This window comes from Natator depressus, chromosome 25 (assembly GCF_965152275.1).
Source record: "Natator depressus isolate rNatDep1 chromosome 25, rNatDep2.hap1, whole genome shotgun sequence".
Taxonomy (NCBI): Eukaryota; Metazoa; Chordata; order Testudines; family Cheloniidae; genus Natator; species Natator depressus.
The window spans coordinates 5219668-5362403 of NC_134258.1; the positions used below are offsets into that span (position 1 = coordinate 5219668).

The 142736-nt window shown below is 50.2% G+C and overlaps 3 protein-coding genes across 4 annotated transcripts in view; all 3 read right to left on the reverse strand.

Annotated features, from left to right (window-relative positions):
* Window positions 1–10374: 10374 nt before the first annotated feature.
* Window positions 10375–17466, reverse strand: LOC141977966 (uncharacterized). Its single transcript, XM_074939802.1, has 5 exons — window positions 17177–17466; window positions 14750–14877; window positions 12287–12469; window positions 11278–11453; window positions 10375–10923 (listed from the first exon to the last, which is right to left on the reverse strand). Exons 1-5 carry the CDS (start codon window positions 17464–17466, stop codon window positions 10375–10377), a joined length of 1326 nt encoding a protein of 441 aa, XP_074795903.1.
* A 13055-nt stretch (window positions 17467–30521) lies between these two features.
* On the reverse strand, window positions 30522–106932 carry REXO1 (RNA exonuclease 1 homolog). Of its 2 annotated transcripts, none has more exons than XM_074939265.1 (16): window positions 106767–106932; window positions 77862–79651; window positions 73104–73205; window positions 69312–69513; window positions 64785–64948; window positions 62194–62331; window positions 60999–61122; window positions 59213–59326; window positions 56364–56501; window positions 52152–52265; window positions 49881–49954; window positions 39963–40073; window positions 38970–39085; window positions 37789–37927; window positions 34985–35105; window positions 30522–33543 (listed from the first exon to the last, which is right to left on the reverse strand). In XM_074939265.1, exons 1-16 carry the CDS (start codon window positions 106930–106932, stop codon window positions 33455–33457), a joined length of 3702 nt encoding a protein of 1233 aa, XP_074795366.1. In that variant the 3' UTR covers window positions 30522–33454. The 2 variants fall into 2 exon arrangements, with proteins under 2 accessions (XP_074795366.1, XP_074795369.1); XM_074939268.1 differs by lacking the exon at window positions 106767–106932 and adding an exon at window positions 96061–96088 and having other exon boundaries at window positions 30523–33543.
* A 19399-nt stretch (window positions 106933–126331) lies between these two features.
* Window positions 126332–142736, reverse strand: part of KLF16 (KLF transcription factor 16) — a 16426-nt gene continuing 21 nt past the window's right edge. The window contains exons 1-2 of the mRNA XM_074939250.1: window positions 142109–142736; window positions 126332–129688 (exon numbers count right to left, since the gene is read on the reverse strand). The exon at window positions 142109–142736 is cut by the window's right edge and continues 21 nt beyond it. Coding sequence (XP_074795351.1) covers window positions 129402–129688; window positions 142109–142520 — 699 coding nt within the window. The 5' untranslated portion in view covers window positions 142521–142736 and the 3' untranslated portion in view covers window positions 126332–129401. The remainder of the gene's footprint in view (window positions 129689–142108) is intronic.

The following is a 142736-nucleotide window of genomic DNA, read 5'->3' on the forward strand; positions in this document are numbered from 1 at the left end:
ATTAATCAATGTGCGCTGTGCTTCTCAAGCACATCTCCCCTTCGTTCTCTCCCCTTCCCTCTCCTGCCCCATCTGCCTCCCCTGCCCACGATAGCATGGGGCCTTTTACCAGGTGGAAATAAAAGTCCAAACCCAAACAGCCAGGACTGGCAATCTGAACTCCTCAGATGGGAGGGAATTCACCTGGGAATTCTCAGGCACCACCCAACTGTCTGGTTCCAGCCGTGACACCATCAAAAGGGGACCCGCTTTCTAGCTCCAGTTCGGACGAGACCCAAGCCTGGAGAAATTTTGCTCGATTGGTTATTCCAGGAAAAGTTACACCATCGCAAGAGGGAGAAGACATTTGAACATGGGTCTCCTATAAAGGCAGGCGTGAGCCCCAATGGCTGGGCTACGGAGCACTTCCTGGTGAAGCTGTGCCCCTGTTTATAGCTAATTAAGCCGGCACTGGAGCAGGGACGTCAGCCTGGGGCTTCCCCCCTCCGAGGCAAGTGCCCGAGCCACCCATCCATAGAGTCATTCTCACTCAGGCAGCCAGGCCCAGTGACCAGGCAGGGTCATTCTGCAGTCCTATGAATTGCCGCTAAGAATGACCCACGTTCAGATCCCTCCACCGCGTCAGGTGAGTGCCCCAACACCGGCTCCAGGCTATGCGGGAGGCCGATGCTGCCGGTAGTTCGTTCCGATCAGCCCAAAGCAGATGTTCTTCATTTGCCAAAACCTGTTCTGCAATTTTTGGATGTGGTTTGAGCCGAACCGATTCTTCTTCCTTCTTCAGAACTTCCAGGGAACCAGAAAAAAAACAGTTCTGTGCCCAGGTCCAGGAGCGGGGGTCTGACCCCCTGGCGCCAGCCTGGTCACGCGTCTGAAGCTGGAAACCACCACCATGCCCAGCTCTGCTTCCTCCCGCCTCTCCCTCCTGGGCTGGGGCTGCACTAGGACAGCTGGGAGCCGTAATTGTCCCCCCCAAGGGTCTCGCTCTACTTACCACTCTCACCAACATCTACCATGCCTGGGAGCAGATCCCTTTTGCCCTGTTTGCACTCCAGCTCCGTCAGTAGCTGCCTTCGGTGGAGAATTATGGAGTCCTGGCTTTCCTAATGCAGAGAAGTCCCTACGTCTGCCCTGATTCACCCCACTCTCCACCCCAGGGGTTGGGTTATCCCAGGCAGCACCTTCTATGCTTCTTCTGACACCCATAAGCTCACCACTGAGAACCTGTTTAGCAAGTTCCCCACCAGCTGGGCTAAATCCCCTTCCGGCACATCCACACCCTTTCCTCCACCCCCACACCCAACCAGCCCTATCTGCCACTACATCTTCTGACTGCATCCCTGTCCCATTGTTCTTGACATGTTCCAGGTGCCTCCTGGATCTCCAACTCCTCTATGACCTTCAGTGTCAAGGTGGGTTCCTCAGGCAGATGTGATCCATCTGGGACAGTTAACCCCCAAAATCCCAGCACCCTCCAGGCTGGAACCTGCTGGCCTTTGAAAATGGGCATGCAAAACTGGCCTTCAGAGTTTCCACCTGGGGCTGATTTACAACAGCAGGTGAAGATCACTTTGCATCTGAATCCAGGCAGGGCGGGTGTAGTCCAGAGGAGCCGGGTCTGCTTCTGGCACTGGGCAACGTCTGACCGTAAGTCGCACCAACACTGAGCACTTGCAGTACGCAGGACCTTTCGTCAGAGCTTTGGAGCTCCACGTTTCACGGCCCATTGTTATCCCCATGCGCGGCACGGTGGGGAAGATCCCAGGGTGAATGCAAGGGCAGAGTCAAGCATAGAACTCAGGTGTCCTGCCTCCCAGGCCCCTACTCTTGCTGCTAAGCAACACTTCTCCACGAGCGCATTGCAAACGGAGTCTAAGGGTATGTCTACACTACGAAATTAGGTCGAATTTATAGAAGTCGGTTTTTTAGAAATCGGTTTTATATATTCGAGTGTGTGTGTCCCCACAGAAAATGCTCTAAGTGCATTAAGTGCATTAACTCGGCGGAGTGCTTCCACAGTACCGAGGCTAGAGTCGACTTCCGGAGCGTTGCACTGTGGGTAGCTATCCCACAGTTCCCGCAGTCTCCGCTGCCCATTGGAATTCTGGGTCGAGATCCCAATGCCTGATGGGGCTAAAACATTGTCGCGGGTGGTTCTGGGGACATATCGTCAGGCCCCCGTTCCCTCCCTCCCTCCGTGAAAGCAGCAGCAGACAATCGTTTTGTGCCTTTTTTCTTGAGTTACCTGTGCAGATGCCATACCACGGCAGGCATGGAGCCCGCTCAGGTAACCGTCACCGTATGTCTCCTGGGTGCTGGCAGACATGGTACTGCATTGCTACACACCAGCATTAAACCCATTGCCTTGTGGCAGCAGACGGTGCAGTAGGACTGGTAGCCGTCATCGTCATGTCCGAGGTGCTCCTGGCCACGTCGGCCAGGAGCGCCTGGGCAGACATGGGTGCAGGGACTACATTAGAAGTGACTTGACCAGGTCATTCTCTTTAGTCCTGCAGTCAGTCCTATTGAACCATCTTATGGTGAGCAGGCAGGTATACGGATTGCTAGCAGTCCTATTGCACCATCTTCTGCCGCGCAGGCAAGAGATGAGGATGGCTAGCAGTCCTATTGTACCATCTTCTGCCGAGCAGCCATGAGATGTGGATGGCTTGCAGTCTTTCTGCACCGTCTGCTGCCAGCCAAAGATGTAAAAGACAGATGGAGTGGATCAAAACAAGAAATAGACCAGATTTGTTTTGTACTCAGTTGCTTCCCTCCCTCCCCCGTCTAGGGGACTCATTCATCTAGGTCACACTGCAGTCACTCACAGAGAAGGTGCAGCGAGGTAAATCTAGCCATGTATCAATCAGAGGCCAGACCAACCTGCTTGTTCCAATAAGAACAATTACTTAGGTGCACCATTTCTTATTGGAACCCTCTGTGAAGTCCTGCCTGAAATACTCCTTGATGTAAAGCCACCCCCTTTGTTGATTTTAATTCCCTGTAAGCCAACCCTGTAAGCCGTGTCGTCAGTCGCCCCTCCCTCCGTCAGAGCAACGGCCGACAATTGTTCCGCGCCTTTTTTCTGTGCGGACGCCATACCAAGGCAAGCATGGAGGCTGCTCAGCTCACTTTGGCAATTAGGAGCACATTAAACACCACACGCATTATCCAGCAGTATATGCAGCACCAGAACCTGGCAGAGCGATGCCGGGCGAGGAGGCGACGTCAGCGCGGTCACGTGAGTGATCAGGACATGGACACAGATTTCTCTGAAAGCATGGGCCCTGCCAATGCATGCATCATGGTGCTAATGGGGCAGGTTCATGCTGTGGAACGCCGATTCTGGGCTCGGGAAACAAGCACAGACTGGTGGGACCGCATAGTGTTGCAGGTCTGGGACGATTCCCAGTGGCTGCGAAACTTTCGCATGCGTAAGGGCACTTTCATGGAACTTTGTGACTTGCTTTCCCCTGCCCTGAAGCGCATGAATACCAAGATGAGAGCAGCCCTCACAGTTGAGAAGCCAGTGGCGATAGCCCTGTGGAAGCTTGCAACGCCAGAAAGCTACCGGTCAGTTGGGAATCAATTTGGAGTGGGCAAATCTACTGTGGGGGCTGCTGTGATGCAAGTAGCCCACGCAATCAAAGATCTGCTGATATCAAGGGTAGTGACCCTGGGAAATGTGCAGGTCATAGTGGATGGCTTTGCTGCAATGGGATTCCCTAACTGTGGTGGGGCCATAGACGGAACCCATATCCCTATCTTGGCACCAGAGCACCAAGCCGGCGAGTACATAAACCGCGAGGGGTACTTTTCAATAGTGCTGCAAGCTCTGGTGGATCACAAGGGATGTTTCACCAACATCAACGTGGGATGGCCAGGAAAGGTACATGACGCTCGCATCTTCAGGAACTCTGGTCTGTTTCAAAAGCTGCAGGAAGGGACTGTATTCCCAGACCAGAAAATAACTGTTGGGGATGTTGAAATGCCTATATGTATCCTTGGGGACCCAGCCTACCCCTTAATGCCCTGGCTCATGAAGCCGTACACAGGCAGCCTGGACAGTAGTCAGGAGCTGTTCAACTACAGGCTGAGCAAGTGCAGAATGGTGGTAGAATGTGCATTTGGATGTTTAAAGGCGCGCTGGTGCAGTTTACTGACTCGCTTAGACCTCAGCGAAACCAATATTCCCACTGTTATTACTGCTTGCTGTGTACTCCACAATATCTGTGAGAGTAAGGGGGAGACGTTTATGGCAGGATGGGTGGTTGAGGCAAATCGCCTGGCTGCTGGTTACGCGCAGCCAGACACCAGGGCAGTTAGAAGAGCACAGGAGGGCGCGGTACGCATCAGAGAAGCTTTGAAAACCAGTTTCATGACTGGCCAGGCTACGGTGTGAAAGTTCTGTTTGTTTCTCCTTGATGAAACCCCCCGCCCCTTGGTTCACTCTATTTCCCTGTAAGCTAATCACCCTCCCCTCCTCCCTTCGATCACCGCTTGCAGAGGCAATAAAGTCATTGTTGCTTCACATTCATGCATTCTTTATTCATTCATCACACAAATAGGGGGATGACCACCAAGGTAGCCCAGGAGAGGTGGTGGAGGAGGGAAGGAAAATGCCACACAACACTTTAAAAGTTTACAACTTTAAAATTTATTGAATGCCAGCCTTCTGTTTTTTGGGCAATCCTCTGTGGTGGAATGGCTGGTTGGCTGGAGGCCCCCCCACCGCGTTCTTGGGCGTCTGGGTGAGGAGGCTATGGAACTTGGGGAGGAGGGTTGTTGGTTACACAGGGGCTGTAGCAGCAGTCTGTGCTCCAGCTGCCTTTGCTGCAGCTCAACCATACACTGGAGCATACTGGTTTGATCCTCCAGCAGCCTCAGCACTGAATCCTGCCTCCTCTCATCATGCTGCCGCCACATTTGAGCTTCAGCCCTGTCTTCAGCCTGCCACTTACTCTCTTCAGCCCACCACTTACTCTCTTCAGGCCGCCACCTCTCCTCCCAGTCATTTTGTGCTTTCCTGCACTCTGATATTATTTGCCTCCACGCATTCGTCTGTGCTCTGTCAGTGTGGGAGGACAGCATGAGCTCAGAGAACACTTCATCACGAGTGCGTTTTTTTTCTTTCTAATCTTCACTAGCCTCTGGGAAGAAGAAGATCCTGTGATCATTGAAACACATGCAGCTGGTGGAGAAAAAAAAAAGGACAGTGGTATTTAAAAAGACACATTTTATAAAACAGTGGCTACACTCTTTCAGGGTAAACCTTGCTGTTAACATTACATACATAGCACATGTGCTTTCATTACAAGGTTGCATTTTGCCTCCCCCCACCGCGTGGCTACCCCGTCAACCCTCCCGCCTCCCCGGGGCTAACAGCGGGGAACATTTCTGTTCAGCCACAGGCAAACAGCCCAGCAGGAACGGGCACCTCTGAGTGTCCCCTGAAGAAAAGCACCCTATTTCAACCAGGTGACCATGAATGATCTCTCACTCTCCTGAGGATAACACAGAGAGATAAAGAACGGATGTTGTTTGAATGCCAGCAAACATACACTGCAATGCTTTGATGTACAATGATTCCCGAGTACGTGTTACTGGCCTGGAGTGGTAAAGTGTCCTACCATGAAGGACGCAATAAGTCTGCCCTCCCCAGAAACCTTTTGCAAAGGCTTTGGGAGTACATCCAGGACAGCCGCGAATGCCAGGGCAAATTAATCCTTTCACATGCTTGCTTTTAAACCATGTATAGTATTTTAAAAGGTACACTCACCGGAGGTCCCTTCTCTGCCTGCTGGGTCCAGGAGGCAGCCTTGGGTGGGTTCGGGGGGTACTGGCTCCAGGTCCAGGGTGAGAAACAGTTCCTGGCTGTCGGGAAAACCGGTTTCTCCGCTTGCTTGCTGTGAGCTATCTACAACCTCGTCATCATCATCATCTTCCTCGTCCCCAAAACCTGCTTCTGTATTGCCTCCATCTCCATTGAAGGAGTCAAACAACACGGCTGGGGTAGTGGTGGCTGAACCCCCTAAAATGGCATGCAGCTCATCATAGAAGCGGCATGTTTGGGGCTCTGACCTGGAGCGGCCGTTCGCCTCTCTGGTTTTCTGGTAGGCTTGCCTCAGCTCCTTAAGTTTCACGCGGCACTGCTTCGGGTCCCTGTTATGGCCTCTGTCCTTCATGCCCTGGGAGATTTTGACAAAGGTTTTGGCATTTCGAAAACTGGAACGGAGTTCTGGTAGCACGGATTCCTCTCCCCATACAGCGATCAGATCCCGTACCTCCCGTTCGGTCCATGCTGGAGCTCTTTTGCGATTCTGGGACTCCACCGTGGTCACCTCTGCTGATGAGCTCTGCATGGTCACCTGCAGCTTGCCACGCTGGCCAAACAGGAAATGAGATTCTAAAGTCCGCGGTTCTTTTCCTGTCTACCTGGCCAGTGCATCTGAGTTGAGAGTGCTGTCCAGAGCAGTCACAATGGAGCACTCTGGGATAGCTCCCGGAGGCCAATACCATCGAATTGTGTCCACAGTACCCCAAATTCGACCCAGCAAGGCCGATTTAAGTGCTAATCCACTTGTCAGGGGTGGAGTAAGGAAATCGATTTTAAGAGCCCTTTAAGTCGAAATAAAGGGCTTCATCGTGTGGACGGATGCAGGTTTACATCGATTTAACGCTGCTAAATTCGACCTAAAGTCCTAGTGTAGACCAGGGCTAACTCAGTCTCTCCACATTTCGCCCACTGCCACTCGCTGCATCACTCGGAAACAGCCCGAGATGGGACAGAAACAGGGAGAGGCCCCTGAGACAGAGCTAACGGTGCTGGAGATCTGGCTTCCAGGAAGCAATGAAGTTGGCTGGGTCTGCGGCCTGTACCGATCACCAGCCCTTCAGCCAACTGGGTGTGGCGGCCCGCAGAGCATCGCTTCTCAGGAAACTCCCACGAGCCGGAGGAGCGTGTGTGGTTGTGCCATGGGGCTGAGACACCTCCGCAGAGCCTGCCAGAGATGGGAAGCTCCTGCCCAGACTGTGCCACATTCTTGCGGGCACCACCATCACTCCCCAGCTCACACGTTGCTCATCTGGGGAGCTGGTTAGCCAGTGAATTCCCACGCAGTCAGCACCGCCCAGGGGCCAGCCCATCGCTCTCACTGCAGGGTCCCAGCACAGCGCAAAGGCGGACCAGCCCCTGCCTGAAGAAATCCTGCCTGGGCTCTTACAAAACACGGCTGGAGCAGGCAATTGTCGGGACTCCTGGGTTCTATTACCAGCAGGAGAGGGGAGCGTGGTCTAGTGGTGAGAGCAGGAGACACCTCGGCCTCGCCAGGCTGGTTCAGACCTAGGGTCCATCCAGCCTTCTCTTGGACAGTGGCCAACATGCCCATCCCACACCTCACCCTGCCAGCTGGAGGAAGTCCGCCCAGCACTATCCCACAATGCTCCTGCTCACCCTCAGAGAGCTCCAAGCACTGACTGTCACCGGTCAGGGCGGAGAGCTGCTGGGAAGGTCTTTAGCTGGTCTGGGTTCTGGCTGGCCCCCAGCCCAATCCAGGTAGCCCAAGAGCAGTGTGGGCAGGACAACATGCCCTCTTCTGGCTGCGTTTCTGCCAGTGCCGGTGGCGCAATGATACCAAGCGACAGGGTGATGGGCCAGGGGGAGGTGTAATCACAGCCGCAGTGGCCTTGCCTGTGTGTGCAGGGGACGTGCATCGCACGGGCACCAGGGCGGGTCCAGGAGCTGCTGAGAAATTTCCCATTCCAAGCCACTCGGACACAGTCAGTCCACATCCAATCACCACCTTGAGACCCAAATCGGGGACGGGGGTGGGGTAGTTGGAACATCTGCTTTGAAATCAGATATAGCACCCCAGGAAATGCCCAGGGTCACATTTTCCACCCTTGGGGTGAACTCCTGGCCCTACTGAGGTCAGCAGCAGTTTGCCATTGACTTCTATGGGGCCAGGATCTCCTCCCCACTACCTACTTCATGCCCACAACATGTACACCCGGATGTGCAAACAGGCATTTGCATGTGCAAAACACCCCCAACACGGTTTCAGGGGGTTGCACTCGGGATGAAGCGGGCCTGCTCCAGCATGCTGAAGGCAGCATTGTCTAGTGGACGCAGCCTGGGGGCTATGACTCAGGAGACCTGGGTCCCTTTCCTGGTCCTGCCCCTGCTTTGCTGGGTGACCTGGGGCAAGTTCCTTCCCCTCTCCATGCCTCAGTTTCCCCTCCCACCCTTTGACTCTTGTCCAATGGCTCCTGGTATGTTAGCCAGGGTGAATACACTGCATCCCCAATGCCCTATCCTCCCGCAGCGAGCCAGGAGTGGACCAGGTTCTGCAACATCGCCAGCTCTCCAGGATACCCTCTTGGGCCCACAGCCTAACACTCCCACCTTCCGGAGCCTCTGAGAGTAGCTACCCAACCAGCCACGGCTAGCCCACGCTGCGGGTCTCTGCCAGCAAGAAGGGCTGCACCCCACCCTGGATCCATGAGTGGGGGTCATGGCCCTGCTGCAGACCCCTTAGCAAGGCCCCTGAGCGATGAGGGGGGGGATGGATCAGCCCGAGGAGAGAGGGGCAGGGGCTTCCCTCCCTGCGCCCACAGAGGGCAGAGCAATTCAGCCAGCAGCAGCCAGTTCTCTTCTCAGGCCACGCGCTGGGGGCCAGAGGGTAAACCCCCTCCTGGACGTGTCAGAGGCTCTGGAGCAACCGTGTCAGGCGCCCACGCCCTGAGGCTGATGGGCGACCGTGCTCCGGGCCCCTCTGCAGCGCCTGGTGTCTAGCCTCAGACAGAAGAGACACCAGGACCCAGCTCCGTGAAGGACCCGGCTCTCCCCAGACCAGGGCTGGCTGGGCACCCCGGAGTCCTCTGGCCAAGCTGGCCAACGCACCCTGTCTGGAGCTGGGGGGACCAGGCGGGGCAGCCAGCCGCCATCCAGTCCTCAGCCTCTGCTCAGACAGCCATGGGGCCGGGGGACCAGCTGAGAGCAGCTTGGGCTCTCCACCGCCCTCAGCTGGGAGCAACTTTCACCCGCTTTCCCCTGGGACAGAACCGAGCCCCCAGCCCCTCCCTGTCCTGTTGCTGGCTGTTAGATGCCACGGTGGGAGCTGAACAGATAATGAGAAAATGGGGGGGGATCCCCAGGCTGGGGGCGCCTCTATCCTCCCCCTTTATATGGTAAGATGCTGGTTCCACTTGCACCATCCAGCCCTGCTCTGAGGCATGTCCATGGCCCCTGCACCCCCTCATCCTGTCACCAGCCTGCCCGACCTCTAGGCTCCTGGGGTGCAGGGTACCGGCGCCCCTCCTCCAGGGCTGACCCAAGCTCCCCCTCTGCTCCAGCCGGCCCAGCCCTTCAATGCTCATGGCGGAGCCCCCAAGAACAGCTGGGGGACGATTCCTCCTGGGGCGTATCGCTGGGCGACCGGTTGATGTAAGGACGTGGTAACTGTTGTCCAAGCTCTGCTCCCAGGACTGCAGGCTGGGAACTGGCTGCTGCCTTGTTTCACTGAATGGGGGGGCCTTCCATTGGCCAACCAACCTTCCACCCCATAGCCCATTGGGGCACCTGGTTAACCCTCTCAGGACCGCTTCACTCCAGTAATGAGCTGTGGGGCGTGAGCCTCTGCACCACTGCCCCCTGGTGGAGAGAACGGGACCTGCTGCTCTGTGTGTCAGAGGCTCCAGACTGCTGGGAACCTGAACCTCAAAACTCAGGGGAAGCTGCTTCGGAAGCAAAGGAGAACCAGGGTCCCCAGCCCCACTATCCCCAAAGGGGCAGGGGGAAGGCAGGGAAGGGTGAACTTGCCCCTCCCCCACTCACACCCCCCCAAGTGGGCCCTGGGTTCCCCGCCCCACCTTTGGTATCTTCAGAGGGGTCTCAGCTGGTGTCTCTGGGCTCTTTGGGGGAGGACTGAGGCAAGACACCCCCCACCCCCCCCGGCAGCAAACATCAGCGCGGTCTGGCTGGCTCCCACAAATGCTCCAGCAGCAGGGCTGGAACTGTTCATCCCAGTTCCCCTGGGGCCAGAGTGCACCCCAGACCCTGGGCCCCGCCCTGCCAGCACCCCGGGGAGCAGGGGCGAGCCGGCGCGGCCTGGAACCCAGACGCTGGCTAAAGACGAGCAAGGGAGGAATTCAGGCAAGGGGAAGGGCCATGGAAGCCATGCGGGAAGGGATTTTATTGAGACACACCCATTTTATTGAGACACACAGACAGTCTATTCGGCCAAACCCACGAACCCCCCATCCCCATCCTGCGTCAGCACGGAGCTCGCGGGGCAGGAAACCCCCCCACGCCCAGCCATCACCGCTGGGCTCCTGCCCCGGTGGGAGTTCACACAAGCGACACGACACAACTGGGTCTCAGCCCAGCCCGACGTGGGGGCTTGCGGGTTCAAGGCAGGTCAGGGTGGGCCCGGTCTGGTGGATCAGGGCGCGGGGTGGTAGTGGGGCGAGCTGGTGTGGAACGGGGCAGCCCCACCCTGTCTGGCTCCTGGCAGGTGTTTGGGTCTTTCCATCCGGCCAGGGACCGTACCCAGCTGGCCAGTAGGGCGGAAAGGGGAATGCCGGCAGATAGCTCAGTCTCAGGTTGCTCCTCGGCCCAGCGAGGCCTCCGCTTTTCAGATCTGTCCCTGGCCACGTCCCCTCCAGAGGCCAAATCCCGCTGGGCACTGGCTGAGGGTCCCCTGGGGGATACCGGGACGGCAGCACCGCACCACCCGGGGCCTTCTTCGCAGAGGCCGGGAGATGCTCTGCTCCTGGCGGGCTGCCCTCGGCCACGGGCCGGAGCCTCGGCCCCAGCAGGGAGCGCCCCGCTGCGCTGTCTGCCCCCCTGGGGCTCGCCGTCTCCCCCAGGTCCGGCTGCTGGCGCTGGCCCTTGCGGAACTTGGCCCGGCGGTTTTTGAACCACACCTGGCAGGGGAGGGGCCAAAGGGATGATTAATGACTCAGCCGGTGTCGGCCAGCGGCCTGCACCGTGCACGAGGGACCCACCCGCGCTTGCTGGGGCGTTCTTCCCCCTCAAGGGGGGCACAGACCTGCCCGGAGGCATGACAGCACCATGGTTCCCTGCCCCACACAGTCTAGGTGGAGGGAGAGATACAGGCCAGTCCCATGGGGCGGGGGAAGCAGAGGGACCTGAAAGGGTAAATTCCTGAAAGAGCCAGACCCCCCCCAGCCCAGCTCCCAAGGGAGCCACTGGCAGCCCAGATCCAGCCCGGTCTGCAGCTCCCTAGGGCGTGGGTGCGGGGTGCCCGTTGGGGTTACCTGGACCCTGGCCTCGGGCAGGTTGACGAGCACAGCCAGCCGCTCCCTGGTCACCGCGTCGGGGTAGTGGGTTTTCTCAAAGGCTGTCTCCAGTGCCTCCAGCTGGTGGCCGGTGAATGCCGTGCGGCTCCGGCGCTGCTTCTGGGGGATCCCGTAGCGTGCTTCCAGCAGGAGCTCTGGGGATCAAGGAGAGGGACTGGAATGAAAGAACTCAAATCCTTGGTGCGGAGTCAACTCCTGGGGCTGCCCAGCCACAGAAAAACAATCCTCAACATGCTTCACTTGAGGTCATCCACCCACCACTGAAATGCAGCCACCTCTGGGGTAGGGCATGGCAGCTGTTTCACAGCCCACAGCAATGCTGCACAACCAGTTAGAAGACAAGCTGAAGAAGACTTCTCGGGGCAGATCTGGGCAGGGCCAATGGCATCGCCCATGCTGGAATTTGGCCAGGACACCTGAGTTCATATTCCTGATCTTGTGAAAATTAAAGTGCCACAGGACCTTTAAGGACCTGATGCCCCTTCCCGCCGCAGCGCAGTGCCCCACACACCACGTTGCAGCTGGCTCAGACCCCTGTGGCCAGCAGCATGTCTTACCCCAGCGGCTTTCCTTGGAGGCTTCCCAGCGACTGAACCCGCCTGAGGCCCGACCATTTATTCCTACTGGGGAGCAGAGCGGGACCCCGTCGTCCCGGCTCAGGGAGAGATCTCCGGTACTGGACACTACCCACACGGAGAGGTGGGGGCAAGGCCCAGCTGAGGGGTCCCCATCTGGTACATTTCCTATAAGGAACGTGACTGCAATAGGCCAGGTGTGTCCGTGGGTCCTGGCCCTGCATCCTTAGATCACAGCATCACGGGGCTAAGGCTGCTGCTCCGGCCCCCAGCACTGTCCGGGCAGCTCCCAATCTTTGCTGCAGTTCTCCTCACAACCCCAGTAAATTGGCAACACCTCGCGCCACGCCCTGCTCCCCCCAAGCCAGACCCCCGCTCCTCGCCCACCCTACCTGCTAGCCAATCCACCACGCTCACTGCACGCAGGGAGGAGGGCTGTGGGGCCGGGGCAGGCGGCAGCTGGTTCAGGCTGTAGTTCAGGGAGAGGGGGTTCATGCTGCCGAGGGTCTGAGCGCCCTCGCCGAGGTAGTACATGGAGGGGCCCAGCTGGCAGCCGGGGGTCTCACACCAGGGCCCTGGAAACAAAAGGCAGCTTTAAAATATAGTCACTGTAAAGAGAGCAACTCAGCTGCACCCCAGCGGCTGTGTAGGGAGAGGGGGGAGCATCTGGGGTTCTGCCTGGGGGGCTGGGGCAGCAGGGCAGTGCCTGGCAGAGAGAGGGAGGACAGAGCACGCCAGTGATCTCCTAATGCAGAGATTTGGGCCTCAAATATGTGGCCTGAATTATTGTTTATTCTTTGTATTCCAGGAACATCTAGAGGCCTTGGCCAAAGCTTGGGGTCTGGCGCGCAGGGTGCTGTACACCCAGGGAGCAGGATACCCTGCCCTCAGGGATCTGACAGTCTAAATGGATCAGACAGGCAATGGGTGGGAAGGGAAACTGAGGCACGGAGCATGGCTGTGACTTACCCCAGGTCACCCAGCAGGTCACAGCTCACACATCGAGCCCTCAGCTACACACACGTCTATCCACCCTGGCGGTGGGTGTCTGTACATACCACTTCCACAGACCCCCTTCATATGGCCCTGTACACACAAACGGACCCTCGCCGTGCCCCTCAGGGTGGGACAGAGCCCCAGATCCCCCAGGCCAGCAGCTGTGACGCCTGCCCTTGGCATAAACGGCTTCTTCCGTCACCGAGCTCCCCTTTATTTCTGATGCCAACCGTTCTGAACCAATCAGAGCGAGGGGGGCGGTCGGTGTGGAACAAAGCCAGCTAAGAGCAATGCCCCTCACCCACATCCCGTGTTTCTTCCCCTCCCCAAGCGCCCCACATGCTCAGTGCATACATGGGGGTGAGGGTATGTGCACATGCCTATGTCTGGGGAGCGCTTTGTACCCAGGATTCCTAGTAATATGCCTGTGGGCTCCCCAAAACCATCCCCCCACCTCCATGGCATTTATACACGCTTTCCCCCCTTGTCTCAGAACTGCCCTTGGGCATCATTGATCCAGATGATGCTTTAGCCCTGCCTGATAAACCAACGATCCATCCACCAGCTCTGCTGCACTTCTCTGATCTCCAGCCAGTTCACCAATAACTTCCTGTAGGCAGGGCACCTCTGGGCAGGGGAAGTCTAGCCCAGTGGTTAGGGAATGGCACTGGGTAGGTCCAGGTTCAGTCCCCTGCTCCATCACAGGCTCCCCATGTGACCCTAGGATATGTGAACTCTGCACACCCAGTCCAGGTGCTGACTTCAGGTTTGAGCCCAAGCCCTGCTTCTGTCCACACACAAATCAGCCTGAGTCAAGTCAGCCAGGACCAGGTCCTAGGGCTCTGTTATTGGAGTGGGTCAGAGCCCAAGGCTCCCAGAGATTTGGTCCGAGCCCTGTCATTTCGCCGTGTGGATGCAGCTCAAGCTGCAGAGCCGAGTCCAATCTGGGTAGCGCAATATGGACGTCAGTGAGACCCGGGTCCAGCAACTGAGAGCCCAGGTTCACAAAGCAGTGAACAAGCACAGGCTTTGAAACCCCGACACCACAGACCTGGGTTTACAGTGCAGTGCAGGGTACATCCACCCTGCAGAAAACCAGGGCAGCGAGTCTCAGAGGCTGGGTCAACTGATTCAGGCTTGCAGCACGGGGCTAGGAACAGCCATGTGGACGCTCGCACTCGGGCTGGAGCCTGAGCTCTGGGCCCTATTTTTAGCCCCATCGCACAAGCCCAGGTCAGTTGACCCGGGCTCTGAGATGTGGCGCCGCGGGGGTTTATGGCAGTGTAGACGGACCCTCAGTGTCTGAGCTCCTCTTTTGTGAAGTGGGGAGAGCAGCACGTCTGGAAACGAACCGTTTCATCCCCGTCTTGTTCGATAAGGTACCGACGTTTCCTCTCGGCTTCCTTTGGGCTAAGCGCATTTCAGCGTTTCTGTTTGTAACATGACACTGTCTTTACAGAGCCCCTGGTCAATGTTATTTTAATATTTCCCATTACGGGACAGCGTTTCCACCTTATCAAGAGGTCCAAATCAACTGGTTTTTGGAATTTCTGTTTTGCTGAAAATTTCGACGTTTCATCCCAATTCAGGACGTCAATTCCATTTTCCAGCCCGCTCTAGAGCTAACCTTTCCTACAACGTTCACCCCACCCCTCCACTTAAAGGGCCAGCTTTCCACTTCTCAGAGTCGCGGCAGCTGTCACCTGCAGGCCTGAGCAGAGGCAGGTGGAAGAGCAAAGGGGGCTGGCTGGCCATGGGGCAGCCCTACGCCAGTGTAGAACCAAAGAGAGAGGAAAGGCAGGCGTGGTCTCCCGGGGTCCCATGGGGATAATGCTGTGATACCTTTTGCCTCTCGGTACCCGGGGCCTGAGCCTCCATTGCCCTGTATCTAGTGCAGTCGTGCACGCTAGTGCAGGGCGCGTGCAAAGCATCACTGTTCTGTCTGGAAGCATTCACGCCCACCTTGCACGGCTGTGACTGCACACGGCTGCGAGGAGCACCGGGGAGTCAGGTCCCCGGCCTCTCTGCGCCCAAGGGGCTCAGGCCAAAGGGGAGCCAGCAGAGCTGTGGGCGGGAATAGCAGGGGGCTGCAGATCAGGAGTGAGGGGCATCAGCAGAGCTGTGTGTACGGGGAGAGCCCAGGGCTGGCATAGCAGGGGGGCGGTGGGCAGGATCGGAGGGCAAAGCTGGGGAAAGGGAGGCTGGCACTGCATCTCCCCACTCTGTACCTGTCTCTCACCCACCCGATCCATCCCCCACTTTCGGGACCGCCCAGCTGACCCATGCTGATGACAAAGGGTCGTTTTTCTTGAGGCACATGGGCTGCTCCCTGTCCCACCCTCCCTCCGGCAGAGGGGAGTCCAGGCCCGTGTGATCAGCACCCACCCTAGGCACTGGGCTGGCAGCTCTCCGATCTCCCTGGCGCATCCTGCTTCCTGGGGGCTCTGCTGACAGTATCACCCCGAAACACCCCAAGGATCCCCCACATCCAAACCCCGCCCCCTCCCCCCCCCCGCAGGCTCTCTCACCTCTTCTGACCTGCCCAGGAAGGACACCGGCCTCCTCTTCTCCCCACGACAGAGGGCCCCAGGGCTATGGGGAACCAAGGCCAAAATTTCTCCCAGCTTCTCTGCCCTGGGCTATTTAAAAGGGATCAGCCCGTGCCCCCCTCTGCCTGTTGCAGCCGCCAACCAATGGGGCTGGGGGAAGCCTCCAGCCAGATTAGGGATTTGGTTTTCGTCCTCTCCAAAGGGAATCGCAATGGTTTCTAAGCTGGGCTCAGCTCATGGGGGTCCCATTATTCCCCATTCAGTCTGTGGATTAGATGCGGGCAGGGGTGGAAGAATGCAGAGGGTTGGGCTGCGGCCTCCCACCCCTCTCCACCATCCCCTCCCCCCGCACCCTCTTGCTGGTTCGGTTGTTCGACAGACGGCAGGTGGCGTTGCCTAGTGAACAGGGCAGCTGAGGACTCCTGGGTTCTACTCCACTGGCCTCCTGTGTGACCTCGAGCAAATCACTTCCCCTCCTGACCCCACACACCTCCGTGCCTCAGTTTACCCAGCTATGGAATGGGCATGGCGAGCACGGGGCTGGGAGTTCCTGTCTGCCGAGTGCAGCCTGTAACTGCAGAGCATTGAGATCCTTCCCTGGCGGGCTGTGGGGAGAGGGAATTTAAAAGCTGCCCCCAGACTGCAGGGCCCACGGCAGTGGTGGGGCTGGAATGGTGTGAGTCCTACCAGGTTCGCACACACAAACATGGGGGGACACAGACACAAACACAGGCCATCACAGCTACTGAGGATTTTCGAGTCGGCGAATCAAACAACAGCCCTTCCCCTTCGCCGCCAGCTTTCCATGCAGCCCTCGAAGCGCTGAATCAGGCTGATGTTTTGCAGCCGCACATAACAGCCCAGCCAAGACCAGGCGCTGCTCAGGCCCAAACTGAGACTCAGCCCCCCACTCTGCCCCCCCCGGATCTTCCAGTCCACACGGACAAGACAGAGGACTCACTAACTCACTCCTCTCCTTCCAGGCTGGCAGGGGCACCCCAGGTCCCACGGTGAGTTAGCAGACAGTCTGGGAACCCAACGCCCCTGCTTCTTAGTCCAGTGCGGTCCCCCCCACACATCGAGCTCACCCAGGTCCCATAAGCCAACTTTTGACTCATGGAATTTCATACAGAACATTTTGCTGCTTCTTTTTGCATGGTTTTGCACCCCCTGAACAACCAACCCTACAATAATAAACCAGTGTTTGGAGGCCACGTTCTTATGAGCAACCCTACAATAACAAACCAGTGTACCCAACCTAGATCCCACAAGGCACCCTACAATAACAAACCAGTGTCTGGAGGCCACGTTCTTATGAGCAACCCTACAATAACAAACCAGTGTACCCAACCTACATCCCACAAGCCACCCTATAATAAAAAACGGTTACGCACCTTTTGCCACTGTTGTTCTTCGAGATGTGTTGCTCACGTCCATTCCAATCATGTGTGCGCGCGCCGTGTGCACGGCCGTCGGAAAGTTTTTCCCCTAGCAGCACCCGCTGGGTCGGCTGCGGAACCCCCTGGAGTGGCACCTCCATGACGCCCAATATATGACCCTGCCGACCCGGCGTCCCTCCGTTCCTTCTTGCCGGCTACTCTGACAGAGGGGAAGGGGGTTTGGAATGAACGTGAGCAACGCATCTCGAAGAACAACAGTTACGAGAGGTGAGTAACCGGTTTTTCCTCTTTGAGTGCTTGCTCGTATCCATTCTGGTTAGGTGACTCCCAAGCCTACCTGGGAGGTGGGGTCGGAGTGACGGAAACGCGGATTGTAACCGCTCTACCGAAGGCCACATCGTCCCTGGCGTGCCGGATGACGGCGTAGTGCGAGGTGAAGGGGTGCTCCGAGGACCACGTCGCCGCCCTGCAAATTTCCTGGGTCGGCACCTGGGCCAGAACCACCACTGATGAGGCCTGGGCCCTAGTGGAGTGCACGGTGAGAGCTGGGGTCGGCACCCCGGCCAGCTCATAGCAAGACGTGATCCAGGAGGATATTCTCTGCGAGCAGACCGGGAGGCCTTTCATCCGGTCCGCCATGCTACGAAGAGCTGGGTTGATCTTCTGAATGGTTTAGTGCGCTCGATGTAGAAAGCCAGGGCCCTGCGGACATCAAGGGAATGCAGCCACTGTTCTCGGGGACCAGTATGAGGTTTCGGGCAAAAGACGGGCAAGAAAATGTGCTGGCTGGTGTGGAAGTTTGACACCACCTTGGGGACGAAGGCCGGGTGTGGTCTGAGTTTCACCTTATCCCTGTGGAAGGCCATGTAAGGCAGTTCCAAGGTGAGGGCCTTCAGCTCAGAGACGTGCCTCGTGGATGTGATGGCAACCAGGAAAGCTGTCTTCCAGGAAAGATACAGGAAGGAGCACGTGGCCAGTGGTTCAAGCGGGGGCCCCATGAGCCTCGAAAGGACCAGGTTACGATCCCACGGAGGGATGAGCTGACGGACCTGAGGGTATAAACGGTTTAAGCCCTTGAGAAAGCGACTGACCATCGGGTTGGCGAAGACAGAGCAGCCAGATGCGCCCGGGGGGAAGGCCGAGATTGCAGCGAGGTGAACCCTTCCGGAAGACGCCGCCAGGCCTGGCTGTTTCAGGTGCAGGAGGTACTCCAAAATGAGGGGCACCGGCACCTGGAGGGGGGGTGTGGCGCTGGTCACACCAACACAAGAATCTCTTCCACTTCGCCAGATACGTGGCCCTAGTGGATGGCTTCCTGCTGCCTAGTAGGACCTGTCTTACTTGGTCTGAACACAGAAGCTCTGTGGGGTTCAGCCCTGCAGCTTCCAGGCCGTGAGGTGGAGGGACCATAGGTCGGGATGGCAGAGGGGACCGTGGTCCTGAGTGAGCAGGTCGGGGAGGAGAGGCAGCCTGACCGGTATGTCCACCGACAGCTCCAGCAGCGTGGGGTACCGCAGGGAGCTGGCGAGGCCACTCTGGAGCTACCAGAATCACTCTCGCCCCCTCCCTGCGGATTTTGAGCAGGACCTTATGCCCGAGAGGGAACGGAGGAAGGGCGTAGAGCAGGTGACCTGTGCAGGGCAGCAGGAACGTGTCCATGAGGGAGCCCGGGCTGCGACCCTGGAAGGAGCAGAACGCTGGGCACTTCCTGTTGCGGTGGGTGGCAAACAGGTCGATCTGGGGAAACCCCCACCGTTGGAAAATGGGGTGGATGTCATCTGGCTGGAGAGCCCACTCGTGCGTGTGGAAGGACCTGCGGAGGCAGTCCGCCAGTGTGTTCTGGATCCCGGGAAGAAAGGATGCTACCAGGTGAATGGAGAGGGCTATGCAGAACTCCCACAGTCGAATGGCTTCCTGGCAGAGGGGGGAGGAACATGCCCCTCCTTGCTTGGTGATGTAAAACATGGCTGTGGTGTTGTCCGTGAGAACTGCCACGCAGCCACCTTGCAGGTGGGCCTGGAAGGCTCGGCAAGCAAGGCGCACCGCCATCAACTCCCTGACGTTGATGTGGAGGGAGAGCTCGGTCTGTGACCGCAGGCCCTGAGTCTGAAGGTTCCCCAGATGTGCCCCCCACCCCATAGCCGACACATCCATAACCGGGGACAAGGAAGGCTGGGGAGCTGTGGAAGGGGAGTCTCCTGCACACTGCTTGGGGGTCGAGCCACCAGCGAAGGTAGGCGAGGACCTGTCCTGGCACTGTGAGCACCGAATGCAAGCCAGATCTTCAGCCTTGCAGAGACTCAGAGGTTTAGTGATCGCTTTGCAGCAGGGGGGATGGCTGAGTGCAAGGGGCGACCCTCTGCAGGGACAGAGCACCTGTGGGTTTGTTGCTCTGCCATATGCCCCCCGGGTGACCTTGGTGCAGTGACGTGGGGCCAGTTCAACTCCCGGCACACTGAGTTCTTGTGACATTCTAGCCCTGACTGTCTTGCCTCAGTTTCCCCTCCGTGGAATGGGGATAAATGCCCTGTCTCCTGCCATTCGTCTGTCTGGGCTATTTATGCTGGAAGCTCATTGTAGCAGGAGCTGCCTCTCACTCTGTGTCTGTCCAGCACCACGGGAGCCCGATCGGCGCAGGCCACTAGGAGCTGCTGGTCTCATATGAAGTCCAATGCACCTGGCGGTGCCACTGATGAAAATGAAATGATCTGACGGCAGCTTTGGTTTCCATTCTCCCGACTGGCAGCTCAACCGTACATCGTCAAACACTGGCACTTTCCCGTGGGAAAGGATATCAGCCAAACCGCATGTGCCAATGGGTACCTTGTTTGGGGGCAAATATCCCTGCCCCCTCCAGGCTGCTCCCTCGGAGGGTCTAACGCCAGAGCCTGGGGCTGGGGGGTGAATACAAAGGGCTGCCCTTGTCACCCAACCAGAACCTCTTGTGGCTGCCCACAAGAACCTTTGTGGCTTGAGTCCTTCCCCTCCCACAGCCCAGCCGTGGGGTAGCAAAGCAGGGAGAAGTTGGGATGAAATCCTGCCCCCCCAACCCCTATTTTAAACAGCAAATCTGTGCTAATCCCCCAGGGTGGCTGGCAGACAAAGGTCCCTTGGCCCCTAATCCCACCTCTCACTGAGGGCCAGGGGATTGTCAAGAAGGGGATCAGCTAATTGATTATTTAGCTCGAAGCTAATTTGCTCTGACAGCCAAAGAGCGGCCGCCAGAATGGACCGGTGCGATTGCTGGCAAAAGCGACTCACTGGACAGCCACCGTGAGCCAGGTGTAGGGCAGCGCGTGTGGGTAGGCATTGAGAACTGCCCAAGGGGCTGTGGCCATGCCAGACGTGTGGGCAGCTCCAAAGGGCAGTTGCGGGGGGGGCTGTCAAGGTATTTGGGGTTTGTGTCTCCCCCCGGCTCTGTTGTTATTGAAAAAAGAAATAACCGTGGAGCTCAGAAACTCAAATCTATTTCCCTGAGTTCAGTCCCTGCCCCGTCCCCCTGCCCCAGATGATCAGGTGTGCATTGGTGTGTTATTGTAGGGTCACTCGTGTGTGCTGGGCTGTGCAAGTTGGTTTGCTACCATAACGTTTTCAGGAGAATTAGGCTGTGTATACTGGGTTGTTATTGTAGGGTTGCCAACAAGAAGTAGGCACACATGCTCTGGCTTGTTATTGCAAGGTGGCTTGTGGGAACAATATTGTGCACGCTGGTTTGTTATTGTAGGATTGCTCATAAGAACTAAGCCTGTGTACACTGCTTTGTTCTTCTTCGAGTGCTCGCTCATATCGATTCCAATTAGGTGTGTGCGCGCCATGTGCTCGGCCGTCGGAAAGTTTTTCCCCCAGAGCTCCCGTCGGGTCGGCTGTGGAGTCCCCTGGAGTGGCGCCTCCATGGCACTCAATATATGACCCTGCCAACCCAGCCCTCCCTCCGTTCCTTCTGACCACCCGCGGCGGTCGCTGGAACCGTGGCATCTTGCTTAGCAAGTTCTCCACGTTTCCCTAGCTTGAGTCTAATAGTAGCTGTTCTTTCTTGTAGTTTCTTTTTTGTTTTGTTGTAGTCAGGAGCAGTTGGGTTGGGGGCTTTCCCCTCCGCCCCGACTGCTTTCCCTTGGGAGGGCCCAAGCCCCCGGGATTCAAGCCCTGCAAGTCCTGCTCTAAGCCCAGTGCAGGTGCAGTCTCAACCCCACCTGGTCAGGCTGGGTCTCCTCCTCAACGTGGAGAAGTCAACCCTAGAACCAACCCAGAGGATGGAATTCCCTGGGGCGGTGCCGGCGTCCCATTTCTGAGCTATCGCGGGCGTCATTCCAGTTCGGCCTTGTCTACACTAGAAGGGATCGCCCGTATAACTAGGCTGGGCTGAATTCAGGTCCTAGTTTTTACCATTTTGACCGATATCAACGTTCTGTTTGAAGCTTTTTTTTTTTTCTGATTTAAATGTTCACACTTGTGCAAAATTATGGGTTTTAAGCATCCCCCCTACCCCCCGATTTGTATTGATTTAAATTTTCACAGTTGTGGGAAATTATAAGGGGGGGGTCAGATAATAAGGGGGGGGGACAGACAATAATGATTTAATAACAGCAGATGTTGAGATCCAAAAAGTTAACACTTTGTAACCGCTAAAACGCAAACTGTTATCACATGGGAAAATATACAAAGCAAATACCCTTCAATCAAACTCCGCTAAGTTCTGAAGCAGTATGTTTCTCACTTTGTCTAGCCGTAAATTTTGACTGTTATTGATGGAAATATTTTTGTGTGTGTTTGGTGAAATCAACATTTTATCTAATCCTGCCAAGCCTACGGAGAGCTAAACCGACAAGCTGTCCTGGTGGAGATGCAGCGTTTGCCAATGTAGTTTAAACCAGTTCCCCGAACAGACTCATCTGTACCCACAGAAGGACTCGTTTTGCTGGTATCGCTGCATCTCCACTGGGGCTTCTGCTGGCGTAGCTGTGTCGGACAGGGACGTGGAGTTTTTTCCTGTTCTTAACAGACATAGTTATGCCGGGAAAACTTTTAAGTGTAGACCAGGCCTTTCTGAAAATGTGGGCGTTTCTGAGGTCATGGAGTGTCAGAATCAGGATTAGAACTCAGGACTTCCTGGCTCATGTCCCAGTGTACCCCGACACAAAGCAATTACAGCTGGTACCCGCCTGACTGAGCCCTCTGTCAGCCAGGTCCTTTCCCACTGTGCTAGCACTTGATGTTCAGACCTTAAAGCTCACTGCCCTACTTCTCTCTGGGTCATACAATATCAAGGTTGGAAGGGTCCTCAGGAGGTCACCTAGTCCAACCCCCTGCTCAAAGCAGGACCAATCCCCAATTTTTGCCCCAGATCCCTAAATGGCCCCCTCAAGGATTGAACTCACAACCCTGGGTTTAGCAGGCCAATGCTCCAACCACTGAGCTATCCCGCCCCCATAGGGCACAGGGACATAGGGCTCCCAGACACTCCTAACACAGGCAGTGCATGAAGTCCTAGAGGACTTTTACTATAGGAATGCGACAACCACAAGGGATTCCCATTGGTACAGTGTCTGGCAATGGCCAGACTGGGTCAGAGCAGGGTCCATCCAGCCCAGGGGCCTGTCTCCAACAGCCACCAGAATCAGCTGCTGGAGAGGAAGGTGTCGCGATGGGGTAACCTGCCACCCACGGACTTTCCCCCATTCCCTGGTACTTAGAGGTCAGCTTAAAAGGGACCATAGGAGTATAAGAGCCGGCCCTTGTGCTGTTCTATCTGGCACCCTCAGCATCACAGCATGCAAATACCGCCAGGCCCTAATTTAGGCTGAGCTGCATAACCCCACCCTGGGAGGCACGGAAGTATTACCCCCACTTTACTGAGGGAAACTGAGGCATAGGACAGCTTGAGTGACTTGCTCCTGGTCACACTAGGAGTCGGTGACAGAGCCAGGAGTAGAAAAATGACGACGGTAAATCGATCTCAGGCTTCAAGGCTTCAGCCAGGTGTCTGCAGGGGTCAGGAAGGAATGTTTTCCCCCAGATGCACATTTGGCAAGCCGTATCCTGAGTCTTTTTTCACCTTCCTCTGAAGCATCAGAGATTGGCCTCAGCTGGAGACGGGATACCTGCGGGGTGGACCCATGCTCTGAGGTGGGACACAGAATCCTCTTTCTAGAGACCTGGCTGCTGGGTCTTGCTCACATGCTCTGGGTCATACTGATGGCCAGCTCTGGGGTGGGGAAGGAATTTCCCCCAGGGTCAGACTGGCAGGGAGCTTGGAAATGCTCTGGTCTGAGTAAAGGCTTCAGAGTTAATACAGAGGCTCCGGGTGAAATGCAATGGCCTGCGTTATACAGGCTGCCAGACCAGATGGGCAGATGGTCCTTTCCGGCTTAAAACTCTATGAAACGATGAACCCCGGCTCTCCCAGGGCCCAGTCCACTAAACTCATCCTTCCTCCTCTGAACTAGAAAAAATGAAGCCAGACTTTGGGGGGAACCACTGAAAACGAAGGGCCGGAGCAAGAAGCCTGCCTGGGGGCGGGGGGTGTCGATGCAGCAGCTCGTCTGGCTGTGAGGAGGGACAGCAGATGTGTTTGGGGCTCCTGCTCAATGGGAGAATGGGCCATGACACACTGGTGTCACTCGGTAAAGAGCTTACCCTCTCCACCATGCAGGGCAGAGCAGATTTCTCGCCAGCCCCCCCAATTTCTGATCAATACTTTCCCGTCTCCCCCTCCCCTTCTGTCACTTTCACGCCATGGCGTTAGTGGGGCCCCTTCCAGCCGCTCACACTTCTTAAGGGACTGGACAAAACGAGTTGAAGGCTTTTTAAAGACGGGATCGATCATCCCCGCTCACCTCTGACCCTGGGAGCCGGTTGGCTCTATGGAAAGAGGTCAGCTGCACAGACGCCCTGTGAAAGCAGCGCGGCGGGGACCCGGCTTCATGCTGAGCCGGCATTTGCCAGGAGAGCCCCAGCCAAAGCCAGCTCTTTCTTTACCAAAGGAGAAACGACCCCCACCCCCAATTAACCAACCCAGAGAGGTGACTCCCAGGGCACTGCAGCATCCGGGTGTTACAAGGGCCCCGGGAAGTGCTCCATGCTCCCTGCCAGACGAAGGCACTTTGCAAACGTTCTCGGATTTATAATCCACTCATTAATCCAATGCTGCCCCCATTTCACGGAGGGGACCAAGGCACCCCGAAAGGATGTGACTCACCTAGGCTCACCCGGCTAGTCGCTGGTAGAACCAAGCAGGGATCTCTGAGCTCGCTGGAGTCCCCTGCTTTAAAGGTAGAATCAGTGAATCCACAGTTGTGCACATGGCCTTCGCGAGGGAGCGCACGCCCAAGGTCCAGCCCCAAAGGGGCGAGCGGCTACTGCTTGAGCTAAAGCAGCATCTAGTGGGTGGCATCCCTCTGTTAGCTGCTGGCGGTAAAGGGCCTGTGACACACGTGATCAGTTCCAATTCCAGGTAGTAGCGGGCCGTGTGTTTCTCTCTCTCACACCCACACCCAATATAGACATAAGCATACACCCTGGGCTGCATTTGACCCCCAGCCGATGGTTGCTCTGGTGTGAACGACCACGCGAGGTGCAGGACGAGAGGAAACCAGACTCCATGTCCCGCTGGCTGGTTGCTAGACAGCATGTGCCCAGCTGCTGGGACTCGGGGGCAGCGTTCGCACTACAAAAGGGGAGCGGCACCAACCACACTGGGCACTTTAAACGAGGGGCAGAGTGGAAATCAAAAACCCTCTTCCCCTTTCCTGCATCATTTGTATTGCACCAGTCACCACAGCGTCCAGAGGTTGCAGCTGAGGAGAGCTCTGGCTGTCTGGCCACGTGTCCTCGGCTTGCCGGGGTCAGATTGTCTGTTTGTGGTATTGATCTCCCCTTGTCACTGTAATATCCAGCACCTTGAAGCCTTTGATGTGTTTATCCTCTACCAGGTTGTAGAGCAGGGATGTAACTGAGGCACCAAGATGCAAAGTGACTTGGCCAAGGTTACCCAGAAATCTGTGGCAGAGCAGGGCCTCGAATCCAGCTCTCCCAAGTTCCTTGCTTTCCAGGGACACAAACAGCAGCTCGGCCACCACTGAAGTCAGTGGCCTGTGGGCTCCTGGCTTCATCCATGCTTTGGAAACTCTCCTCCCAGATGCACTTTAAAAAGATATTAATTCTCTACGCCCGGTGATTAACCAGGCAGTACATTGCAGTGAAAGCCCGGCAGACAGCACTCTGGCACCAGCGTTCCAAGGGAAAGGAGGGTTAATGACAAACCCAGATCAGATTTCCTTTGAGCAAGGGACATTGTCCCCTTGGATCATGTGCCAGCCCCCCTCGCCCACCCGCACACACTTCACGCTGCAGAGACGAGCCCTGACAGCCCGATCAATCCCCCAGCAGGTTGCTGCATCCGTGACAACCCAGCAGACAGAGGGATCCCAGTGGCACGAATTGGCCAGTAAAGAGCTTACACTGAGAAATTAACTAAAGACAGGCTTTAAGACAGGCTCAGCCTCCCTGATCGATACTCTGCACACGGCGAGGCTCTGGGCCACAGTGCCCCACAGAGCACCAGCACGACAGGACAAAGGGGTGGGAGGTTAATGCCGGGGCTTCCTGATCGGCCGGATCGATCAGCTCCATCACCTCTGACCTCGAAGGGAGCCCGGATGCCACTATCAACGGGCACAGACACAGGGGACAAGTGGCATCACCGCATCTAGGTTTGTTTCAGAGCCTCTCGTCTGAAGAGGAGGACTTGTGGCACCTTAGAGACTAACAAATTTATTAGAGCATAAGCTTTCATGAGCTACAGCTCACTTCATCGGATGCAGCTTATGCTCTAATAAATTTGTTAGTCTCTAAGGTGCCACAAGTCCTCCTTTTCTTTTTGAGGATACAGACTAACACGACTGCTACTCTGAATCTTGTCTGAAGATGACACAAATTCTTTCTCCGAGACCCTGTGCTGTGTCTTCATCCTGGCAGGTGCTGTTTGGCCTTGAGTTTAAAGCAAGGCAGGTTGCTCCTGTGGTTAAGCCGCAGAGCCAGGACTCAGGACATGTGGGTCCAATTCCCAGCTCTGACACAAACTCACTGCGTGACCTTGTATACGTCTTTTAATCTCTGCAGCTCAGCTGCCCACTACCAAATTGGGAAGAAGAAGCCTTCCTTTCTCTATTCAGACAGCCAGTTCTTTGGGGCAGGGCCTGGCTGCTGCTGCAAGACATGTAATAAATTATTATAAAGGAGACTTGGGAAAGGGTGGGTAAAGAACTGCAGGGTTTAGGTGTTTTTGTCGGTGCCTTATGAAGAATACAGAACCCTGAATATTTCTGCTCCTGCTTTTTGAACTTAAGAACAGCAGGGAGGTCAGGCCTTCCCATCCCTGGCTCTGCTGGAGGACTCAGAGATATGCATCTTGGGAGCTGTCTCTGTCCTTCGCTGAGCGAGGGGGTTCTGGATGTGTAACAGAGACCCTTGCTCCCAACCCTTACGCAGGTGTTTGAGTTAAAGAGGCTCGGGTAAAAACAAACGAAAAACGACACAGGATTTTCGACAGCGTGAGAGAGCTTCCCTCCCCCGCCCACTTAACTGGGTCTCGCTTTGCTAACAACCCAATGAGGTCTGCAGCTGATCCAGTGTCCAGTGCGAGACAGGGTGGACCAGGTGTGTGTTTCCAACCCATATCAAGAACAAGAGCCTACTGACCGTTTGTAAAGCAGGACGGGCTGTTTTTCTAGCAGATCTGCTCTAGGAGTTACAGTGGGGGCTGGGCAATGCAGGAGATCAAACTAGGTGATCCCAGGGGTCCCTCCTGGCCTTAGAATTTATCAACCTAGCAGCAAACGGAGCAACTCCAGAGGCCTGGGCAGAAGGTCCCAATCCCCGCTGATGAGCCCTGCTGACGGACCAGGGACCTTCAGCATCTAAAGCACCAGCCTCTGCCTTTGAGCTAACAGCAATAGAAGGTTGTTATCCTCTATGTGGATCAGCCACAAGAGGATGACTGGCCGCATTTGCCCAACGTCATATATAAAGCAGCAAAAAAGGGCAGAGACTGTAACCCTGACCTACCCACCCTCACCCCAGGGACATGTTTTCGGTCTCACACTTCCGTACAATCGGCTTCCTGAAGAGTCAGCCAAGAGCGACGTGCAGACCTGGCCTGGGCTTGAAAAGCTTCTCCTTAGGGGCTAGGGGAGCTGGAGGGTTTCATGCCAGTCCATAAAGGCTGAGAAGGGGTGAGACGCAGACACAGGGGAGGGCCAAGCTCGAGGTGAGCCATGGCTTTTATGGCCCCCTAAGTAACCAGTGGTATTACCAAAGCCTTAACGAGCGTGTTAAATAACCCGCATTGCCGTGAGGTCATCTAATGGCCTATCATTTTTAATTTGAACTTTTCGCCTTAACCTTTTCTCAGTGCTGAATCAGCCTCCCCCACCAGCACTTTAATTCCTCCCCCATTTGGGAGATTGATGGGGCAGGAGTAAGGGAGCGTGGTCGAGGGGCTGGAACAGGAGCAGGGGCTCTGGGGTGAAGACTCCTGGGCACTCAGCCCAGCTCTGGGGCTGGGTGGGAGCTCGTGGTGAGCACAGGGGAATTGGGAGGAGGGTGTGGACTGGCAGGCCGGACTCCTGGGTTCTGTTCCCCGCACTGGGAAAGAGTGTGGCCCATAGTTTAGGGGAAGAGGCAGTGAGGCCAGACTCCTGGGTTCTGCCCCGAGATCCGGGAGAGACGCAGGGGGCTGGGAGGCAGTGCGCTGCATAGCGCCGCTGGCCTGGCAACCCACGCTGGTTTAATGGCCCAGCAAGTGCGTTGAGATCTTTGGCTGACGGGGGCAATTGCTTTGGCCTTGATGCTGCAGGGCCTGGTGCGGGGCACACGCTGGCCGTGTTACACAGGCACAAGTGCCTGGTGGGCGAGTCTCAAGGCCCTGGCACACCGGTCTCCCTATGGCCCAGAGTAAGATCAGGGCAAGGCCTAGGTGCAGGAACCTTAGGCTATGGCTGCACTGAGCTCCACTCTCCCTTTGTCCCTGCCGGAGGACAGCAGCACTCCCACTAATACCGGATTGGGGCCCCCAGCACAGCACCCCACCCCACCCCGTGCTGCCCAGGATGACACCCTGGTGCACAGTCACGCCTTTCCCTAATGCTGGAGTGTGTCCCTTAGGTCGTGGTCTCCCCTGAGGAAACAGAGTTGGATGGTGAGGTCAGGGGCCCCCCACTGCCGAGCTCCACTGGGCCAATCACACCCTTGGTTTTCAGAGCATTGATCACCACCAACTGCAGCTCAGTCTCTCCCCTTCCCCCTTGCTCTCCTCCCCCCAACCCATGAAATAGCAAATCCCTGCCCCTTAACCGCAGAGCCAGGGCCCTTTCCAAACACTCGTCTTCCTACCAGCCCTCTGTCATCACCAGCTCCATTGTACAGAGCAATGGAGAGTGAAGGGGCTACCCACGGGCACACAGCCAGGCTGGGGCAGGGCTGGGAGTGGAACCCAGGAGTCCTGACTGCCAGGGCGAGGCTGGGACCAAAAGGCCCAGCATCTCTGCAGGTGTAAGAAAGCCACCACACTCTTCGTAACGCAGCCATGGCTACGGCGCAGGGAAGGCAGAAGTTCCTGTTGAAACCAGCCCCCTTGCCCGTTAGGCTGGTGGCTCCACAGAGCCTACTGCTGCATTTCCCCTCTCGCAGTCCCACCAGCTCCAGCTGGGCTCAGAAGGTAGCAGCACTGGCCCCGAGTCAGACTTTGATGTGCGATGTAGCAGTAAAATCAAGCTGTTGGGAGAGTTAATGACTGAATGTAGCCCAGTGGCCTCAGTTACGAACTGACAGGGGTAGGGGGCGCTAGGCTGGATGGGACGAGACACGCTGACCATGCACCATGTTTAAACAGCCTACAGGGGGGTTAGGGGCATTGTCTGCTGTTCACTCAACATCATGCCTGGAGTTTCGAATGGCCTTGGTGCTCTTCACTTCCTAGCCGAACCTGTTGTGTGCTGTGCTGAGAATGGAAATTCCACCCCAGAGTTGGCTGCATTTCAGTCACGGGTGAAACAATCCTTCACTCCATACCATTTGCCTAGTGCATTGGGGGTGTTTGATGAAAGCGAATGTCACCTTTTATCCTCCAGGCAGTTTATGGGGTAGACAGTCTCTCTCAAAGGACCCTTGACAGCAAGTGCTCGGTACAGACACCGAGAGCCCTAGAGGTACTTAGCCTCGTGGTCTTGGTCAAAATTTACCCTCTTGTACACAGCGATGCATTCTGGTTACCTTCCCTCCACCCACTGCTCTGCACGGGGCTGAAAGGACACTGTTTGCAATGTACTTTGCAACCAACCACTGTGAGATGACAGGTGCCAGGCGTGGTGTGTCAAATGCTGCACTGGTGCACTATTACAGATGCAGTGCACGGGGGTAGCAATAGGCGAGCCCTGGTCTAGCGGATAAAGCAGGGCACTAGTACAAGGAGATCCTTGTTCTCGTCCAGCTGGTGACCTGGGGCAAGTCTCTCTGTACTTCTGCTTTGGCTCTAAGCTCTTTGGGGCAGAGGAAGTTGATGACTTGGGGGGAGGGATAGCTTGGTGGCTTGAGCATTAGCTTCCTAAACTCAGGGTTGTGAGTTCAATCCTTGAGGGGGCCATTTAGGGACCTGGGCCAAAAATTGGGGATTGGTCCTGCTTTGAGATGACCTCCTGAGGTCCCTTCCAACCCTGATATTCTATGAATATACAGTGGTGCCAACCATCTGATCTGGATCGACTCCAGGGATGCTCCACAGGAAAAGCTCTGTGAGCAATGGGGTGGGCATCTCCCACCCATGGCACTGAACTGACACAAGAACACAGCAACGCCAGAGGGACAGTTCCATTGCGGGAGCACATACCATCCGTGAGCCCCAGAGCTAGCAGCCCACATGTTTATTCAACACCTTTTTATTAAAAATTATTACAAAAAAGGAACAGGTTACCATGTTTATATACAGTCCAAAAATCTACCCACTTTGCTGTTACAGTGTCTGATGCGCTTCAAAGAAAGCATTACTGAAAGGGGGAAGCCCCCCCATGCCAGCTGGTTACCTGCAGCAGCATCTAGAGTATGCCACGTTTCTGGGCGGGGGGGGGGGGGGGGGGGAGGGAAGAGTAGAAAAAACAGGCAGTGGGGAGGAGATAGAATTAGTAAGAATACAGTTAACAAGAGGCCTGATTTTAATCAGCACAGTGATGACTGGCACCCCATAGCTGCTTCCTGAAATGGGACAGAGTGGGAGGAAGGAAAGAGGGACTGCAAAATATATAAAGCAACGTGGAATATTCTAAGCCCCTTTAACTAACACAGCCAGAAACCTCATTTTAGACTGTTGTCCAGTATGGGCTACTTTACAACTGAAGCCCATCATGGTAGATTGAAAATTGAAGGGGGAATGGAAGGAGAGCCATCATTTCCACTGCTGGAAACCTGGCATTAAATGCCTCTCGCAACAGGCAAGAGGAATCCATCCTCTCACCCTTAACGAGGGCAGCTCATCCGAGTAGATGTGCCTCCTACCCCTCCTCTCACCCCCCACCCCACCCCCCATTGCTACATAGGCCCACACAAACATTGTGCAGCAGGCCCAGCTGGAGCAGAATAGCTGGGGAATCACCCCTTGTGCCATTCGCCCTCACGGGATGGCATCCACTGAGGGGTGGTGATATCCATTACCCAGGCCACTTCTGCTCTGGAACAACGGCACTTGGGCCTTTCTGGGGGAAAGCAGCCAGGGTGGGCGCGAACGAAAAGCAGAGGTGTGCCAGCCTAAAGGAAAAGCTGACTGGAAAGACATCCTGAAGGCAAGAACCTGCCTTGAATCCCGCGCTGCTCTGAGCTTTATTGCTAAACAATGCAGTTCCTGGCAGTAACAGGGGGGCTGGGACGCTCGCCTCTTTCTATAGCCAGATGAACAGAACCAGACTGGTAACAGTCCGCAGTGACAATCCAGCAGAGCAGCTCATTAGCAGTAAAGATGGTGTAACCTCTAAGCTGTAGCTCCTACCTCTGGTGGGGAGAGGGGAGGAAGAGAGAAACCCATTCCTCCCCAGTAAACTTCCTCCACGTCCCCACCCACTCGGCAAGCAGCACAGCACAAAAGACAGTAATCATGGGGGATTTCAATTGAGTTTTCTATTTTTATAGCCACTCATTTCCTGGAGCATTTCCTGCGCTGAGGGAGGGGCTGGGACACAGCGTGTTAGTGAGAGGGGAGATGGGCAAAGTGGACTGGCTGAGCCACTTGGGGATGGATCTTCAGAGAAAGTGGCTCAAGACCCGTTACCCCTGCTTCCAACCACAAACAGCCAGGAAGGGCAGGAAAGTGATGGAGCCGCTGGCTGATGGCTTTGCTCGTGATTGCAGGTTCTAAGGGCAATGCTGCAAATGAAGAACCATCGTCCCCCCAGCCAACCCCCAAATCCAAGCAAGCGCATGGAGAAGATATGGTGAATATGGCGGTGGAGGCTGTCGTTCCAGGGAAGCAGCAAGGTTATATAGTCTGCAGTGAGGTGATAATCTATGAACGGTAACTGACGCTAAAATAGAGAGAGAGAGAGAGAGAGAGAGACTTTATGTGGGGGGAAAATACATCTCCCAGTGGAACACAATGTATTGGTGGTAAGTTACTCCTTCAGACAGAGTTCATCTGTCGTATTCAGCCATCCACTTTATAACGGGAACAATGCAGCAGGATGTACTGTAGTAATGCCAGTCCCACACATCAGCCTGAGCACCCTCCCGCCCCACGCACAAGGTGCTACGGACTCCAGGGAGCAGACGATCTGCCGGGGAAGGCCCGGTGTGGTCAGCACTAGGGGAAGAGGGTGTGAATTATTCACTCTAGAACATACCCCCTGGCGCCGCAGAGGCCTGGAACAAACGGACGGCAGCTAGTGGAAGCGATTTTCAGTTCTGGTCGCTGTGTGTTTGCTGATGGAGGCGGCGTTAGCAAGGCAGCATTCTGCCCTTCTAAAAGCCAGAGACGGCTGGGCTCAGCTGCTGCGCCGATCTCAGCTCAGACAAGATTCTGAGCCAATGACCATTTCTCTCTCTCTGAGCCTTGAATGCAAAGGGACTAGGAAAAGGGGTGCCATGAATATGGTACATTTAATGTCAAGTCATCAAAGCCCTTGCTATTCCTGTGCACTACTGGTTTAGAGTTACTATTCATAAACAAACATTTATACTGAGAGAGTATAGAAACAGATGGGGTGGGGGAGTTCTGTAAAAGAGGAGAGAGAGGAAGAGAGTGAACTGGGGGATTTTTTTTTTTTAAAAAAAAAACCCCAATTTCCATGAAAACCAGTTTAAAAAGTCCTATTTTCACCTATTGCTTTGATCTTGCTAAGTCAGTCCCCCACTAAAGGGATCAGTCTGCAGGGACCCCTGAACATTTTCCTGTTCAGTAACAGCCAGTGCTACCACCACCCAGCTCCTGTTGACAACCCTTGAGCCTTGCTTCTGACAAACACAATGGAGATGCTCTGGCAGCTGAAGGCGTGACCCTAGAGGAAGCCAGCTCCTGCCACCCTGCTGTCAGCCAGAGGATGCAATGATGAGCACTTGCTGGATGCCACAACCTAGCCAGCCAGAGTGTAAATCAGGCCCTTTAACACCACCTGCCCCCTCAACAAGTTAATAAGTCTAAGTTCCTCCTGTCCTTGATAGCTGTAAGTTGCTCTATGGCTTCAGAGCCTTCCTCACAGTCCTGGCTACCTTCCTGCCGTATCACTGAAACCGACTGCAGCAGCAGGTGGTTATGGCTTCCTAGCTGTCCATGAGCATAAGACACTTCTGGCTTCTTCACCTGTTGCCACCCAGGATCTACAGAGCCCTGCACTTGTTCAGAAGGATCTGGGCACAGCAACTGTGCAAGTCTGCTGAAAGTCATCATCATTCCTCCTCCTCCTCCTCTTCTGCCCAGCGTGGCTGTTTCTATTCGCTGCCTTTCAGGGGCATGCCATACTCCCTTGCAGTGGGTTCTTGCTACAATCCCTTCTCGGCGACCCAATTCTCAACCCACCAGCCTTTCTGCAATTCACATGCCAGCTACCAAACGTTTCCCGTTTCACACCCTTCTTACCCAACTTTTCTGTCTGTTTCTCACTGTCCAGCCACTGGGGACAGCTGTTTGCTTCAGAAGACAGAGGCAGATGCTGTGCAACCCTTCAAATCTAAATCAGAAATAAAAAAAAGAGTTGTCTACCTTTAGCTTCACAGAAAAGATCTTTCAGATGTATCCAATGTGCCTCTGAACACTTCTCCTAGAGAATAAAGAGCCTCTCTCTGGCTTTACTACTCAAAGCAGCCTTGCCATGCCTACAAGGCAACTACCGCATCCCAGAGCATCTCTCTGGTGGAGCCGAGAGGATCTCAGAGCCACGACCCGGCCACGTGACCATTGCCAGCTGAGAGCCTGTACCCTGTAGCTGCGCCAGCAGCAGACTCTACCTTCCATAGATACCAGCGAGTGCATAGGGGGATCTGGAATACGGCATGCTGCTGGGTACAGGTGAGCAGTGTTACTCGGAGTATTTATTACACTGCTTCAAAGAGGCAGAGGAGGAACAGGAGAGAGAACGAGCGCAAGTCATCGTTTCACTTTAGCATCTTCTTTGATCTTCCAGATCATCAGCTCCATGCAAGCACTGGCGTCCTCGCTGGAGTCATGACCTTCCACTGGGGACAAGAGACACAAATGCTACAGTTAGCCACAGTCTGACAGAAGGGACAGGCATCCTAGGCCCGGCTTCTGGGCACAGATTCTAGAGAACATTAGAGTTCCAGGTTCTATTGGAAGGTGGGGGGACTAACTCAGACACTTAATTGGGAGCTAGTGGCCTCGAAAGCCCCTGCAGTTACATCAGGATCATCGCTCTAGTTGCACAGGGGGTGGCCAGATTCCATGGTTCAAACAGAGAAACAATGTTGTCGAGTGACAGCTGTTCTGCACAGAGCGGAGAGGAGCGACTCCGCGCTGCATGCCGTGCTGGGCACCTCATTTCAGAGGGAGGCCTCAGAACAGTCTCCTGGGGGAGTCTAGAGCAAAATGCAGCAGACACAGTTACGCTCTTCGGGGGAAACTCTGAGCTGACAGATGCCAGCGGGAGTTTCACACACCCAAGAGCAGGGCAGAAGTACTGGGGTATGTTATGTGGCTCACACAGCTGAATTCCCCTTACATCTCAGCACCACCATCAGCTCACTAGACCCCTCTGCACAAGGAGAAGGCAACCGCTGACACTTGCCTTACAGAAACAGACACCTCAGAGGAGAGCGCCCTGGAGCCTGCGCCCTCCCCATCAGAATGACCTGACTTTGGCATCAGAACTAGGCTCAGATTAAGGCATTCTGAGCCTGACAAAAATGGAGGAGTGGGAAGGGTAGTTTAGGACCACATCTCACTCCTGGCTCCTCAATCCTCCCCTGCCTGAAAGATCAAAAGAGAACTCTGAAAAACTTCCTGCTGCTCCGCCCTGCAAGGTTATTTATGTACAGCTGAAAATATACAGAGTGCTTAACAACAGCCAGGCCAGAGAGCAAGATCCCTGCCCAAAGGAATTTGCAGTCTAGAGGCCCCGGTGGCTCCCGTGCAGTTAGACAGAGACGCGGGAACACGACTCACTAGCAGGCTTGCAACGTGGGTTTTCAGAAGCAGTTTGGAGGAGAGGCGCTGCTGTGCTTTAGTCAGTAGGCTGTCTCAGTGTGAATGGGGACATGACTTGCAGCTTCGAGACACAGGGAACAAAGAGGAAGGGTGGCTCAGGAGACGTGGGATTGAGTCCCAGCCCTGCTATAGACTGCCACGGGCCGTGGGCAGGTCACTTACTCTCTCTCTGCCTCGGTTCCCATCTGTAATGCGGGGACAATAATGCTTCCTTTCTCCCACCCTTTATATTACCTTGTAAGAGTGAAAGGTGGTTGGGGCAAGGGCTGTCTGACTAGGAGTTTGCAGGGCACCTAGTACAGTGAGGCCCCAATCTGAGCTATGCAGAGGAAGCTTGGTGGTGCACACATGGTGGTAAGGGCTGACGGGGAGACAGGAGTGGAGGACCTCACTCTGTAGGTGGAATTAGATGGGGAAGCAGCGTTCCCGTTTTCCCCGTCTCTGAAGTCTCACCATTGTCCTGGATGATGCGCTTGAGGTAGTCGGCCATCAGCGTCCGGAGTGCTCGTTTGTAAGGCAAACCCAGCCGGTGGGGAAAGACGACTGCAGTATCCACCACTGTGCTATGGATAAGCTGCGGGGAGGGGGAAAAAAAGAGGGTGGTTTCTTTTTCCCTCCTCAGAACAGTCAGTGCATTAACTGAGATTAACCACACACCCCAGGTAAGACCTTGATCACCCTCAGGTACCACCTCCACAGCGCTCCCACCAAACCAGTTCTGTGGGCGGCTCTGGTGAGCTGAACCGAAGCGTCCTGAGCAGCACCTGCCGCCAGCCAGAACGCCTGCCGGCCAACGCACCGACTCCCCTCCACAGGCAAAGCTGCTTATATCCACGTCTCAACTCAGCCGTTAAAACTCCTCCAAGTCTTTTCACAGCTCGTTACACAGTCAGAGCAGCTCCTTGAGATGGGTCCCTTTAAACAGAATGAGCTGTGCTTTGGAACATACTTGGATTTAAGCCATTACCTGCCACACCTCTGCACAAGCAGACTCTTGCCTCTTTTAGAGACAGGTCCATTGGTTTCTAAGCTCTGGCTGGGGCTTTGGAAGGGAATCACTTATGAGAGTTTCAAATTAGCTTGAACGGTTCTGTTCCTGCTCAATCTGCAGATGGATTTAAAGAGGGCTGGATAATCTGATCGCGTGTGTCGTTTGTAGTTAATGTAGGATGAGACAGGGCGAGCAGATCTTATGGGCAGGGCACAAGCAAATCACTGCAGAGGCCAGGAGGGAATTTCCTGCCACTCACGTACATAACGGGGCAAAGAGTTCACTTGTCTCTAGTAAGCATTGATCAGAGCTGGAGTCAGGATAATGGCTAGATAGTGGGTGAGTGGTTCAATCCAGCATGATAGAGCCCATGTGCTTTTGAAACAGCACGTGCTCAAGTTTGCTCTGCACTAGAGAGCTCACACATTAATTCTCTGTGCTGGCCAGAGGAGTGTTTAACAGGGGCTATGAAGAAGCCAGGGTGAGAGAGAGGTGAAGTATCATAAGGACTGGATTTAAGAATGGGGTGCTTGAAGTACAGCCCTGAGACGGAGGTAAATTTGTACATCTGGCCAGCGAGGGCAATTCCGGGAGGGCTCTCTTCTTTAGGTTTATGATTCATGACACAGGATGACTTGAACAGCACTTTGACTCTTCAGCCGCCCATCTGCCCCTTACTTTGTCTAGGCACTTGCTAATGTTGCGTGACAACTTGCAACTTACTCGTTAATCGTTTCATAGCTGAGCTATGGAAATGCTTTAGAACAGCTGCAGTTTAATGGAAACAACCTGCCGCGCTCTTTGAAGTGTAAAACTGCCAAACATTATGGATAATCTCCTCTATAGCACAGTCAAGTTTGGCATCAGCCCAAGCAGAATAATTACTTATGTAGATCAGGGAGACTGAGGAAACGGGATAAGACAGCTTTAAATATAAAACTGAAATGCTATTGCTATTTGAAGCTTGCTGTGGCCATTATTGGGATGTCGTCTTTACTGCCAGAGCCTTTAGAGATTATGACTTTGCACTGCACTGCCTGTAAAGCTTTGCTAGATTGCTTTTGGGTTCATTCTCTTGGCAGTTTCTGTGATGCTAAGAGAAAATAATGACTTTAAGAAGCCAACACAGTCATCTTGTGCTGATGAGACTGTAAATGATTTTTTTTATTGTGATTACTGATACTTTGAGATCCTGGGAAGGAGGGTGCTATAGAAAGGCATGAGTGCAGGAAACTTCCCAACGCCCCCATGAGTTAGTGACTATTACCCCTTTATCAAATAGGGCTACATGGATAAAGGATGGTCTTGTGATTTGTGGGCTTGAACCGAGAGTCGATCTGCCAGACTTCCCCTGACCTTGGGGGAGTCACTTAGTCTCTCTGTGTTTCCATTTCTGTACAGTGGGGCAATGGCCCTGCCCTGCCCTGCCACACAAGAGAGTGGTGAGGATAAAAGACTGAGGAGCTCAGATGCTATGGTGATGAAGACCAGAGAAGCACCTTAGGGTTTGTCTATACACGAAATGCTACAGCAGCACTGCCTATCCGTCGGCATAGGCAACTCACCTCCCCGAGAGGCAGCAGCTCGGTCAACAGGAGAATTCTTCCGTCGACCTAGCCCTGTCTACACTGAGGGTTAGGGCAGTTTAACTACACTGCTCAGGATGTGGATTTTTCACACCCCTGAGCGACATAGTTAAGACAACTTAATTTGCTAGCACAGACCTGGCCCCAGATAGACAGAACGGTTAAAATGATTTGATCAAGGTTACACATTAAGTCAGTGGCAAACCTGGGGCTAGAATCCAGGAGTCCTAGTAGCCAGTCCTCTCCCTCCCGCCCAAAACTCCCTCCCGCCCAAAAATTCATGTGAACGCAGTCTTGGTTTCAGGAGACAGTTTGACAGGCCAGCCCATCTCTGGGGCAGGGTCCATTACAGGCCTCCAGAGGTAAGAGAGGGGTTCTCTTTCCACAGCTCACTCAATCCCTGACCGCACTGCTGAGCGCATCAACAAGGGAACCATCTGGGCCGCTGGGGATGGTGTTTCTCCTAGGTACAGATCACTAGGTGACTTGAAACACGGCTTGTGCTCCTGCGCAACCTATTGAGCGGCAGCCTCCAACGGCTCAGGGAAGGATCTACAGTGATCTTTCGCTCTCATGAAGGCGAACTCTTACTGCATTACAAAAGGAACAGACCAGGCATGTAACAGGGACACAGTAAACACAGATTAAAGAACAGGAAGGGAGGAGACAGGGTTTGTTACCTTTAGTGCAAATAAATCACTTTCCAAGCTGTGACCTATCAAAATCGTGTCTGTGCTGAACATGTTTAATAGAACAGCTTGCACGTCTCGCAGGGTGATGCTCGCGTTCGCCAGGTCCTCCTCCGTCACACCTGAAAACCTGCAGTGCAACAGCAACAGGGGACTTCTCCTTAGTGGGGCTGAACCATCCACGTCCTAGCAACCCCCACACATCTGGGGCAACGAAAACTTCCCAATCTCAAAGTTCTCAAGAATAAGCTTTCAGCCAAGTGATCCAGACCATTGAGACTTGGCGCACGACATGGTGACAGAGGCACGTTTTGGCACCCGCCCCCATTACTGTTTAAGGCTGCAGTTCTGGTGCGGAGGTCCTGGTCTTCGTGGTAATTGTGAATCACATCTGTGAAGCTCACAGTGGCAGCTCCTTTGCCCTCGGGGCCTTGCGACTTGGCCCACATGATCACTGGGCCACTCAGGTTTGGTGTATCCGCCCCTCCATAGAAGGAGACGGGCAGGCGGATGCACCAAACCTGAGTGACGTTGCGACCTCATGGGCCAGGTGCTGCCCCGCAGGACAGCAGCCACTGCAGCAGGGTGAGCCCACTCTCCACACCCTTTCAGGACCCCTGCTCCTCCGCTTTCCATGACACACCCTTGGTTTTCCCACACCTCTGCCATGAAATGCAGTACAAATTTTGTGGATAAAATCACACCCTTACTCATGTTTTCTGGGCCATTTCAGCACAGCTGCTGGTCTGTTACAACAATGTGATCCACTGAAATCAGGGCTTCACCTGAGTGGCAGCCACAATATTCAGCATAGCAGGTAAGTGGCTGGGCTTGAGGGGAAGTCCCCATGCCCTCTGTATGAGAGGAAAAGCAGCCACGAATGAGCTTTGCAATTCCAAATTCTAATCATAAGCCACATGCTGCAGAGGCAGCGAACTCAGCTGCTGGGGAGGAACGGCTGGAGGGGACTTGAGAAATGCCTTGTCATCACTTCTCGAGCCAGCTAAAGAGTGGTGCTGCTGACAGGCTAAGGGAGGGGAGCCATGCCAAGATATCAGTGTTGGGCTGCTGAAGTCATTTATTATTAAAAACTCTCTCTCTCCAGAAAGCAGAGTCAAAAGCCTTTTTAATGGCTCTGGCCATACTCCATCCAGGGGAGGGGCTGCTCTTACCTGGTGTTGTAGTCCACCACTTTGTTGTCAGGTTTGACAAAGGTGTCATAGACCACTTTCAGGTCAGAGTTGATCACTGTTACTCTTGTCAGCTCCAGTCCTTGCTTGGTGTAACACTGTCAACCGCAAACAAGCAAAGAGAGCTGGTCTTAGCATGGTGTTTGCAGTCCAGATCGCAGTATTTACGTGCCACCCCATTCACATTAGCACCAGCGTCTCCTGCATTACGACGCTGCATGGCTGGCTAGCATACATTGGCTAACACTGCTATTTTTCAAAAGAAATTTATCGTCTTAAGTATGAACAGCAGCTGATCAATTAAAAAATACATCTCCCACTAACCCCCAGAATGTGCTATGACATCATATAGCCAGATAACCATGTGGTCTGCCAAAGGAAAAAAAGAAGAGTCTTATTTGATGCTAAATATGGCAGGTGAAGGAGAAGAATCTAGGAGTTGTATATGTACACCACAGCATGGCCTATAGACAGGCAGGTCTACAGTACATGATCTCTGGAGCGCAGCATCGGGGGGGAGAATCAGTTATTCAGACAGCAAGGTAACCTTCTCGTATAAATATTAATAAGAGTTCCACAAAGAGGCTATCTACAATTTATAATCCACTTTTTAAAATAACTTGATACGCAGTGATCCTGAACAGGCTTGCTCTTAATAAACCGTATCAAAAGGATGCTCATAAGCACTGGATTAGATCGTCCTGATCAGTTACATCCTGAGCCCTGGCTCCTCTTGCAAATGGATGAGAATGTACCGTTCCCATTGCTGACGGATAAGACTCCCACTCAGAGAGTAACTGTTGAACAGCATGCTGCATCTCAAGTGCGGCTTTTCTTCTTCTGGGAGACTGACAGGAGGAAAGAGATCTCTACAGGAGAGCGCTGCAGAGAGCTGCCCTGTTCCACCCCAAGCACTAGCCCTATTTCATGTATATGTTCCCCTTTCAGTTAGGATTTCTGCTCCCGGATACCCACCATTTCACAGTCTAAAGCATAGATTCCTGGATAGCCATCGGTAGTAGGCAGTTTCTCAAAAGTTTTCACAAAACCCTCAAGGTTCTCCTTCCGGCCATCTTGGACATGTTGCTTTAAAAAGAAAACCACACACACTTGTAAGACAAGAGCAAGTCCCTGAAATCCCATCACAAGCCAGACAAGACTCAGAACTAACTTTCCAACAGATCAAATCTCAGATTGAAATAGGAAACGTAAAGAAATTTTCTAACAATTACAAATGAAGAATACGATTGGCTGGCAAAAGGTTCCAACCGAGCAGGTACCTTGTAGAAAGGCAACAATTACACTGCAGCCAGCGATTATACAAGCGTACAGGAGAACATTTTATAAAGCAACAATTAGTGCTGTTATACTACAGGAAATACACAAGGCTGAAGGCTTGCGGGCAGCAACAGATCGGAAAAATGCAGGTATTCTGCAGTCTCACGCCACATGGTGATCCACTGCTTCCGATAACTTTACCATGGATAGCAAGCCTGGCCACATACAACCAGAATCTCACCTCCACATGTTTCAGAGTAACAGCCGTGTTAGTCTGTATTCGCAAAAAGAAAAGGAGGACTTGTGGCACCTTAGAAACTAACCAATTTATTTGAGCATAAGCTTTCGTGAGCTACAGCTCACTTCATTGGATGCATACTGTGGAAAGTGTAGAAGAACTTTTTATATACACACAAAGCATGAAAAAATACCTCCTCCCACCCCACTCTCCTGCTGGTAATAGCTTATCTAAAGTGACCACTCTCCTTACAATGTGTATGATAATCAAGTTGGGCCATTTCCAGCACAAATCCAGGTTTTCTCACCCCCCCCCCCACACACAAACCCACTCTCCTGCTGGTAATAGCTCATCCAAACTGACCACTCTCCTTACAATGTGTATGATAATCAAGGTGGGCCATTTCCAGCACAAATCCAGGGTTTAACAAGAACCTCGGGGGAGGGGGGTAGGAAAAAACAAGGGGAGATAGGCTTGAATAGAGACTGGGAGTGGCTAAGTCATTATGCAAGGTAACCTAAGTTAATTGTATCCAATTTGCAAATGAATTCCAATTCAACAGTTTCTCGCTGGAGTCTGGATTTGAAGTTTTTTTGTTGTAATATAGCAACTTTCATGTCTGTAATCGCGTGACCAGAGAGATTGAAGTGTTCTCCGACTGGTTTATGAATGTTATAATTCTTGACATCTGATTTGTGTCCATTTATTCTTTTACGTAGAGAATGTCCAGTTTGACCAATGTACATGGCAGAGGGGCATTGCTGGCACATGATGGCATATATCACATTGGTGGATGTGCAGGTGAACGAGCCTCTGATAGTGTGGCTGATGTTATTAGGCCCTGTGATGGTGTCCCCGAATAGATATGTGGGCACAGTTGGCAACGGGCTTTGTTGCAAGGATAGGTTCCTAGGTTAGTGGTTCTGTTGTGTGGTATGTGGTTGCTGGTGAGTATTTGCTTCAGGTTGGGGGGCTGTCTGTAGGCAAGGACTGGCCTGTCTCCCAAGATTTGTGAGAGCGTTGGGTCATCCTTCAGGATAGGTTGTAGATCCTTAATAATGCGTTGGAGGGGTTTTAGTTGGGGGCTGAAGGTGACAGCTAGTGGCATTCTGTTATTTTCTTTGTTAGGCCTGTCCTGTAGTAGGTAACTTCTGGGAACTCTTCTGGCTCTATCAATCTGTTTCTTCACTTCCGCAAGTGGGTATTGTAGTTGAGAGAATGCTTGATAGAGATCTTGTAGGTGTTTGTCTCTGTCTGAGGGGTTGGAGCAAATGCGGTTGTATCGCAGAGCTTGGCTGTAGACGATGGATCGTGTGGTGTGGTCAGGGTGAAAGCTGGAGGCATGTAGGTAGGAATAGCGGTCAGTAGTTTTCCGGTATAGGGTGGTGTTTATGTGACCATCGTTTATTAGCACTGTAGTGTCCAGGAAGTGGATCTCGTGTGGACTGGACCAGGCTGAGGTTGATGGTGGGATGGAAATTGTTGAAATCATGGTGGAATTCCTCAAGGGCTTCTTTTCCATGGGTCCAGATGATGAAGATGTCATCAATATAGCGCAAGTAGAGTAGGGGCGTTAGAGGACGAGAGCTGAGGAAGCGTTGTTCTAAGTCAGCCACAAAAATGTTGGCATACTGTGGGGCCATGTGGGTACCCATAGCAGTGCCGCTGATCTGAAGGTATACATTGTCCCCAAATGTAAAATAGTTATGGGTAAGGACAAAGTCACAAAGTTCAGCCACCAGGTTAGCCGTGACATTATCGGGGATAGTGTTCTTGACGGCTTGTAGTCCATCTTTGTGTGGAATGTTGGTGTAGAGGGCTTCTACATCCATAGTGGCCAGGATGGTGTTATCAGGAAAATCACCCATGGATTGTAGTTTCCTCAGGAAGTCAGTGGTGTCTCGAAGGTAGCTGGGAGTGCTGGTAGCGTAGGGCCCTGAGGAGGGAGTCTACATAGCCAGACAATCCTGCTGTCAGGGTGCCAATGCCTGAGATGATGGGGCGCCCAGGGTTTCCAGGTTTATGGATCTTGGGTAGTAGATAGAATATCCCAGGTCGGGGTTCCAGGGGTGTGTCTGTGCGGATTTGATCTTGTGCTTTTTCAGGGAGTTTCTTGAGCAAATGCTGTAGTTTCTTTTGGTAACTCTCAGTGGGATCAGAGGGTAATGGCTGGTAGAAAGTGGTGTTGGAGAGCTGCCGAGCAGCCTCTTGTTCATATTCCAACCTATTCATGACGACAACAGCACCTCCTTTGTCAGCCTTTTTGATTATGATGTCAGAGTTGTTTCTGAGGCTGTGGATGGTATTGTGTTCCGCACGGCTGAGGTTATGGGGCAAGTGATGCTGCTTTTCCACAATTTCAGCCCGTGCACGTCGGTGGAAGCACTCTATGTAGAAGTCCAGTCTGCTGTTTCGACCTTCAGGAGGAGTCCACCTAGAATCCTCCTTTTTGTAGTGTTGGTAGGGAGGTCTCTGTGGATTAGTATGTTGTTCAGAGGTATGTTGGAAATATTCCTTGAGTCGGAGACGTCAAAAATAGGATTCTAGGTCACCACAGAACTGTATCATGTTCGTGGGGGTGGAGGGGCAGAAGGAGAGGCCCCGACATAGGACAGCTGCTTCTGCTGGGCTGAGAGTACAGTTGGATAGGTTAACAATATTGCTGGGTGGGTTGAGGGAACCATTGCTGTGGCCCCTTGTGGCATGTAGTAGTGCCTTGCATAATGACAGGTTTCAGAGTAACAGCCGTGTTACTCTGTATTCGCAAAAAGAAAAGGAGAACTTGTGGCACCTTAGAGACTAACCAATTTATTTGAGCATAAGCTTTCGTGAGCTACAGCTCACTTCATCGGATGCATACTGTGGAAAGTGTAGAAGATCTTTTTATATACACACAAAGCATGAAAAAATACCTCCTCCCACCCCACTCTCCTGCTGGTAATAGCTTATCTAAAGTGATCACTCTCCTTACAATGTGTATGATACTCAAGGTGGGCCATTTCCAGCACAAATCCAGGGTTTAACAAGAACGTCTGGGGGGGGGGGGGTAGGGGGGGGTGTGAGAAAACCTGTATTTGTGCTGGAAATGGCCCACCTTGATTATCATACACATTGTAAGGAGAGTGATCACTTTAGATAAGCTATTACCAGCAGGAGAGTGGGGTGAGAGGAGGTATTTTTTCATGCTTTGTGTGTATATAAAAAGATCTTCTACACTTTCCACAGTATGCATCCGATGAAGTGAGCTGTAGCTCACGAAAGCTTATGCTCAAATAAATTGGTTAGTCTCTAAGGTGCCACAAGTACTCCTTTTCTTTTCACCTCCACATGGATCCAGAAGTTCTGGCATCACATCCGTAGCTCATGTTTGAGAGACAACTTACACATTCTGGAACAGGTATTAAATGAGGAGGAAATGCTAATAAATAACATTCGCTCTTTCTACTTAAAGAAAAAACGTTATGCCAGGAAATTCCATAGTGAGCTTCTCATACTGAACCACTCGAGCTTCAGGCTCTTAGATCATCCCTAGAATCCGTTCTATGGCATCATATCCCTATCTTGTATGGCTACCTATTCTCTATCTTCTCGATTTAAAGCTATGCATAACATATAAAGAGCCAATGAGAGCAGCATTCCAAGTATAAGGGAGTGCAAAGAAATCAAGATACTGCACTCAGTCAGTGCAAAGAAGTTACCTTACTTCAAAACCAAGCCATTGCAGACAAACAGACAAAAACACTGACCACATGAAAAGCGAGGAGCTACTACCTTCCATTTATATTCTGGGCCTTATAAGTATATTTCCAAAGTGTTAAATTATTGTCCCATTATGAAGCAATAACCTTATTCTGAACTAAAGCTCTAAGATCAAGGAGTTTTAGCCCAGAATACAGTTATTACTGAGCTAGCAGGAAACACCCTCAAATTATATTGACATGAACATAAGAACGGCCATACTGAGTCAGACCAACTGTCCATCTAGTCCAGTATCCTGTTCTTTACTATAGTTTCAGCTAGTTTGCCTGGTACTGAAGTCAGGCTTACTGGCCTGTAATTGCTGAGATCACCTCTGGAGCCCTTTTTAAAAATTGGCGTCACATTAGCTATCCTCCAGTCATTTGGTACAGAAGAGGATTTAAATGACAGGTTACACAAAGTTACACGTTCTGCAATTTCACATTTGAGTTCCTTCAGAACTCTTGGGGGAATCCCATCTGGTCCTGGTGACTTCTTACTGTTTAGTTTATCAATTTGTTCCCAAACCTCCTCTCATCACACCTCAATCTGCAACAGTTCCTCTGATTTGTCACCTAAAAAGAATGACTCAGGTTTGGGAATCTCCCTCACATCCTCAGCTGTGAAGACCAATGCAAAGAATTCATTTAGTTTCTCCGCAACGGCCTTATCGTCCTTGAGCGCTCCTTTAGCATCTCGATCGTCCAGTGACCCCGCGGGTTGTTTAGAGGCTTCCTGCTTCCGATGGACTTACAAAAAATGTTGCTACTACTTTGGGTCTTTGGCCGGCCGCTCTTCAAATTCTTTTTTGGTCTCCTCATTACATTTTAACACTTCGTTTGCCAGAGTTTATGCTCCTTTCTATTTTCCTCACTGGGATTTAACTTCCACTTTTTAAAGGATGCCTTTTTGTCTCTCGCTGCTTCTTTTACTTTGTTGTTTAGCCACAGTGGCACTTTTTTAGTTCTCTTACCATGTGTTTTAATTTGGGGTCTACATTTAAGTTGAGCCTCTATTATGGCGTCTTTAAAAAGTTTCCATGCAGCTTGCAGGGATTTCACTTTTGGCGTTGGACCTTTTAATTTCTGTTTAACTGACTTCCTCATTTTTGTGCTGTCCCCCTTTCTGAAATTAAATGCTATAGTGTTGGGCTGCTGTGGTGTTTTCCCAGCCACAGAAATGTTAACTTTAATTATATTATGGTCACTATTACCAAGTCGTCCAGCTATATTCACCTCTTGGACCAGATCCTGTGCTGTACTTAGGACTAAATCAAGAATTGCCTTTCCTCGTGTGCATTCCAGGACTAGCTGCTCCAAGAAGCAGTCATTTAAGGTGTCAAGAAACTTTATCTCTGCATCCTGTCCTGAGGTGATCAGAAATATCAGATATGTACCCAATCAATATGGGGACAGATGAAATCCCCCATTATTATGGAGTGTTTTATTTTTATAGCCTCTCTAATCTCCCTGAGCATTTCACAGTCACTATCACCATCCTGGTCAGGTGGTCTGTAATATACCCCTACTGCTATATTCTTATTATTAGAGCATGGAATTACTATCCACAGGGATTCAATGGTACCGTTTGGTTCATTTAAGATTTTTACTTCATTTGATTCTAAGCTTTCTTTCACATATAGTGCCGCTCCCCCACCAGTACGACCTGTTCTGTCCTTCCGATATATTTTGTGCCCTGGTATTACTGTGTCCCGTTGATTATCCTCTTTCCACCAAGTTTCTGTGATGCCTATCATATCAATATCCTCATTTAATATGAGGCACTCTAGTTTACCCATCTTATTTAGACTTCTAGCATTTGTATATAAGCACTTTAAAAACCTGTCACTTTTTAGCTGTCTGCCATTACATGATGCAATTGAATAGGTCTCTTTCATTTGACTGTTTCTCATCAGATCCTACCTATATTTTATCATCTTCCATCCTCTCCTCCTTACTAGGACATACACAATCACCATGAATAGATCCTCCCCTAAGGGATGTCTCTGTCCAAGCCATGTGCTTCTCCTGTTGGCTTTCCCCCAGCCCTTAGCTTAAAAACTGCTCTATGACCTTTTTCAATTTTAAGTGCCAGCAATCTGGTTCCATTTTGGGTTAGGTGGAGCCCAGCCTTCCTGTAGAGGCTCCCCCTTTCCCAAAAGTTTCCCCAGGTCCTAATCAATCTAAACCCCTCCTCCCTACACCATCGTCTCACCCACGCACTGAGACCCTGCAGTTCTGCCTGTCTAACTGGCCCTGCGCGTGGAACGGGAAGCATTTCAGAAAATGCTACCATGGAAGTCCTGGACTTCAAACTCTGACCTAGCAGCCTAAATTTGGCCTCCAGGACCTCTCTCCTATCCTTCCCTATGTCATTAGTACCTACATGTACCCCGACCATTGGCTCCACCCCAGCACTACACATAAATCTAGATGTCTCGAAAGATCTGCAACCTTCGCCCCAGGCAGGCAAGTCACCGAGCGGTTCTCCCGATCATCGCAAACCCAGCTATTTATGTTTCTAATGATCAAATCCCACATAACTATTACCTGTCTCTTCCTAATAACTGGAGTTCCCTCCCCCGGAGAGGTATCCTCCATGCGAAAGGATACCATGACATCATATGGAAGCATGGTCCCAACTATGGAATCGTTTCCCTCTGCTCCAGTTGGATGTTCTCTTTCCCTTTCATCCTCTTCAACAGCACAGAGGCTGTCAGACTGGGGGTGGGACCTTTCTACTGCGTCCCGGAAAGTCTCATCTATGTTCTTTCTATTCTCAGTTGGCTTCTGTAGTTCACTAGGCTCTGCCTGGCTACCACCCTCAACTCTCCAGCTACATGCCCACAACCAACATGGCTGCCTCAGTACCTCATCTCCTCCATACACCAACACACCTCACTTGTCTCCAGCTCCTCATTGTCCCATGAGGAATTAAATTACATCTGGCACTAGGTTTGGTGACTGTACACAGAGAGATTAGAAGTCAAGGTGGCTGCATAGATGAAGAGATCCAAAGGCAGTAGGTTAATCAAAGCAGATGTTTAAGAGGTACCCAATAAAAGCAGAGAGAGTTACATGTTTGCATAAACAGGTGATTACTGCAAATCAGATGTGCTCACGTGTAGGAAACTGCACAAATGGGAATGAACTATGCAGCTGTGCATCAGTGACTGTACAGCAGCCCCACATTGCCAAAATTTCTCCTCTATATCGGTTTCTTCAAAGCCAACACTATTCCTGTGTAGCTTGACCATTTCCATGCAGTCAACGGCCAGACCGGCCAGCACTGCATCTGTGCACACATATCAGGTTTATTTTGCTAAGAAATGGGAGGATGCAGATAATTACAAAGACTAGTCATTGGATATTAAGTGGGTTTTCTCTCCCTCAACTATGGCTGTAATATAACTGGGGTCAGTAAAATAACCTAACAGATTTGCTGGGACCACTGATAGCTAATGGCTGTCTAACTGTCTTTTCCCCACACCATCTGGGAGTTTACTGCCCCATGCTCTCTTACCTGCAGTTTTTAGATGGTGAGGAGAACCAGCCCTCAGCAGTTACTGTGAAGTACAGCAGTTCCAGATGCACATTTATAGGAAAGCTAAAGTCATCTGTGCAGCTACAGCCTGCCATCTGCTGTTAGGTTTGCTAATTGCAATGCAGCTCAAGGCCTGTGCATCTCAAGTACGTTTGGCAGGAAAAGATGTAGAAATTTCACTGGGAGAAGAATAGCCAAATATCCCATTCACTTATATAGTGCCTTGGCCACAGCTATTTGTTGCTTACAATGCCTGCCTTCGGAGCTGCTGAGAAGAGCTCTCTCCTTCCAAACAGGCACATTCTACTTTCCCGCATCACACACACGCTTGGAGTTACTGATATTGGCTCTGTCGTCAAGGGATGCTGTGGAAACTCACCCACTTTGATTGGAAAACAGAAAAGAGAGGATCGTTGTGTAGCAATAAAACAGCAGCAACCAGGAGATGGCGGTTGCAGGAGGATGCCTCAACCCCAGAAAGCCCTGCAGCAGGCTTCATGGAATAAGAGGCTACTAAGGTGATTGAACATTTCTTGAAAGGCTGTGAAGTTTTATGGCTTCAGGTGGCCTCAAACAGCAGTACAGAAGCCTTCAGAGAAGTCACGTTTCTATAACGTCTTGTCAATGTCTTCTGACTTCCCCCCATTGTATTTTTCCTAAGATCACTGTCAGATATAACTGATTATTAAAAACCATTGTTTCTTTTCTACTATTTGAGTAATAAAAAATGAGAGAGAACAAAAGCCTAGTAAATTTAGTCTGTGCCCTGAGGGCCGGGGCAGGATAATTCTGTACAGTACACACCCCTGAAGCCTTTTCTGTTTTGCAAAACCTTGAGTTTTACAGCTGCCCTCGTACTTCATGGCATGAACTATGGCTGCCTTTTGTTTGTTTCTCCTTTGCAAGCACTAGAATCAGGTTAACAGGATGCACAGAGCTCTCCAGTCATTACTTTATCATTGCTGCAGGGCCAGCCAAGGGCCTCAAAAACAGGGCGGGAGAAAATGAGGTCTATTGCTACAGATTTTTAAAGACATGGGGCATATCAGACATTTTGAAGTTGATTAAATTTGGGGCCCAACAAAACTCGATAAGCCCCTTCTGTGTTCCCTCTTGCTTTGTTCTAGACCACATTTCTTTGTCCGGAAAGAAAATATCTAGCAACAAGAGAGTACAGAGAAGCCAGTGAAGCAAATGATTGAGAAACAGCTCAGCAGACCCAACGGGAGGAGCTGATGGGACAGGGGTGCTCGCTTTAGACAGTCATTCATTCCCAAGACTGGTCCTATGCCAGGGGTACGATTCTAGTTATAAGTTGCACATAGAAAGAGAGGCACCTTTTACAAACTAAACATTTGGGAGCAATGCTCTGCTCTCTGGAGCAAGAGACCAGAGCTCGATTCCTGAGCTGGTTTCTTACCCACTTGGATTTCTGGTGCTAGAATCACTTACTGTGCCCCCAAGATTTGAGCAGCATTTATGGGTTCCAAAAGGACTCTCCCATCCAGTACTTTCCCAGAGAGGGGGAAAGTGTTGAGCACTGGTATGGAGGAGGACAGAACAAACAAGAGGTAACGAAGGTGCCCTGTAGAGGGCAGAAACCCCATACTCCCCACCCACAAAACAAGAGTCGCTTTTATAAGCGTGGGAGGAAGGGAACGCCAAGCGAAAAGCTGTGTGAGAGACACTAGTTCTGTCTAGGCTGCTTTGTGCCACCTAGTTGTTTCCAAGCATCAGTGATAGCAGTGACTGTACTTGTAGTTCGAGCGCACCAACCTTCTCAGCCTCCCTTTCACTAGAGCTCTAACACACCCTAAAAGCAGACCAGATCTGGACTCCCTGAGGATGTCATGCCTGGGGGTTTGCCTGGAATCAGGCAGTCAAATTCCAGGCAGAAACCCCTCCCTTGCCACATGATTCTCTTAAAGAACATTTCCAACCTCTTAATAATGGAGAGCGTGGAATACATAATAGCGCAGAGCGTGGAATACATAATCGCTTTCCCCAAAGAAGCCGGTGAGTCTTTTGAAAGCACACACAAGACAGTAAGCGACAAATCATCAGGGTCATGGAGAGGAAAAAAAAGCACAACTTACTTTGGCCACCTGGCATCCCGGTGAACCCACAGCTCCTGAACAGCAGCTGTAGTGTGTTTCCCAGCCCCCCGGCACTGAAATGGCAAGAGACAAGGGTCAGACATCAGAGACAGCAAGGAACCTTGTCTGCTAAAGGGTACGTCTACTTGGCAGACATGTGCTAGATCTGCTTGAGCTAGTGCCTAAAAAGAAAGATGTGGCCACAGTGGCACGGACGGCAGTTAAGGGAAGCCACCTAAGTACAATCCCACCTGAGTCCCTGGGCATGTGCTGGGATGTCTACCCCGAGGTGCTGCCGTGGCCACGCTGCTACTTTGAGGCACTACTGTAGCCGAACTAGAGTGTTCATGTCTACCTGAGCTGGGCATTAGGCCTCCCAGCTGCTGTGTAGACACAACGTAATGCTTTCAGGATCACTTGCTAAAATTTCTAGAGCAGTGAAAGGAAAAGATTGAGGAGTAAAGTCCCCAAACCTAGAGGGTTCAAATCTTCCCCTCCCAGTCAATCCGAACCAAGTTCAGCAGGAGGGTGCCAGCTTTGTTGTGGATCTGTTTAGAAAACAGGTTTGCGAAACAGAGGTATGAATGATGAAGACTCTGTGTGCAAAGGTATATTTTGAAAGCTACGGCAAAGGTTCAAATTAGGAAGGCCTCTCTCTGGGAAAGAAGTCAATTGAAAACACTGTGCTCTTTGGGGCAGTGACCACTACTCTGCAGTGTTCACACAGCGCCTTATAAACAAGGACCCCGACTTATAAACAAGGACCCCGACTGGGGCCTCAGGAAGCTACTGTAACAACAATAAGACTAAAAGAAAAGGAGGACTTGTGGCACCTTAGAGACTAACCAATTTATTTGAGCATAAGCTTTCGTGAGCTACAGCTCACTTCACTGGATGCAAGTAGCTCACGAAAGCTCATGCTCAAATAAATTGGTTAGTCTCTAAGGTGCCACAAGTCCTCCTTTTCTTTTTGCGAATACAGACTAACACGGCTGTTACTCTGAAACCTAACAATAAGACTGGTTCAACAGATACAATTAATCCATCGGGGACCAGCATTATTTCTTAATAGGTCTTACTTCCACCCATCGGTTCTCCTTCCGACAGTTACTCATTCTGGAGATAGTTTTATCTCTAGACCTGGCTAGTGCATCCTTCTGCCATACACTGCCCCTCACCTGCCTTCTAGAAAGGAAACTAGCTTAAAGGGAGTACCCCATGCACAATAATGATCAGCTTGTTGATAGAGCTAGTCAGCTCTGCCCTCACCAGTACAGTACATGCCTTTGCGCTGACTCCAAATAAATTATAATCATTTTTAGAGTTGGCCTGACCTATTTTGAAAGCCCACAAGACATTATCCTAAAAGGACAATGGGTTTAATAAAGGAAGATATAAGATCTAGGGAGGTGGGGGAGGGGAGAGAATTACCATAGGGCAATACAAAATCATAGAAATGTAGGACTGGAAAGGACCGAGAGGTCATCAAGTCCAGTCCCCTGCACTGAGCCATGACTAAGTATTATCTACACCATTCCGAACAGATGTTTGTCAAACTGGTTCTTAAAAACCTCCAATGATACCTAGGGAGTTTGTGGAAATTTGTTCTGGTGTTTAACTACCCTGACAGTTAAGAAGTTTTTCCTAATGTCCAACCTAAATCTTCCTTGCTGCAATTTAACCACACTGGTGGCGAAGAAAAACAATTCATCACCCTCCTCTTTATAACAACCTTTTACAAACTTGAAGACTGTTAATCAAGTCCCTCCATAGGTTTCTCTTCTCCAGACTAATCAAACCCAATTTTTTCAATCTTTCCTCATAGGTCATGATTTCTAGACCTTTAATCACTGTTCTTGGTCTCCTCTGGACTTTCTCTAATTTGTCCACATCTTTGCCAAAGTGTGGTGCCCAGAACTGGACGCAGTACTCCAGCTGAAGCCCCATCAGTGCTGAGTGGAAGGAGTAGTTCTTTAAATTAAATCTTTGCTACAGCTGCAACGTTACATTTCATGGATCACACCACCACCTGCTAACATCGTGTTTTGCCAAGTCCACTCTTTTGTAAAGTGTCGCGCCACCAAGTGGCAAAATTACATACTGACAATTTCCAGCTACAGTGCACAACTTTGGTGAAACACACAGGAAACAAAAAAATGACAAAGCACAAAGACAAATTGGCTTTTGGATTCAAGTTTAACAACAGGTCAGATGTTAAATGGCAAAGTACAGCTAATGTTTTGCTGACACCTTCATCAAAAGAGACCTTACCTCGCTGCTTGCGTAGCCTTCCCCAGTGATGGAGACACTCCTCTTTGCGAATGCAGTTTCCAGATGCGGAGACCATGTATTCAGTACCACAGCGGCAGCAAACCCTGCATGAAGCTTTAAAACAAGGGCAGTTAGCTCACCGGAAAGTCTACATTTCAGCCAGTTTAAACAGGGCAATCAGTAAGTTAAACTTGTTACTATTCCCAATGTCAAAAAGAAACAGGAGACAGTTTTGCCTAGTGTTTAGAGCAGGGACAACTGGGAATGAGGCTGCCAGAATTCATATGCCCCATCAAAGACTCAGGAGGTGACCTTGTGAAATTCAGTCTCTAGAGCTCAGTTTGCCCATTTATAAAATGGGTATAGTGCCACTTACGTACCAACTTAGAGATGTTAATGCGGCTTAATGTTTGTTAATTGTTTTGTACTCTCAGTTCTGGCCTAGTACACACATCCTGTGTATTTTGAGATAGCTATACAACCACAATAACTTAAGAAATATCCTGAACACGGAAATACAGAGTTAGAGGGAAAATATATTATATATATATACACACATACACACGTACAACTTGGCTAAGCCAACTTTGCAGTTGAAACATTAGCTGATTTTCCTGAATCTTGCATGCTGGAATTTTCAACCTTAACGCTGCATTAATGTTTAGGTTTTGCATTTAATTTCCCTGATTTCACAAAAAAGAAAAAATGTAAACATGAAAAATGTCCTTTTAGTACCATGGCCTGTGTTCAGATGGCCATAAGCATTTATGGGCACTCAAAACCAAAGCATGTGCCAAACACTCCAAGCCACTTTAGAAACTGCATAGCACAAAGATGGAGAAAGGTATTAACAGCACATGTGAACATCATGATTCTGAAGTTCCTAAAACTTTATAAATATTGAACCAATTTTCTTCAAACTCAGCTTGCATTCTTTCCTCACTGCAAACTGTAAAACAAGCCTTGTTTGAATCTTCTAAGTAACAGGTATTTGAAAGCACAAAGTCTCCAATTAGAATATACAGGGAAAAATGAGTACTTCTCCCACCCTGGTCTCATCAGTCCAGAGGGGGTCAAACTTATAAAAAAAGAAATTGATCTTGGGCTGAGACTAAGTATTGTAAATTTCAGCTCAAGAGGAACTTGAAAAAGTTAAAAACAACTAAAAAGGGTGCAGAGGAGAGAAAAGGTTTAGAATCGAAACTGGAACACAGTCTTAACTGTTGCATTTCCTACTAAAAATGCGGTAACACTTTTGCAGGCATAGGGAAATGCAGCTCCCTCTGGGGTCAAACATGACACTAACAGCACACCACAAACTAACACCAGAATAGAACTTTTCAAGGGATTTAGGAGAAGTACAACATAGAATCATAGAATATCAGGGTTGGAAGGGACCCCAGAAGGTCATCTAGTCCAACCCCCTGCTCGAAGCAGGACCAATTCCCAGTTAAATCATCCCAGCCAGGGCTTTGTCAAGCCTGACCTTAAAAACCTCTAAGGAAGGAGATTCTACCACCTCCCTAGGTAACGCATTCCAGTGTTTCACCACCCTCTTAGTGAAAAAGTTTTTCCTAATATCCAATCTAAACCTCCCCCATTGCAACTTGAGACCATTACTCCTCGTTCTGTCATCTGCTACCATTGAGAACAGTCTAGAGCCATCCTCTTTGGAACCCCCTTTCAGGTAGTTGAAAGCAGCTATCAAATCCCCCCTCATTCTTCTCTTCTGCAGACTAAACAATCCCAGCTCCCTCAGCCTCTCCTCATAAGTCATGTGCTCTAGACCCCTAATCATTTTTGTTGCCCTTCGCTGGACTCTCTCCAATTTATCCACATCCTTCTTGTAGTGTGGGGCCCAAAACTGGACACAGTACTCCAGATGAGGCCTCACCAGTGTCGAATAGAGGGGAACGATCACGTCCCTCGATCTGCTCGCTATGCCCCTACTTATACATCCCAAAATGCCATTGGCCTTCTTGGCAACAAGGGCACACTGTTGACTCATATCCAGCTTCTCGTCCACTGTCACCCCTAGGTCCTTTTCTGCAGAACTGCTGCCTAGCCATTCGGTCCCTAGTCTGTAGCGGTGCATTGGATTCTTCCATCCTAAGTGCAGGACCCTGCACTTATCCTTATTGAACCTCATCAGATTTCTTTTGGCCCAATCCTCCAATTTGTCTAGGTCCTTCTGTATCCTATCCCTCCCCTCCAGCATATCTACCACTCCTCCCAGTTTAGTATCATCCGCAAATTTGCTGAGAGTGCAATCCACACCATCCTCCAGATCATTTATGAAGATATTGAACAAACATTGAACATGAATTTTACCATTTGGAATTTGGCCCAAATCCCTGGAATACTACCCCTGCTCTTTCCAAAAATGTACCATAGGATCGTTAATGACCATAAGTGATAAAAAAATCAGTTTTGTGCATCACCTGAAAGGAAGAATGCCCCAAAACAAAGTGCTGGGTGATTTTCTGTTGTGCTCTCTACATTGTTCACTATTAAAAGACTACAAGGGAGATTCCAAAATCAAAAAGTTGATAGCAGGACCTCTAACCTCAATACAACAATTCCTTGCATTCTAGTCTGAACAATTTTCCCAAAAGCACCATATCATTTTAGCTAACAGGTCTGTACAGCCTTTGTGTCCTTCTTATCTACTTTATATTTTCACTCAATAGGTTGTAACAACATAATGATGTATGTTTCCAATGGCTTAAGTTACTGACAGCATCAAAACCAAAGTTCCCAATACACCTGCAACAAGCTGCAGAGACACACTAGGTACTATGAACTCTGGACTATGTGAGGGTAGGTGATCGGTTAGCTCAGAAGATAAAGCATTTAACAAATACAGTTCCTGATAGCATTAAAGCCAGATAACTTCAATGCAGGATGCAACAGTATTCACAGCACAAAAGTGGATGCAAGGTGTTAAATGGATGAACACTTAACATGCTTTAGCCAGCTATCCCTCCATAACCAAATGGCTGACTCCACTGAACAAGATACCTCAAGTCCCTTTTTTGCACTTATAAATTCTGATAATGCATTTATATTTTTCACTTTGGCCTGACATTTTACTCAATCTATAGGACTCTGGTCTCCTCTTAGTTTAAAAAGAGGAAGTTTAATTCCTCTGAATGAACATCATTTTTCAGAAAATCAGATCCACTGCTTATTAAAGGGCCTTTAAAATTATGTGTAGTGGCACCCCCAAGCGGCAGAACTGGCACCATTCTAAATCATGCTGCAGTGTTACTGGGGACCCAATCAGGCACCTCCTGCTGTTTATTAAACCACCATAGCAGTTCGTGGGAGCTTCAGTCCTAGGTCTCCCTCAATTCCCTTGGACATGAACTTAGTTTTTCGTGCCCGCATGGAAACCCCTTAGGCAGCTCCATGAAAGGCTCTTTGTGAAACAATTTTGTCATTTGCCTTCCTCAGGGACGGCCTGCTAGCCCTGGGATAGTCAGAATTCCAAGCAGAGACGCTCACTATTTCTGGAGAGCGTGAAGTAGATAGGCAGTTCAGGGGACCTGCGGGACGAGAGGAAGGACAAGTGGGAACTCAATTACAATGCGCTCCACCCTAATGCGGAGGTCTAGATACTTGTTCCCAAAAGCACAGAGCCTTTGCTGCCCTGAGGATTGACAGAACACCAGCCAAAGCTGGATGTCGAATCAGACACCTACATACGCGCACCTCTGAGGAGCTAACACTTTTTTTTTTGAGGTTTATAACCCAGTCTTGCTCCACGAGGCAGCAGGGAACAAGTGACTGCAATCCTGGCCATTTCCTCTGCGGACGTGTGAGTCAGCTGGCTTAGGAAGGGAAACCAAACGATTCTTGCCGCTGACAGCAGCTAGAACCACCATACTAGGCATAGGAGGCTGCGGTGAGGCCAAAAGACATATGCCCTGTAGTGAAAATAGTTCTCGAGGCCATGAAACCTTAGGAACCTCTGGTTCATCAGAAAGAGAGTCATTTGCAGCCAGCCTCATCTTCAGTATGAAGGGGCAGCCTGCAAAAACACTGGGTCCCAGCATACAAAGCTCTATCCTGATGGAAGTGAATGACCACATGCTGGGATCTGCAGTGACCTCAGGCTGCACCTGCGAGGGTGGCTGCAGGCAGCATGGGGCGTACAGGCAGTACTTTGGCTAACAAGCCTTGCTGGCCACAATAGCTAGCGGAGCTTACAGTCAGTTGTTTTCTTCTCTTCCACAGTGAAAACGACAGCACGGCCGGCTTTCTCTGGATGTGGCATTGGGTAACCATTTTCCTTCAACTGCTCTTCTGTCAGGAGATACTCCTTCAGTCTTCTGTACAAAGCAGCTCCTACGTATCAAAGGAAATGCTGATGTCGCAACACGGAAGCAGCAGGAATACCAATCATCTTCTATGCAGCAGCCGTGCTACTCATCACATCTCACACAGAGAGTCCCATTGTCTCAAACTTGCTTCTACATCTTCTGTTCAGTATTTAAGCAAATCTAAGTCAAGGAAAAGAGACTCCAAGGCAACACTGGGCACATACAGACATGACCTGATTTGTAGAGTTGTTCAGCAACTAATTTTAGGCACCCATGTCTCAAAACTTTGACTCAGAACTGTTAAGGCATTCCAAAATGGAATTCCTCTGAAGGGTCAGACTTCAGAACATCTCAGTGGCTAGAGCAGAGGTGGGCAAACTACGGCCCGCGGGACCGTCCTGCCTGGCCCCAGAGCTCCTGGCTGGGGAGGCTAGCCCCCGGCCCCTCCCATGCTGTTCCCCCTCCCCGGCAGCCTCAGGGCACCGCATCACCAGCGCAGAAGGGGGCTGCACTGTGGGGCCAGGGGAGAGCAGGAAAGGAGGCTCACCTGCAGGCCCAGGGAGCAGGCAGGCAGTGCAGGTGGCGGGAGCGCGGCGAACGCAGGTGGAGGACTCAGGAGGAGTACCAGTCAGCCGCACAGCCGGCCAGAGAGAAGCGGCGCTTTGAAGGGGAAACCGCCGCTTCTCTCCGGCTGCCTCTGCTCCTCCTGAGTCCTCCGCCCATGTTCCCAGGGCCGCATTCTGAAAGGGGCTTTAGAGAGGGGGATTGGATAGGGGGTGGGGTCCTGGGGGGGCAGTTAGGGGCAGGGGGTCCCAGGAGGGGGCAGTCAGGGGACAAGGAGTAGGGGGGGGTTGGATGGGTCGGGGGTTCTGAGTGGGGCAGTCAGTGGGTGGGAAGTGGGAGGGGGCGGATAGGGTTAGGGTTTGGGGAGGCACAGTCTTCCCTACTCGGCCCTCCATACAGTTTTGGAACCCCAATGAGGCCCTCAAGCCAAAAAGTTTGCCCACCCCTGGGCTAGAGTGTACACTTGGGAGCTTGATACATTATTTCAATCTTTAAAATGTTTTCACCATTATATGGTTAAGTGTGCCAAGCAACATGCCTTCTACCACATCCCTTGGGAGACTACCCACAGCCATTTAAGATCTTGCTCTCAGGATTTTTTCCCTTATATTCAGCTTAGGTTTTCTTTTTGTTAATTTCATTCCATTATGCCTAGTTATAATTCCTTGTACCACACTCAGTAACTCCCCTCTAGGCTTTGTGTTCATACTCTTCACAGACTTGAAGACTGGTGGGTTTCCTTTTGATGTTCATAGAATCATAGAAGATTATGGTTGGAAGAGACCTCAGGAGGTCATCTAGTCCAACCCCCTGCTCAAAACAGGACCAACCACAATTAGTCACCCCAGCCAGGGCTTTGTCAAGCCAGGCCTTAAAAACCTCTAAGGATGGAGATTCTACCACCTCCCTAGGTAACCCATTCCAGTGCTTCACCACCCTCCTAGTGAAATAGTGTTTCCTAATAGCCACCCTAGACCTCCCCCACTGCAACTTGAGACCATTGCTCCTTGTTCTGTCATCTGCCACCACTGAGAACAGCTGAGCTCCAGTCTCTTTGGAACCCCCTTTCAGGTAGTTGAAGGCTGCTATCAAATCTCCCCTCACTCTTCTCTTCTGCAGACTAAATAATCCCAGTTCCCTCAGCCTCTCCTCATAAGTCATGTGCCCCAGCCCCCTGATCATTTTTGTTGCCCTCTGCTGGACTCTCTCCAATTTGTCCACATCCCTTCTGTAGTGTGGGGCCCAAAACTGGACGCAATACTCCAGATGTGGCCTCACCAGTGCCGAATAGAGGTGAATAATCACATCCCTCGACGTGCTGGCAATGCTCCTGCTAATGCAGCCCAGTATGCTGTTAGCCTTCTTGGCAACAAGGACACTCTGTTGCTTACCTGAGCTACAGAGATCCATTTAAGCTTTCCTCATATGTCAATCCCTCCAGCCCCTTAGTAGTTTTTGTGGCTCTTCTCTGATCTCCCCAACAGCCTGTCTACTGCACATCTCTGCGCACAGCCAATGCGACCCAAACAACGATAATGCCGGTGGCACAATCCTTTGCATACAATTGAATCTTTTAGTACAATGTTGACAAACCATTGGAAAGAGAGTCCTTACAGAACATATGGAGACATATTAACACTGAACACAGACAATCTCCCCTTACGGTGATGGACCCAAAATAACCACACGCAAAGCACACCTTCTGGGGCAGGAAGGCAAAAGCAACCCCCAGTGCTGAAAATGGCAAGTCAGTGATATGGAGCATCCAAAAGGCATCTGCAAATCCAAACACATCAGACGAGTTTTCTGACCGCCTGTTAATGTTAAAATCAAAGCCATATGGGCAGGATCAATGAACTCGCCACAAAGGTACGGCCCAGAAGAGGGAGGGCAGCTTGAGTGCACATCAGCCAGAGGTCAACTCCTTTTTCCTCAAGGGCTGGGGTGGATGCCAAACATGCCACTGGAGTGAATGAGCCTGCAGCTCTTATATAGACTTCAGCACCCAGTATAGGTTTTGCACCATTCAGTAAGTGATAACATGCAAAGCTTTGACCCGACGATGATCACGTTGCCTCATGGATCAGCAAGATGCCGCCCTCCCCTATTCCAGCTCTGTGATACTCACACCTCTGACTTGCAAGATATGGAGCTAGAGAAAAAGGGAGTTACCTGTCAAGTCCTCCGCCCGCAAGTTCCCTGACTGGTTTAGCGTAAAGCTCGTCTTAGCTGCGAGTTTTCCTCCTAGCACAGCTTCATGGGACACCACCTTCCTGTTACTGGTCTCTGCCGTGAGAGGGGAGAAGAGAAACAGGAACAATAAAGGATCAAATCCACAGCTGCCACCTTTCGACAGTAGAATCTTCATTCCGGGGGTTTGGGGCATGACACACAGTGGGAAGCCTGGGTAGTGACAGGCTGGGTAGCTGGAAAAAGGATGGTTCGATTTACTGTCTTGGAATTTCTCTCTACTTCAGGAGCTAGAATTTGTTTGGTGCTTTCAGGGCTGGCCGGTTGGTTGGAGTATCTGTCACAGGAAACCTGCTGCCTGTACTGTCAGCCTCCTGTGGTTTTCCCAGGGGCAGCCAGGATGTCTGTACAATTCTATAGTATAATCCCGGCAGCCGCACACTCGCTGCTCTATACCACTCAATCCTGTGCGATAGGAGAGCACAATCTGGTTCGCATTCCGGGGACATTGCGGCCATGCTGCAGGCTTTGTTTCAGCCATGGGAACCATGGCCTCTTCTGCTGCACAGCATTCCCATTTGGCGGAAACAAGCAGTGAGTAAAAGTGGGCAATGAGGAGAAGAGAACCCACTACAGCAGCTGTGTAGCTAGGAAAGCAAGGCTGTTCCCTGGAAAAGCTCCCGAGCAGGGAGGAGGGGGAAGAATTCATCTCTGCAGCATTTCTGCCAAAGACACCCCGCACCTCCTTTACTGACAAACGGCATCGCCAAGCCGCATCAAGAGGCCCAAGACACATCCCACGCCACAGCTTGCAGCTCCAACACCAAGTCCCTGCTGACCAGGCTTCCACACTGAGGGCTTGTCTCCACTTACCCAGGGATCCACGAGCAGTGATCGATAGATCGACCACAGATCACTCTCCCGTCGACTCCCGTACTCCACCAGACCGAGAAGAGTAGGGGGAGTCAATAGGAGAGCGTCTCCTGTCAACATTGCGTACTGTGGACCCCGCGGTAAGTAGATCTAAATGACGTCGATCTGAGTTACGCTATTCACGCAACTCAAATTGCGTAGCTTAGATCGAATTTCCCCTGTAGTGTAGACAAGACCTGAACCTTTCACCTATCTTAAAAAAGAACCTCATTGCTTGGGAATATGTGCAACACATTAGATAATGGTTCACAGGTGCTTTTTACTAATCATTAACTGGCAGCGTTCCAAAAGGACAGCCTCCCAAAGTTCAGCCTGGCTGACTAATGGCTGTGAAAGGAATGTGTGTGGGGGAGGAGAAGAGAAGTGAAGGGAGGGGGCTGAGATCAGAAATTTTTTTTCACAAGAAAAGCACAAATTGATTGTTTAATGTACCCTCTCGAGAGCCAATAATGAAATGTCTTAACCCTCTTCTTTTCTCTCTTGAAGCTTAATGTGTGTTACAGATTTCTGCGGTGATGGATGAGTCTCACACTTTGAAGGCACCATGTGAAAGTTACTCCATTAGCAGGATTTCTCATTTTAAGGAACTTGTGCTAAAAAAACCCCATCCTTGTGGCATTATCTCCATTTAGGTATAGACAGCCAGCAAAGCATTGCAGGATTTTCCTCTTGAGGAGGTCTATTAAAGCTTGCAAGGCTATAAAGCTAACTCGAGTTGCTTGCCTTTCAATCCTAATGTATCTGAAAAATGGCTCTGTCTTTTCAATGCGTTTCACTCCGCTGCCTCTAATCCCATCATGGTTTTGGATTTGAAAATCCACAGTGCAGTACGTACTGTTTACACAAGGCGGGGAATTGGGCACTAGACTTCTTAGCTTCTTTAACGTATTCACTGCCACGTTCAGGTAGATGTTCCGGCTGGTACTGCGTTCATAAGCCACCTTCTCCTCTGACAGAGCCTGCAAATAATGTAGTTTGTTACCACCTGCTCTTTTATCGCATTCGATTTTAGTTGTGTGAGAGAGTGTGATTCTTCTTGAACACAGCGCCCTCTTGTGATAATACAGTGATTGTCCATACAACTGGCACCAACAAAGGGTTTCAGAAGCAATGTGCCAAGACACAAGACAAGAGACACTAGTTCAGAAACGGTCTTGTGGGGCAACAGTGTTAACAGCAGGTCATGGAGGGGATGCATTTGAACTCTAGACATGGACAACTAGATTCATAACGCAGTCCTGGACGCTGTCTTAGTAAAAATTGATCACTAGTCCTCCTGCAGCAACATGAAAGCACAGAGGTCTGAAGCAGGCAAAAAGGGAGGTTATCCAGAATGGCTGATAAGAACCCACTCACCCTCAGAACCATCCCCTGGTTGCAATAGGAACATATCCTACTGGGAGTGGGAAAGGGGAGATGTCACAAGAAAAACCCTCAGAGTTTGTTGTGCACCAGACACGTGTGGCATATGTTATTTTGAATTTACCCAACTGACCTCAGTGGTCAGGGTTTCCGAAAGTAAAGCACATGCTTTTCTCAACTCTGCCTTAGGAAATACTAATGATCCGTTAGCAGGTTACTGTGAGGCTCCTTAAAATCAAGGCACCGAGACTCAATAGCGAGGTAACATGAATTATGAGCTTTACAGATCATGTCTGCACCATATGCATGTCTGTACAGACTGACAATCTCCAGAAGGCCTTTACCAGCATACTCTGGGTTCAGAATAAAACTTGGGAAGGATTTTCTAGAGTCTAACTCTGGTTGTTTCAAAGTCTCGTTCAGGAACCTGGAAGAGATTTCCCTGGGACCATGCATGGATCTCCCAGCGGAGAGCAAGGTGAAATTCCACTGGAATTGTAATCTTTGCCATTTTTCTAAGGATCACATGTATTTTTCACCTACTTCACTCCTGAATAAGTAGCATTGGCTGGAGCACAGCTAGAAAACAAAACCCAAAATGATCATGACAAACAGAAAAAAATCCCCCACTCCAAATTTCATACTTAAAAGCGAATGCCAACACAGACCTTGTCAAACGCTTCCTGTGAGGAAGAGCAGAACTTCAGGCACTCGTCAATGAAGAGATTGAGATACCTTTGGCGAATGTTGGTTGGGACTTTGGCACCAAACTCAGTGGGAATAACGGGCCTCTTTAAGCTAGCGCTCTAAAGAGAAAAAGAAAGGAATGAAAGGTTGTGCAGGGCTTGAAAAAACAAATTGCTTTGGGTCTCTCATGTTTCCCAGGTGTTATTAATAGTGCTGTGACTTCCTTTCTGAAAACCTTCTCAAACCCCGGTACAATGTGCATCATTTGCAGTCGCAAAAATAACATTTGCAACTGCTCAACTCCCCCACGGTATTTTTATTATAAAGAGGAATTGACATTTTTAGGGTGTTTTGTTACAGCCAAGTGGAATCGGGCCTTAAGATTCCACAAGGCAGCCAAGTAGCCTCAGTGGCGTTAGACACAAAGCTAGCATGTCTACATAGAAAAGCTTCCCAGACCATTAAAATTGTAGCACTTACATTAAAAGAGTCAAGGTTAGTGTGGTGACAAAGCATCACACTTCGTATCGGAGACATGACTGTATGAAACCAAACATAAAACCAATGGTCTGTGGTGCACATTTCCGATACTCCACCTGCAAAGAAGGGAAAATGGGAGGCTGGCAACACGCTAAGGGGCTGAGATAAGATAGTTTGGCAACCTAACTGAATTTCCATACTCGCAATTTGGGGTTCTTGTAAGTTTAATTACGCTACTGAATTTCCTGACTTTGTAGATTTTTGTGTGTGCCAACTACAAAGTGCTTGTAAGGACTTTTACCCTGAAGTAACTGATATGCACTTTCTCTGCCCTAATGATTTTTGTCTTGGAATACGGACTACAAATACTCTTTGTATTTGACTAGGATACAACCAGCCACTGCCGTTTTCCTAAGAAGGTCTGTCTGCACTGTAGTCAGAGGTGTGACTGAAGCAGCGGCAGACATACCCAAGCCAGTTGTGAGCTAGTTATCTTGAACAACAACAGAGAAGCCACAGCAGCATGAGTAGAGGCACAGCCTAGCTGCTTGGGTACAACCCCGCCCAGGATCCTGCAAGCAGCTAGTCTGTGCGGCCATTGCTTCCCTGCTATTGTTGTTCAAGCTAGCTTGATCAAAGCTAGCTTGGGTATGCCTACATGTGCTGCAATCACACCTAATGACTGCTGTGTAGACATACTCTAAATGCCAGCTTATATCACAAGGGATATGCTTTTAGTCTCTTCCTACAAACTGTATGCCCACATCACAAAGCCACCCAACATAAACCCAGGAACATAATAGCCCACATGCTGCAAGTTAAGACCAAGGTGCACCAGGAGAGACTGGGGGGGTGAAAGGGACCTGCAGCAACAATTGCTCCAATGGAGGATGAAAATTTGTTTTATGTAGTGCCATTGGCCCCGTCTTGACAGGCAGAAAGGGTGCTTCTGTCAGTCATGTTTGTTCAATGAAGTTAACTTAACACCACTGAAAATCACTCATATTGCTAGTTAAGAGACAGCCTTATCTACACAGGAAAGTTTTTCCAACATAACCTAAGGTGTAACTTACAACGGATGTAGTTATACAGGTATAACTTCCTGTGTGGACACTCATTCAGCATGCCTTTTCCCAATTTAGTTTGTGTCACTTGGGAAGAGTCTGAGGGTATGTCTACACAGCGCTGTGACATGGGCAGTGGAATTACGCTTTATCGCCAAGGGAGAGCTCTCCCAGCGATAAAAAAATAAACCACCCTGAACGAGGAGCTCTCAGCGATAAAGCGCTGTCTATACTGGCGCTTTTCAGCACTAAAACTTTAGTTGCTCAGGGGTGTGTTTTTTCACACCCCTGAATGTCTAAAATGTTAGCGCTGAAAGTGGCAGTGTAGACACAGCCTGAGCTAAACTGAAAAAAGCCACTTTTATTCTGGAATAAGAGTGTCCACAACGAGGGCTATACTGGTATAACTAGACCAGTTTAAATCCACACCTTATGTAAAACTAAAAAAAACCCAAAAAAACAAAAAAAACACCAAAGCATTTCTATGTAGACCTCACTCCAGTGAGTTAACAAGATGGAAATGCACCCTTTTCACCCAACAACAGCGTGGCACTTTTCAAACACACAGGATGACAAGGTCCGTGCCCCAAACAGCTACAAATCTACACAGACAATAAAAACAGGGCACAGCCACAAGATCAGAGATCAGAATTGGTATAAGGTTACAGTATATTTAAACATTAGAATTCAGTTGCAGATACATCCAGGTGGCTTTCAAAGGGTTATTTTTAGGACAGAAACCACTTCTGCCCTCAATGTCACTCTGAGTCGAATGATCAGAGAAGCATTTGATCAAGGACTTGTATGTTTATACGTTGCAGCCCCACTAAATGTTACAGTTATGTAATCCTAGGTAGGGCAAACACAATAAGAGTGGGAAACTCAGTTAGAACATGGCAGCAGCTAGCTGAATCTCACTGCTCCCGGAGCCTGCTGCAGCACACAGTTACATACAATCAAACCAGTGTGGAATGAAGGGAGAAAACATACGATGGAGATGGGTTTGATATGCCAAGAGTTTGTTTTACCTGTAGACTGGGAGCATGTGCTATTCTTTTCTGTAAAGCAGTAGTAGTGGTCTTAGATGTCATGCCAGTTAGCGTACGGGCCTTCAGGGTAAGAGCAGGTGCCTCAGAGCCATTGGGGGCTGTAACGCTGCTGACTGGAATGGTTTTCTTAATGCCCACAGTGACTACAAGGTACAGAAAATACAATTTTAGACCGAAATTCCATCCACATTTTCATTTGTCAGACTGGGTACACAGAGCTCAAGGACTGCACTGCACATTGGGATTCAGGAATGGTAGCAAGCTTAATTCCTTGTGCTTATCTGCCATGTCAATGGAGAAACAACTCAGTGGGTCTGTTAAATTAGATGATGTGTCCAACCCGTGTAGTGATGACAGTAGAAGTTTCTGCTGCAATGTGCTACACAGTTAGTCTTTGACTGGAGTGTCAGAATTACAGACGTCTTGGTTACAATGCAAAGAGCACTGGCAGAAGTTAAATCCTGCCACACTCCTACTCATTGTGATCCGTGTAAATGCTCTTGGGTTTTTCTTCTTCCACACAACCTGATGTGATAAAATAGTCACTTTTACTGAATGCATGAATGTGATGTCCTCAAATGGTGCGGGAAGAGCAGTTAAGAATATCACAGTGAATATGCCCTAACAGCATCAGAAGGTATTCTGAAGAGTCTCAGGTGGACTCATTCATCACCTGATCAGAAGAGTTCTTGGTTGCTATTGGAAGTACCTGTCCCCCTCCTGAAATAATGGCTTCTATGATTCAGCAAGAGGGAAGGGCTCAGAGAGGCTAAGCTAAGGACTCAGTCACTACCATGGACACTCAGATACCAGAAAAGTCATTACAAAAAGATCTCAATGATGCCACAAATGCAGGAGAGGAAGGAGACAGAATACCCTGACATCTGCAACATGAAAGCTAGGTAGCAGAAACCACCTCAGGATGAGTCAATATTATAACAACAGAAAAGCAAAAGGGTGAACACACTGGGGGTGAAATCCCTGCCCCCACTGAAATCAATGGCAAAACCCCCAGTTACTTCAGTGGGGCCCGAATTTCACCTTCTGTATTCTCTTAAATACAGTTAGCAACGTTCAGCTGAATATATTGCATCTGATGTCTCACTTGTGCAGTGACTTGAGTCTTGAAAAAAATATATGCCAACATCCCTCTTAACCCAAAGTTTATTCATATCCTTAGTGGACTAAGAAGATTGTCTTGTAGATCCTCTTCCCCCAAAACAGCCTTTCTAAAACACATCTGCAAGAAGAGCGTCTTGCCACTAATATATTGGGGCAATTTTTCCCCCTTTAAAATTCTGTTAGAGGACGTTGCTTTCACACTACACATGGAGAAGTGGCTGGCTCTCTTTTCACACATGGCAGGGCAGATTTTGTAAGCAGAAGGAAATACAGATGTCAGAGTTTCTGTTTCCAAGAAACAACCCAATAATTTTTAAAACATCTTTTCTCATCCAAAAAATCCTAAATAGAAGATTCTAGATTATAATCTCCAGACCTTCTTTGCCGTCAGCATGGGCTAAGGGTATCTGTAGTACTGACAATACCCAGGATAGGTAAGTAATGCTTATAGTGCTGTGAAAGCTTTTACCCAGAAAAAAAGTCAACCCAGATTTTTCTACTTTTTGAACTTGTGTCATTCTGAAGTATTTATATGAACACGGAATGGACAAAGTCATTTGTGACTGGAGAGAGAAGAGTATCTAGTGGGAGGATTCAACGGTCACTGAATGTTGAAGAGAAGGTAGTAGGTGGAGTTATGAGTTGTTTGAAAGCTTGGTTTGCTAACTAGCTTAGAAAGAGTCACACTGACAGATGCCCTGTCTAGAGGAACTCTATACACTAGCATGCAATTAGAACTAGTATGTTGACATTTCCAACGAGCATGAAAACTTAACACATAAACACACATTTTATGCAGATGAGGGACCCAAAAGAAAGGCACTACATTTTAAAAAGTAGACATTTCAGGGGGACTTGGGAGACTACATACCACTGTCAGAGCCTCAGTGAAAATTTGACTTGAAGAAATTAAAAAAAAATGGAACTACATAGAAATAAAATCAAAAAGCCATTCAGAGAAGTTACAGAACCTTTTCATTATTTTGCCAACATTACTGATCTCAAATACAAAGGTTATAGGTTGAACCACTGAAGCACTCAGAGGAGAGGAAAGTGATCAGGAACAGAGGAAAGTGATCAGGAACAGTCAGCATGGATTCACCAAGGGCAAGTCAGGCCTGACTAATCTAATTGCCTTCTATGACAAGATAACTGGCTCTGTGGATGAGGGGAAAGCAGTGGACATGGTGTTCCTTGACTTTAGCAAAGCTTTTGACACTGTCTCCCACAGTATTTTTGCCAACAAGTTAAAGAAGTATGGGCTGGATGAATGGACTATAAGGTGAATAGAAAGTTCGCTAGATTGTCGGGCTCAACGGGTAGTGATCAATGGCTCCATGTCTCGTTGGCAGCCGGGATCAAGTGGAGTGCCCCAAGGGTCGGTCCTTGGGCAAGTTTTGTTCAATATCTTCATTAATGATCTGGAGGATGGTGTGGATTGCACCCTCAGCAAGTTTGCAGATGACACCAAACTGGGAGGAGAGGTAGATACGCTGGAGGGTAGGGATAGGATACAGAGGGCCCTAGACAAATTGGAGGATTGGGCCAAAAGAAATCTGATGAGGTTCATCAAAGACAAGTGCAGAGTCCTGCACTTAGGACGGAAGAATCCTATGCACCGCTACAGACTAGGGACCGAATGGCTAGGCAGCAGTTCTGCAGAAAAGGACCTAGGGGTTTCAGTGGACGAGAAACTGGATATGAGTCAACAGTGTACCCTTGTTGCCAAGAAGGCCAATGGCATTTTGGGATGTATACGTAGGGGCATAGCCAGCAGATCAAGGAACGTGATCATTCCCCTCTATTCGACATTGGAGAGGCCTCATCTGGAGTACTGTGTCCAGTTTTGAGCCCCACACTACAAGAAGGATGTGGAAAAATTGGAAAATGTCCAGCGGAGGGCAAAAAAAATGATTAGGGGATTGGAACACAAAACTTATGAGGAGAGACTGAGGGAACTGGGATTGTTTAGTCTGCAGAAGAGAAGAATGAGGGGGGATTTGATAGCTGCTTTCAACTACCTGAAAGGGGGTTCCAAAGAGGATGGATCTAGACTGTTCTCAGTGATAGCCAATGACAGAACGAGGAGTAATGGTCTCAAGTTGCAGTGGGGGAGGTTTAGGTTGGATATTAGGAAAAACTTTTTCACTAGGAGAGTGGTGAAACACTGGAATGTGTTACCTAGGGAGGTGGTGGAATCTCCTTCCTCAGAAGTTTTTAAGGTCAGACTTGACAAAGCCTTGGCTGGGATGATTTAGTTGGGGATTGGTCCTGCTTTGAGCAGGGGGTTGGACTAGATGACCTCCTGAGGTCCCTTCCAACCCCGATATTCTATGATTCTATAAAACCCTGAACAGGAGAAGTGGCCAAATCACGGCTGGGGGAACATAAGTTCATTCTTTCTCTTCCAGCATTTAAAACCGAAGATCCAGATTTCTACCTGTACCTATGTTTGTGAAGGCAGTAGTGCCTCAGGTCATTGTATTAAAATGATGGAAAACTGAGGAAGTAAAGTCACAGTAGACAGGACCAGCTGCATTCAGAATTTTGTCAATTTTTAGAAGACCTGAACCCCTATCCAGCCAGCTTAGCATGAGTCCAGCATGCTTTTAGAATATTCAAATTCTCCTGAACTTTGTAATAGGCTAGATATTGAAAAAGCAAATAAATTGGTAAAAATGTATCTATATCTAAGGGCAGATACAAAAGTGTGTTAGGTCTAACTTGTCACGGGAGAGGAAATTTGACAACGGCATTCTTGTTTTGCTAAGACAATGGCAATAAATACACTTATGACATGGATTATGCAGCATACATTTTGTGTTTCATTTCATAAAACTTGTGTGCACTTCCTAGAGTTTCTTACTTTTCAGAAAACAAACAATGAACATAAGAACAGCCACAGTTGGTCAGACCAAAGGTCCATCTAGCCCAGTATCCTGTCTTCCCACAGTGGCCAATGTCAGGTGCCCCAGAGGGAATGAACAGAACAGGTAATCATCAAGTGATCTATTTCCTGTCGCTCATTCCCAGCTTCTGGCAAACAGAGGCTAGTGAACCATCCCTGCCCATCCTGGTGAACAGCCATTGATGGACCTAGCCTCCACGAACTTCTTTTTGGAACCATGTTATATGGGATTTTTCGGTTTGGAGGAGAAGGGAAAGAAAGGGAAAAAATCACAACATCCCTGACTTCTGGCCCAGCACACAAAGATTTGAACTTGGCTAATGCTACCTCAAATGGAGGAATGTTTCTGTTTTCCTGTATTCTCGCTGCAAAACACCTCGAGCTTTTATTATCTTTAAAACATTCTTAAGGAGACAGTGTCATTTTAACGGGAGAAAGTGAAAGGACAGCGGTTAATGGAGCTAGCGGTGACTTACTCTGCTTTGCTGCTGTGGAAAGCGCTACATTTGGCACGTGAGCAATCCTTTTCTTTTCTCCTGGCAAGGCAAGAGAGGCCCTTTGGACTGCCACAGCCAGCTGGGCTGCCTGCTGCTGTGCCAGCTGAATCCTCCGGTAACAGACCTCCTGGGCAGTTGGTGGGCGGTACGGCCGGATTACTGGTTTGTTCGGGACATCTGCCTGCACAGATATAAAGGATTCTAAAATCAACCTGTTTGCTCGCTGAAGTCCAGACCCCTGGCCTTCATTCAGAGTAGAAAAGGACAGAGGCTCTTTTACAACTCTAGGTCCCTGGATTTAGGCTATGGCTACTCTATGGCGCTTACACCAGTGCAGCTGCATCGCTGTAGGGCTGCTAGTGCAGACGCTCTAAGCCAACAGGACAGAGCTCTTCTGTCGACTTAATTATTCCAGCCCCCACAAACGGCAGTGGCTATGTCAGCAGGAGAGATTCTCCCACCGACACAGTGCTGTCCACACCAGCGCTTAGATCGTTGTAACTGACGTTGCTCAGAAGGGTGGGTGGCTTATTTACACCTCTGAGCAACATAAATTATACCGACCTAAGCTGTAGCGTGTACATAGGCTTATTTTGTTTATAAAGGTTTCCGTGTGTCAGCTGATGGAAGGGGAGGTCATGCTAGTCTTCCAGAATAGTTATCATTACAGGCAGCTCCCTTCAGTTTTAGTTTGTTTAAAAACCCAATTCACTTGAGTTTACAGCATCGGAACGGAACAACTAGAGTTCCGTCTAGAGCACATGACTTATGAGGAGAGGCTGAGGGAGCTGGGATTGTTTAGTCTGCAGAAGAGAAGAATGAGGGGGGATTTGATAGCTGCTTTCAACTACCTGAAAGGGGGTTCCAAAGAGGATGGCTCTAGACTGTTCTCAATGGTAGCAGATGACAGAACGAGGAGTAATGGTCTCAAGTTGCAATGGGGGAGGTTTAGATTGGATATTAGGAAAAACTTTTTCACTAAGAGGGTGGTGAAACACTGGAATGCGTTACCTAGGGAGGTGGTAGAATCTCCTTCCTTAGAGGTTTTTAAGGTCAGGCTTGACAAAGCCCTGGCTGGGATGATTTAACTGGGAATTGGTCCTGCTTCGAGCAGGGGGTTGGACTAGATGACCTTCTGGGGTCCCTTCCAACCCTGATATTCTATGATTCTATGAGTTCAGCAGTCTGTTCACACATAGGAACAGAACCCTTCTGTCAAGGTTCCTTCCCCACTCTGAACTCTAGGGTACAGATGTGGAGACCTGCATGAAAACCTCCTAAGCTTACTTTCACCAGCTTAGGTTAAAACTTCCCCAAGGGACAAATTAATTTTATCCTTTGACCCTGGATCTCCACTGCCACCACCAAACTTTAACTGGGTTTACTGGGAAACGTAGTTTGGACACATCTTTCCCCCCAAAATCCTCCCAACCCTTGCACCCCACTTCCTGGGGAAGGTCTGGTAAAAATCCTCACCAATTTGTATAGGTGACCACAGACCCAAACCCTTGGATCTGAGAACAATGAAAAAGCATTCAGTTTTCTTACAAGACTTTTAATAGAAGTAAAGGAATCACTTCTGTAAAATCAGGATGGTAGATACCTTACAGGGTAATTAGATTCAAACATAGAGAATTCCTCTAGGCAAAACCTTAAGTTACAAAAAAGACACACAGACAGGAATAGTCATTCTATTCAGCACAGTTCCTTTCTCAGCCATTTAAAGAAATCATAATCTAACACATACCTAGCTAGATTACTTACTAAAAGTTCTAAGACTCCATTCCTGTTCTATCCCCGGCAAAAACAGCATACAGACAGACACAGACCCTTTGTTTCTCTCCCTCCTCCCAGCTTTTGAAAGTATCTTGTCTCCTCATTGGTCATTTTGGTCAGGTGCCAGTGAGGTTACCTTTAGCTTCTTAACCCTTTACAGGTGAGAGGATTTTTCCCCTGGCCAGGAGGGATTTTAAAGGGGTTTACCCTTCCCTTTATATTTATGACACCTTCTGAGAAACAATACTCATGTGCAACAAAGCTGTGTATGCATTTTCTTTGATGCGGGAATTCAGTATGCAGGAAAGGTGCCAGAATGGACAGCAGTGAAGACTGAAACCTTCTAGCAAGAGAACAAATACCAAAGAGGGAGCAGCAGTGCAAACTTCCCCACATTTCCCAGTCGATGTACCTCATACCTGACTCTTGGTGTCCACATCTAGTGTCTTTCAGAGGGGAGGGCAGTCTCTACAACCCATTAGGTATCTGGCCTTTTTGCTGAGACTGCAAACTAGGGAGCAAATTAGTATCTACTGGAAACTGGTGTCAGAGTAAACAGAGAATAGAGGGGAACTTTAGATTACTACAGAACTGGACGTGAATGGCTTTCTACCTGCTCACCAGTCCCTTCACTCAAAACCTCAACTAAGAGACACCACCTTTTTCTTCTGTTTCTACTGAAGTTCTTGAGATGTAAGCGGCAAGGAACACAACGCATACCATACCATTTGGATGCATGTAGCAATATCGTGAATCTAACTCTGCATGCATACACACAGTAAATGTTTTCTGACAATAACGGAAGAAGTGAAGGATCCCATGGCATGACATGAAAGCAAGAGGCATAATACCACCTCCTAGGCAACATTCTCTTCATAGATCAGGTTCCGATGTCTAAGTGTGGGTGCAAACCGTTGCTGAGCACACCAAGACTGCTGTTTGCCTGGACAGTGACTGCACTATGGCTACCTCACGGTTTTGAAAAGTGCTTTGGGGTCAGAAACTGCATTAAGAAAATTTATCTAAAGATGCATAAATGCCTAACGTGTACATATTTACAATGAATATTTGAGTTAATGAATTTCCAACTCATTTACTTCAATCTCTTATCTCCTTAGTTTATAAAAAAGAGCCTTATCAAACAAACGAACTGGCTGAAGATATGTAATTAACTAAAATGCATTGCACTGACCTCAAGACTTAAAAGGTTAAAAACACTCTTTTCCAGACTGTGTGGAAAGGAAGAACAATTCATTTTGGAAATCCTGGTTAGATCAATGCTTAAACCTTCATTCTTCTCCTGCTGCAATATAAAACTGAATAATCTGTCTTCAGCAGCTGGAGGGAAAAACTATGGCAAACAAATGAAAAAACCTGAATGAAAGAAAATGATGATGGCCTATTTTCTTGTTTTCTGAAGATACTTTAAATTCAGATGTGTAGAAAAAAGTTGAAAAACGAGATACTCAGCCGGTTAAAATGGAGCAAATACAAACAAGGAAAACAACCCCTCAGATTTGCAGTACTTCAAAGTCAGGCAATATGCCTTGTTAACCTTTTTGCTTTCGCAAGACAAACTTAATAAGCTTTCTTAAATACCCAGGGTAACCTGTGTACAGTTAACTTTGATCTAATGAAGCTACATTCATACTGATGGAACATGAAAATCCTAGACTGTGTCAGTGCATCACAACATGCAGAAAGCAAGTCCAGTTACAGGGCTGGTACCTGTTTTTGCTGAAGGCCAATGGGAGTTTTGCCATTAACTTTACTGGAAGTCAAACTGTATTTCAGAGTGAAGTTATTCAGTGGGGAAAAGAAAGACCTTCCATGTAACTGGGTTCCACTGCAAATATATCACAGTCAACTTCCCTATGTTTTGGTTGTTTCACCTACAGCCTGTGTGGTTTCCTAGTACATTGTGGTCATATGATGGGAAAGAAATCTCTAACACTTTCTCCAAATTGTATTCTCATTAATGAGGTTTACACTTACGTTTCCTTGCTTGGCAAGGTGAGAGATCCTCCTTTTTTGGCCAGGAAATAGAGTGGTTAAAGCGTCATCCATCTTTTCTTCACTTGCCTCTTCTTTCAGTGGCTACAAAACAAAAGAGCAAACTTCCAAAATTGAATTGACTCAAGTGTCTGCTCCATGGGGATGTTTGGAACGCCTCCCTCTGAGATAATGGAATCATAAAGGGAAATTACTTCCAGACAGCAGGTGAGTACAAACTACCACCAGCTGCTAAACTACTGAAAGAGAACCAGCTTTCAAAATAAGAGGCACCAGTGAAGCAAATGAATAACGGTATTACTGTTCCCACCCATGCAGCCCATTCACGGACCTTACGATAGGATGCCTTGGTTTAATCTATTACCAACACTACTCTCTTGGCCGTCCTTAAAGACTGAATGCTTCAGCAGTGCTGTTTACCTGCCAACCACTTACATACATCCATGTGTTAGCAACCTTTTTAAAACCAAGGAATTTAATTAAACTCTAGATGAGTTAATTTCTTGGTCCCACATAATTATCTCTCACAGAGCAGGCCTTGAAAAGCTGCAGGTCACTGAGCCTCCAGTGTCACTATTCTGCATTTAAGAAACAATGCACCCCTGCAGCTATATACAAGACTAATCCATCGGGGACTGTGGTGCCAAACGCAGAGATGCTTTGTTCACAAGGCAGAAACCCCAGAATAGAACAACAGCTTTGCAGTAGAGAAGATGCTTATTAAAGCTCCTGTTTCCAGACACTTGATTTGCCAGATAAAAAGCCACTTTGGGGCTGACACCTCAGGCTTGTTCCTAGCAAACAAACAAACCTGTTTAGAAATGTTGAAAAAATTCTATTTAGCTATTTGAGTTATACAGGCATGTACAGTAAGTGTTGCACATATTAACTTTTTTAGAGCCATATCCATGCTCTGATCATTCTTATTTTTAATGCTCCAAAAGAGCCACTAGCAGAGTTCTCAATGGAGCGAAATTTCACATTCGCAAAGAAATTGAGTTTAGACAAAACTACAGAAGTGATCTTAGGAAAAGCTCAGTTCTCACTTAAGCAAGGGCCAGATTTTCAAAAGCGCTCAGCCCCAGCAGTTCCCATTGTGACATTTATGACCAGGTTTTCAAAATTGGTCAGCTCCTAATTATTTAGGGGCCTCAACAGGAGATTAATTTTTTTTTTAAATCTGACCACTTAGAGTTCCACAGCGTTTAAGGCCAGAAGGTACTTTTAAATCATCTAGTCTGACCTCCTGCATATCACAAGCCATTACATTTCACCCAGATACCCCTATATTAAGCCCAAATACTTGAGTTAGACCAAAGCATTTCAGTCCTCGAGAGACTAAACTGTATGCCACAGGCAGAGAACAAGGAAGACCTATGTCCGAGGCCCCTGCAATGGCAGGGAACGGATTAGATGAGATATATGCAGATAATCCCAGCAGGATGATCCTGTTAGGTCCCTAAATAGGAGCTGTTGAGTGCTGAGCTCTTTTAAAAATCTGGCCCTATAAATACCTTCAAAATTAACAACTCACTGAGATCTGGGGCTCCAGGCTGCTTTTAGAAATGAAAATAGGTGTCATTTCAGTGTGCAATCTTACATACATACTAGGTATAGATAGAATGTGTATGTATTTTTTTTTTTTTAAAGCAGAACACACCTAAATAAGCACCTACTCAGAGGGATCTCGCCCTCTTAAAAGACGAATTTCTCCATAACAACTCTCTCCTCTTAATCTTCAATAGATATGGGGTGCAAGGGAAGGAATCCTTCTCCAAAAAGGGAAAATTAAAGCCTTGATGAAGGAATATAAAATGCTGTGCCTGCAAGGTCCAGTTAGTTGCTGTGAGAATGTTGCCCTATGAACATTTCCATTCTGCGCCAGAACACTGCATTTGCACAGTTTCATTGAAGTGAATTAGAGCCCTCATTTCTGTACTTTTTCAGGGGAAGAAGAGTTATAAGAACTCCACCATTTTTGCACTATGCAACATTTGGAAAGCTCGAAGATGATGATAAACATTTCCTGCTATAAGCAACTCGGCATGTTGTTAAACTCTTTTCTTTTAAAATTGGCAAGGTAGAGTTTATTGCTATTGTTGGGACCTTCTTATTAAAGCGCGAGGCTTTTGACAATGGAAGCACAGACAATTAAACATCTCTTACCTACCCTTTCCTAAATACCATAAAAAGAACGCATGTGTTTAAGCAGTAATTATTTTCTTCTGAACTATTAAACCAGCAGAATCAAGTAACAGGGAAACCTCCTTTATGATTTCTTCCACCAAGGTTCTAACATGAGTGTCGCAAATGTAATTTTACCTGTCAGCAAGAGAGAACGTTAGGCTCTGATCAGTGCCATTACAGCAAGTAATATCTGGAATCAGAAGCTTTATTAGCTGATCATTCTTTCATGGGGCAAAATTCTCTTCTCCTTACAGCAGTTGTGGTTTCAGTCAATGACAATCAGTGACTTCTCAGTTGCTTAGGAGCATTTGTCTTTTAATATCATGCTTTGTTCAACACATGCCGAATGCATCTAGTTATCTCACCTTCATCTATGAAGCCTTACTCCGGACATAGTGAGCCCATACAATACACCTGTCTCAGCTAAATGTAACTCTTTGGTACCCTTCATTGCAGTCAGATGTGCCTAAGAGAGAATATTGGCGATAAAGGTTTTCGGGGTTTCTTTGAATAAAGGAAGTCAGGTTTTTTCTAGAGTCTATTCCCAGTTTGATTTCCAGAAACACCTGCTATGGTGAAAATGAAGTGATCCCCAATAGAAAACTTAACAGCATTATGTTTGACATGAAATCATGTGCTTCTGTTCATTTACAGCCAGACATGCATTTAGCTGAGGGTTTCTCCTCATTGTCTCGTTAACTTGGATGTCAAAAAGATGGAGGATAAGATTAGTTTGTTTCTACCCTATCATCCCAGAGACCACTAAAGGATTATTACTGACAGCGTGTTTTCTAGTTCTTTGCCCTACTTAGTTTTAAATGTCTCCATGGATGGAGCTTTCTACACTTAATTTGGAGACTATGCCACAACCATAGGGATCTCGCTGTTAGGCAGCTTTTAAGATAAATGTTCTTTTTCTTTATTTTATCCCATTCCTCTAAATACCTTTTGTATCATTCTGAGTAATTCTTCCCTCCACTTAAGAGTTTACACTATTCATGTATGGATGGATGGGAATCCTTATTCAGGAACTGAACTATGAGAGTTTAAAATGGCAAACATGTAGGCTTTCAGAGGTTCCCTTTAAAAGTATCAACTGGATCAGCGGTTCTCAAACTGTGGGTCCGGACCCCAACATGGGTTGCAACTTCGTTTTAATGGGGTTGCCAGGGCTGGCATTAGACTTGCTGGGGCCCAGGGCTAAAGCCCAAGCCCCACCGCCCGGAGCCAAACCAGAAGCCCGACAGCTTCAGCCCTGAGTGGCAGGGCTCAGGTTACAGGCCCCCAACCTAAGGCTGAAGGTTTAGGTTGGATATTAGGAAAAACTTTTTCACTAGGAGGGTGGTGAAACACTGGAATGCGTTACCTAGGGAGGTGGTAGAATCTCCTTCCTTAGAAGTTTTTAAGGTCAGGCTTGACAAAGCCCTGGCTGGGATGATTTAATTGGGGATTGGTCCTGCTTTGAGCAGGGGGTTGGACTAGATGACCTCCTGAGGTCCCTTCCAACCCTGATATTCTATGATTCTATGAAGCCCTTGGGTTTCGACTTTGGCCCATCTGCACAGAGTGGTGGGGCTCAGGCTTTGTCCCCATTCCTGAGATGGCAGGACTCGGGTGGTCTCAGGCTTTGGTCCCACCTCCTGGGGTCATGTAGTAATTTTTGTTGTCAGAAGGGTGTCACGGTACAATGAACTTTGAGAACCCCTGAACTAGATAATATCCCAATATCCAACTAAATATTGGTTATGGGCTAGGAAATGCTATGGGAGAGAGTAGGCTACCTGGCTGAATTGTCTAGGTCCTGGGTTTCCTACACACCCAATCCCTACCTGGCCAGTTGCCTCCCCATTAAGGAGGGCTCTTTCTTCATTCAGTCCTCCAGGCAATTCAGTAAGCGTCAGCCATACTAGCTTACTTTCACCATCAACTTATTGCCTTAGAGGTTGCCCTGCTGTTTCTGGTCACGCTGCACTCAGTGGAACCTGTTGCATGAAGGAGTGGGGGTCCCCAGGCTATCAGCAATCACGCTGGCCTGGGTTACCTCTGAAAGGCTGGGAAATTCTCTCTTAAGCTTTTGATGTATCCAGCTAGACAGCTGGGGTTGTCATTACACCTGCTGGAGACATAAACAACTGCCAGTTCTGCTAGGGTGAAACTTCAAAACTGGTGGATGTCAAAACTCAGATTCCAGTGCTGTGTCCATCATGTGGCAGGGAGGAACCATCCCCCAAAATTCTGATTTGGTATAGCAAAACACACAGTAATAGTAACTAGATAATACTTCCGATACCCAATTAACTACTGGTGGGATGGGAATGGAAATAGATAGCACACTCAAGCCACAACTACTTTCAAGCATTGGTCAAAATTATAAATGGAATAGCAATTTAAACTCTTTGTAGGGGAATCCCCACCCTGTCCCCCACCCCCACCCCCCAACTCCTTGGGAGAGGTAACAAAAATAGAATAATGACACTAAAGGCAGTTGGTTTAACATCTAAATTTGGAGGCAGGGGAATGATTGACTAGTGCTGTATTCAGAATGAACATTACCTGCTTCCCTAGCCTTCCCTTGTCTTCTGTTTTCACATCCGTGGATTCGTTAAAAATTCTGAGGCACTCTTCCATGGGGTCAGAGTCATAATCCAAATCTTTCTCCAGGACGGAATAATCAATGTCATCAGAGGATGAGGAGGATGAAGATGACTTGGACAGCTTGGAGCGCTGAATGCTCTTTGTCCCTTCATTATCACTCTGAAAACCATAGGAGCCATCATCTCCATCGGAGTCTGAGCTCATGTTTGGAAATGTAGCCGGAGGTTGGCCCACCTTCTCCTCCTCCCCGCTCTCATCTCCAAATAGGTCAACGTGGCTCAACGTCCGTTGTTTCGGCTTACACTTGCCTTTTGAGTTCCCCACTTTCGCAGGGCTTGCCTTCTTTTTTGGACGATCAGAGGCAGAAGTCTTGCCCCCTTTATCTTTGTGTTTATCCCTTGCGGCTTGTTTGCCATTTTTCAGATCAGCTGCCTTTAGTATGGAGTCCTTCTTGCTACCTTCCAGCTTCTCTGTGCTAGCTCCCTTCCAGAGCCCCTCATTCTTGCTTTTCCCTGAGCTGGCTGCACAGCTGGTGGACTTCGACTTTTCTTTCTTAGCCACTTTTTCCAATTTCTCTTTTTCAGATTTCTTCAAATTTCCATCAGGTCTTGCTTTGATACTTTTCTCTTTACAGTTTTTTTCTCCATTTTTAATTTTGAATTTTTCTTCTTTCTTGACTGTTCTCTCTTTCTTTGTGTTTTTACTTTTCTCCTTGCCCATCTCTTTGTGGCAAGGGGGCTTACTGCCATCTGTTTTTTTCTTTTTCATTTTGTCTTTTGCAATCTCTTTGCTGTCTTTGTCTTCAACATCCTGTTCATTCTTGCCAGAAGATGCCTTTGCCAATTTCGTATTCTTCTCTGACAAGTCTTTGACAAGATTTTTCCGTGGACTTTCAATATCTTCCATGTCATACTGCACTGCCATTTCTTTCATCTCCCGGGAATTTAGGTCTTCCAGTTTGGTGCTCTTTTCTTTGACGGACAACCCATCACTTGATTCATTTTCAGAACTGACTTTAGATTGTAAATGGCTAACAGAGGTTGGCTGGTATTCCAAGTCAACATCCTCTTCAGAGTCAGAGAATTTGGCATACGTTCCATAGTTATTGGATACATTACAGTGCTTTTTCCGTGAAGGAGAATAAGATTCTCCATAACTAGAGACCTTTCTCCTTTTGGTCCCCTTCTGCTCCTTTGTGCTGGCTTTGCTCAAAAGCCTTGCTGAGTAATTTGAAAGAGGGTCATATTCCAAGTCCGTAGAAGGCTTAGAGTCATCAATCACATACTTATTGTTAGGGACAACGCTACTGTATTTTTTAGGCTGAGCTACGACCTTGGGAACGTATTCCAATGAACTACCTTTGGATTTGGCATTGTCAAACGTATCCAAGGTGTATTTACTTGAGCTAGCAGCAGCCAAAGGTGTAGGGTTGTAGTCTGTGTTATTATTCAAATTATAGCTACCTGGGTTATATTCTAAAGAGTCTGTTTTTGTCACAGCAGCTGACACAGATGTTTTGGAAATAAGTGAAGAAGCCTCAGATGTGCTGTATTCCTTTGTTGTCTCCAATAACTCCTCATACTTTTTCTGCTCTCTCTCAACTTCATATTTGACCTCTTCGATGGCCTTGTTGACCAACTCCAGCTGTAGAATGCTAGGGGTTGACACTGCAATGTCACCCAAAGCACCATTAGCTATTTGGGTTGAAGGCTTGGGAAGCTCAGGGTTATATGGATCATAACCAAGCTCTGTAAGGGGAGGAAAAAAAAAGTACCTTAGATCTAGCAATTTTTCTAAAGTAAGATTATCCTTGATTTTGCATGAAATGTCTATTAAAGTCTAAAAGAGAAGCTCCACTGTCATTAGATCCCAGCATTGGAAAGACATGTAACAAGCAAACAAAAAAACAACCAAAACCATGCTCTTGCACGTGGAATGGGACACGCTAGCTGATCAACGTTCTCCGGCTTGTGTGAAGCTGGAGGTCAAACTAGGTGATCACAATGGTCCCTCCTGGTCTTAAAGCCTACGAATAATACACCGTTGTGAATCCAATGCCTTTATTACTTACTACAGTTTTGAAAAGCTCTACAGGTAAAATTTTCATTTGGGAATTTAAAGTTCAATTTTCATCAAAATGTAAACTAAAACTCCATCTTGTTACTGCACATATCTGCTTCTTATATTTCTCTGTGTCCTATCTACTTAATGTAATGAGTTTTTAAATTATTTTTATTACTGTAAGCACTGCAGAGCTAACATGGTTGCACATGAACAAACTGTATTTTATTTTGACAAAAATTGCCAGCCAAGTTCTAATTATTTTTTACTGTTGATGCCAGTGTCTGAAGCACCAAACATCTCCAATTTCACTTGCAGTCCACTGAGGTTTGTGACTGCGAGGGAGAAAACCTTACCCTGGCTGATAAACTGAGCAAATGTGACAGAGAAGTCACTGAAATGGAAGTACCACCATTACCAGGTCTTTTAGAAAGGTAAAACTACACTTCAATTTCATAGAGCAAGGAGATTAAGACACGTGTATTAACTACGCTCACAAAATTTAAAAGATAACCAGAAATGTCTGACATTTGTCTCTCCACAAATCTCTTTTCAGATGTTGCAGTTTCCTCAGATAATTATAACATTAGAACTGTCTGAGAATCTTGGTGAGCGCAGACTCTGAACAATCCACCTTGGCATTTAGACTAATTGTAGTGATATCCTACCACTCCATTTTATCTTTTACACAGAAATAGAGAAGAAAGATTTGCTGGGGAGATTTTTTTTGGTGAATGCATTTTTACTCTTGCTGTATAAGTAGTCTGCACATCACCTGAAAATTATACATCTATTTATCCAAGTAGGAGATAGCAACTTTCAATTGAGACATTAAAGTCAAAGAAAATCAGTAAAGCACAGCCTGGTATCTAATCTGCTCACAAGGCACCCATATTCTAACCAGTGCACACAATTTTGTGGTAATTATGTAGTCAGCAAGCAACTTACTCCCTCTCTAAGTACCAGGCACAGAGAAAGATAATTTTCTCCTCTGTAATTAACAGAAGTTCATGACAACAATTATGATGCAGGGCCACTAAGTGCTACTGAACCGGCCTGTTCATCCCCACACATTTCTAAAAAACGAACCAAGATCTCAATCAAAATGATTCTGCTGAACCCACGACATTAACTTAAGAAAAACTTACTACTTTATACTGAAAGCAGGATGTATTTTAAAAGTAAATCAATAAAAATAACGAGTTTGGTCTCATGTTAAGAAACCAATGGCTAAGCTTTTGTGCAAAACCTGGCTAGAGCTCAGGGCTCCGCAGAGATGAAAAACAAGATGGTTTTTCATGTTGCTTCCTGAACAAGGGCTACTCAAGGCAATACATTAAAACAAACTGCAAAAATTGAAAGTGAATGAATGTGAAGACTCAATTTAGGTTTTACTCTTGTAAACTGACTCAAAACTAGAAGAGACAGAATATTCTTTCATGGGATTTACTGTTTATGGCCAATTATAAGAATATAAAAGAGTTCCCATACTTGGTCAGACCATGATCCATCTTGCCCAGTATCCTGTCCCCGATACCATACCATACCAGAGTTTCAAGGGAGTGTACAGAACAGGGCAATTATGTTTTCCACTCCCGGGATAAATGATCTTTTTTTAATTCCTATCATAGGATGGAGGCAAATCCTAGGTAATGAACTCTTTGAAACATAAAAATTGTCAGCCTACTCTCATTCTATTAATCCAGGGGTGGGCAAACTTTTTGGCCCAAGGGCCACATCTGGGTATGGAAATTGTATGGCGGGCCAAGAATGCTCATGAAATTGGAGGCTGGGGTGGGGGAGGGGGTGAGGGCTCTGTGGTGGGGCCAGAAATGAAGAGTTCAGTGTGCAGGAGGGGGCTCCGGGCTGGGGCAGACAGTTGGGGTGCAGGCTCTGGCTGGGGGTGCTGGCTCTGGAATGGGGCTGGGAATGAGGATTTGGGGTGCAGGAGGGTGCTCTGGGCTGGGATCAAGGGGTTCAGAGGGCAGGAGGGGGATATAGGTTGGGGCGTGGGAGGGGGGTCAAGGGTGCAGGCTCCAGGCAGCGCTTACCTCAAGCAGCTCCCAGAAGCAGCGGCATGTCCCCCCTCCAGCTCCTACGCAGTGGTGCAGCCAGGCAGCTCTGCACACTGCTGCGTCCGCAGACGCCGCCCCTGCAGCTCCCATTGGCAGTGGTTCCCGGCCAATGGGAGCTGTGGGGGTGGCACTTGGGGCGAGGGCAGAGTGCCAAGCCCTTTGGCTGCCCCTACGTGTAGGAGCCAGAGTGGGGTCGTGTCGCTGCTTCTGGGCTCAATGGGTAGTGATCAATGGCTCGATGTCTAGTTGACAGCCGGCAGCAAGCGGAGTGCCCCAGGGGTTGGTCCTGGGGGCGGTTTTGTTTAACATCTTTATTAATTATCTGGATGATGGATTAATTGCACCCTCAGCAAGTTCACAGATGACACTAAGCTGGAGGGAGAGGTAGATATGATAGAGGGTAGGGATAGGGTCCAGAGTGACCTAGACAAATTGGAGGATTGGGCCAAAAGAAATCTGATGAGGTTCAACAAGGACAAGTGCAGAGTTCTGCACTTAGGAAGGAAGAAACCCATGCACTGCCTACAAGTTGGAAGACCGACTGCCTAAGCAGCAGTTCTGCAGAAAAGGACCTGGGAATTACAATGGACAAGAAGCTGGATATGAGTCAATAGTGTGCCCTTGTTGCCAAGAAGGCCAATGGCATACTGAGCTGTATTAGTAGGAGCACTGCCAGCAGATCAAGGGAAGTGATTATTTCCCTCTATTCGTCACTGGTGAGGCCACATCCGGAGTATTGCATCCAGTTTTGGGCCCCACACTACAGAAGGGATGTGGACAAACTGGAGAGAGTCCAGCAGAGGGCAACGAAAATGATTAGGGGGCTGGGACACATGACTTATGAGGAGAGGCTGAGGGAACTGGGGTTATTTAATCTGCAGAAGAGAAGAGTGAGGGGGGATTTGATAGCAGCCTTCAATTACCTGAAAGTGGGTTCCAAAGAGGATGGAGCTTGACTGTTCTCTGTGGTGGCAGATGACAGAACAAGAAGTTCTGGTCTCAAGTTGCAGTGGGGGAGGTCTAGGGTGGCTATTAGGAAAAACTATTTCACTAGGTGGGTGGTGAAGCACCAGAATGGGTTACCTAGGGAGGTGGTGGACTCTCCATCCTTAAAGGTTTTTAAGGCCCAGCTTGACAAAGCCCTGGTTGGGATGATTTAGTTGGGGTTGGTCCTGCTTTGAGCAGGGGGTTGGACTAGATGAGGTCTCTTCCAACCCTAATCTTCTATGATTCTGTGACTGGAGTGCCAGAGCAGGGCAAGCCCAAGACCCTGCTCCCCGGCGGGAGCTCGAGGGCTGGATTAAAATATCTGAAGGGCAGGATGTGGCCCCCGGGCCGTAGTTTGCCCACCCATGTATTAATCTGTTTCCAAAGTCCAGTTATAGATGTTTTCTGCTGACTATTGCCAAGTTAGTCATATTGCGCACAGTGTGTGCAAATGTGACATTGCTTCTCAGGCAGCGTGGAAAAGGGATGGCATTTAGAAGTGGGAGTGTCCACTGTACCTCCTAGAAAAGGAATGGATTTTGGCAATGTTGTATTGTTACTTCTGACTGTCCTGCACAGCAGCATCTTTTGGAAAGTGCAGTCCCACCCTATGAAAACGTGGCAACAGGAGTAACCTTTGCAATGTGACACATTTCCAAAATGACAGGTCAGCCAGTGGATAGGGCTGCTTTAGCAGAGGAAGGAGGAGCAACCCAGAGGAAGACACAGATAGTTGGTAGTCAAAACACCTACGCCCCTCCACGCTGCCAGATCTTCAATGACAAGAACACACATGCCTCTCCAGCCACTCCCACAGGTCTATCCCATCCCTTGTGGAAAGATGAGGTTTTATATCTTTCACATATGCAGCACTGGCAAATCCACTGCTCTCCCCCCTTTCAAAACCAGGGTATCCAAATTTGGCACACTTTTCAGTGGCAGGTTTGGAATACTACACTTTGGTGCACAGCTTCACAATTTTAGCTGTGATGAACTTGCTACTATAAATAAAACACAGTCCATTTTACAGACTACTTGAAGCTGCAGGTAAGTTATGCAAATCGGGTGCAGCCCTCTGGCTGCTGACAAATCGCCATTATGGCTCTCTTGTAAAATCTGGATGCTCTTATTCTAAAGCAACCCTGTCCTGTTCTCCTTCTCCAGTGGGACAGTAACAAAGCTGGCTCTCACAGGTGGGTACATAAAGCAGGTGAAAATCAGGGCCCTAACAGTGATGCAAAGGAGTCATAGAATCAAAAAAAATATCGAACAAGTTGATATGGGCAATTTACATCTCTTCCTCAAATGCTTACAAGCCTAACCATACAAGGTTGTGTGCTTCCTCTGAAAGGTGCTGAGCTCCCTTATCTCCCACTGAAAGTAAGAATTGAGGGTGTTTAGAACCTTACAGAATGAGCCCGCAAGTGGGTGGAATAGAGACACTGGTTTTATGAAATGCCTTTCAGACTCCAAGTCTCTCAAAGCCTTTTACAAAATAATTAGTCTGAAAGTGCAGGGACTGTGTGGGCAAAGGCGGTACGTCACTACATTCCCAGTGACAGCTCAAACGGTCTTCAACATTAGGAACGCAGGGCATTACTTTGAAAGAATGAATATTATTTTACATTTACATAGCATACGCCCCCCTGAAAGATCCCAAAGTGCTTTACAAATCAAATATAGACAGCGCTTCTGCAACGCAGCCATCTTTGAGCAAGGGTGGCAATCTACCAGCCATAAAATCTGTCACGTCCACACATGGTAGACAGAACTTCTGTGTTTAATACCTAACTGAAAAGACAGCTACACCACATGAACTGACCTCAATTTATCTTCCCCAGGAGGAGGAAGGGCTGAGTGAGCCCTACGGGGATGTTAAAAGGTGGTTATGGAGAGCCTCAGGCTAAGACTATACTTAAAATGCTACAGCAGCACCACTGTAGCACTTCAGTGTAGACACTCACTACAGCAATGGGAGGGGTTCTCCCCTCCACGAGAAACCATCGCTAGGTCAGCAAAACAAATCCTCCATTGAATTAGCGCTGCGTACACCTGATAGACACAGCTATGCTGATGTAGCTTTTCTGTGTAAATTAGGCCTCAGTGTCCCCTTCTCCAAAGCAGAAGACACCTCAGAGGGAGGTGGTACATACAACCAAAGGCAGTCAGAGACCACATTCTCACTGTGTCCACACTACAGAGCCTATGCCAGCATAGCTATGTTGGCCTAGCTGTGTCGGTATAGCCCCCTAGTGTAGACGCAGCGTACACCAACAGAAGGAGTTTTTCTGCCCTCAGAGAGCAACACTTCCCCAAACAATGTTAGCTGCGTCTACACTGGGGGGTTTGTCAGCATAGCTATGTTGCAGGGGGGCGGGGGGGAGTGGCAGGGTTCATGCCCCTGATGCCAGTATAAATTTTAAGTGTAGACCAGGCCTCAGTCTAACAAAAAGAAACTGGGAAGAGACTTGGGGGGAAAACGGGAGTAAAACCAGAAACAAACTGCTTAATCTTCAGGGTGAGAATTGTACTGAACTAACTACCACCATTAATGCAACTGGTAACCTCCCCCTCACCCCCGCCGTAGCAAAAAAATGCCTATTCCAACATCACAGAGAGAAAGAATGTGGTGGGGTGACCCGAGATGCTAGCAAAGCTTTTCTTTCCAGTCCTTACACTCTAGAACAAGGTGAAGACCCACAGTCCAGTGTACACCATTTTAAGACAACTGGAGGAAAACTGGCAGTTTGCACTAGGGTAATATTAGGTGTCTAACAAGCAGCTGTGAAAGAGGTATGGGGACAGCATCTAAACGTTTGCCAAAGGGTCAGTGAAACAAGGCAGCGATGCACGTCCACACGCAGAAGTTGTACTGCTTTAATGACACCGCTATTCTCAAAGCCGTACAAGGACATGTTTATACTGCTATAAAAGTGCTAATACCGGTTTAGCTTATTCCTGTACATGACAGGGAATAAGTTACACTGTTAGGGCATGGCTACACTTGCAGATGTAGAACGCTGAGAGTTAAACCAGCCCTTGGAGAGCGCAGCAGGGAAAGCGCTGCCGTGTGTTCACACTGTCAGCTGCAAGCGCATTGGCATGGCCACATTTGCAGCACTTGCATTGGGAGTGGTGCATTATGGGCACCTATTCCACAGAGCACCTCTTCCCATTCTGGCACTGAGGCTTGTGGGAAGGGGGTGGGGGAGTGCGGGGCATTCTGGGTCCTGTCCCAATGCCCCGATATGCATCGCTTTGCATCCCAGCAGTCCCTGTGCTTCCATCCACACTTGGCGCCATCTTTCAACGGTTTTTGTACTGCACACTCTGTCTTCCCTTTCGGTCTGCGGGAATGGAGCCCGAAGTGCTGAGGAATATGCTGATGGGTCTCGCCAGCGCATCACGAATTGCAGTCGAGTTATTCCTTAAGCTACAAGCTGACAGTGAGGAGTCCGACGATGATGTTGACTCACATAATGTATATGAACCAAGATTGCTTGTGGCATTCACGGACATGCTCACCACCGTGGAGTGCTGCTTTTGGGCTTGGGAAACAAGCCCTGAGTGGTGGGATCACATCGTCAGGCAAGTCTGGGATGACTAGCAGTGGCTGCAAAACTTCTGAATGAGAAAAGCCACTTTCATGGGACTGTGTGCTGAGCTCGCCCCCACCCTGCGGCGCAAGGACACGAGATTGAGAGCTTCCCTGATGGTGGAGAAGCAGGTGGCTATTGCAATCTGGAAGCTGGCAACTCCAGAGAGCTACCGATCAGTCGCTAGCCAGTTTGGAGTGGGGAAGTCGACCGTTGGAATCCTGTTAATGCAAGTTTGCAGGGCCATTAATCGCATCCTGCTCAGAAGAACCGTGACTCTGGGTAACGTGCATGACAATGTGGCTGGCTTTGCAAAAATGGGCTTCCCTAACTGCGGTGGGGTGACAGATGTGATGCATATTCCAATTCTGGCACCAGCCCACCTAGCCTACGAGTATATAAATCGAAAGGAGTATTTCTCTATGGTTCTCCAGGCGCTTGTGGATCACTGTGGGCGTTTCATTGACATTAACGCAGGCTGGTCCGGAAAGGTGCATGACGCAGGCATCTTTCAGAACACAGGCCTGTTCAGGAAGCTGAAAGCTGGGACTTTCTTACCAGACCAGAAGATCACCGTAGGGAAAGTCAAAATGCCCATTATAATCCTTGGAGACCCCGCTTACCCTTTAATGCCGTGGCTCATGAAACCCTACACAGGGAGCCTTGACAGCAACAAGGAGCAGTTCAACAACAGGCTGAGTCGGTGCAGAATGACTGTGGAGTGTGCTTTTGGCCGTTTAAAGGGCCGCTGGCGCTGTCTGTATGGGAAGCTGGACCTGGCCAATGACAACATCCCCACAATTATATCGGCGTGCTGTACCCTCCACAACATTTGTGAAGGGAAAGGTGAAAGATTCACTCAGGCATGGAACTCAGAGGTTCAAAACCTGGAGGGGGAATTTGAACAGCCAGAGAGCAGGGCTATTAGAGGGGCCCAGCGCAGGGCTGCAAGGATTAGGGATGCCTTGAGGGAGCAATTTGAGGCTGAAAGCCATCAGTAATGTTTGGTGCCCTGCACGGGAGTGAAGTGCAGTGGTTCCAATGTTAGTAGGAATCTGCACTTCGTATGATGCGCTGACTTGCAGTGCCTGTTGCTTTCCTGGACTACGGTATCTTTTACTTAATGCAATATTAAAGAATGTTTTCAAAGCCAAAAAATTCATTTTTTGAAAATAGAATTCATTTATTGAAAAGAAACAACTGCTTGGGAAACAGAAAGGGCATGACATATCTGTGCTGTTTGGGACAAGGGAACGGGGTTGGGTGGTGAACGGTACAATCACAGATTTGCATATGTCCTATCATACTCAGCCTTCCTGTCTGGAGTGCTGTGCAATGAGTGCTGCACTTCAGGATGGCTATACTGCACGGTGATGGGGGTTGAGTGCAGTGGGTAAGCGTCGTAGTTTGCAGGGCTGGGTGGTGAAGCTACAGGTGTTGGAGGCAGCTGGTGGTGATAAGAACTTGGATGTTGGGGAAAGTGGGTTGGCGGTGACATGGGGGCACAAGGGAAAGAGTTTTGTGACAAGGGCTGCAGAGGGCGCGAAAGTGCTCCGCCTGCATTGCTACGAGCGCCTGTATCAAGTCCGCTTGGCGTTCCATGATGCTTAGCAGCCGCTCCGTACTTTGGTGCCAGCGATTCGCATTCTGCTGGTGGACCCTCCTTTCACTCTCCCACCACTCCTGCACTTATTGATTTTCATTAAGGGAGTGCTGCATTAGTTCATGCAACATGTCCTCTTTACTTCTACATGTCTGCTTCCTGATTCTTTGGAGTCTTTCGGCCATTGATAACAAGGATGGCTGGGATCTCAAGGTTGCATCTGTAAAGCCATAATACAACGCTTAGCAGAGTCAGCATTGTTCACACCAGACAGAGAAATGATTTGGCTGTACTTAAAGTACAGTGTACACAATAGCAGAAAGTGCCCGTCCCAAAGCAAGCACACACAACCCACAGGAGCCCGAAAATGGTGAGTAAGCACAGGGGCAAGGGGGACTGTTTGGTTCATGGCCGTACTGTCCTCTGGGGTTCTGTACCTTGGGGAGAGCCAACAGCTGCAGGGGGCCCCTATATTGAACACTCTCCCCACATTTTCCACAGGATGAGTTCATCCCGGAAGATATCTCGCTGCTGAGGGTGACCTGGGAAGCAAGGGAGAATCTTCTACTACTATGTGGCTTCCGTCCTGGCCCACATGCAGCTTGCCTGGGTGCAGCAATGGTCCCCCCGCCCATCACAGTGGCGCAGACATGTTAGCCTGACTGGGACAAGGAGCACAGTAGCTCTGCTAAGGAACCTGCACAAGCGGATTGCCCAGCTTCTGCATGAGACCGTTGAAGAGATCACTGAGGCCGATTACCACGATGTGATAGAGCACATCAACGCCCTATTCTGCATCTAGGCGTGCATGCAGCCCTAACCCTGCAACCCTCCTCGCACCAAACAACTTCCTTCCCAAAATAAAAGCCACTTACCAGGCACCTCCTCTGGTGTTTGTTCTTCCCCAAGCATCATCTGCTGTGACTGGCTACCTTCCTCCTGGCTTGAAAACAGCTCCTGGCTGCATGCATCGAGGGATGCCGGGCTGTCCCCCTCCTCCTCAGCACCCTTGCTCCCACATTCCTCCTCCTCCTGCCTTGTTGAACTGGACTCTGAAGTGTCCATAGTGGTCTTCGGAGTGGAGGTGGGGTCGCCCCCAAGTATCGCGTCCAGCTCTTTGTAGAAACGGCAGGTGGCGGGGGCAGCACCGGAGTGGCAGTTTGCCTCGCGAGCTCTGCAGTACGCATTCCGCAGCTCCTTCGGTTTAACCCTGCACTGCATCTCGGTCATGGCCCCTTTCCATCATGTCCCTTGATATCTGCCCGAAGGTATCGTAATTCCTACGGCTGGAGCGCAGCTGGGACTGGACAGTTTCCTCCCCCCAAACACTGATGAGGTCCAGCACCTCGCCACTGCTCCATACTAGGGCTTGCCTGGTGCTTGGCGGCATGGTCACCGGGAAAGATTCACTGAGAGCGCTCCATGCCTGGCTGAGCAAATAGGAAGGGGAATTTCAAAATTCCCAGAGAATTTAAAGGGCGGGTCTGACGGTTGGTCACCTCAGGGCAGGGCAGTAGAGTTCAAAGTGATGACCAGAGTGAACAGGCATCGTGGGACACTTCTGATCTGAGCGCATTAATAGACCAGGGCATCCACACTGGCGTCGCGGCGCTCCAGCCGGGAGCTTCTAGTGGAGGTGGATTACCAGGAGCACTCCAGCCGCACAGTCAGAGAGCTTTATGTGCCTTGCCAGTGTGGACGCGTCATGAGTTAGGGCGCCCAGGGCTGCTTTAATGCGCTCTAACTCTCAAGTGTAGCCAAACCCTGATGTAAGGCAGATTTATGTCAGGATAACTCATCCACGCCAGGACTGTATAAGTAAAAGCCACTCCCTTAACTGAAACAGTTACACCAGTACAAAAATCTACGTGTCGACCAGGTTTTAGACTAATGCGTTTGTATTGTGATACTCTAATGTACAAATCAGTTTATTTTATTTTTTACACATTTTACTTTAGTGGAATGATCAGTTTGTCAGCTACAGAATAAACCCCGAAAATATCAAGGGTCTTGTGAGATTTCTTCTTAAAAGAGCTCTTTTGTGTGTTGGTGGATAGTTTGATTGGATTACACAGAAAATGTGGTATCTGATCAGCTTTATTCCTGTATAAGACACATGCTTAAGTGAGCTCCACTATACTAATTAGGACTGTTACCTTCAGTCGTGATGTGTTTGCATAATGCACTAGAAATACAAGCAAAGATTTTTTTAAGAGTGAATGTCTAGAGTAAGGCAAACTAAATAAGCTGCCTCAAGTCAGGCCACTTATTTAAGCACCATACTGTAGACTTCATATGGAACCTAACTTTACATGCTTAAAAATCTTGGCCATTGTATTAAAAAAACCACCCCATTTGCTTTTTGCATTTGTTACTTTCAGTTCAGTACATAAAACATTTAAGAAAAATCTTTATAGTTAAGGAAGATAACTGCAAAATAAGTGATCTAGTTTCTGCTATTTCAGCTCTACAATAACCCTACGATAATTCTGTTAAAACAAAATGGGCAGATTAAAGGTATTACTTAATGAAATTTCTCTTTTTTGATGAGAAGTTAAAGAGAGATGTCTCCCAGGAATATCACAGGGCAACCAAACTTGAGATAGCAACTCCCTGTCTGACTGTTAGTTTAATTATGGTTAAGACACTTTTTAAAAAAAATTCAAATTATTTTAAGAATAAATACATCTTCCAATGCACCAAAAGGAACAGAAAAAAATCATTCCTTTTAAAAAACATGTTATAGCTCTATATAAATGCTTATCACTAAAACCAGAAAATGTACTAAACTCAGATGTATTCCAGAAGAGACCAGTGTGCTTTGAAATGAATCCCACTTAAAACAACTTTTCTGGGCAAGAAGAATAGAAAATGTGGAACAGGCTTCCACAGAAAGTTAGGGTTTTTTTCCCCCTTAGTTGTAGTTATGCTGGTGGTGGTGGGTTTTTGTTTGTTTGGGCTTTTTGGGGGGAGCGGGGCATGGAGGGGGTGTCAATTCTGCAATGGCAATGTTATTCAGACAGCTTCATTTCGGCTAGGAGGAAAAGGCTGTAGCATCTTCTCCAGTATAATGGTCATTCTAGTTTTTGCAACACAGATGAAGATAGCAAACGAAGACTGACATTATTTATTAAACATGATGCAGCCAGTACAAGGTCGCCTATTTGATTTAAAAACTTATTTTCCAATGAATCATTCTGCATCAATAGATGCTTTGTTTAAAGGCAACCTAGGAGTGTGTATATAACATGCTTTTTATTTGGAATACAGAGCCCTGTTTGATCAATTCCTACCACTGAAGTTTATAATTTGGGAAGAAAACAGGCTGCTTTTTGCATCTGTATTGCTCAAGAGGGAGCAAATATCTTGCTCTCAAAGGCAGCACAAACTAGAGGAGCTAAGAGGTAGCTGCAGGGGAATCAGAAATATTAAAATTTTGGGCAACTGAAGTCTCGCAATGCCAGACTTGTAAGCAAGACATTAGTCTTTTGTTACAGTGACTATCAGTCTCGGGCATCTAACTGTTCAAGGTAGCGGTTTGGAAACATCTTCAGAAAAAAAACCAGCCATTTTTGTGACAGCCAGAGCAACTGTGCTAGATTAACACCATGCTTATGTTCACAATGTTAGTGCTGACCATCCCGACAACCACTGCAATTACCAGAAAAAATTATCCCCACTGGAAGAATATTTTTGAGCTTTGCCTTTAATATTTCTAGAAAGAGAAAAGCAGTTCCCACAAGAAGATGATATTATTTCACAAGAGGCTTTGCTTTTCTGTGAAAATGGCAAGATTTCGTCCTAGCAACAAAGGCTTGGCTCAGCAGATTGAACTTCGTGATAAAATACCACAAGTATGTGCTGGTGGAAATGGTGACTTCTGGCAAAGACCTTATTCGCAAATACCCAAAGCAGAGTTTGACAGCTTTACATAGCTCCAATGGTGAAGCTTAAATCCCATAAAGGGCGGAAAATAATTAATAGTAGAACATTTCAAATAAGTGGTTCAGATTAAGTAGGTCTGGGAGAGGGGTACATAACAGGAACCAAAAGCAAGTTTTTTTATTTAAAGTACAGTTGCAGTCAGAAAACTCACACTGTAACCCTTCTTATTCAATGTACCTGCTCCTCGTGTGTAAGTCTTACCTGCATGTTTATTCATTCATTGATAGTGCACCTAACACCATAGCATCCAAGCGCATTACAAAAGTATCAATTTATAAACAGAAGAATAAAAGAAGACAATGCCTTAGCAAGAGATTTGACAAAACTGTCTCACTTAAATTGTCTGATTTTTTCAACGTACTATTGCTACAAATAACACCCAATGTGTCTAAGTGAAAGATGAGAGAAATATCGCTGTATTTTTTCAAGCTTGCTTACCTAGCACATCTGACAGCACTTAGTGTATTGTAAGTTCCATGCTTTCCCCTGTAGAGACAAGCAGTTTCTCCTGTTTGTGTGGACCTTTCACACAGCAACAGGGAACAGAGAAATGCGATTATTTTTTTAAAAGGCAAAGTGTAATTGTAAAATCATTGGCAGGGGAATCAGAGCAGACACATTATCTAATTTATTTAACTTATGTTTTAAACCGAGTAGATTTCAACGTAGCAGTGCCCCCTTTAAACTCAGGCTTCAAGGGTGCATCTGTGACAGGTTCCCCCAGGGTGCCACCTGGAACTGGGGTACCACTGAGCCCCCTGACCCACCAGCCTGGGCTCCCTTCTACACTGTACAGTACTGTTATTGACAAGCTGACAAGCCCTCTGGGCTTCAGCCTGCACTTTCACCAGCACACATACAGGTAGGGACACACCCAGCTGCAGTACATGAAGGCAGGTTCTTTAACAGGCCCCTGCATGGGATGGCTTCAGCCAGGGCACCTCCCAGTTCCTAAGGAACACACTCCCTCTGGAGTATAAACCCAAAATTATACTGTCTTGCGCTGCACAGGGAACTGTACAGAGTAAGCTCATAAAATTCGCCCCCTCCCTCAATGTGGAGAGGAACATGCAACAGCTTTCTCCCCCTGTATTATGACTCCTACACACTGGTTTTAGATAAAGCAAAAACAAGTTTATTAACCACAAAAGATAGATTGCAAGTGATTATAAGGGATAGCAAACAGATCAAAACAGATAAACAAAAAAGCAAACTAAGCTTAACATATTAAATAGACTGGATATGAAAAGAAGATCCTCATCCTAAGTGATGACACAAGCAGGCTGCAGATTCTTAAGGGGCAAGCTACACATGCTTACAGCTTGGAATCCCCAGGTGTTCCATTCACAGGCTAAAAATCCCTTTAGCCTGGGTCCAGCACTTCCCCCAGTTCAGTCTTTGTTCCTCAGGTGTTTCCAGGAGTCTTCTTGGGTGTGTAGTCAGTGGACAACCAAGATGATGTCACTCCCCTGTCTTATATAGCTTTTTGCATATGGCAGGAACCCTTTGTTTCAAAGCTTGGTTCCCACACCAGTCAGTGGAAAAATACTGACATCCCAAGATGGAGTCCAGAACCAGGTGACCTGGTCACATGTCCCACAGCCATTCCTCACGGGCTGTTTGGAGCACTCACAAGAAGGCTCACCAGGTGGGAGCTAAGCTTCTCCTAAGGCCTATTGTTTCTTCCTAATGGCTCATTAACCTGAATGGGCCCTTCCCAGCCAGCCATCTAGACAGAGAGCATTTTGCCTAGTGGGCGTTGCCCAGGAATAGCTACATGTGAAATAGATACATAGTCAATATTCATAACTTCAGATACAAAAATGATACATGCATATAAAAAGGATATATTCAGCAAACCATAACCTTTCCAATGACACCTCACGTGCCTTGCCTTGCATAAAATACATAACTATGATATAATTATATCACACTAATATCACTATGAAGAATATGGCGTGCAGTGTCACCGCATCCACACTAGGAAAAAAGGTTAGTTTGCATCTCCTCCTCCCATCTTAGCTAACTTACTGTGGACAAGGCAGGGTTTTAACATGTTAGTAGGTCAAAATGAACACTATATTTTACCACACATTCGCTAACATGTGATAAAAAGCCACCTTTTTTCCTAATGAAGATCAGGCCTAAGAAGCCACGAGAGGGAGCAAGATCAACAGCCTCTACCAAGAACATCTCCTTGACAGTTCTCTTTTTGCTTCCAGTTCACAAGAGGGCATCTCTACCCAAGTGCTTGCTTTACTCTCGGGGCACTTTCAGAGACAATACTGCTGTGAAAGAGGCTGCAGCGTTCTATGCTGCCTCACACAGACCTCTGCAATGTCAGCTAAATCTTTATTGCTAAAAGATGCAAGAGGCCAAAATAACAGATAAAAAAAATAACTGATAGCATCCACTGTTTGTCAGGCATATACAAAAACAATAGTTTATGCGGCTTCCATTGCAACAGTTATTAATGCCCTGAGCTGTGATAATGTGAATGATACAAAAACTACCAGATTAACGTCAAGCTTTATGGCGGGAAAAAAATCATTCCAAAGGGGAGACTCTCAGTAAGAAGGAAATTTTCAAAGTTGCGATAGACCACCACAAAGAATTTAAATATAAAACTATATTTAAAGAGTGCTAGTGTACTTAACAGAAAAAGAGTGCACAAAGGGAAGACAAGTTGCCCTTAGATCAAAGTGGCCTTCCTACCCCTAATCTTTCATACCAGACAGATTAGTAGTTGTCTGGTAACTTTTTTACACCCTGTGACAGGATCTTAAATATGTTTAAATTCTTAAAGAGGAAATCTAAAGACCTCCAATTAGTCTGGCTTAAAAACAATTATTTGCCCTCCAGTATTAAAAAAATAAAGTTTAAATTAACTATTTTGAAAAAGCACGAGCTGAGAGTAATTTTCTCTGATTCAGAAAACAAAAGCACCTGTAAAGTTTTCAGAGCCCACTACAAAAATGGCATGTCAACTTAAAGCTGCTACTTCAAATAAATATTAATAAGTTAAGTCTTGCTTACAGTTAGCGGAACCAAAATAAGGATCTTTTAAATATTCTGATATCCTCTCTTCTCATTCAAGTATCTCCTAGAAGCTCACTTTTGCCATAACGGCCACCAGAAACAACCATTTTTTCTCTGTTTAATCTTCAAAGTCAATTCCTCCCTCTGGGTTTTTCATTAGGTCCTTTCTTCTTAGTATCTGCTTTTTATTTCTTTAAACTCTTTAGGGCATAAACAACCTTATTTTCTATGTCTTGTGCTGCACTTAATTAAAAAGATGTAGTACTTCAGTGAAAAGTCAGTTATTCAGACTTCTAGAAGAGCAAAACTGAAGTTAACTGACATATAAAAAGAGCAATTTTCAAACTTGAGGGTGTTACAGTTTAAAAAAACCAAGTTATCTAATGAAAAAGTTTGACTAAAAACAAAACTCAAACTGTATTTTAAAAAAAAAACCAAAAGATTTCACTGACTCAAAGCCTATATTAGAACAAAGTAACTGATTTACAATTTTCAAACACCTGCAGCTCAATCTTTCCAGATACCACAATTAGTAAGTACAACATTCTTCAGGTGGTTTTAAGCATGGAACCTATGAGTTAGTTTCTCGGAAAAGGGTCAGATCTTTAAAAATACTGGAAATAGTATATATCTATAACTTCCAGAACAGGACTGAGGTTTTGGGTAGTCTATTTATTTAGACAGGATTCTATTCTGAGGGATGGAAGTATGATGTTAATACACAAAAATACTTCAATAGACAAAAGTTTGCTTGTAGAAAGCATTTCTCTGTAACTGCTTCATGTACTGAAATCCACATCAAATCACAAGCCAACTCCAAATATACAATAATGAAAATTTCAAAGAATTACCTGATTTCTCCATGGTTAATAAATAATGAAGATATTTGTTCATGTTTTGCTTGAGGATTTTAATATCTATTTTGTATAGTCAAGGCATTCAAACAAATGCTTATGTCACAATGTGCTGCTGATCAGTACACTGACAGCACCTTCTGGGTCGCAAAGATAATTGTGGCACGAGGGCAGGACATAGTAACTTGCTGAAGTCCCGCCCTCACCCTCATTTACTCTAAAGCGAAATTATCATTTCTACAACAGTTTCTCCATCCTCCTGCCCACCCCCCTGGTTTCCTTATCAGTGTTATTAATATCACCTAGGGAAATTTTTAAAAAGAATTTATTTTCAATATTTACTCTACTTACTTTTTATACATCACTCAGCTTAGACACTGAAAATTGACTAGTCAATTTCACTTCCTGGCTCTCATGCATTAACCCAATGTTGCAAGGTTTGATCTGTGAAAATTACAGGGGAACCATTTAAATATGAAGCAAAATATTTCTAAATTAGAGGGATCTATAAAAGCCTTTTTGTTAAAAAACATGCACAAAATCTAATTACTGAGCCTAAATTACCTGAGAGCATGTCCATTTAACATCATACAGGCAGGTCTCAATTGACAACAAAATTACAAAACGTAAATGTAGTTCTGTTGAGTTCAATGGAATTAGTTGCCTAAGTAAAGCTATGTATGCACATACATGTTTGGAGGAATGGAGGCTAAAATACTGGACCTTTCACAATGCATAAAATAAATTTAGGATAACAGCCTCTGATAGTACTGAATAAATGCTTCCAAATGAACACTTGTCAAAGAAGCCTTTAGAACAATCAGAGCTGGATTGTGCCTGGTTTTAAGCAAGTGTAAAAGGGAGAGGGTATGGGGGAGAAAAAAACAACACAATGAGCCTTCCTCTCCACCACAGCCCTACAGCCCTGAGAAGAAGCTACACCTAATCTGCTCCTTGCAGCAATCTAAGCACAAGGACTTCACGAGGTTAGCTGTGACAGCAGGACAAATCTCTCCCAAGTGGGTGGGGAGAGCCAGGGATCTACCTCCACCAGTGGAGACTGCGCTGGGGGAGCACATATTGCACATTTGCAAAAGGTGGCAAAGTAGTAACGCTTCCAGGAACTGCAGAAAGCATCATGTCTGTACCAGGGGAAGAAAATTTGCTTCAAGTAAGTTTCACATTCTAGCAGAGATCAAACATGGAAGATTTCCTCCCCCAAAAATAAACATTTTAGGAAGTTATGAATATGTGAAAACACAAGTTTGAACAGAAATTGTTTTGCATATTTACCAAATGAGGGCACTACATGCAGCCACTCTGAAAAGTGAGGTATTTTAAAAGCTCCATATCTTGACATTCTCCATTCACAGGGAAGTGAAAGATGTTACAAAAGAATAAAACATTCCAAGGGGCAAGTAACATGTTGAATTCTCAACTGTTTTGCCATGTAACATTGCTACATAATTTACCATATCTGGCAATTTAATGAAATGACAAGAAATCTCTGACTACTGTAAAACCAATATTAAGATCAGTTTATTAAATGAAAAGACATGCTCTTGACCTTGCTATCAAGTGGTTTTTCCAGTCTTTATTTCACAAATCACAGCTGTAATCATTACCTATCTTAAGTTGACAGTATTTTGTTAATTACTTTCGTCAGTGCTAACAGATACTAAGCCTTTGGAGCTACCAGCCAGCATGACTTCCTAGCATAATGACAGGTTTCAGAGTAACAGCCGTGTTAGTCTGTATTTGCAAAAAGAAAAGGAGGACTTGTGGCACCTTAGAGACGAACCAATTTATTTGAGCGTAAGCTTTCGTGAGCTACTTGCATCCGATGAAGTGAGCTGTAGCTCACGAAAGCTCATGCTCAAATAAATTGGTTCGTCTCTAAGGTGCCACAAGTCCTCCTTTTCTTTTCATGACTTCCTAGAGTCTTTAGAGAGCCTTGTCAAAAGATTCTACCCAACCTTGGAATCCACTTAAAGTATGGAAACCCACAATAAAAGCCTGCATTTAATTGATCTGAACTCTATTCTACAAGTACATCTATACTACGAGCTAGGGGTGTGATTCCTCTGCTCATGTCCACATGCTAATGGGAGTACAAACAGTAGTGTAACTGCGGCAGCACAGGCAACAGAACCAAAGCTTAGCTGTGCCAAGTTCAAACCCGCCTAAAACCAGTGCCCGGACCTCTGCTGCTGCTAAACATGCTACTGTGGCTACACTGCTATTTATACTCATTCTAGCTTGATGAGAGCTAGTGCAAGTATGTGTCCACAAGCAGAGGAATCACACCCCTAGCTTGTAGTGAAGACACAACCTACATTTGTTGCAAGAGAAGATTCATAGAATATCAGAGTTGGAAGGGACCTCAGGAGGTCATCTAGTCCAACCCCCTGCTCAACGCAGGACCAATCCCCTATTTTTGCTCCATTCCCTAAATGGCCCCCTCAAGGATTGAACTCATAACCCTGGGTTTAGCAGGCCAATGCTCAAACCACTGAGCTATCCCTCCAAAGTTTACCATTTCTCTTAATTCTATTTCCCTTTCCATATAGCATTAAAAAAAAAGTTTCCTAGGAGAAATAAAAAGGGCATTCCCAAAATTCATTACTGAATGTAATAAGCCCACAGAGAATTAATTCAGATGCCATTACAATATGTGATGTATTAAAAACCAGAGAGATCAGACAGATAAAACAGAGGCCTCAGTCCTGCAAACACTTATGCGTGTGCTTGGGACTACTTATACAAGTGAAGCTAAGCACCTATGCAAGTGTTTGCAGAATCAGGAAAATATTTTGCATTTCGCAGCATGCTTTTGTGGATTTTCTCACTATTCACGTTTTTTCCTCCATCCGGAATAAAAGTTTTGTTGTTTGTTTTTAAATGTGTGCATTTCACTCATTTCTTTCCTAAAGTTTATAACAGGTTTAAGAAAAGTATTTAATTTAAATTTATAGGAAAGAAATGCAAAGGTGTGTGTCATCAAGCTTTTCCATGCAAGCAGCAGCTATTTCCCTGCTCCCTATCTTATCTAAAGATATAAGTAAACTTCTCAGTTGTGTTACTAACATGTCAGTTATTAAAACAAAGAATTTAAATTTATTTCTCCCTTCCCCAATTCTTCATTTCACTGAGCTAGGTCACCAAAACCAGGCTAATTAACTTCTTGGTTTTTACTTTAGCAAAATGGTACAAAGTTTCCAATACACACACTGCAGGAAACTGTGTAAGTATTTTCACTGACATTCTTTACATTTAGTAATAATATTTCTATTAATAGTTTTATCCCTTAATATTGTGTATATTTTGGTAATATCCTGCTTCTATCACCATAGCAACTGAGAACCTTCTTTGTAAAACTGATTGGCAATAGCAGAGTTTCTAGGTGACTTTCTGAATCCCTTTGGGTTTACTAAAATTTCTGCTTGGAGTATGGTTAGGTTTTTGGTTGGTTTACTTATTAACTTTGGCTCTCTCTGCTTGTTTTTGGGAGGGGGTTTTAGGAAGAAGGGGCAGGTAGAAAGAGGGATTATTGTTGTGTCATTCTTGTGATGACTGAAAGACTTCGTCAAAATGGAAGGTTCTGCAGCATCTGCTAAAAGGAGACTGCCAAGTTGTTTTAATATTTAAATTATCTCCTGTATTTTATTAAGTATTACCCTGCACTTCTACAATCTAACCCTCTAGCATTTTACAATTAACCCTCAACCTTCCTGTGACTAAGTATTTGTTTTATAGATAAGGAAACTGAGGAACAGAGACATGAAGTGAAGGGCACACTGCATCAGTGACAAAGTCAAGAACAGAACTGAACAGTCCTGGTTCCTACTGTTCCCAACTTTAATCACTAGACTATACTCCCTTCTTTAAAGGAATTCTCAAGGATGCGTATTTTACCTAAAGAATTTGCAAAATCCTTGGAAGCATTCTAAACATATAACACACCCAGCACAAAAAACCACCACAGGGTTTTGATCTTTGTTTAGCAAAGACACTTACTCATGGCTTAGCCTGGTCCACTACCATACAGATGTTCTACACAATGTAACTATCTGTATGTATTGTTCTAATGTAACTGTTTCCAGGCTAGGCGCTAAAACTTCTGCTCTTTCAATCCTACTCTGATAGCAGAATGACATAGGTGATGAGAACCTCAGAAATCCATAGCTGGATTGTAGCTTTGTTTTCAAACCAGGACAGAGAGCACCAGTCTTCTGAGCATGGTCTTTGCTTGATGCTATCAAAAAAGTCAAATAGAAATAAGGTTTGGTTTTCTTTTTTAAATGTTCACAAACAAAATCTTTGTTATGCTTTATGTCTTTTCAGCTCACACAAGTTCTAGACTTTCACAAAACAGAAAAACTGAATAGCTGGCGGGGGGGAGTTCCCCCCCAAACCACGGCTATAGAAAGCAATGCTTTTGGGAAAAAAGACAGTTATTTGCTTCCTACATTTTCAAAGCACTTCACAAACATTCACTCATCTTCACACCCTTCTCATGTGCCAAGTGGATATTACCCTCATTTTACAGATGAAAAAGTTAGGGCAAGTCATTTCATGTAAGGTCACACAGCTAGTCAGTGGCAAAGTCAGGATTAGAACTCAGGATTTCCTGATTCCCAATCCTGCACTCAATCCTTCTCACAATGCCTTCTCCCAAAAGGCATATCTGATATACTATTTCAAGTGTATTACACATCACCCCCAGGAATTTACCCACCTTTCAGGAAATATTTTAGAGATACTCCCCTCAAACCGGACACAATTTCTATTACTGCACAAATGGAACCTAATGGTAAATAAACAGAACTTAATATTTCTACTCTAACTATTCATATACTTCAGTATCCAGTTCAAACTTGCCCTCACTGGGCTAAATCATAGAATCATAGAAGATGAGGGCTGGAAGAGACCTCAAGAGGTCACCTAATCCAACCCCCTGCTCAAAGCAGGACCAATCCCAACTAAATCACCCCAGCCAGGGCTTTGTCAAGCTGGGCCTTAAAAACCTCTAAGGATGGAGAGTCCACCACCTCCCTAGGTAACCCATTCTGGTGCTTCACCACCCACCTAGTGAAATAGTTTTTCCTAATAGCCAACCTAGACCTCCCCCACTGCAACTTGAGACCATTGCTTCTTGTTCTGCCATCTGCCACCACTGAGAACGGCCGAGCTCCATCCTCTTTGGAGCCCCCCTTCAGGTAGTTGAAGGCTGCTATCAAATCTCCCCTCACTCTTCTCTTCTGCAGATTAAATAACCCCAGTTCCCCCAGCCTCTCCTCATAAGTCATGTGCCCCAACCCCCTAATCATTTCCACTGCCCTCCGCTGGATTCTCTCCAATTTGTCCACATCCTTTCTGTAGTGTGGGGCCCAAAACTGGACGCAATACTCCAGATGTGGCCTCACCAGTGCCAAACAGAGGGGAATAATTACTTCCCTCAATCTGCTGGCAATGCTCCTGCTAATGCAGCCCAACATGCCATTAGACTTCTTGGCAACAAGGGCACAATGCTGACTCATATCCAGCTTCTTGTCCACTGTAACCCCCAGGCCCTTTTCTGCAGAACTGCCACTTAGCCAGTCGGTCCCCAGCCTGTAGCGGTGCCTGAGATTCTTCCATCCTAAGTACAGAACTCTGCACTCGTCCTTGTTGAACATCGTCAGATTTTTTTTTGGCCCAATCCTCCAATTTGTCTAGGTCACTCTGGACCCTATCCCTACCCTCCAGGGTATCTACGTCTCCCCCTAGCTTAGGGTCACCCACCAACTTGCTTAGGGTGCAATCCATCCCATCATCGAGATCATTTATGAAGATGTTGAACAAATCTGGCCCCAGGACCGACTCTCTGCTTGATACTGGCTGCCAAACAGACTTTGAGCCATTGATCACTACCCACTGAGCCCAACGACATAGCCAGCTTTCTATCCACCTTATAGTCCATTCATCCAATCCATACTTTAACTTGCTGGCAAGAATACTGGGGGAGACCATATCAAAAGCTTTGCTAAAGTCAAAGTATATCACGTCCACCGCTTCCACCATATCCACAGAGCCAGTTATCTCATCACAGAAGACAATCAGGTTGGTCAGGCATGACTTGCCCTTGGTGAATCCATGCTGACCGTTTCTGATCACCTTCCTTTCCTCCAAGTGCTTCAAAATGGATTCCTTGAGGACCTGCTCCATAATTTTTCCAGGGATTGAGGTGAGGCTTTCCAGGGACTGAGGTGGGGCTGACTGGTCTGTAGTTCCCTGGATTCTCTTTCTTCCCTTTTTTAATGATGGGCACTATATTTGCCTTTTTCCAATCTTCCAGGACCTCCCCGATTGCCACAAATTTTCAAAGATAATGGCCAATGGCTCTGCAATCACATCAGCCTATTCCCTCAACACCCTCGGATGCATTAGATCCAACCCCATGGACTTGTGCATGTCCAGCTTTTCTAAATAGTCCTCAACCTGTTCTTTCACCCCTGAGGGCTGCTCACCTCCTCCCCATACTGTGCTGCCCAGTGCAGCAGTCTGGAAGCTGACCTTGTCTGTGAAGACCAAGGCGAAAAAAGCATAGAGTACTTCAGCTTTTTCCACATCATGTCACTAGGTTGCCTCCCCCATTTAGTATGGGTCCCACACTTTCCCTGACCACCTTCTTTTTGCTAACATACTTGTAGAAACCCTTCTTGTTACCCTTCACATCCCTTGCTAGCTGCAACTCCAGTCGTGCTTTGGCCTTTCTGATTTCACCCCTGCATGCTCAAGCAATATTTTTATACTCCTCCCTAGCCATCTGTCCAAGTTCCCACTTCTTGTAAGCTTCCTTTTTTTGTTTAAGCTCACTGAAGATTTCTCGGTGAGAAATCATAGGTGGGTTTTCCCTACGAGTAAGAGGACAGAAAACTCCCCAAGTTTCCATTTGCTGGGGTGCTTTCACATCAGGGAGGGAACGACTGGCATTTGCAACCTCTGTGCAAGGCTGGAGGGGGTTCACCCTTACAACCTGCAGATATTAGGAGCTCTTCTTCTGGAGGCCAGGGCTCCTCCATTTGTCACCCTTCAGAGGACACAATTTGAGGACTTCAATAGCTCAGACATAGGTGAGAGGTTTTTCGCAGGAGTCGTGGGTGAAATTCTGTGGCCTGCGTTGTGCAGGAGGTCAGACTAGATGATCATAATGGTCCCTTCTGACCTAAATATCTATGAATCTATGACAGGAGTTCGGCCCACTGGGAGCGTGCTATGTAAATTACAGATATTTTAATGCTATCCCCATCAACAATTCGTTCGGGGGGAGGGAATAATACTACCTGTGGTTGGAGAGGGAAGGAGAATGATGCCATGAAGCAGGTATTCCCTCTTATGCCCTCCCTTCATCTAGATCTGCCTGGGGTTCATATCTTCTACTCAAATGGAGGAGTAGACGATTTGGCCCCTTCTTTTAAAAGCGCCATGAACTGCCTGCAGTCAGTCAATTGGACTCACTCTCCTCCTCCCTCCCCGCAGAGATCTGCATTGGATAAACTCCTGAATATTTTTTGGGTGGCACAATAGTAATGGCAGACCCAATGTACTGCTTGGGCATCATGGTTGATGTCCACCTTAGAAGCAAATACCCTATATACACTGGATTTGTTAGAGATTTATTATTCTTTACCCCTGATTGCACCCTTGGGAAAAATCCTATTTGCTTGCAGGCTGCTTTTTCACTGCTCTGGCCTCATATGTTTTCATGATCTTTTGTAAGGCTCCTTTAGAATACAAGCAATTCAATTGACAGACAGCAACTCATCTTGAATAAGAGAAACTGTCTGATCTCAAAAAGATGGTTGCTTTCTAAAGAAAGTCAGAATACAACAGAGAAAACACCACCCTCTAGTGTAAGTTTTGAATGTAACCTCACAGATCAGGGGAAGTACAATACTGCACATGAAAGGAAATACTAAATCAAAGCATAGTCTCTTTAGTCTAAATCCATCTCAGATCAAATGAGCTAAAACAAAAGGGTGGTTCCCTCCCCCAGATTTTAAAAGTATAGAGTACTTTGTTCTTAAAGACATTACACACGCTAACAGTAGCAGTGCCAGCAGCCTCCTATTAAAGGGAGTGCCTTGGAGTCGATTTATAATTACTCTCCACTTCTCAACCCAAATCCACATATATAAAAGGGTTCTACTGACAAGAATCCCTCACAAGAAGAATGATCAAAAAAACCAAGGTTATCTTTCAGACATCATGCTATATGAATGTATAGGTTTCAGAGTAACAGCCATGTTAGTCTGTATTCGCAAAAAGAAAAGGAGTACTTGTGGCACCTTAGAGACTAACCAATTTATTTGAGCATAAGCTTTCGAACCGTAGCTCACGAAAGCTTATGCTCAAATAAATTGGTTAGTCTCTAAGGTGCCACAAGTCCTCCTTTTCTTTTTATATGAATGTATAGATTCTCTATCATCCAAAAGGAACTCTAAGTGCTATACATACTACAGAAATTGCTTCACGTACCATCACACAAATACCTGAAAAAGTTGGGTTTGGATTTTTTGGGGTTGTAAAAAAGGGTGTGAGGGGAAGAGCATAGAGTTGGTCCCGGGCACCTAAGTCAGTTAGGCTCTTTCGAAAATGCCCACAAACTGATGGACAAATATTTCCAGCAATAATCATCAAAATGTACAGATCGGCAAAGTAAGAAAAATGCTGCTTGAGAACTTTTAAAGTCTGATTTAAGGATAATTACACTGGATTTTGTTTGCTCATTGTGATGTCGGCAATTAATTTAACTGTTATAAAGCTTTAATCTTTTGAATCCCAATGTTTACGGTCATTAAATAATTACTGTCCCCCATAATTTCCCACATCTGTGAAAATTTAAATGAATAAAAAAAATGCTTCAAACCGGTAATTCTGCACAACTGGCAAATTTTAAATTGATAACAATCAAAGAAGATGCTTAAAAATCAACCTCAAGCGTATCCATTGAAATTATAACAAAATTAAAATTGATTTCTGCGAAAGCCTAGGTATATAAAAAGGTCACAAAAGCAGCAGGACGAACAGACTAGGTGACTTAACAGGTCGCCTCTATGCCTATCACCTATATGATGACTAATAAAGGATCCTTGGAGCATAACAGGGTGGGAGCTACCCTGAGGGGGATTGCAGTTAAGAAGTGAAAGGAAACTGTCCCTTCAGCTGACCTGTCATTAGGGACAGGGTGACAGTGGATGAGCGATACATGGAGCTCTCACTGGGGAGTGAGGGCTGGGAAGGGGGGAAGAAGACAGGTCAACAGAGCTGTCACTCTGGGGAGAGCTGCAACCTGTCCCTATGGTGGGAGGAGAGGGGGAAGAAGGACCCGGTCATATTTTGTGGGAGACAAGGAACTTGTCGCTATTTGGGGGGATGCAGCAAAGAAGGAACCTGCCACTAAATTTTGAGGGAGGATGGGAGGGGAAGGCACCAGCTGGCACATATCAGTGGAGGAAGGGAAGGCACCTGTCACTATACTGGGGGGGTGGGGAGAGGAAGATACCTGTCACTACATTTCGGGGGGGGGGGAGGCATGGGCCGTATATTTGGGGGGAGAAAATATCTGTGACTACATTTTAGGGGGCAAAGGGAAGACACCTGTGGCTACATTTCAGGGGGGAAGGCATAAGCCGTATATTTTGGGGGAGAAGGCACCTATCACTACATTTTAGGGGGCAAAGGGAAGACACCTGTAGCTACATTTTGGGGGGGAAGGCATAAGCCGTATATTTTGGGGGAGAAGGCACCTATCACTACATTTTAGGGGGCAAAGGGAAGACACCTGTAGCTACATTTTGGGGGAGGGGGAAAGGAAGGCATGGGCCGTATATTTCGGGGGAACGAAGGCACCGGTCAGTATATTTCGGGGGGGGGGGGCAGGCACCTCTCGCTCCATTTGGGGGTGGGGGGAGGAAGGCACCGGTCAGCATATTTCGGGAGAGGAGAAGGAAGGCACCGGTCAGTATATTTGGGGGGCGGGGGAGGGAAGGAAGGCATGGGCCGTATATTTCGGGGGGGGGGAGGCACCGGTCAGTATATTTCAGGGGGGGGGAGGAAGGCGTGGGCCGTATATTTCGGGGAGGGGAGGCACCTCTCGCTCCATTTCGGGGGGGGAAGGAAGGCACGGGCCGTATATTTCGGGGGAGGGAAGGCACCGGTCAGTATATTTCAGGGGAGGGGAAGGAAGGCACCGGTCAGTATATTTGGGGGGCAGGGCAGGGAAGGAAGGCATGGGCCGTATATTTCGGGGGGGGGCGCACCGGTCAGTATATTTCAGGGGAGGGGAAGGAAGGCACCGGTCAGTATATTTCAGGGGAGGGGAAGGAAGGCACCGGTCAGTATATTTGGGGGGCGGGGCAGGGAAGGAAGGCATGGGCCGTATATTTCGGGGGGGGGGGGCGCACCGGTCAGTATATTTCGCGGGGGGGGAGGCATGGGCCGTATATTTCGGGGAGGGGAGGCACCTCTCGCTCCATTTCGGGGGGGGGGGAAGGAAGGCACGGGCCGTATATTTCGGGGGGGGGGCAAGGCACCGGTCAGTATATTTCGGGGGGGGAGGCGCCTCTCGCTCCATTTCCGGGGACGCGGGAGGCCCCGCCGCCCTGTTTCGGGGGGCGAGGCCCGGGCCGGGGGCTCCCGGGGGGCCGGCGGGGCGGTACCTGCGCCGGGCTTGGCCCCGGGCTCCGGGGCGGCGGCGCCGCGGGCGGCCGGCGGGTGGCGGAAGTGGCAGTGCGGCCTCCGGCAGGGCGGGCCCCCCGCGCCCCGGCCGCCGGCGCCGAGGAAGGGGCAGTCGATGCCGCGGAAGTAGCCGCTGGGTCGCAGCATCCCGCCGGCTCCGCGGGGCGCCGGGCGGCTCCGTCCCCGCCTCACACGGACAGCCCCGGCCGCGGCCCCGCTAGCGCCGCCATCTTGGGGAGCCGGGCCCGGCCGGCCGAGGACCCCGGCGAGGCCGCTGCCAGGAGAGGGCTGCCCGCGCCGCGCCTGACTGGAAACCCGCCCGGCGGGGGGGCGGGGGAGGCTCAGTGATGGGGGGAGGGGCTCAGGTGGCGCGGGGGGAGGGAGATGGGGGTGGCAGGGTTTTCCCTCCGCCGCCCCCACGCTCAACGCCCCCATCCACCCCCACACCGATCAACTAGCCCCGCCCCCCCCCGCTCCGTAAATTCGATCACCCCCAATTCCTGGGGAAAGCTCAGACAGGGTGCAAGGGGGAGGGGAGAGAGATGGGGGAGCAAGGGGGAGGGGAAGGAAAGGAGATGGGGTGCAAGGGGGAGGGAGATGGGGGTGCAAGGGGACGGGAAGGAAGGGAAAGGGGTTCAAGGGGGAGGGGCAGAGATGGGGTGCAAGGGGGAAGGGAAAGGGGGTACAAAGAGGAGGGGCAGAGATGAGGTGCAAGGGGAGGAGAAGGAAGGGAAAGGTGGTGAAAGGGGGAGGGGAGAGAGATGGGGAGCAAGGGGGAGAAGAAGGAAAGGAAAGAGGGTACAAGGGGGAAGGAGATGGGAGTGCAAGGGGGAGGGGAAGGAAAGGAGATGGGTGCAAGGGGGAGGGAGATGGGGGTGCAAGGGGGAAGGGAAGGAAGGGAAAGGGGGTTCAAGGGGGAGGGGACAGAGATGGGGGGCAAGGGGAGGAGAAGGAAGGAGATGGGGTGCAAGGGGGAGGGAGATGGGGGTGCAAGGGGACGGGAAGGAAGGGAAAGGGGTGAAAGGGGGAGGGAGATGGGGCAGTGGGGTTGGGAGGGGAAGGGAAACAGGGCAATGGGGGGAGGGACAGGCAGCCAAAGGGTGGGGAGGGACAGGGAGGAAGAGGAGGCAGATAAGAGGGGAGTGGGTCGAAAGGCTAAGGGGCTGGGATGGGGGAAGGGGAGTCTCCAGCCCATAGGACCAGCAGCAACCAAAGAAGGAAGAGGGGAAAATGAGCTGCACAGCACCCTTCTGGATCAAGGACTGCAGAGGATTCCTTAAGTAGAAGTATAACGGAGAGACGGAAAATGCAAGCACTGAATGTGGACGGGGCTCCCAGTGATACATCAGGGAACCCATAGGGGAGGAAGATCCTATAGATGTGGGGAAATCTTCCAAAAGAACTTCAGAGCATCCCCATAGGAGAAAGAAAAGGAGTACTTGTGGCACCTTAGAGACTAACAAATTTATTTGAGCATAAGCTTTCATGAGCTACAGCTCACTTCATCGGATGCATTCAGTGGAAAATACAGTGGGGAGATTTTATATACACAGAGAACATAAACAATGGGTGTTACCATACACACTGTAACGAGAGTGATCAGGTAAGGTGAGCTATTACCAGCAGGAGAGCGGGGTGCGGGGGAACCTTTTGTAGTGATAATCAAGGTGGGCCATTTCCAGCAGTTGACAAGAACCTCTGAGGAACAGTGGGGAATAAATATGGGGAAATAGTTTTACTTTGTGTAATGACCCATCCACTCCCAGTCTTTCTTCAAGCCTAAGTTAATTGTATCCAGTTTACAAATTAATTCCAATTCAGCAGTCTCTCGTTGGAGTCTGTTTTTGAAGTTTTTTTGTTGAAGAATTGCCACTTTTAGGTCTGTAATCGAATGACCAAAGAGATTGAAGTGTTCTCCGACTGGTTTTTGAATGTTATAATTCTTGATGTCTGATTTGTGTCCATTTATTCTTTTACATAGAGACTGTCCGGTTTGGCCAATGTACATGGCAGAGGGGCATTGCTGGCACATGATAGCATATATCACATTGACCAAACTAGACAGTCTCTACCATCAAAAGTACCATCAAATTGTCCACCCAATCAGCACTCTCAAAAAAGTGACATTTTGCTACCATTTCGGGCTGCGTTGAGGAGGGCCTCCCCTATTTCAACTTCTGGGTCTTCACGTCCAAGACTGTGAGATGGGCCCACTCGATACTGGAGCAGGTCAAAACCCACCAATTATTTTTCACAGGAACTTGCAAAAAAACCAAATTGTTTTTCAAAAATAAAATCCCTGAAAAATGGTTTTGATGAAACATGTTGACTAGCTCTACTCAGCACGCAGGCAAAGTTGCTAGTTCAGTTTGCATCCAACTTAGGAGTGGCCAGACTGGTTATTCATTAAGTGGCTTGTGTGTCATTAGTTGGCCGCATCAGTTCAGTTTCCCAAGAGTGCATAGCACAAAAACATCCCTGAATGGGGACTAATTTGCAGTCTCGACTCCTGGGAGACAGAGGCATGTATCTTATATGGTTCTCCATTATTGCAGTGTCTGAGCACCTGACAGTCTGTGATGTATTTATCCTCACAACCCCCCTGTGTGGCAGGTCAGCGCTATTGTCCCCATTGTACGATGGGAAACTGAGGCACAGAGCGAAGCAGTGACTTGCCCAGAATCATACAGGCTTGAGTCAGCAGCACAGCAGGGAATTGAATCTGGGGCTCAGACTAGTGTCCTAACCACTGGACCATCCTTCCTCCCCTTTAGGGCTACTGCCTCCAGCTCAGATTGGAGGCTCATGGATGGGGCGGCAGGGATGAACACACCCCAAGCTGCGCTTGTCTCTGGGAATGACCAAAGGACATTAGTCCTCCAGGCAGTTTCGGGGGAATGAATCAACAGATGGGGTCCTGTACTTGGACTGTTGTATTTTTATATCATGCAGCGCCACCATTGGTGTCTGACCGGGCAGTGTCCCTAAAGCACTGGTCATGGGGCATCTATGGGCTGGCTACAGGGTTAAAAGATGCCACCCAGTGGCCCAAATGTGTCCCCTGTTCTTAGCTCCTCCAACAACAGGGACATGCTTACCAGGCCTCTTTGTCTTCTTCGATCAGGTGAAGTCCAGAAAGGCCATCTCTTATTAATTCTTTTATCTCATCCCCTGCCACCTCACCCCCATCTGTAAAAGAAAATGAATCCCCCTACCCTGGACACAGACAGGATTTTTATCCTTCAGGAGGCTGCCTGGGTTAGGGTTGCCAGGCGTCTGGTTTTCGACCAGAACGCCTGGTTGAAAAGGGACCCTGGCGGCTCTGGTCAGCACTGCTGACCGGGCCATTAAAAGTCTGGTCAGCCCCAGGCAGGCTGGGGTGCGGGAGGTGGGGTTCGGGGTGTGGGCAGCACTCAACTGAGGCACCTACTGGGAAGCAACAACATGTCCCTGTGGCTTCTAGGGCAGGGATGGCCAGGGAGGCTCTGTGACTTTCCCCCGGCTCTGTCCCCACAGCTCCCATTGGCCGCAGGTCCCATTGGCTGTGGTTCCAGGCCAATGGGAGCTGCAGAGCCGGCGCTTGGGACTCCACACCCTCCCCCTGGCTCCGTCCCCACAGCTCCCATTGGCCACGGTTCCAGGCCAATGGGAGCTGCAGAGCTGGCACTCGGGACTCCACATCCTCCCCCCAGCTCCACCCCCGTAGCTCCCTTTGGCTGCGGTTCCCTGCCAGTGGGAGCTGCAGAACGGGTGCTCGGGGGCAGCGCACGGAACCTCCCTAGTCGTCCCTGCGCCTATAAGCTACAGGGACACGTCACTGCTTGCCGGGAGGTGCCTCAGGTAAGCGCTGCCCGGAGCCCGCACCCCTCCCTGCCCCAGTCCTGAGCTCCCTCCCACACCCAAACTCCCTCCCGGAGCCCACACCCAACCCCTTGCCCCTGCCCGTAGCCCCCTCCTTTTCCCCAAACCCCTCATTTCTGGCCCTATCCTGGAGCCTGCATCCCCAGCTGGACCCCTTGCCCCCTCCTGCACCCCAACCCCTGCCCCAGCCCAGAGCCCCCTCCTGCACCCTGAACCCCTCATTTCTGGCCCCACTCTGCAGCCCACACCCCCAGCCCTTACCCCACACCCCCCCCGCACCGTAATCCCCAACCCCAGCTCGGCCACCCAGAGCCCACACCCTGAACCTCCTCCAGCATTCCAACCCCCTGCCCCAGCCTGGTGAAAATGCACAAGTGAGTGAGGGTGGGGGACAGCAAGCAACGGGGGGGGGGGATGGAGTGAGTGGGGGGAGGGGCCTAGGAGAAGGGGAGGGGCCTTGGGAAGGGGCAGGGCAAGGGTTTTCCGTTTTCTGCAAATAAAAAGGTGGCAACCCTAGTTACCGCAGGACATCTTGCTACCAAGCAATGGAAACCGAGGCTCGCCGCTTGGTATTCTTCAGCTGCAGCAGCCGGCAATCCTCCGCGAGGTGGGAGATGTCAAGAAGTAGCTGGAGATTTCAGAGCCGCTCTCTGAAGTGGTGCTGAATACACAGTGCATGTGTAGGTGGACCTGACAGTTCCTTTATCGTCTGGAGCCACCAGATAAAAATAGATACACCCTGCTTGTATAACAGACATTTCCTGCAGACAGTGGTACCGTTATTCATTCTCCTTTGGGCTGTGTGGCACGTACGAAATAGGCAATCTCAATCAATACACTGATTAGAGAGTTCTCTAATGTTTTCTCACTGGCAGGGTGGGCTTTCCCTCTTTGTTTATGTGCCCTCTGATCCAGGGGAAAGTTGGGGATAGTTACTGCTTTTGCAGAGCACATACCTGCAAAGGCACATACAGATCCCAGATATTTAGGTCTTCAAACTGTGGCCAGCCATGCTTCACACCCAGAATAACACAATCACACATCTCTGGGCACCTACTAACTTTCTGGTTGTCGCTGTGCTGTGTACCTGAACAACACAACAGTCGTGGCACTCGAATCCAGATCCCCCTGGCTTGAAAACAGAGGCCTCAAGAGCCGAAGGAGAATCACCATTAGCGTTTAGCAGGGTAGAACCTGTGACACCTCGTTGAGTGGTTCAGAGGCTATCCAGTAGGGGGCAGGGCTGTATACTAGGAAGGGGCTGTTACGTATTGCCCTGGGTAGGCAAGGAATGACCGACTGGGGTCCGGAGGAGTTTTTCACATGGCCACCAAGTTGTCTCCATGCTGCCCCCGTGGCCTTTCATGGGAACAGCTTAAATTGTTCTCGCCGGCATTTACAGTTTCGGACGCCCATTACCTTGGTGTCTGGGCAGAATTCACATGGTTTAAAACTGAGTCAATTAATTGGATCCCAAATGAGAGAAACAGAACCCCAGGCTCCCCTGCTGCGCCTGGCATTGAATCACAGAACTGGAAGGGACCTCAAGTCCCTCTGATCTAGACCATCCCTGACAGGGGTTTGTCTAACCTGCTCTTAGAAATCCCCAGTAATGGAGATTCCACAACCTCCCTAGGTAATTTATTCCAGTGCTTCACCACCCTGACTGTTAGGAACTTTTTCCTAATGTCCAACCTAAGCCACCCTTGCTGCAACTTAAGCCCATTGCTTCTTGTCTTATCCTCGGAGAGCAATTTACCTCTCTCCTCCTTGTAACAACCTTTTGTGTACTTGAAGACTATCATGTCCCCCCCTACCCCCCAGTCTTCTCTTCTCCAGACTAAACAAACCCAACTTTTTCAATCTTCCCTTCGTAGGCCATGTTTTCTAGAGCTTTAATCATTTTTGTTGCTCTTCTCTGGACTTTCTCCAGTTTGTCCACATCTTTCCTGAAATGTGGCCCCCAGAACTGGACACAATATTCCAGTTGAGGCCTAATCAGTGCAGAGAATCTGGGAACCTAGCTGGGAGCCTAGATGAATGGTTCGGATACTCCTGCTGCAACGGCCCTGACCCTAGTCACTCAGGCTGGTGGTAGACACTCCCATAAACGGTGAGTAGCATGGTAACCCATCACACGCAGCCCATCCGTTCTGATTCCATCCAGGAGGGGGCAGTGGTGCTAGGCAGTGCACTGAGAGAGCTTTATTTTGGGGGCAGCTCTGAGGAGCGCTATAGGGCGTTTCTGTTGGATCGTGGACAAAGGAAGCCAGCGGTGAGTGGGATTAAACTGCACTCTTCACTCAAGCAGGCACACACAATAACACAGCTCAGACCTACCGGTCTGCTCCTGTACCTTTCCATCAGCGCCCTCTAGCGTTCTCAGTTCTGTCCTGCATTTTTCCCCGTCCCTGGGCTGTTCTAATGGGAACACAGGCATTGTCAGACTGGATCCAGTCCTGTACGCTGTCCCCAACTGAGACCAGCACCGGATGCACCAGAGAAAGGTGCAAAGAACCCTGTAGTGGCACTTATGGGGCAACCTGCCCCCAGAGAAAGAATCTTCCTGACATCCCTTAATTGGAAGTCAGTTTATGCCCTGAAGCAGGAGGGATTAATCTCCCTGCCAAACTCTTATTTTTAATATTTATAATTCTAGCTCTGTTTGTCCTCATTAGCCATATCAACCCCTTTTTTGGAACCCTGCTAGGCTCCTGGCTTCAGTGAGATTTTTTGGCAAGGAGTTCCACAAGCTAACTGAGCATTGTGCTAACCTAAGCCACAACCATTTACCCTATGCTGAAAGTTTGTCTGAAAGTTTGTCAGAAAGTTTGTCTGAAATTTAACCATCTAGAATGCCTGGTCTTTCTGGTTCCCAGAAGTCACCTACTACAGGACAGGCCTAACAAAGAAAATAACAGAACGCCACTAGCCGTCACCTTCAGCCCCCAACTAAAACCCCTCCAACGCATTATTAAGGATCTACAACCTATCCTGAAGGATGACCCAACACTCTCACAAATCTTGGGAGACAGGCCAGTCCTTGCCTACAGACAGCCCCCCAACCGGAAGCAAATACCAGCAACCACATACCACACAACAGAACCACTAACCCAGGAACCTATCCTTGCAACAAAGCTCGTTGCCAACTGTGCCCACATATCTATTCAGGGGATACCCCCATCACAGGGCCTAATAACATCAGCCACACTATCAGAGGCTCGTTCACCTGCACATTCACCAATGTGATATATGCCATCATGTGCCAGCAATGCCCCTCTGCCATGTACATTGGTCAAACTGGACAGTATCTACGTAAAAGAATAAATGGACACAAATCAGATGTCAAGAATTATAACATTCATAAACCAGTCGGAGAACACTTCAATCTCTCTGGTCACGCAATTACAGACATGAAGGTCGCTATCTTACAACAAAAAAACTTCAAATCCAGACTCCAGCGAGAAACTGCTGAATTGGAATTCATTTGCAAATTGGATACTATTAATTTAGGCTTAAATAGAGACTGGGAGTGGCTAAGTCATTATGCAAGGTAACCTATTTCCCCTTTTTTTTCCCTCCCCCCCCACCCCCCGATGTTCTGGTTAAACTTGGATTTATGCTGGAAATGGCCCACCTTGATTATCATAAACATTGTAAGGAGAGTGGTCAGTTTGGATGAGCTATTACCAGCAGGAGAGTGAGTGTGTGTATGGGGGTGGGGGGGTGAGAAAACCTGGATTTGTGCTGGAAATGGCCCACCTTGATTATCATGCACATTATAGGGAGAGTGATCACTTTGGATAAGCTATTACCAGCAGGAGAGTGAGTTTGTGTGTGTGTGTGTGTTTGTTTGTTTTTTTTTGGGGGGGGGGGTGAGAAAACCTGGATTTGTGCTGGAAATGGCCCACCTTGATTATCATACACATTGTAAGGAGAGTGATCACTTTAGATAAGCTATTACCAGCAGGAGAGTGGGGTGGGAGGAGGTATTGTTTCATGGTCTCTGTGTATATAATGTCTTCTGCAGTTTCCACAGTATGCATCCGATGAAGTGAGTGTAGCTCACGAAAGCTCATGCTCAAATAAATTGGTTAGTCTCTAAGGTGCCACAAGTACTCCTTTTCTTTTTGGTCTTCTATTGCTTCTTTTCCAAGGATCAAAGAAACATGAGGATTTGCCATTCTGGGTTAGATCATTGGACCATCCAGTCCAGTATCCTGCCTCCAGCAGGGGCCTCTACCAGATGTTCTGAAGAAAGGAAAAAACCCTCCCATCTCTGGTGCCCAGATACAGTGACCAGTGCATCAGTGTCTTGATCACATGTGGCCATTTTGTGTCCCTGCCCTTCCAGGCCAGATCAGCTAAGTGTGCAGCATACTCAGGTCCTAGATTTTCAAGAGGGACTAATGCTTTTGGGCGCTGCTCCAGTGCAAATCAGGTCCTTTAAAGTGTCTCTGTTCAGGCATTTTGGCCAAGAAAAGCTCTAGAAAGACCAAACTACCATTCAATCTTACACTCAAACAGTGGTAAATCACTTCCTAGCAACAATGCTTAAATTCCTCTTTGAGTTTTCATTTCCCCTTCTTTCCCTTTTCTCTTCCCATTCTCCACTCTTCCTTCTAATCATTTTTCTCAGACCAAAATCCCAGGAAAAGCATAACTTTCTGGCAGACATTTTGGCTTTGACTTAAGTATGGTCTGAACGCACTGCCAGGAACCTGTCTCTATCTGTGACCTTGAAAAAGTCATGGGAATGAGTAATTGCCTTGTAGAATTGGACTCAGGGTCCATCTAGCCAGGTGTACTGTCTCTGACCACGTGCCTCAGAGGAAGGTGCAAGAACCCCGAAGTAGCAGATGTGGAGAATCTGCCTCCCACCCACCTCATCCTGCTCTCTAATGGAGCTTGGGTTAAGCCCTGACGCATGAGGCTCAATATCCCTTCCAAATTGTGTGTTGCCATTAATAATGATATCTTATGATGTTCTTGGCTTCAAAATATTCTTGCAGCAAGGAGTTCCACAGTTTAATCAGACTGAGTCAAAAAGTCACACATACACACACCTTGCCATGCCTCAGTTTCCCCATCTGTAAATAAGGGGTAATATCACTAACATTAATTAATGTTTGGAAAGTAATTAGGACATACTTCCTAATAGTAATAAAATGAAAACTTGGTGATGAGGCCACTGGTTATATTCATTAATTTTTATCTGTATAGCACCATCTTTGAGCCAGGCATTTTACAGACAGGTTTGAAGCCCTGATTCCTGCCCTGGATAGCTTGCAATGTGTTTAGGGAGAATAGCTCTGAGAGAAGGAGGATGGAATGATTTGTACACAATTAATTTCCACAGAGTCATAGTTAGTAATAAATATGAATGGTTTATTTTTTGCAGAGAGTCAGACCCATTACACCCATTGTCCAGATGGGGAAACTGAGACACAATACAGTCTGACTCCAAAAAGTGACTGTGGAAAAAATGGCATTGTGAGATTGCATGCTTATTGTCCCTTGGTGACTGACAGAGACAAAGTGACTTGCCTAGGGTCACACAGTGACAGAGTTGGGAATAAAACCCAGACCTCCTGACACCCCCAGTCTCACTCTAGCTATGAGGTGGAGAGGCCCAGCCTTTGATGTGGCAGACTTAGGTACTATTCCCAGCTCGACTACTGGCCTGCTGGGTGACCTCAGGCAAACCATTCTCTCGGTTTCCCCTCTAATCCTGGCTCTGTTTTCTTTGGCTCATAAGCCGTTGTGGCAGGGATTGTCTCTGACTGTGCATATGTACAGCACCTAGCACCATGGGGCTCTAAGTGGCCCTGTCATGCAAACACCAGCTCGTGTCCCTACATGGTTGGTTTAAACATCTCATGCTAATATCGAAGTAGGGGGAAGTCAGAATGCACCAGCTGCGGAGAAAGATTTAGGTTGCAGGGCCCAAGGAACCCGCTCCTCCTCCAAACCGAATTCCACACTCGGCTCCAGCTGGCTTTGCCTGGAGACGCACAGGAGCAGAATCTGCCCTCCTGAGTCCTGTCGAGAGGGGAGGGGTCCAGGAGAAAACCCCCTTAAAGCCTCTTCCTTGGAATCCCCTGCAATGGGATGAAATGCAGCAATTCTCTGCTGCCCGTTTCCTGCACACGGTGGCTGGCGTGAACAGGGGTGGGGGGCAACAGTGCTTGCCCTCTGCACAGAGCATTCTGTGAGCCCACCCCCTCCCCCAGCCAGCCCCCTCTCCCCCAATCCCCACTACACTGCAGCCAAACCTTGGTCACTCAGGCTAGCCAGCAGTGGTTTAACTGGCACCTGTGAGCCCTGGCCTGGCTCCAGTGTTTGTCTGTATCGCTGTTTCAGGGTGCGGTGGGATTTTCTGCTGCTCCAGTAAAATGGATGCCACCTCCCTAGTAGTGCAACTGTTACATCCAGCCCGCTGGAGAGAGGCGCTTTGTAGCAGCATTATTGTCCTTAGCGGAATAACAACACCAGGAGGAACGCCTGGCCCGAGGCAGAACTGCACCCACGCTCGGGGGGGATTGTAATGTGTTAGCTACACTGTCTCCTCAGAGCAGTACCTTTGTGGGTGTAGATCAACGGGCACAAGCTAAATCAGTCTCACCCATTTGAAACCATCAGAAGAGTCCACACACAAAAGCTGCTCTGGTTGAACTACACCAATTTTAAAGGTAACAGGTGCAACCTGCGCGTGTCTAGACAAGCCCGAGGAAAGAAACGGGGCAGCGCTCAACCCATCCCACCTCTGCAACAGGTGAAGGCTGCTTTCAGTTGCCTAGCGATCGGCGAGGGAAGCCTGCCCGTTGCCTAGCAGAGAAGCGTGGGTGGCACTTTCATGCAGGAAGGAGAGACGCTCAGGCTCTGTCTACACTACAGTCACCACGGCGGGCCAGCTACCACGCTGCACCTTTGCCGCGGGAGTGCCGCAGAGCAGAGGTTTCCAGCGTGGACGGAAGGGGGGGGGTTTCCCGCCGGCACAGTTAATCCCTCTCTGCGAGAGGCGGCAGCTGGGTCCATGGAAGGATGGGTGCTCAGGGCGCGCAACCGGTCCCAGCCGCGAGCGGCGTTGCTCGGTCAAGCCAATCTTGAAGCACAGACCAGGCCTCGCTCGTGTGCCGCTGCGCACTCCGGGCTCGCTGGCAGCGGTGGGATTTTCCTGCTTCCGGCATCACTCAAGGGTGGCACCAGTTTTCAGACCCCAGCGGCTGTAACCTGGGGCCGACGCACCCCGGAAAGGTTCAGGAGCAGCAGCGAAGGCCCGCTGCCATGCAGAGCTTTTTCAGGGAGCCAGGCAAACCCTGTTACTTGCTAACAGTGACTTGTGTGGGACTGAAAGGCACTGGCCCGCCAGGCCTGCTGAGTGAGGTCCTGTTTCTCCCCAGGACAGGCACACCCCGGCCGGCCGCAGCTGTGCTGAGGCTTACCTGGGATGAGGGGGCCATTCTGGGCCATTTGGTCCCCGGCCTCCCTGCACCATCTCCTGGGTGCCAAGTCGTGCCATTGGAAGGGGCAGTTTGCACGTGGTGACACCTCTCAACTGGGAGCTGTCTGAGACCAACAGACTCATTGTATGCAGGGCACTGAAGGCCACTCCTTGCAATTGCTCCTGAATTCGATCTGGTGACCTAGAGTTCTTTATCCAGGAGCCGTTCTCCAAAGCAGCCAGGCCCCAGGCTCCCCCCGCCCCCCCCGGGTTGCAGTAGGGTGTGGTCCCCTTCTGGAGTCTTTGCTCTGCACTTGGAAGTGCAGCAGACTAGTGTAAACGTGGTCAGCTTTTGAGCTGCATTTGTCAACCTTAACTACGGTCACAAAGTTTTCTGTGGGGCAGTTCCCAAGTTCTCCTTTTTAAATGAAGAGGATTCTTTCACATGCTGCAGGAAATCTCCTTCCACTGCCCCCTCGGACACAGCTGGGCTCAGGTATCTGTGTTTAGATCAGACCCACCCCTAGATACAAATCCCAGCCACCTCGCAGCACGGGGTAACCACAGGGTGGGCTCCGCCGGCGGGCACTAAAGTACTGATATGGCCCCCAATAACCTACTGTATTTCTCCTCAATGCCCCAGAAAGGAGCTGCAGGGCTCTGGGGTCTATCTGCCAGCCAAGTTCTACCTTGGCGATTGGTTACTATCATTATCATGTTCTCTGTGTATATAAATCTCCCCACTGTATTTTCCACTGAATGCATCTGATGAAGTGAGCTGTAGCTCACGAAAGCTTATGCTCAAATAAATTTGTTAGTCTCTAAGGTGTCACAAGTCCTCCTTTTCTTTTATCATTAAGAAGGGGTTGCCAATGTCTTAGCTTCTGTAGACAGAGCTTATTATCCACAGCAGGGCTCCTTACGGTCCTCCTTTTACCCCCCTCTATTTCAGGGACTCCCTGCACTTCCCTAATCTCTCCCTGGCTAGGGGTTTGTGTGGCCCCTCTTCATACCTCCTCCCATCCCCTGTGAGCAGCGGTGTGCATCCCCATTCCCCCAATACACAGGGGTAACATAACACTGGGTAATGGCCCAGTCCTCCCCCATGGTTCTGTGTGGCCCCCATTCCTGCCTGCACCCTACAGCCGCATCCCCCATTTCTCCCTCCATGTCAGGGGCTACATACACTTTCCCCTCTTCTCTTCCCCCCCACTGCGGTGTTCAGAAGTTATTGCATTGCAGACACATGCCATCCCTCTGAGGGTCAGGCCTCATGAGCTCAGTCAATTACAAGCTCCGTCAGCAAGGTGGGCAAGCGCCCAAAAGAGGGCAGGGCTGGGTCCGATCAATATCCTTTGGGTTGGGGCTAGAAGGAGGCTGGGGCACTGCCCTGGGGGAAGGAGGATGTGGGAAGAGGGGACAGATGAGCTCGAAAGAAGCATTCCAAACCCCAGAGCAAGAATTAAATGTGGCCACGAGTCAAAATATTTCACTGACTTATTTAATTAAAAAAATTTATTTTAAAATACAGCACCAAGACAGTGCAATGCTTTCAACCCATCCTTCCACACGCAGCTCCCGGGCCAGCGAACTGAAGAACAGACACCTGGTTAAAAAAGGGACCGACTGACCAACCCCACGTTTTGCAAAAGGAAGTTCCCTAAGAGGTCTGCTCCCGCCCAGAACCCCGCTCCCGCCTGAGAAGGCGACACCGGCTTCCACTGTCCTGGCAACGCCCAGGATCGTTCCCATCCAAGAACTGGCAGGCCGGTGACTGACACATTCCTACAATGCTTTGGCTGGACCGGCCTGAGTTCCACCCGCCATCCCAGCAACTGCGATTCTCTTCCCCGGCCTGTGCCCACAGCAGCCGCCTCGGTTTAAAAGCTGCATTAGTGTGTCTTATGGGAACACAACACCCACTATGCCAGGGAGGGGGAGGCCCAGGGTCCACTCCCCTTCCTCCACTCAAACAGCAGAACGGCCAGTCAAGCTGTATGGTTTGACCCACAAACTGCGTATTAGACAAAATCTCGAGCTTCCTGCTGGCAGCGTCCCTTTGCGAGCAGAGAACCCATCTCCTTCCGAAGGGGCAGGGATCCTCCCCGCTCCCAGCTTGATCCTAAACAGGGAACTCGCGGCTCCTGCCGAGAAGAGAATTGGCCACTGGGTGGGGAGCGGGAGGTCTGGCGGCACAGGGAAGAGGTTCCTAGCTCAGCGTCCACCAGCTTCCCCTGCAGCCAGAGACACCGAGAAATAGGAGACATCTTGTGCAAAGGGCAAGCCAGTGCTCCAGGCCCAGGAGAGCAGGACGCCTAGCTGAAGCCACGCTGCCATGGGCTGGGATCTGTGCTGGGGGCATCATGGGAACCCAGACGCAGTTGGCACCAGGGAGGAGCAGGGGAACACGCCATGCATCACCAATTCTTCCCTTTAACAGGGGGACAGACTGATCGGGAAGGACATCCACATCAACCTTATTACTAGCTGGTGAATTTGGCCTAGCAAGGAGAGAGGAGGGGACCCATCAGTGACAGACAGATAGCCTTTTCGACTTCATTTCTTCCCCCACCTCGTTTCAACCCACGATCCCTCGCCAGCCCTGACAAGACAGGCAGGCCTGGGTAAAACACAAAGCCTCCCGCATTAGGGATTGAGCCACCCCACCGAAGCTGGGTTCAACAAACAGGAGAAAGGCCGCGTTTGCCCTTCCATGAGGATTTCTTTCGGCCTCTAAGCAAACTCAGAGCCAGTCACACTGGAGCATTAGAGGAACTTCTGAACCTACACTGGTCAAGTGGGCTTGAAATTTGCCAAACCAAGGTCATTCTTCCCTAGCTCAGGCGTAGACGTCAGAGATCGCAGCCTCGTGGCAGGGTCGTCTCCAAGGGTTTGGGGAAGCAGCTGGCGAGGCACCCCCAGTGCGTCTTAAAAATAATCAGTTGCTAGAAACGGAGGCGGAAAGGTACTCTTACCCTTTCCTAACAAGGAAGTGATTTAGCAACAATAAACCACTCCCCAAAAGCTCTGTCTGCTAAGATCCAGCATCCACCCCCCACCACGCACGCCCTTGACTTTGTGGCTCTTTAAATAAACACAAACACACAGAGAATGAAGAGACCAATTAACAAGGAGATTTCTCTTTGGGGAAAGTGGCTTCCGTAACATTAAACCTCCTTGACCTCCCCAGCTATTCCTGCTCCCCAAGGAAACGTTCAGACAGGATCCATTTCTCCCCCTGAGCTCATCGTCCCTCGTGTGCTCCGTTGCTGACCGGGAGCTTTGATTGCACAGCGACACAGTGCCTGTCGTTTTGCAGCATGGGCGAGTGGGGTGCAAACTGCGCTCAGGGATCCCTTCACCCTCCTCCTCTACCGAGGAATGGGGCAGCGGCTCAGCAGCCTTATGCAGCCGATTAGGAAGGGAAGTGAAAACTACCTCTCTCTGACAGTGCTGTCTGGGGAGCTTCAAGGAGGCCGAATGCAATGACTCCAGTGGGAATTCAGCCAGGACGCCAAGATTAAACCTCGGACTCTCGCCAAGCAGCGTGATCCATTCTAATGGGGAGAGTAGCCACTAGGATGTGGGGTCCCTGGGTTCTATTCCCAGCTCTGACCTTGGACAAGTCACTGCCCCTCTGTGCCTCAGTTTTCCCCCACCCCAACTATAAAATGGTCATAACGATACTGACCCTCCTTCCTTTGAGATCTATGAGGATAAGAGCTAGGGGACTATTCTCACAAGGGCCACAGGCTCTCTGCTGAGCACAAGGCGCCAGGCCTGGGCTTTAAGTTTTGTCCCAAAAGAGGGTTCCTCCTGCAGCATAGTTCTCCTTAACGGGCCTGCAATGCCCATTGCATCGGCACTCCCTAGAAATCTGCTGGCCTCAAATGGCCCCAGGCCAATGCTGCTTAGCTTGTTGGCCGAGCGGCTCATGGGAACGGCTCCCTTAGGTCTGGGCCATTCTAACCCCTCAGTCCTCCAGGGCAGTCGACATTAGTACTCAGCCCCGTTATGGCCCTTTGCATCTGAGGATCCCAAAGCACTTAACCCCGGGTTCCAGGGGTAGGGACGACACGTTCATTTGTGGCCTGGGGGTCTGGAATGCTCTTCCTCTTCCACACCCCGCGGCTGGGGGCAGACGGGGAAGGGCCATGTCCTGAAAGCAAGCAGTGCGTCAGGCCAGGAGATTGGGCAGAGGATAGGACGGGACGCAGAGAACCCCTGAGTTCAGGAAGTGGGCCAGGATCTGCTGTGCTGTACGAAGCGGGGTATAAGCTGTATGGCATTTCTGCAGTCAACTAGAGACGGGAGGTCATTTTATCTCAGTCTTTGGCACTGGTGTGACTGCCGCTAGAATAGCGCATTCAGGCCTGGGGTGCACACTTCAAGGAGGATGTTGATAAACTGGAGAGGGGTCAGAGAAGAGCCACGAGACTGACCGGAGGATTAGAAAGCCTGTCTTAGAGTGACCAAGCCCTGACTCTGTCGAGCTTAACAAAGGGAAAGCTAAGGGGGGACCTGATCACAGTCTGTACGTATCTACACAGGGAACAAATATTAAATAACGGGCTCTTCACTCTCGCAGAGGAAAGTCGAACACTGGAAGTTAAAGCGAGGGAAATTCTGACTGGAAATAAGGCACACATTTTTAACGGTGAGAGTAATTAACTATTCAAACCACTCCCCAAGGGTCGTGGTGGCTTCTCTGCCACTGGCCATTTAAAATCAGGATTGGCTCTTTTTCTATAGGATCTGCTCTAGGAATCATTTTGGAGCAGGTCTCTGGCCTGTGCGATGCAGGAGCTCAGAGCAGACGATGCCAGTGGTTCCTTCTGGCCTTCACATCAGTAGAACATAAGAGCGGCCAGACTGGGTCAGACCAAAGGACCATCTAGCCCAGTGTCCTGTCTTCCGACAGTGGCCAATGCCAGGTGCCCCAGAGGGAATGAACAGAACAGGGAATCATCAAATGATCCATCCCCTGTCGCCCATTCCCAGTTTCTGGCAAACAGGGGTTAGGGACACCATCCCTGCCCAATCGCCATCGATGGACCTATCCTCAAGGAACTTATCTAGTTCTTTTTTGAACATCGCTATAGTCTTGGCCTTCGCAACATCCTCTGGCAAGGAGTTCCCCAGGTCAATGTGCATTCAGTGAAAAAATACTTCCTTTTGTTTTAAACCTCCTGCCTATTTATTGACTCCTAGTTCTTGTGTGAGGAGAAGGAGTAAATAACACTTCCTTATTTACTTTCTCCACACCAGTCATGATTTTATAGACCTCTATCATATCCCCCCCCTTAGTCACCTCTTTTCCAAGCTGAAAAGTCCCAATCTTATTAATCTCTCCTCATAGGGCAGCCGTTCCATACCCCTAATCATTTTTGTTGCCCTTTTCTGAACCTTTTCCAATTCCAATATATCTTTTTCGAGATGGGGCGACCACATCTGCACACAGTAAGTAGAAGCATTTGAAAGGTCAGGCCCAAGGACACAAGAGGCCACCTGGTGCTTCTCTGCCACCAGAGGAGGTCAGGAAACATTGCTTAACCTCATGCCAGGGCTATGAGGTTTCTGAGTCACCCTGCTGCCAGTCTACTGAGGGGAAACTGAGGCACAGAGCGACACTGCTTGCCAGAGATCGCACAGCAAGCCAGCGGCGGAGCTGGGAATTGACCTCAACTACCAGTCATGCGCTGCAATAGGCAGAACTGGCAGATGGGGTGAAAACAGAGGAAGCTCCAAATTAAGCGTGGACCGGCCCGGGGGAAGATCTAGCTGTATCAGGGCTCTAGTAATCCTGCGCCTTCGAGCCACTGAATACTCCGAAGGCCTAGACACCAATTATGTCCTGTTTAAGCCTAAGCCACATGGTTGATCTTCTGCCTCAGGGGTCAGTTTCACATCTAAAATGGTGCCTCCTCTCATTAGATCTGCTTAGCAAGGGCCCCTGGGACAAGCAGATCCGATTTCGGACCTCTCCCCCCTGTGATTGCGGAGGGGGCCATGCGTCAGGCTAGGAGCTCCCCCTGAGAGCATGGAACTCGAGCTCCCACTCACTCGTGCCAGCGTCACCCAGTCAGTCCTGGTTCCAAACCGCTGTATAAAAGTCGCACTAAAAAAGTAAGGGGTCTCCCCTGGTTCCCCCCCAAAAAAGCAGCAGCATTTGATTTTACTGTATAGAGATCTATTTATATAACTCTAGCTCTGATAGAGAAGAGACTCTGTAGAAATATCACACGCACACAGAATAAAGTTATTCCCTCTTGTAAGAAAAGAAACCATCTTACCACGCTTATTAAAAATCACAAGCCAGAAAAATACCCACTTTGCATGGAATCTGGGGAGCCCAGATATAAACCTGCATCTTTCGATTGCTCTTGGTTGAGACGGATCTTGGTTACGCTAGGTGAAGGGACTCGGTCTTTTCCATATGGGAACCACCCTCCAGTTTAACTGGGACCCATCCCCCCTTTCCATTTAGCAGTATGAGAAGAGAGCAGAACCCCCAGGAGAAGGATCCCCAACACCCCTGTAAATCCAGAGTGACTCCACTGGAACCACGGGCATTCTAGATTTACTCCCCATGTAACCAAGATCAGAATCCAACTGCATAGGCAGAGAAATAGCGGAGGGGAAGGAAAGCTGGGGGAAGGGAAGATCTAGGGCCCAGACCTTAATGGAAGCTTTGCATGAGTAAGGACTGCGGGGTGGACCCCTAGCGAGGGACGCTCCCAGGAACAGCGACTGCAAGGAGATTATGCCCCCATGACAACGGAGTTTGCCCCATTCCCCACCCCGATACTGGTGCTTTGAACCTTCAGGGATAAAGGGACCGGATTAATAGAGACACTGAAAGCCAACCAGCCCCTCGCCCCCAAGGAAATGCCAGGGGCGGAGGGCAGAATACAGAGAACCTACATTACCAGAGGGGCAAACACACCGCTGCTTGTGGCAACCTACGGCAGCGTCTGGGGGGGCGACTGCATTGTATTCTTAAAGGGCCTATAAAAACAAACACTCTCGAGTGCCAGAGAAGCTTCTCCACCGCTGGGGCAGAGCATCCAGCGGGCTGGGCTCGCCAGCTACGAGAGGTGGCGCGAAGTCGCGTTTCTAGAGCTGTCCCAGTGCAGCCTCTCCACCCCCCCACCCGGGGGGGCAAACCAGTCGGAAACGCGTTTGCTTCCAAAGCAGGAGCCGTTCATCGGGGCGGGGGAGGAGAAGGACCCATTCCAGTTCAACTCCTTGGGGGAAAAGGGAGAAATCAGTAATAAATAAGGAGGAAATAAGTGCATGGAGGCTGGGGGAGGACCCCTTTGGAGCTGGAGGGGGGGAGGGGAGGGGAGGGCTGGCATCTCCAGGCTGCCAAGGCGGCCCCGTGCTGCACAAACGGCCTTTAATAACCATTTCGGCTGGTGGAGGCAGTGTAGCCCCTCCCCCCACCCCCAGTTCACTGGACCCCCTCCTCCCCCACAACAAAGCGTTCTGCCAGTCCCTATCCTTGGAAGGGACCACACACCCACTGCCCAGGTTATAGCAGAGCCCTTCCTGATCTAGCTTCGGTGGGGGCCAAGTGGCCCTGCTCAGTGCTATGGCCACCTCTCACCGCGATGGGGAAACTGAGGCCATGTAGGTCACTGGCTGCGTATGGGCCAGCAGGGAACCAGGGCAGCCCACAGGCTTCAGCGATGCTTCCTCGGGTCACCAACATCTGCCTTCGCAGGTGCCGTCAACACTAAGCAAAAGCAGCCCAGCCTACGAGGGTCCCCTACCCCTGAGTCCCGTCCCCCACGCCAGCAGTGATGCCAAGCACCTCAGGACAGCAACATCAGGGAACCCAGCATGCACTGGTGCAGGACGGCTAAGGCGGGCTGGGTCAGAATTGCTCCAGGTCAGGGCTACGAACTGGGGACACCGCTGGCTGCTGCAGAAGAAAGAGCCAGTGACAGCCCTGCACCCGGTGCCAGGCTTATCTTGGGAGGGGAGACGCCAGCCTCACCCGCACCAGCTCAGGCCACTAACCACTTCACGCCCCAGCCATGGAGCCCTTCTTGAAAGGTTGTTTCTAGATCACCTGCTTTTGCCCTCTCCCCACTGGTCCATTAACTGCCCTCCTTTCCTCTCCTCCTCCACCCACTTAGCCATTCATAAACCACTTCCCCCCCCCCCCCGGCCCTACCCCCATCACAGGGGCCCTGGGACTGCCCCAGAGAATAGTCACCCAGCGACACCCTTGCATGAGACAGCTGGTGGGAAAGGTTGGGCTCCTTCAACAGTTCTTGCTGGAAACAGATCCCCCCTGAAGCATCAGCCGAAAGCAGGAGAGAGAGAGACAGGCAGCTCCCAAAAGGCCAGTCAATTTGTGAGCTGCAAAGCCCGGCCTGATGGGCACGGGCAGGAAAGGATGCCGAGTCCCATTGCACTACACTGACGTGAGAAGGGACATGCTGGCTAATGCAGTACGTTTCAGTGTATTTTAAAGGTGGCCTTTGGCGAGCCGCCCCGAGAGGCGGCCGCTGCTCCCAGAACCAGGGTCCTCCAGCTGGGCTGGTGTCTCTTCCCGGCAGCCCCAGTTCAGGAGGCCAGAGACAAGGTCCAGCCAGAGGAGCTCCGCACAGTCCTCGAGCTCTGGCGCCGGAATCCTGGCCGCTGCAAGATCGGGCCCCAATCCCAGCAAGCTGCTGGCTCCTTCGAGTCAGTCCAACGACCTGGGCCATTTGAGACAGTCCAATGCCACCAGAGATTGGTCCTGCAGAGCTGGGACCCAGGGGCCACGCGGAATACGGAGATGGGGCAAAGGAGTCCGACTCCCAGCCGTGCCAAGCTTGAGGAACACCCAGCAGACCCACCCCAGACACGTCTCTGAAACGTTCCCGGGGGCGAGATTCTCTCCACAGAGCCCAGGGAAAGCACTGGGGGGAGGGGGTTTGCTTCTTGATCTGAAGCATGCCTGGATTGTAATGCTTGAGAGAGGCGTGGGTGCGGAGCAGCCTATGCCCAGAACAGGTGCGGTGTGGGCATTGCTGGGGCCAGTTCCCTCCTTGGTCCAACGCAGGAGGGGAGAGGCATGCCAGCTACACCGATGGCTTTGTTACCCAGGCAGTGGGACCCCGGGAACTGCCCGTGACCCAAAAAACTCGCTCCACCAAGGCCTGGGCTCAAGCTGAAGCCCTGGAAGGCTGCAGGCTTCGTGGGGATAGCTGATGTTCAACCTTCTGGCCAGTGGCACACGAGCTTCCAGCCCGGTCGATCCCCAGTGCAGGCAGAACACCCGCGTCTACAAAATCACGCGGGGCAGCTCCTTGTCCCCCTCTAGTGGTCAGACCCCAGAGTCCGCTACTGCGACAGAACGAATGGAGCTGGGCGCTTAGCTCAGGCGACAAACTCACTGGTTTTAGAGCCAGAGGTCCCAAGTTCAATCCTTGTAGCTGACTCAACCAGGGGCATTACTGCACCCCACCCTGCAGCCCCGACCTACCTCAGGGCTGGGTCTACACTGGGAACTTACACCAGCACAGCTACGCCTCTGCCGGGCGTCCACGCCCGAGCGGCGTAGCTAAGCCGACCAAACCCCTGGTGCAGTCAGCACGCGGGCGATGGAAGAATTCATCCGTTGACCTAGCTACCGCCTCTCGGGAAGGTGGACTGCCAACAACAACGGGAGAAGCCCTCCCCTCGGCCTAGGTGGGGTCTACACCGAGCGTTCCACCGGTGCAGCTGCAGCAGGTTGAGTGTAGACACACCCTTAGTGACTCCAGTGCAGCTACTTGCGGCAGAGTCAAATGGAGCGTCCCACGTGGCTGAGACAGGCTGCTATGTAACCGCTGTTGGGCCAAGAAACTAGTCCACTCTGATCAACGCACTTGACCTAGTGCAGTTCTGGGACAGGCCTGCTCTCAATGGACTCCAGGCACTTGGCCCTATATTTCCAGCAGTGACTGACTGATTTTTTTTGGGTGCCCCACCTGACCCACCTCAAAGGGGCTCCCTGTGTCTTTAAAGTGCTGAGCACTCTCTGGGGAAAAAATTAAATTACAAGTTTTCAGGTCTCCGGTAGAGCGCGGAAAATCTGTGGCAACCCCCAAATCACCAAGAACCTAAACGCAGGCCCAAGCTCCCCTTAAAACAGCTGCACACGGCCAGGGTCCAGCAGCAATACGCTGCGTAGACAAATTCTCAACCCGCATCCCCTTCAAAGAGGCTGGCTGAAGCGCCTGTCACACCCCGGCTCTTTACCCCCGCCCCCTGATTCCACAGCTATAAAAACCAATTCTGTCCATAAATAGATTCCTGCCTAAAAAGCCCAGCCCCACCCCATGGCAAGGACTGGACTGAGAGTCACTCGAAAGGTACATGACCCACCCAGTGCCAGTCACTCAGTCTGTGTCCACTGGCCAGATACCCACGGCTTGCAAAGGCCTCAGAAGGTTGCAGCTGGGGGGGGCATCGGTCCGTATAAATAAATATTCAGAATTCCCCTCTGGGAGAGGGGGAGGGAGATATCTATATATAGATATATATATAGATATGTTGGGCTTCCCGCAGAAGCAGAGGGGAGAATTTCAGGGGAGCAGGTCCTGGTTTCCAGAAGGGGAGGGGAAGTGGGAGACGCAGGGGACTTCGGCCACTGGCCGTCTCCTCCCTGAGCAGCCTTCTGTCCCAAGAGTGAAGCAGTCACGGCCCCTGGGGACAGGAGGCAGAACTGGCCTGGTTTAAGCTGCCTTTGTCAAGGGGCCCCCAAGGTGTAAGCTGGAACCATCCCGAGGGTGCCCCCTGCTGGGGAAGTGTCATTGCAGAGAGGCAGCAAGGGCCCCGATTTGCCCCTCAGCATCTCCAGGGCGTAACAAGTCAAGCCAGTAGAGTCTGGCACGGTGGTAGCCAGGGGTTCCCAGAGAGGTGCCACGTCCCACCACCATGCAGGAGTCTGCCCCGGGGAGGGGCTGGCAGCAGCCGGAGCGAGGTCATGGCCATCCCCCCCCAGCCCCTTCCACAGCCGTCAAGGGGGCGCAGCACAGCCCGTGGGACTGGACGCCCGACCGGTGTGCCACGCAGGCTGGGGGTGGGGGACGCTGGACGTCACCACGAAGCCAGGTGGGGAGAGGCTGCTGCTCGAAGACACCCAGAACACGGAGAGGAAGGGCCCCGTAAGCAAGACCCCGTCAGGGAGGAGCGGACGGTTCGCTCCCCCGACAGATCCAAGGGCAGCCTTGGCAGCGGGCCCTCTCAGGGGCTTCCTGGGCTGGCCTGGGCCAGGCGGCACCTTTTGGGGTCCGTGCCACTTGCTCCCCGCTCGGAGCAGCGCCAGCCCCTACAGGAACTTGGCCGGGCTGGGGGCAGGGCTGGCGATGGGGCTCCCCGCCAGGCTGCCGGGCGCTGAGCCGCTGGGGCAGCCCTGCCGCTTGACCATGGAGGGGTGGAAGGCAGGGTGGCGGCGGGCATGCTTGGTGAGGTGGTCGCTGCGCATGAAACGTTTCTCGCAGAGCGGGCAGGCGAACTTCTTCTCCCCGGTGTGGGTGCGGTAGTGCCGGGCCAGCTCGTCCGAGCGCGCAAACTTCTTGGAGCAGTAGGGCCAGGTGCACGGGAATGGCCTCTCACCTGCGGGGAAGGGAGGGAAGAGGGTGAGACACTGCAAGGAACCCATGGGGGATGTCCCTGTGCCCCCTGCCCCGACCCCTTTGGACTCCCCCAGGCAGTCTCTGTGCCCCCCACCCCAACCCCTTTGGACCCCCAGACAGTCCCCAGGCCCACCCTGGCCCCTTTGGACTCCTCCACATAATTCCCATATCCCCCACCCCACCACTAACCCACCCCTTTGGGCTCCCCCAGACGGTCCCTGTGCCCCCCCACCCCTGACCTTTGGCCTCCCCCAGTCCTCCTGCTCCAACAGCACAGGCTCTTAACACTTCAGCTCAAGGAGAATCTCCACTAGCCATTCACCCTATAGGGTCTACGACACACAGCTGAGCAGTTTCAATTCCACCCAGTGGAGGGCAGTGTTACACACACCGGTCCAATAACAGTGTTGGACAAACAACCCAGGTGCATTGTGAGTTGCAGGCTCCAAGTTCTGGGCATTTGCTCTAGCCAGGGGCAGCTGGCTTGGCAGGCCAGTGACATGATCTCATGCAGCTCTCATGTGTGAGCACCGAGTCCCTGGACTGACCTGGGGAAGGGCTCAGAGCAATGCCGCTTGGAGAAGGAGGCAAAGAGAAAGGGAAAGTTAATCATTCATTTCAGCTCCTACCCCTCCAAAACAATCTCCCGTGTCCCAGCTAGATGGCAGCACGCTAATTAAGGACACTTCAATCTCTCTGGTCACTCAATTACAGACCTAAAAGTTGCAATTCTTTGGGGGAGGGATAGCTCAGTGGTTTGAGCATTGGCCTGCTAAACCCAGGGTTGTGAGTTCAATCCTTGAGGGGGCTGTTTAGGGATCTGGGGCAAAAATTGGGGATTAGTCCTGCTTTGAGCAGGGAGTTGGACTAGATGACCTCCTGAGGTCCCTTCCAACCCTGATATTCTATGAACAAAAAAACTTCAGAAACAGAGACTGCTGAATTGGAATTAATTTGCAAACTGGATACAATTAACTTAGGCTTGACTGGGCATGGATGGGTCATTACACAAAGTAAAACTATTTCCCTGTGTTTATTCCCCTCCCACCCCACACTGTTCCTCAGACGATCTTGTGAACTGGTGGAAATAGCCCACCTTGATTATCACAAAAGGTCCGTTCCCCAACCCCGCCCGCCTCCTGCTGGTAATAGCTCACCTTAAGTGATCACTCTCCTTACAGTGTGTATGGTGACACCCATTGTTTCATGTTCTCTGTGTATATAAAATCTCCCCACTGTATTTTCCCCTGAATGCATCCAATGAAGTGAGCTGTAGCTCACGAAAGCTTATGCTCAAATAAATTTGTTAGTCTCTGAGGTGCCACAAGTCCTCCTGTTCTAATTAAAGGACGGTGACACACACCACATTTCCCTGGGTTTGAGGATACTTCTGCCACGTGTCTTTACCCCCCCGCAGAGTCAGAGCGCGGATCCCGGACAGCTGCGATCAGCGTCTCACGTCTTGTGTTACCAGGGGACCGTGAGCGTGCGCGCGCCTCGCTCTGCTCCCCGTGTCCCCGAACCGCCCTGCAGCAGAACTGGGGACGCCGGGAGGCACTGAACTGGAACAGCAGCGGGGGCTGCGGGGCAGGACTGAGGGGCAGCAGCAGAGCTGGGTGCAGGGAGATATTCGGGAATAGCAGCAGGCGCGACAGCCATTCTCTGGCAAACCAGGTCCGGTCAGGCTATCGGGGGGAGAGGGGGGTGTCTCCTTTCTCCCCAGGAAGGGGCAGTTCCGTTCTCCTGCAACAGACCCACCTCCCCGGCTCTGGGCTCTGACACTGGTGCAGGGCTTGTGCGAAAGAGAGAGGCTAGGGGGCGCTGTGCTGGGACAGGCCCAATGCCCACTCGCCCCGGACAGACAGCCCTGGAAACACAAACGGCGCATGCGCCCCCCCGCCCACGGGCAGCCCGCTCCGGCGAGCCGAGAGGACAGCTAGGACTACGCCAGGCCCGGGAACTAGAAGTGCCCAGCAGACAGCCTCAGCCAAGGGTTTCAAGCCCACCCAGCCCCTGGGGATTGTTTGCTTGCTCTAATCCGCCCCCATCTGCCTAATCCTGACACAAAGCAACTGACCTGAGCAAGAATTATAAAAAAACAGACCCAGAGAGGATGAAGGCAAAATTAAAACCTCAGATTAAGATGCGGCCGGCTCCGGCCTCCCCAGAGACTAATTAGATGCTGGGCACAGGGCTTCCAGCCTAGCCCCCAGTTCATCAATCTCTCTCCACCCGCAGTGACTGCTGCCTCTCTTACTAGGGCGCCCCCCGCTGGTCAGCTGCAGACTATGCCTGGACTCGCAAACTTGTCCGGACTGAAGGTATTTCAAAGAGAGCCGACACCCCATTGAGATCAAGGGGGCCAGGAGCATCAGTACCAGAGACACAAGGACCGTGCGTTCTTGGGGGCCTGTGCAAGGGGCAGTTGGGCTGACAAAGCCGAGAGCCACTTGCAACGAGATGCCGAGAGAACCCCAGGGCTTAATCTCACTAGGCTCTGTTCCAGGTTACAGCAGGTTCCTGCAATCACAAGTGTGACAGGATCGTCACCGGATCAGTAGTGAGCGAAATTCCAACACAATCTGCCACTTGTGTCCTTTCTTCCGGTTTAACCCACCCAGCCCCTCGCCCCCAGCAGAAGGGTCCCAAGGCCCAGGAGGGGAATATCGCTGGACCCATGGCTGTTTCAGGTCTGATCCTGACTGACCCCTCCAAGCCATGTATCAGCAGGTTACCACTGTGCAGTTGGACAGTTACTGAAGCACCTGCATCTACAGGTGCAGAGGCAGAGACTAGGGCCAAGTTAAACTTCCTTAAATGTTTTTTTTTTTTTCCACAATGTATGACACAGGTGGACTGCAGAGGAATTGCCAGACTGGATCAGGGTAGGGGCCCTTCTAGACCAGTCTCCTGTCTCAAACAGTGGTTGGCACCAGCTGCTTCAGCAGGAGGAGCAAGAAACTCAGCAGTGATGGGGTAATCTGCCCCCAGCAAAGCTGGCTCCTGACCCCTATGGCCAGAAGCCAATTCATGCCCTGAGTTGGGTTTATCTCCCTGCCAAAATGCTTGTACCTTTAAACCGCACTGTTGAACTCTGGGTGATCTTTTTTTTAATCCTGCAAAACTCTTGACCCTGGTGATCCCTTGTAGCAAGGAGTTCCACAGGCCAGAAAGAAGATCCTTCACCCATCTGTCAGTGGTCGAATGATGAGGTGGCCAAGTGTCAAGGTTTTAAAGTCAGCATAGATTTGGGGCGACCAGCCTCCCCCACTCACTGCTTTGCCCCTGGTAAGCGACACGACTATGAAACATTTAAACCATATCACCCTGCTCTGTGAATCCCACGCACGAGAGGCTTTCCCCTGACTGCACAATCACCAGTTGGCACGATCTCACACAGCGGTTTTCGACAGGAAAACGCAGCCCCCGTCACTGGTGTTACAAATAGCTTCTCCTGACTTGCGTAAGCCCAGGGCAAAGGAGCTGGGCGGCGTCAGAAGCGGCTCCAATTTCAAGAGCTTTTTCCCAGCCCCAGCGTGAGTCACAGCCCAAGCTTGGCAGAGAAGCGTGGGATGTTCAGGGGATCCTTTCAAGGTAAAATGACATCAAAAGTCTTTGCTTATTCCTGTAGCCCCCAACCCTGCATACTGCTCCTGGCAGGCTTAACCGGGCTCCCTTGGACTTCAGAAGGGCTTCTCAGAGTGTCATGCTAAGCATGTGTCGTAGCAGCTGGGCCTAGGAGATCTGACAGATCATTGGCCACCATTGACCTGAATTTAACAGGCATGTTTATTAGCATTACAGTAGCACCTGGCGGCACCGATCGGGGCCACGGGCTAGGGCGACCCTACGTTCCGGTTTGGCTGGGGCAGTCCCCCTTTTTAAGCCCCATCCCAGGTGTCCCGACGTTTTTGGCAAAACTGGGCACTGGTCCGGTTTGCTCTGACCAACTGATCATCAGCTGGACCAATGCCCAGTTTTGCCCAAAGGAGTGGAGCCCGCCCCGCTATGGGGGCACGGAGGAACGTTTGCGGGGTGAGGGGGGGGGAGTGGCAACACCAGGCAGGTCGGGCCGGTCCCACGTGGGCGGGACGGGGGAGAGGGGGGCGGCGAGGACGACTTGGGCCGGCCTCGCACAGAGTCCTGTTTTCACTCTGGGAAATCCGGTCACCCTAGCGAGGCCCCCGTGCAGTAGGCCCCCACCACAGAAAGAGAAGGGCCCTGCCCCGCCTGTGATGCATTATGTGGTTTGTTATTGCTGCCTGGAGTTTTGTATTAATAATGAATGCCTTGAAAGTCTTGTTTGCTTGTCTGCATTCCCAGGCTCGCATCCCCACACGAGCCACTGGCCGTTTTCACGTTGCGCTTCTCAAGGTCCACCTCCTTCGCCCTCTTCATTAAAATACTTCTACTCAGCTCAGATTCTGCACAAACAAGAGGGACGCAGGGCAGCAGCTAGATGGGCGAGGGGCTGTAAGAATTCCTGGCTCTACCACCAACTCACAGCGTCACCCAGGGCAAGTCACGGCTTTCCTGTGCCTCAGTTTCCCCATCTGCAAAACAGGGATACCACTACTTCCTCTGTGTTTTGAAAAGCTTTGCTCCCTGACGTCTGGGATGTGCTCTGAAAACCCTGGTAACTCGACGGGAAAGGCGTTCGGCTGCTCTGTGCCCACCAAGACTGCAGCACGCAGTGCGAGTCAATGGTATGCCTACTCTTACACCGTGACAGCAGTGGGAGGGGTTCTCCTGTCCCTGTGGTTAACCCCCCGCCCCGAGAGGCAGTAGCGGGGTCAGCAGAATTCTTCCATCGCCCCAGCACAGCGGGGGGGATGGGGAGGAGAGAGGGGATTTGTCACACCCGGAGAGACGTAGCTATGCCAATGCAAGTGTTCAGTGCAAACCAGCCCTAAGACACTGGTCAACGTCCCTTTGAGTTCACCCTGCCCCTGGATCCAGCCCTTTGGTACGGAGGCCGAGCCCTGCTGCCCCTCCCCAGCACACGAAGAGAAATGCCCGCTGCCCATCCATGCCCACTTACGCCTACCGTCAGACCCCAGCTGGCGCCTGCTCGAAATGCATCCGCTGCTTCGGTTGTCCTGCCTCGAACCGGAGCGAGCCAGACGCTCAGGGCAAGAGGCAAGAGTGGGGGATGGGAGCGCACACTTCAGGCCCCAGGATTTGCAGCCCAGCCCCCAGCCCTGGAGAACAGCTTGTGTCACGCAAGAGGCCAGAGAGCCACGCGGTGTCAGAGCCGGCCCATCGCTCCACATATGTGTCAAAAGCTCCTCAGGTCAGGCATAACCTCCCGCCCCTTCCCTGCCTCCCACGCTGTGCCTGCTGTCTGCACGGAGGGCGAAGCCAGGGGACAGCAAGCGGTGGGGGAAAGCAGCTACAGCTGGGTTTGCCAGCGGGCTGTGGCTCAAAGGGGGCACAGGCTAGGCTAGCCACCAACAGAGAGCAGGGTGGGCTGGGCTCCTTGCAGGGGTGCTCCCCGGCGGCGCTGGGCCTGGACAGTTTTTAAAACCAGCATCCTGTGTAAGGGGCTAAATCCAGGAAGATCTGCTCTGATCCCTGTTCATTTCACCATCCCTACCCGCATAAAGCCCACAGCCCCTCCCAGCGCATCCAGCCCGTACAGAGCATACCCACAGTGCTTTCTGGTCACTGCAAGGCACTGAATGGACACTGAACTGCACCCAGGTGGGCAAATGCCACTGACACTTAGCGGGGGATGGAGGGGGGGCCCAGAGGTCACCCGCACAAGGTCACAGCAGACACCGGCAGCAGAGCTGCTAATGGGACCCAGGCATCCTAAGTCGTGGCTCGCAGCCCCGAGCGCACGCCCGGCCTGCCTCTGCTGCCACGTGAGCGAAGCTGCCCACGGCTTGCCAAGCTAAACACTTGGGTTTCCTGTTGGCTACAGCCAAGGCATCGTTCAATGCCAGGGGGCCCAGGTGAGGGGCGGAGAGGAGGCCCTAACCTTTGAACTTCAGAGGGCGTGAGACCAAGCCCACCCGACTAATTCAATGCAACCCTCCCCGCTAGGAGTAATTGCACGCCCCTTCCTCCCCCGCAGCTCTCAGGGGCTGCTGAGAGGCCGACAGGCAGCATGGGGACTGCCCCATGACTCATCCTGCCAGCCCAGCTCAGCAGGCTTTGGGTGCAGGCGCTGGGAAACCCTTTTGTCTTGGAGCAAAAACAAACATTAAAGCCAGGAACAAAAAACCTCACCCAAGCCACCAAAGGACCGAGCCCCAGGCCAGACATTACAGCTCAGGCTGATCCTCTCTAGAAGGGGAGGAGAGGGGAGGCCCAAACACCGGCAGGGAAAGAATTCAGCGCAGGAAGGGCAGCGAGGACAGGGCCCTGGCTCCGGGTCGCTGATCCGGGGGTGGGAGCCAGTGACAGAGGTCCCAGCCCTGGCTCTGGGTTCACAGAGGCACGGTTAATTCCTGGCAGGGGATTTGTGGGCAGGGGCGGGGGCAGCGCCAGGAGCTGCTTTGGGAACTCCATGGGTTAACGCCACATGCAAGCAACTCCCTCTCCCGCACGCCGCACTCCAGAAGAGACAGGCACATGGGCTCCCGACGCCGCGTGCAGCCAGGGAATCTCACGCACCATCTGTGTCGCCAGCTCCGTCGCAGCAGCGGGGTGAGACGAGGACAGCGGCTCCGTCGGCACGGGATCGTCCGGCTCTGCGGCACCGCCAGCCCTCCCAGAGCGTGGAGGCTGCCCCCTCCTCCACGCCCTGTGCTTTCGTTCAGCGGTTCAAGCCCTGCTCCAGAACCAGGGCGTCCGGGACTGTGCCCACAGGATGGTCCAAAGGCAGAGGAGAGGGAGTGGGGGCGGGGGGTCTATCAGGGCCCAACCCAGGCATCTTAGGGCAGCTCCAGCCCCCACAGTTCAGCCCAGTGCAGAGATAATCTCGCCACTCAGGGGGTTTCCTAACTGCCGGGATTTAAAGGGGACGGCGTCAAGCAGTTTAGACCCCAGGTTCCGCACCCCTCGGACGCTGCGATCGGGCACCCTCCGTGCTCGGTACCAACCGTGCCACCTCCAGGCAAGCACACACCAATTGCCACGCGCTTCCAACACACACACACCCTCTCCCCCCCGGCCATGGAAGCACCAGCTGCGCCCCTGCTGCGGCCGGGGCGTGCACAGGAGCTGCAGGAGTCAGGCGTCCACATCGCCCTCATGGTCGGGGGGAGTCGAAAGTAACTCCCTCGGGGGCTCTGAAAATCCCAGGCAGCTCCCATGCAGCTCTGTTTACCTGCAGGACCTACAGTCAACAAGGCAGGGGGCTGGGAGCGAGAATGCTGCTGTTCGATTCCCGACTCTGCCACCGACTCACAGCACGAGCTTCGGTGAGTCACCCAACCACGCTGTGCTTCTGGGGAGAGGGGGTGCAGCGGTGGAGACCCCAAGAGAGAAACGAGGTGTTCAAAACAGGGGGCAGGGTGGCCTAGTGGACTGGGACTCTGGAGACACCGTGGCATCCAGGGTCCAAATGCAAGGACTTCCCACTGGACGGTCTCTGTCCCCCTCCACACTGGGGACGGCTGTTCTGTAGGTTCTCGCCTGTCTCCGGGCATCTCCCGCTCACCAGGGTGCTACCAGAGGAGAGGCCTTAGCAAAGGGCTGGCTCCGACATTGAGCCACGTACGGGCCTCAGTCTTCCCCTCCTCCGCTCCCTCCTGCCACCGCGGCTCTGCACCTAGGCTGCCCCATCCCTCTCTGTTCGCCCTCTGGGTCCAGCCCTCTGCAAAGGCCGAACTCGCTCCCCCAGCAGCCCCTTTCCTTGGAAAAGGAGGACGGAGCCACTGAGGAAATCAGGTTTCTCTCCTGGGGCTTCCTCGGTTGTTTTGCCAGCAGCCTGGCTCCAACCCCCCACAGCCCCCAGGGGACCTGGCTTTTCCCCACCTCCCTCCCACCAGAGGCTCAGGTTACAAGAACCCTCTAGCCCAGCCACGCTCTAGCTGCTCCTTTGTAGGGGGGGGGAGGCTCCGCTGACGTCCTGAGCGACACCCCCCCCCCCCGCAGCGCCCCAGCTCCTAGTGCCTCTATTTCAAACCACGCTGCCTCTTCAAGTTCAAACCGTCCCGAGTCCAGCCATCACACCACAATGGGGCCTTTTGTCCCCAACGAGGCAACAGCAGACCCCGCAGCTCAGTGCCCAGCACACAATGCCACGGGCCCGAGTCCGGCTGCCTCTCTGCGGGCACACCAGAGACAATCTGCGGGGGAGCAAAGCCCCCCGGGATGCCAGCTTGGGGTAAGCAAGACACACTCAGTCCGCCCCGACACAGGACCCCGTGAGGCGTAGCCGGCCAGCAGAGGCGGGGGGCGGCCCTCCCAGCGGGAAACTGGAGTGGCCCCACCTAAGCACAAAAGGGAAAGCAACACACGTCATGGGAGGCATCCGGGAAGCGCTTCAGGCAAGGTCATTTTGGATTAGGTCTGGAACCCGAAGCGCTCGACCGGAAGGTTACCCAGTACAAAGCCTGGTTTCCAGAGCACCCACAACGCCCGTTGACCTCAACCAGAGTCACGAGCAGTCGGCATCTCGACATGGCAGGCCCCTTCCTCAGCCCTCTCATATGATCTAGGTGACCAGCTTCCTTGGGTCGTAAAAGACCAGTCGGGTGCCTAATTGCTACAATTTTAGCAAGAGTGGGCCAAGCACTGAGCAGGCCCCGGGGACAGTGGCTCTACACAGGAGAGATGAAGGACAAGCCAAGGACACTTCTTGCTCCTCTCCCCCCGTCTTACAACCCCAACAGGAGGAAGAAACTGGCAGATTAGCTAGGCCAAAAACATCGTGGCAGGCATCTGGGGCAGAGACCCTGGAGCAACCCACACACAGCGTGGAAATGGTGCAGTGGGGATGTTGACACTGCTCTGGGCATTCGGTGAGCGTGCAAAAGGAGTGGGTGTGCATGCACGTGTGCAAGGGGAGCAAGCCACACCCCGAGGACACATGAGGGAAGGAGTAGGGAAAACCAGGCAGAACCTGCCCACCATGGGGATTTCAAAGGGCTTCAGAGGAATTTTAGTAAAACTGCTCCATCTTCTGTCCGCTCCTCGGGTCCGTACAGCTCCTAGCACCACGGGACCCCAATTTGGGGCCTGTTCTACACCTAAAATCTAGCTCGATATAGCTACATCTCTCGAGGTGTGCAAAATCCACAGCCTTGAGCGACACAGCCCTCTCTCCCAGAGTAGACACAGCTAGGTGAAGGGAGAAAGCTGCTGTCACTCAGAGCGGTGGGGTCCCTGCACTGACGGAAGAACCCTGTTCTGTCCAGCTGTGTCTACGCTACGGGGTTATGCTGGCACAGCTATGCCAATATAGTCCCCATAGTGCAGACATACCCATAGTTATACCAGGGCAAAAACCATATAGTCCAGCCCTCGAATACTGCACGGACCAATGGCTTCACATCCCCACTCCAGACTCCGCAGGGCAAGTTTCCTATTCACTGTGGGCTGGGGCATTTTTCAAGCCACACCTGTAGATCTCTTCCAGGCTCTAATTTGGGAGAGACTTTATCACACTGGGGATGAGTATTACGCCCCAGGAGGGCCCCCTTTAAATATGCACATTACCATTAGCCAGCTACTACCGTGCCTAAATTAATCCAGTATATGGTCAGCCCTCAGAACTCACGGCTGCTGTGGCCTTATCTGAAGCCAGAGGATGGCGAACCCATGCAGGTCACCGTACATCAGTGCATCCGCACTTCTACAGTAGGGCTCTGCACTGGTGCACACCATCAGTGTAACTACCCCAGTCAGGGTGAGGCCCGTTGACCAGGTCTCTCTCCACGCAGACCAGGAGAGGTCACTCCCAAGGTCCAGCCCCCCTCCTCCGTGGTAACAGGGAGCCAGCGAACCAGCATGGCAGTTCCACACTGAAATCAAAGGATAACAATGTGCTCTCAGCAAAGCTAAACCAACGCCCCCACCCCCACCAACACAACTGATTATACACACCATTGATCAAGGCAGGGCTCATGGGTCATGTCGGATAGCAGATATTTGTAGGCAGTTGCTCCCAACTGGTGCCACCATCATTATGGTGCCTAAGAGGACTTGGAGTGAAGAAGCCAGCCATGGCTTTAAATGCATCCTCACTGGGACGCCAGGTTTCACGCCTCGGCATCTTGTTGACTGATAACTACGGTGGCAACTGTGGGAAGAAGCTGCCGACTCCATGAGACCCTCTGCTCCTCCTGAGGTTGGGCAGAGACACTGCAGGCCCACTCCCAATCTCCCACAAACCCACCTGACCCCACCGATTCCCTGGGGAGAGTTGGGCCCAATTGCTTTGGGTCTCCGTATAACCCCAAACTTTCACGGCCTCTGGGTTGGCGGCAGTCCAGATCTGAACTCTGCCAATGATGCCTGCCAAGACCAAAAAGAAGTCCTGGATCCAAACGCTTCCTAACGCTGGATTGCAAGACTCCCCACAATGGGCCGGTAAAGATCATCCTAACAATAAGCCACTTCCTACCATATATTTCCATGCAGTTTACATTAAGTGTGAGTTTAACACTGCAAAAGGGGCCAGTGACAGCCCAGCATGACCAGCTCACGGCTCGGGGCCAGGCAGGCCTGATTGACACAACAGACTTCTGCCAGCATCCCCACGTCGGTCAGGGGTGCGATCTCTGACCGACTCAGCGGGCCCCTCATATAGGCACAGTTATCGCCGCAAAGAAGTGCAGTTTTACCGGGCCAGCTTATTTCACTTGAGGGAGCACACAGCGTTGAGGATATAAGCTGCATCCGCACGAAGAGCGCATCCCTGGGGTGGTCTCCAGTACTTGGCCTCCGTCTCCCCAAGAATCCACAGGTAAGACCCACTGAACCCATCCTTAAGAACAGTAACCCAGACACTCATTCAGCCCCTGCCCTGTTCGCCCTGTGGCTAGAACCAAGGCTTACTAATAAGGGCCTCTTACCTTTCCTCCCCCATGCTGCCACCTGCCCAATTAGAAACAACAAGCGGGGTGGGGGGGGAATTAATCACACTCCCTCCCTGATCTCCTCTGCTCTGTTCAGTGCCAATGCTCCACCCTCCTTGCCTGGCACCAATGCACGTGCAGCAGCCTCCCCAGTGCACCAGGGCGAGACAGAGAAGCAGGAAACCAGGAAGCTTCTGCCCTGTGCTGGGATTTTGCCCCCTCCCCCTTCACTTCCATTTCTGCCTCCTGCCTCTCACCAGCCCCACCCTCCACCTTAGGCAGAGAGGCACCAGGCGACCTCGTGCCCAGGGAAGAGCTGCCCTAGGGATTCCTGTGACCTACCCTGTGCCTCCCCCAGAGCCGGCTGCACCCCACAGACTCAGTGCGCAGGAAGCACCAGCCCCTGGATTCGGGGGGAGGCCAGGCCCCCTGCCCCCGACTACAAGCCACACAGGGCCACTTTCAAAAGTCGAAGGGCTTCAGCCACCTCCAGAGGTCAGCGGGGATGGGTGCTGCTCCCGGAAACCAGGGCCAAGGCAGAGATCCGTGGGGAGGAGGTCACACAGGGCAGCAGGCACCAGGACCTGGTGTGCGCACACTTCAGTACCAGGTCCCCCACCACACACACAGAAAGAAAGCTGCACAGTGTTGCATGGCAGAGAAGGAAGGGAAGCGTGTCACAGGCCAGGGCCACGCCTCCCTGACAGCCCAAGCCCCGCCCTTCCCACCGAAGGGTGGGGGGAGGGGCAATAGACTGGGGCCCGGGGCAAGCCCCGTGACCCTTTGGGGCTGCATCTCTTGGATTTGAGGCCAATGGAAATTAAGTGGCGTTGTTCCACGCAGCGGGGCGGGGGTTGGACACAACTTCAGACGGCTTAACCCCCCCCCCTCCCCCGCCCCAGCAAAAAGAAGTGACATCACCGTGGTCCCCCCCGCCCACCCGCCACAGGGAGGCCTCCGGGGTAGGTCACGGGGGCGGGTGCCTGGGAAGCGGGGTCACAGCCCCCGGGGCGAAGGAGGGAGGGAGGGAGATCGGTGCAGGATAAAGCCACCATCTGATAAAGCGACCGGGGGGGGGGTTCCTACCTATGGGCATGAGGGCGTGGGGGGGGGACATGGGGTTCTGGGGAAATGCGAAAGGACTGGAGCGGTGGAGTGGGGCGGCGGGACCCCAGGAGGGAAAGGGGGTGCAGGAAGAGCATGGGGAGGTGGGTAAAGGCGGGGCCCCTCGTGGGTGGGGGAGGAGGGAGAACACGCGCGCAGGAGCAGGGGGGAGGAAAGTGGGGCCGGGGGAGGAGCGTGAGAGCGGAGGCGGCGGAGAGCGGCGAAGGCAGGATGGGGGGGGGCCGCGCAAGGAGGGGGCAGAGTCGGGGGCAGGTGGGGTCCCCACGCGGGGAGAAGGGGCAGAGTGGGGGAGGCGGCCTCACCTGTGTGCGTCCTCAGATGCGCCTTCAGGTGGGACGATTTGCCATAAACTTTGCAGCAGCCCTGGAAGTGACAGCGGTGCCGCTTGCCCGGGGAGGAGAGGCTGGGGCTGTGGCCGGGCAGCGGGGCGCGCTGGGGTCCGCTGCCCCCGTCGGACAGGGTGGTGTAGCCGCTCTCCAGGTCCCCCCCTCCGGCCGACGAGGACGAGTTGCTGCTCTCCGAGTGCGCCGAACCGGGGCGCGCCCTGCAGCCGGCCGCCGCCTGGGCTGCGCCCCGGAGCGTGTCCCGCACCTCCCGGTCCTCGCTGCTAGCGGGATCGGGGCTGGGGAGGCTGGAGGCGGCGGCGGGGTGGATCAGAGCCCCGCTGGAGATGGACACCAGGCACTCGGCAGCTAGGTAATCCAGGCAGGACATGGCTCTCCAAGGGGGGCCCCGGCGGGACTGAACAGGGGGGGCCTGGAGCTGCTCCACTCGCCTCGCCCGGCTCCGGGGAGAGATCCGCAGCCTTTGTGTCTCCAGGCGGCCGAGAAAGCGGCGGCTGCTAAGGCTCGGGTGGCCCCTGCTCCGCCTCCGAGCGCACCGAGTGGCTGCGCCGCGCCCTGGCGCACGGAGAGAGACGGGGACATCCTT

Coding starts and splice junctions, on each gene's coding strand:
- LOC141977966 (XM_074939802.1), bottom strand. CDS start 17,466: ATGAAAGGCCTCCCGGTCTGCTCGCAGAGAATATCCTCCTGGATCACG. Junction 11,454..12,286: donor CGTGGTGGATTGGCTAGCAG/GTAGGGTGGGCG, acceptor CTTGATCCCCAG/AGCTCCTGCTGGAAGCACGC. Junction 10,924..11,277: donor TGCCCGAGGCCAGGGTCCAG/GTAACCCCAACG, acceptor CTCCCCTGCCAG/GTGTGGTTCAAAAACCGCCG.
- REXO1 (XM_074939265.1), bottom strand. CDS start 106,932: ATGCTGCGACCCAGCGGCTACTTCCGCGGCATCGACTGCCCCTTCCTC. Junction 69,514..73,103: donor ACCTTGCCAAGCAAGGAAAC/GTAAGTGTAAAC, acceptor ATATCTGTGCAG/GCAGATGTCCCGAACAAACC. Junction 56,502..59,212: donor GCGGGCGGAGGACTTGACAG/GTAACTCCCTTT, acceptor TTTGATACGTAG/GAGCTGCTTTGTACAGAAGA.